At 37.5% G+C, this 122,024-nt stretch overlaps 4 protein-coding genes and 1 long non-coding RNA gene across 6 annotated transcripts; 2 read left to right on the top strand and 3 right to left on the bottom strand.

Moving 5' to 3' along the window:
* Positions 1-725: 725 nt before the first annotated feature.
* Positions 726-6,674, bottom strand: LOC141288264 (zinc-binding protein A33-like). Its single transcript, XM_073820380.1, has 6 exons — positions 6,085-6,674; positions 2,280-2,375; positions 1,943-2,173; positions 1,767-1,789; positions 1,565-1,683; positions 726-1,297 (listed from the first exon to the last, which is right to left on the bottom strand). Exons 1-6 carry the CDS (start codon positions 6,478-6,480, stop codon positions 753-755), a joined length of 1,410 nt encoding a protein of 469 aa, XP_073676481.1. The 5' UTR covers positions 6,481-6,674; the 3' UTR covers positions 726-752.
* Positions 6,675-7,251: 577 nt separating this feature from the next.
* Positions 7,252-22,576, top strand: nup62l (nucleoporin 62 like). The gene is made up of 13 exons (XM_073819997.1): positions 7,252-7,301; positions 8,535-8,834; positions 11,564-11,796; positions 13,819-13,893; positions 13,974-14,078; positions 16,131-16,235; positions 17,593-17,698; positions 17,787-17,931; positions 20,311-20,360; positions 20,707-20,841; positions 21,307-21,418; positions 21,515-21,581; positions 22,396-22,576. The coding sequence occupies exons 2-13, from the start codon at positions 8,551-8,553 to the stop codon at positions 22,485-22,487; spliced, it is 1,509 nt and encodes a 502-aa protein (XP_073676098.1). The 5' UTR covers positions 7,252-7,301; positions 8,535-8,550; the 3' UTR covers positions 22,488-22,576.
* Positions 20,361-22,851, bottom strand: LOC141287904 (uncharacterized). Its single transcript, XR_012339578.1, has 2 exons — positions 22,770-22,851; positions 20,361-20,780 (listed from the first exon to the last, which is right to left on the bottom strand). It is a non-coding gene; the product is annotated as an uncharacterized lncRNA (long non-coding RNA).
* atrx (ATRX chromatin remodeler) lies at positions 22,829-107,016 on the top strand. 2 transcript variants are annotated; one of them, XM_073819995.1, is made up of 35 exons: positions 22,829-22,952; positions 25,110-25,204; positions 25,371-25,420; positions 26,666-26,715; positions 31,384-31,508; positions 31,589-31,705; positions 34,048-34,157; positions 34,236-34,303; positions 39,615-41,506; positions 47,081-47,147; positions 47,305-47,441; positions 47,521-47,697; positions 47,784-47,913; positions 51,422-51,521; positions 51,607-51,792; positions 51,884-52,025; positions 54,616-54,725; positions 54,815-54,961; positions 58,150-58,327; positions 60,468-60,605; positions 62,058-62,233; positions 62,331-62,448; positions 67,311-67,441; positions 69,831-69,925; positions 70,014-70,153; positions 71,760-71,910; positions 72,020-72,120; positions 74,636-74,744; positions 74,837-75,014; positions 76,097-76,288; positions 96,360-96,509; positions 100,183-100,302; positions 100,473-100,568; positions 104,336-104,464; positions 105,708-107,016. In XM_073819995.1, the coding sequence occupies exons 1-35, from the start codon at positions 22,933-22,935 to the stop codon at positions 105,930-105,932; spliced, it is 6,150 nt and encodes a 2,049-aa protein (XP_073676096.1). In that variant the 5' UTR covers positions 22,829-22,932; the 3' UTR covers positions 105,933-107,016. The 2 variants fall into 2 exon arrangements, with proteins under 2 accessions (XP_073676096.1, XP_073676097.1); XM_073819996.1 differs by lacking the exon at positions 22,829-22,952 and adding an exon at positions 23,470-23,655.
* Positions 107,017-109,870: 2,854 nt separating this feature from the next.
* fgf16 (fibroblast growth factor 16) lies at positions 109,871-117,436 on the bottom strand. The gene is made up of 3 exons (XM_073820813.1): positions 116,859-117,436; positions 113,655-113,758; positions 109,871-111,404 (listed from the first exon to the last, which is right to left on the bottom strand). Exons 1-3 carry the CDS (start codon positions 117,118-117,120, stop codon positions 111,159-111,161), a joined length of 612 nt encoding a protein of 203 aa, XP_073676914.1. The 5' UTR covers positions 117,121-117,436; the 3' UTR covers positions 109,871-111,158.
* Between the last annotated feature and the right edge of the window lie 4,588 nt (positions 117,437-122,024).

The following is a 122,024-nucleotide window of genomic DNA, read 5'->3' as shown; positions in this document are numbered from 1 at the left end:
AAACATTCCTCTGCAAAGTTTCGTTTTGCTCTAGCGAACTCTACCAAGCATTTTCCTTGTTTTCCCAGTTCCTGTGTTTCCGTGTATCCTAGTTTCTTAGTTATTTTCTTGTTTTGTTTCTAGTCCTAGTCTAGTCTTAGTTTTCCCTTGTTTCTTTGTTTGTTTTCCCGTTGTTACTTTGGACTGCTCATTTGGATTTCGACCCTCGCCTGTTCTACTGGATTACGCTTTTGTCTTGTCCTGGATGTTCCTGTTTGCTGGTGTTTTTGACCCTGCCCGTCGACTATTATCTGTTTAATAAAGCTTGCATTTGGATCCTCATCTCTGTTGTCATTGTAACACACAGTGAGGATTTAATTCCCAAGAATTGCCAGCCTGATGAACTGAACTGAGTGTGTCAGATAAAGGAGACACACAAAATGTGCAGAGTCCCTATAGGACCAGGATTACTAAAAATGCCAAGAAGATTACTAAAAAGGCTAAAAAGATTAAGTTATTAAGTTTACTGTAAACACATTTTTTAATTACATATCATTACAAATGTTTATTTAAAAAGTGTCATTATTGTAAAGAATGTTAATGTTAATTATTGAATTTATAATAATGCTATTTTAAAAAATACTTTTTTTAGTTGGTTCTAATTTTATGTTGTGTTTAGAATGAATGCATTGTGATTGATTAATGAGACACTTTTTCCTTTTGATTACAGTGTTATTGAAGAATAAAAACTTTATCTGAAAGCAGAGTGAGATTTAACTGTAATTTTCTGCTGTTACAATCAGTTTAACTGGTAAGATCCTCAGAGGGGAAGTTGTGCAGTAATTATATAAGAATGGAAAGACAGTTTCAGTGAAGGTTGTTGTGAATGTACACAAACAGATGTTAGTTAAAGGATTAGAGAATGACACCTTTCCTCTGTCATAGTCCAGATGAACTCTCACACGCTGCAGCTTCTCTTTAACTGACAAGAGAGTCAAGGTTTGATCTGGAGATTTTGAGCTGTATTTGCTGTCTTTGTACCGCACAAACCAGACATTAGTCTCAAAGAAAACATCTCCCTTCCTTTGGTTTGATGCTGTGGTTATTCCAACAATCCAGTTTGTATTATCTTTAACCTCCACATCCCAGCAGTGTGTTCCTGAGTTAAAGCCCTCAAAACCCAGAACACATGGATACTCATCAAACCTCTCTGGATTATCAGGAACATTTTGACGTACATCACTGTTTGACACACTGGTCAGATCAGTAGAGAGTTTGAGGTAAGAATGTGCTGTGTTTAGATCTAGAGTCAATGGATCTGCAAAGAGAATAAAATCAGATTAGAGGATGAAATATGATGCTATTAGAACTTAATATATAAACACACCATGAGGAATAGTCTGTGTTTTGTAGTCATTATGAATGTGCTGTGATCTGATGATCTCATGAAATACAGATTAATTTAAACTTCATAGAACTTCAAGTGATTGTTAGATGTATTTCTTTCAAATGTTAATCTTTCTGTGTTTGTTTATATCTGAAGTATTTAATCTTTTGTTCTGATGTCAATCTGCTGGAGACTCACTGTGTTGGACAGTTTCCTGCATCTTCTTCCAGACTCTGAACGGCAGGTTACCCAAGTAATGTGGCACATGAATCAAAGCTCCAGAACTCATCTGTGGATCCGGCTGTGAGATCTGGACTCTGGAAGAACATTCAGGAGTCAGAACTGCAGTGGATTTGAGTTCAGATTCACTGAGAGAAGAAACATGAGCAGCTCAACTTACCTTTCCATCGTGACGTTAAAGTTCTGGAAAATATAGAGTTTGAAAGTCATTTTAATATCTCATTAAACACTCATAACTTATTAATTTCTCTCCATACAAATGAATAGTTTGATTATTGTTTGGGTAATTGTCAGGTTGTTTTGTTCACAAACAATGAAGCTAAATTCAGTTGTCACCTTTAGAAAGCAGACGTCATTGGCTTTCATCATCTCCTCTGTGTCTTTGATTGTGTGTGAAAGAGCTGAGATGTGTCTGTTCATCTCCTCCAGCTTCTCCTTCATCATCTGGTTCTTCTGCTCCTCTTCCTCTCTCAGTGCAGTGATTGTAGCTTCTTCTTCATCTCTGAGAAACTGATGAAGTTTCTCAAACTCCTCTTTAATCTGCCGCTCTGTGTGCTCAGCTTGAGACTGAAACCACATCACATTCACTTCAGTCAGCTATGCATTAACACTCACTCCACTAATGTCCATCAGAAACTCTGTGAATGTTTGACTCTTTACTCGATATCCTCACCTTGATGTGTTCAACTGTTTTATTCCACTTCGCTTTCATTTCTTCTGCATGTTTGAGCTTGTTTTGTAAGGATGTCAGTGCTGTATTCAGTTCCTCCTACAAGTTAAGATAAACATCTCTGGGTTACGTATGTAGCCATGGTTCCCTGAGAAGGGAACGAGACAACGCGTCCCCTAGGGTTCGCTATTGGGGAACGCCGCAGCGTGACTCGTGTCTGAAGAATGCATATAGAAAAACTACATGAAATGGCTGGCAGCAGCGTATGACATCACCGCGACGCGGGGAGTGCATGCCTCTAGCAGCGAGAACTTAGTGTCAATTCTGTTTGAAGAATTGTCAAATTTTAGACCAACCAAAAATGGGAACGAAGGACCACGTAACCCATACCGTATAGGATTTTAGAGAAGAACCCAGAAACTTGGTGGGGACTTACCACTTGTGTGGATTTTAGGAAGTGCACAGGGATTGTGTGCGCACTTACCACTATTGTGGATTTCAGAAAGTGCCCAGGGTACAGCGTGGGACACTTACTCTAGTAAAGTTTTAAAGGTTTTAGAGACAGTGTTTTTCCCTTTTGGGGGGTTACACCGCTAGAGCTCCAGGCTTGTCAGAGATGACAAGCATTTAGATAGGGGAAGAATAGACAGGACAGACAGTCCACAAACTGTTAGTCGACTTGATGAAATCATGGAGCTACTGACCATCATAATATTGTGCTTGCCGGAAGTATGGTACAGACGGGCTCCTAACCCTAATTAACAGAGAGGAAAACTCGCCTGCCAAGAGGCAGTGTTAGAATTCACCTCCCTCAGGAGGGGAGTCTACTTCTTCTGCCACAAGCAGTGGTCTTAAATGGGACCTTTCTCAAAGGGGAGCAATCGTTTTTCTCCTGATTAGTCATGAAGACAGAATCCTAACCCTTAAGGTCAGGGAGGAACGCCCGTCCTGACGAGGGGCGCTCATTAAGAGCCACCTCGTGCACAAGGCCTGAAGAATGAGAATCAACCTGAACAGGGAGGACAGGCTTCTAACCCAGATGACCGGGAGGAAAACCTGGCTTTGTCAGCGAAAGCAGCACTTTAAATAGATCCCTTTCCACAAAAAGGGGAGTACTACTTCGGTCGAACCGACCCTGCCCTCAGGTTAACAGAGGGATCGACAGAGACCAGCTGGTCTAGAAGAGGGATTCTCAAAGGAATGGCCTGTAAGGGTTTTAGCGTTAAACATGCCAAGGGCAATCCTAAGAAAAAGCTTAGGGAGCTTACCTTGAGGAGGAAAAAAGTCCTGAGTCTAACATAGCTGTAAGGGTGGTTTACCGCACGACCTGTGGCGTGGAGGGGACGAACACCGCCATGACCGTAATCCATAGGATCAGACGGGGAGCATCCGCTGTAGACTCATCATGCTTTCCCTGAAAGCAAAACACAACAGACAGGTCTGAGACAGTATGGAGTTTTCTAATTAAAGAAAAATTACTCACCCATAAGTGTCTAGGCACTTATTTAAATTTAAAACAGCACCCCTTGAGGACTGTTTTTAGTTCAGGACCATCAGTAATGGTGGTTCTGAAAACTCAGAAACCAACCGAAAACATCATAGGTCCAGACAGCTTCCCAGCTGATGGCAAATACACAGGGGAATTACCGAGTGAGGGTCAGAAAGATAGAGGAAAGGAGTAAAAAGATCTTATTTCTCACTCTGATTCATACGAGACCGTTGTCTCGTCTGAATCCCTGCTGAAAAAGGTATGTTTTGGTGCTGGGATGCTGGTTTTAGCTGGTTTATGCTGGTCCTTTGCTGGTTTATGCTGGTCCCTTGCTGGTTTATGCTGGTCCTTAGCTGGTTAATGCTGGTCCTTTGCTGGTTTATGCTGGTCATGTTGCTGGTCAAGGACCAGCATAAACCAGCAAAGGACCAGCATTAACCAGCAACATGACCAGCATAAACCAGCAAAAACCAGCAAGGGACCAGCATAAACCAGCAAAGGACCAGCATAAACCAGCTTAAACCAGTATTCCAGCACCAAAACATACCTAACCAGCATATGCTGTTTTTTTTCAGCAGGGATCACTTCCCTCAGATCCTGTCTGCCTCCCCTCGGTCCTGCAACACTAGCCTTCTGTGTCCGTCTGTGTTCCTCAGAACGAGACGGACCAGGATCCCTGGTCTGTTCAGGCTCGGACCTGGACCTTTGAGGAATGAAGGTTTTAAAAGCGGCTGAGCGCGTCCTTGCCTCTCTAAACTTCTCGACCACCATCTCGACGGAGGTACCGAAAAGCTCAAAGGGCGAACCCGGCACGTCTAGGAGAAAGCCCCTTTCTTTCTTCCCGACGTCGGCCAGGTTTATCCACAGATGTCTCTCCGTTGCCACCATACCTCCCATAGCCCTACCCATGTGGGTAGCGGCCTGCTTGGTGGCACAGAGAGTGAGATCTGTGGTACGACGCAACTCTGCCACTTCATCAGGAGAAAGTCCCTGACCTTTATCCAGCTTGGTAGGCTTGGAGCACTGCCATGGTGTGCAACGCACACAACGCCTGACCTGATGCTGTGTATGCTTTGCCATTTAAGCTAGATGTAACTTGATGGCAAAGAGGGGGCCTTGAGAGAGGATGTTTTACCTGTTGAGAGATAGTTAGCTAACGTCTCATCAACAGGGGCATCTTCTCATAGCCGTGTTCCCGCATTCCCTCAATGTTTGCATAATTAGCGAATTGAAATCTATGAATGCGGGAAGAAAACGGCCTTTTCCATACCTTCTCGATCTCTAAATGGAGGTCGGGAAGGAATGGAAGGCTCAGTGGAGCCTGGAGGCGATGATCGGACAGGTAGCGTTCATCAAGGCGGCCCCGCGGGACCTCCTTTCTGGCACGCTTCCAAGGCAAGTCGAGTCTTGCCGTGGCCCGATCCATAACCTCCAGGAGCTCCTCATACGCAGGGCAGGAAATTTGGGAAGACTCAGCCTCAGCTTCTTCGTCTTCAAAAAACATTTCCTGCTCATCATTGGTGGAACCCAGAAGAGTACTAGCTCCAGGATCTGACGACGTCAAGGAAATGGCATCATCAAGATCGAGGAGCTCATCCTCGTCTCTGGCAGATGAGCGTGAAAAAGAAAGCCCTTTTTGTAGCTCATCGGCCAGATCCAACTGAGATCCCCACGAGGTCAGCCTCCTCCGTACCTCAGCTGTTCCAGCTGTTCCCCAAACCGCGGGGAACAGCTGGACGCTCATCCTTCCTCGAAAGGAGAGACAGACGAGAACGGAGCTTTTTCATAGAAAAACACTCACAATGTACACACGATGCCCCCTCAAGGACATCGCGTGCGTGCTCTTCACCCAAACAGAAGACGCAAAGATCGTGTGTGTCGTCAGGCGTCAAATAACGCGGACAAGGATCAGCACACTCCTTAAACATCTTGCTAGTGCTCGCCATAGTAAGGAAAGAAAAATAGATCTTACTGGAATGCACGTTCAGACAAAGAGAAGCTGAAGATGGCGAAGAGGATGTGTGTTTACATCAGCGACTCTTTATACTGTGTCGCCCGGTAGTGACGCACCAGCAGAGACGCTCGCGTCGCAGTGATGTCATACGCTGCTGCCGGCCATTTCATGTAGTTTTTCTGTATGCATTCTTCAAACACGAGTCACACTGCGGCGTTCCCCAATAGCGACCTCTAGGGGACACGGTGAGAGTTCCCTCGGAAAGGAACCTATGTAGCTAAGAGGTTTAGTATGTTTGGATGTATTACAAATATTACTAGCAAAGCACTGTGCTTTGCATATGAAATCAAATAAATGTGTCTTACCTTATGAGATGAAAGCACTTCTCTGATGGGTCTGAATGTGTGATTGACGTGTTTCTCTGAGTCTCTGCACACTAAACACACAGGCTGTTTGTCCTCCAGACAGAAGAGTGTGAGTTTCTGTCTGTGTAAACTGCAGATCTCCTCAGATCCTGATGAATGCCTCTCGTTTTGCTCCTTTAAAAATAATTCACATAAGTTTTGTAATGCTAGATTACGTGGAGGATCATGTTTTGATGATCTTCTCCTGCAGACAGGACACTCCTGAGTTTTCTTGGTCTTCCAGAACTGTTGAAGACACTCTTTACAAAAACTGTGACTACAGGACAGAAGAACAGGATCCTTGAAGATTTCACAGCACACGGGACAAGAAAGATCTTCAGCAGATCTTGAATCCATTTCCTCTTCTTGTAAAAGCTGCAACGGTCTACAATTCACTTTTACTTCACTTTCTGAACCTTACTTTGAAAAGTAAATAGCCATTACAATTACAATCCAAATCTATTCTGTTCAATACACTTTTTTTTAAATCCTCATTTATAGTGTCCTCTCTGATCTCAACAACACCCTTTTTAGCTTTCAGTATATGTGAAGGAGAAATAATAAGACCAGTCACTTCCTGAATTTTTTTTTTTAAAAGGGTGGAGTTTCTGATGAGCTTTTGGACCTTCTAAACAGAGTGATTTTTTGTGTGTGCTTTATCTGTGCTTTCAAATCCTGGAAAAAAAAGAAAGAAACTAAAAAAAAAAAAAAAAAACTTTAAATCAGATTTAACAATTTTACAAAACAAAAAACAATAATTATATAACAACAAAAACACATTTTTTTTTGTTTCCTCTATTCTACTAGAAACGGTTTCAATAAGAGGCTATCAGACCACCAAGTACTTTTTTTTTTTATTAAAACAAGAACGTGGCATTCATCGATACCTAGCTATGATCTATCATGATATTATCATTGGACTTTTAGGCTCTTTTGTTAATCTAATCATAAATGAACTAAATATCCTAATAAATCAATATTATTAATAAAAAGTATGTATTTGTTTATATGACGAGGCAGTTTATTTTGATATACGAACTATAAAACAGTGGCTTGTCAGTGGCCTGTCGTAAGATCTGTAATTTAAATCAGGCAGTGTTTTAGACAGTTGACGCAGAGGTCCTCACAGGCTCAGCGCATGTGACGCATATTACGCGCGGGAGCTGCTGTGAAGTATTGTACGTAAGTTTCAATAGTGTTTTGTTTTCCCCTAGATATTAAATATCTTATTTCACATTGTTTACATTATTTAGTCTGCACGACTATGTTTTATAGTAGTAACATGAGCAATGTTAATTGTGCAGAGGAGTGCGTTCAGTGAACTTAATGTGAGCAGCTGTCAGCTAGCTGTATCATCAATGAAGTTAAACCAAACTATAAATATCTGTAAAGATCCGATTATACTAAATGTTCATTTCTAATCAAGCACAGTACCTGATCTTCAGTTTTAGTTCGTTATCAGTTGATTTGAATATCGTTTTATTACTGAACATGTAAAAGAGACTAGCTGAGCAGCAACACAGTAACGTTAGCTGTAACCAAATCTAGTGATTAGCCTACATAGTACGATTCATCATATTGTCAAAGTCTACAGAACTTACAAGACATTTTTGGATATTATGATAGCAAAACCAAGTAAATGCCTACTTCGACTACATTTTGGGACATTGTGTTCTCAAGACATAGAAGGCTAACGTTACCTAGATGGCATTTTTGGTGCATAGTATCAGTCTAATGAGCTTCTTACAGAGCTAACTTTTTCTACACATAGCCTACTAGTCTGAAATAAGGAGTTGAGGGTTGACTGCATACATCTACAGTAATGTTATGTGTTCTAGGGCTCTAGACACAACCACACTTTCTGTTAAACCAGGGTTATTGATTTGTCTCTTAATTATCAATTTATTTCACATTCATCTTTCTGTATAACATATAAATGTGTGTTTGTGCTACCTTAGTTGTTTAGAACCGTGTTAAAGGTACACCTGAACATTTACGTTTGTGTGACTTTTGTGATCTCCAGGTTGTGGAGGATGAATTTCATTTTATTTTTCATTGTCCTTTATACAGCAATCTAAGGAATTCCCTTTTTGAATTGATTCAGTTAAAAAAATCCTGATTTATTTAGGAAAAATTGAAGCTGAAATGTTGTGTTGGTTGTTTGAAAATAATGTTTTCGCTCTTGCAAAATTTGTGGAAAAGGCCTGGTGTCTGCGGCAAAGTATTTTGTATCCCACTAGACACATTTTCTCCTTTGTGTATGTGTCCATATGTTGTGCTTTGTATTCTGCCACGTGGCTATTGTATATAATCTGTCAAAGTGTCTAATAAGCCCATGAGGGCTGCGCACCAGTTAAGGTGTTTGACACTCAAATAATATCATCATCATCATATTTCTCTGATTTTCATAGTGTCATCTGCAGCACTATGGCGTTTAACTTCGGTCAGGCGGGAACTGGAGGCTTTTCCTTTGGAACTCCAAAAACTACAGCTGCAGCCACCACAGGCTTCGGGCTGCAGACCAGCACTCCTGCAGGAGGGGGCTTCTCTTTCGGCGCCAGCCAACCCCAGGCTCAAACCTTTGGAAACCAAACGTCTCAGATCGCGGGACTTCTCGCACAGCCAACACAGAATAATGGAAGCACGCAGGGTGGATTCAGCTTCGGAGCCCAGACTCAGAGCACCACCTCAAGTGGGGGCTTCTCGTTTGGGTGAGAATTTGTCTCGAGTGAATCTATGTTTTTTTTTTCCCCAATGTTTTTGGTCTTAATAAAGCAACAAGTAGGGCTGTGACGGTGGCAGATTTTTACCAATGCGGTGGTAATCAACCAACTACCGGTGCCGCTATGTTTTTATATATGTTATAAATGTATATATATATATACAGTGGGTACAGAAAGTATTCAGACCCCCTTAAATGTTTCACTCTGTTATATTGCAGCCATTTGCTAAAATCATTCAAGTTCATTTTTTTTCCCTCATTAATGTACACACAGCACCCCATATTGACAGAAAAACACAGAATTGTTGGCATTTTTGCAGATTTATTAAAAAAGAAAAACTGAAATATCACATGGTCCTAAGTATTCAGACCCTTTGCTCAGTATTTAGTAGAAGCACCCTTTTGATCGAATACAGCCATGAGTCTTTTTGGGAAAGCTGCAACAAGTTTTTCACACCTGGATTTGGGGATCCTCTGCCATTCCTCCTTGCAGATCCTCTCCAGTTCTGTCAGGTTGGATGGTAAACGTTGATGGACAGCCATTTTTAGGTCTCTCCAGAGATGCTCAATTGGGTTTAAGTCAGGGCTCTGGCTGGGCCATTCAAGAACAGTCACAGAGTTGTTGTGAAGCCACTCCTTCGTTTTTTTAGCTGTGTGCTTAGGGTCATTGTCTTGTTGGAAGGTAATCCTTCGGCCCAGTCTGAGGTCCTGAGCACTTTGGAGAAGGTTTTCGTCCAGGATATCCCTGTACTAGGCCGCATTCATCTTTCCCTCGATTGCAACCAGTCGTCCTGTCCCTGCAGCTGAAAACACCCCCACAGCATGATGCTGCCACCACCATGCTTCACTGTTGGGACTGTATTGGACAGGTGATGAGCAGTGCCTGCTTTAGAATTAAGGCCAAAAAGTTCTATCTTGGTCTCATCCGACCAGAGAATCTTGTTTCTCACCATCTTGGAGTCCTTCAGGTTTTTTTTTCATGTGTCTTGCTCTGAGGAGAGGCTTCCGTCGGGCCACTCTGCCATAAAGCCCGACTGCTGGAGGGCTGCAGTGATGGTTGACTTTCTACAACTTTCTCCCATCTCCCGACTGCATCTCTGGAGCTCAGCCACAGTGATCTTTGGGTTCTTCTTTACCTCTCTCACCAAGGCTCTTCTCCTCCGATAGCTCAGTTTGGCCAGATCTAGGAAGGGTTCTGGTCGTCCCAGACGTCTTCCATTTAAGGATTATGGAGGCCACTGTGCTCTTAGGAACCTTAAGTGCAGTAGAAAATTTTTTGTAACCTCGGCCAAGGCCTGTGCCTTGCCACAATTCTGTCTCTGAGCTCTTCAGGCAGTTCCTTTGACCTCATGATTCTCATTTGCTCTGACATGCACTGTGAGCTGTAAGGTCTTATATAGACAGGTGTGTGGCTTTCCTAATCAAGTCCAATCAGTATAATCAAACACAGCTGGACTCAAATGAAGGTGCAGAACCATCTCAAGGATGATCAGAAGAAATGGACAGCACCTGAGTTAAATATGAGTGTCACAGCAAAGGGTCTGAATACTTAGGACCATGTGATATTTCAGTTTTTCTTTTTTGATAAATCTGCAAAAATGTCAACAATTCTGTGTTTTTCTGTCAATAATGGGTGCTGTGTGTACATTAATGAGGAAAAAAATGAAATTAAATGATTTTAGCAAATGGCTGTGTAAATGTATATAACAAGCAGCCTACAAAACGCTAAAATAAATCAAAGAAATAATACATTTAAATAAGAAAGTAGCCTAAAAAAGAATGTTAAATAGGCTATTTAATGTCCTTGTCCGACATCTCATCAGAATTACTGGCCTGAGTCCGACTATTAGCAAAATGATTACATTTATTTTCATTTCTTTAATTAATAATGGCAATTTAGAAATATATTTGGAACACTTTTTTTTTTGTTAAATTCAACTTTTTGTTTTTCAAAGTAACACCCAAGCGGCCAGCGGCAGACAGATCAATTTAGCCCTCTCAAGTCGTCACGATTTAAATTAAAATATTTAAATTAAAATATTAGTTAAATCGTTTAACCTAGATAAATGTGTGCTATTAGGCGCATATCCAATCGTTTGTGCGGAAAGTGAAAGCTCACGGTATCAACAAAGCATGCTTTTAAAGAAAACAAACAGGATACGCTTTCTGATGTCTTAAAATTAACCGAAACCCAGCTAATTGGCTCACAGACACGATTACTATATAGAAAGCTTTAAATTATTACTTCACTACTATAAATGAAATAATTCAAATCAAAAACTCTTTCATTAGCTGTAGGCCTAATCCATAAAGATGCATTTAGGCATTAAAGGCGCGTCCAATGAGCAGATGATGAGTCAGGATCGCCAACTTCATCTTTTCGATGCTGACTCAGAAAATACTAGTTTATTAATAAAGAATTAATAATCATTGCGACAGTCACAGCCCTAGCAATAATAAACAGCTTTTGGACATTTGCTGTATTCCTGCCTGATTTCAAAGCGAGCCTAAAAATGATATGTCTTTCTACCTGTCCAACACTCTCTCAGAGCTCTCTCTAGTCTGTAAGTGCCTTTAATTGTAGAATTCAACAGGTGTGCAGTCAAAGATGACCTTAAAATTTAGACACATCTAAAGTTGGGAAAAAAATCCATTGCAGCAACAAGATTGGAAACAGTTTTTCATATTTAAAATGTCTGCTCATGTCTTTGCATCCAGTGCGTCTCTTCCTAAACTCAGCACACCTGCCGCGTCTCAACCTGCGACCACAAGTGTGACTCTAGGGGCTCCATCTGCTGGGACAGGCTTCAGTTTCGGAGGTCTCCCCACTCAGACAACTGCTCCCCAGCAGCCTTTGGGGGGATTCAGCTTTGGGACGCCCAAAGTTCAAGCATCCTCAGCTCCACCAGCGCAGCCCACCCCTGTGCTCTCACTAGGGGCTCAACCCACAGGTAATATACACTTGTGTTCACATAGAAATGAGAGTTTTGTGGATTTTAGTCTATATCTGTTAGCAGGGGTCTGTGATAATATCGTAATTGTTGTTTTAACAATGTGCAATTTGACATTATTGAGTATATACATACAGAATGGGTGTATATTACTTAAAGTCTAGTAATTTAGGATGCATGTGTGCGTTTAGAGTCCCTTCTTTCACTGCTTATTCAGTCTATTAAAATGTATTTAGAATGATCACATAATTTAAGATGTGGTGGTAGAAAATGTATATATTTACATTATTTAATTTCATTCAGTTAAGCAATATCACAAAAAGCGTGCCGTTTTTTTTCTCCAAAAGTCAGCATGATTACAAATGTGATATTGATTTTATACCAAGTTCACTTCCAGAACAACAAATCATAGATAATGTACTCCCCCTGTCATCCAAGATGTTCATGTCATTCTTTCTTCAGTCGTAAAGAGATTTTTTTTTTTTTTTTTTTTTTTTTTATAAAGGAAACATGTCAGGATGTTTCTCCATATAGTGGACTTCTATGGTGCCCCGAGTTTGAACTTTCAAAATGCAGTTTCAATGCAGCTTCAAAGGGCTCTAAACGATCCCAGCCGAGGAAGAAGGGTCTTATCTAGTGAAACTATGAGTTACTTTTTTAAAAAGGTTACAGTTTATATACTTTTTAACCTCAAATGCTTGTCTAGCTCTGTGTGTGCTCTGTATTCTGGTTCAAGACAGTTATGGAATGTCGAAAAACTCCCATCTCATTTTCTCCCTCAACTTCAAATTCGCCCTACATCGCTGTTTTACCTTTTTTATGTAAAAGCTGTTTGGTCTTTGGTACTTCTGCAGTGATGTAGGATGATTTTGAAATGATTTTTGAAGTTTAGGGAGAAAATGAGATGGGAGTTTTTCGACATTCCATAACTGTCTTGAACCGGGGAAAAAAACAGTTCAGGCAGAGCAAGAAAAGACGAGCATTTGAGGTTAAAAAGTATATAAATTGTAGTAAAAAGTAACAAAAAACGTTTTGCTAGGTAAGACCCTTCTTCCTCGGGTGGGATCGTTTACAACTGCATTTGAGATCATTTTAAGCTGCATTTAAATTGCATTTTGGTTTAAACTCGTTCAAACTCAGGGCACCATAGAAGTCCACTAAATAGAAAAAAAATCCTGAAATGTTTTCTCAAAAAACATAAAAAAACCTGAAAGACATGAACATCTTGGATGACAAGGGGATGAGTACATTATCTGTAAATTTTTGTTATGGAAGTGAGCTTCTCTTTTAAATGATTTAATTCAATTGCAATGGCTCACTTAACAGTGACTTTGCTGCCATCTGCTGGCGGTTTTAATGTCACATTTAAAGTATCTTTTCATTTTTTAAATTATTTAAAATATCAGAATTCGATGTTATCAATTGTAATTGCAGGTTAAAGCATTCCATGTCCCTCTGAGCTTCATTAAACAGTGTGTAAATACATCCAAATGCCACTTCAGATGCATCTTCTGGGTTTCATCTGCATTGCAAAGATTAATTTTGTTGATGCTGATTTCATTTGCTTGGTAACAGCCCAAATGTAAGAATTTGACTCAAAAGATGATGCACACTTTTAGAGAAAATGGCTTTATAAATGTAAAATTGCCCATAAAAGGTAAAAATCAGTTTAAACTTATTAGAAAATAAATATTTTTATCACTGCTGTGAACTGACCACACAGAATATGAATGAAAAACAAATTATAAATATAAATTTATCCCAGAAAATATTGAGATGGCATTTTTTTTGTCAGTATCGCACACCCCTATCTGTTAGCTTTAAAATCCCTTTTTTTCAATTCTGCTAAAAACTGAATGTCAGCACAGAGAATGAAAATTGTTTGTCATATCATTTCACAGGGTCTTGAAAATTGAAGTTTGTTATACACACTGTATCACTCCCTAATGATGGATTGGAAATACATAAATACGTTTTTTTTTTTTTGCCTGTTTATTGATTTGTTTTGCTGCTAATTAATAGGTCTGACTCTTGGAGCTTCTACTGCTGCCTCCACAGCCCCAACAACTGCAATTAACTTTGGAATCAAAACATCAGGTATGTAATAGGTAGTGTGGCTATTCTAATATGAGAAAAAATAGTTGTTTAATACATCTGTTGTTGTTGTTGTTGTTTAGCCACCCCAGCCCCCACCAGCTCTGCACTGAGTCAGTCCATGACAGCTCCAGTATCCTCTCTGTTTGCTACGCCTATAGCCTCAGCACCAGCCGCAGGATTCACATGTGAGTGTCTGTTCCATGCCAAAGTTTCCTTCATTATTACTGTGTAATAACAATAGCATTTATGAGTGTGTGTACACACACAGTGGTAAGAATAGTTCTAGATTTCTGCATTGATCACTAAAATGTGGTCTGATTTTCGTCTCTGGCATAATTATAGATATAACTGTTAAATCATGCCTCCACGCCAGAAATATCAGATCCAGTCCGGATGCCAGATCCTGTCAGAAAATATCAGTTTTGTCTGGTAACAGAACAATTAGTCAGCAAAGTTGTCTGGTACCCAAAACTGTATCAACAGTCTTCTATCAGCCAAGAAGTTGACTGAGCAAAGCCAGAGAAGAGCAGGAGCAGGAGATAAAGTGATAATTATATAACAAAAGAGCGTACTTGTGCACAAATCCAAAAAGTGTTATTATACCACAAGCCATAAATTACTGCACAACATTGTCTCGTGACAATAAAAACCTTGAAATGGAGACATTCTGTTATCTCTTACTCATGAACACAAATATCCCTTGAGACCACACTATCACAAGACTAAACACAATGATATAATGTTAAAGAAATAAAAAAACGAATCAATTAATAAACCAATGAAATTAGTATATTAATGGCTTAAATGATTATTGTAAATGATTCTTTGAGTAAGGCGAGACACTGCAATTGAGTAGGGTAAAAAAAACTAATAGTTATCACCGTACTTACTCAGTTAATTGGTTACATTGATAATTGCAAACATTTTTTTGTATTACAGGTTTTCTAAAATGTTAGGTCTAAATATGCAAATGAGGCATTATTTAATGAAATATGCACTAATTTGCATACATTTCTAGTACAATAATCTAAACACTGGATGAAGTCAGTTTCAAAATTCTTTTTTTTTTTTTTTTTACATATTAGTTAAATGTTTTCACAGAGCGATTTTGGTAACTCATTTTGTTACTCCATAATTTAGAAACAAAAGCAGAAAACAATGTGTTTTTACCTTTTTTGGGGGACTAAAATGTTGCACAAAATCAAGCAAATGATATATGAACAAATCTCTCTGTAAAAACCTTCAGAATATAGACAGGAATAAAAATGTAAAGTGTGGTGTGTGTAAGTGCTACTGAAGTGGAGATTTATGGCTCAGTGTAGGAGAAAAATCTCATTTTGAGAAAATGGCCTTTAAAAATATGGATTGCAATTGAAATGTATTGATACAAATAGATAAAGTGCTATAAAATAAACACTTAACTGTGTTTTGGGTGTTTTCTTTCCAGTAAAGAAAACATTTGGCTAAATGATGATTTACGAATGACAAAATTCAAGGGTTTACTTGCTGCACCTTGCACTGTTAAAACTACACAGTGTATGCAATAAAAATGTGAAGAGTATATATTTAGTTAGATTCTGTTTATAAATGTGAGTTAAGTAAAAATTAGACCGCATTTAGTGCATCTAGAAATTTAGATGTTTTCAATGGGTTCACAAACTTACTCTTGCCACTAGCTGTGTATGTTATTATGATTAAATAATTGCAATGCTGAGGCTCAAAACATACTATAATGAGACTTAACATTACAATGTTGTGAGTATTTGTAGTTCTTGTAATAAAGAAGTCACTTTGGATAAAAGCTTCTGCTAAAAGTTAACATAGTCTAACTTAGGCAAGCCTGATTTCCTAGTGCAGCATGTATCACATTTTCTACTTTGAATGTGAGCATTGTTCTAACAGTTGGCTCACATCAAGCAAAAAAAAAAAAAAAAAAAAAAAAAAAAAAATCAAAGGAGCAGCACACCTGGTCTTGCTACCTCTTTTTGGAGAGCCTTTTGTGAAACTTCCTGTCACACCATGTCTAATGCAACTAAACGCCACAATAATACAAAATATTCCTAATCAATTTTTGCACCAAAAAAAAACAAACAAAAAAAAGTCAATTTTATATCCACTGATTACAAAGAAAAGGAGGTTAATTGGACAAAAGTGTGGGAAATCTTATTTAAATAATCATTTAGGACCGTTCTTGAGAAATCTTCATGAATCATGTGGGCTTTTCTTTCCTCTGTCAGTGGGCTCCTCGATGGCCTCAGTGGCTCCTGTGGTGTCCTCAGCAGCCATCGCTCCCACAAGCCTGTCCCTGAAACCTCTAGGAGCCGTTCCTGCTATAAGCACAGGTGCTTACTTGTATTCTCACACACTTGCTTTGCTCATTAAAGGAGTAGTTCACTTCCAGAACAAAAATGTACAGATAATGTACTCATCCCCTTGTCATCCAAGATGTTCATGTCTTTCTTTCTTCAGTCGTAAAGAAATAGTTTTTTGAGGAAAACATTTCAGGATTTCTCTCCATATAATGGACTTTAATGGTGCACCGAGGTTGAACTTCCAAAATGCAGTTTAAATGCAGCTTGAAAGGGCTCCAAACGATCCCAGCCGAGGAAAAAAGGGTCTTATCTAGCGAAATGATCGGTTATTTATAAAAAAAAAAGACAATTTATATACGTTTTAACCTCAAATTCACGTCTTGACAGTTAGGGTATGTCAAAAAACTCCCATCTCATTTTCTCCTCCAACTTCAAAATCGCCCTACATCTGCTTTATCTTTTTTGTAAAGAGCATTTGATCTTTGCATGTTCACTTTGTAAACACTGGGTCAGTACTTCTGTGGCGATGTAGGGCGATTTTGAAGTTGGAGGAGAAAATAAGAGTTTGTCGACCTACCCTAACTGTCTTGAACTGGAATACACAGAGTACATGCAAAACTACACAAGACGAGCATTTGAGGTTAAAAAGTATTTAAATATATATATATTTTTTTTAATAAATGATCATTTCGCTAGATAAGACACTTCTTCCTCGGCTGGGATCATTTAGAGCAGTGGTTCTCAAAGTGTGGTACTAGAACCACTAGTGGTACACAGAGGAATCGCTAAATTAAATATAAATTAATGTTAAAACAATACATTTAATCTTTGAGTAAAATTTTTTTACTTGGGTACAACATATTTTAATTTAATCATTATTTAGGTTTTTATTTACCTGTTTGTAAGTCTGTGCAGTACAATGTTAAAGTGGCTGACAGCAATAAATATTCTTATTAGGAATAAGACTGCCTCGTTTTTGAACTGTGCAGAGCTGTAGCTGAATAGTTTGGCCTACTACACTACTGTATTTTAATGTTGGTCATTTTGGTGGTATTTGGAGAGCTAAATATTTATATACTGAGTTGGTACTTGGTATAAAAAGTTTGAGAACCACTGGTTTAGAGCCCTTTGAAGCTGCATTTTAGAAATTCAGACTCAAAGAAGTCCACCATATGGAGAGAAATGTTTTCCTCAACAAACATAATTTCTTTACGACCGAAGAAAGAAAGACGTGAACATCTTGGATGACTAGGGGACGAGTAAATCATTAAATTTTTGTTCTGTAAGTGAACTTCTCCTTTAATACATGCTGAACAAATAATTGAGGCCAATATATAATTTTCCTCTCAATTACTTTTGTTTGAGCATATGTTTGTGTCTTGTGTAGCTGCTGCTAGCACTGGAGTCACTGGTTTTTCTCTGGGGCTGAAGACTGCAGCATCTACTGCACCATCCACCATCACATCCACCTCAGCTGCCATCGTCACAACGAGGTATAAAGCATTTCCCATGTGAGATGTTTTGATGCTGTGTATGGTTTTTTCTAGTGTGCATAACCAAATTCTTCTTGTCTTCTGGCAGCACTGCTCCAGTGATGTCTTATGCTCAGCTGGAGGCTTTGATTAACAAGTGGAGCTCAGAACTGGAGGACCAAGAGCGACACTTTCTTCAGCAGGCCACACAAGTCAATGCCTGGGACCGTATGCTGGTGGAGAATGGAGAGAAGGTAGAGGAACGCACTCATCTTTTAGCACACTGTTTTCTCCCTGCTGCCACATACACCATCTTTTAATAAAAAAAAAGTTTACATACACTTTGCAGAATCTACAAAATGTTATTTTACCAAAATAAGAGGGATCATATGAATGTTTTTTTTTTTTTTTTGTTATTTTAGTTCTGACCTGAATAAGACTTTTGACATGAGATGTTTCCATATAGTCCACAAGAGAAGATAACAGTTGAATTTATAAAAATGACCCTGTTCAAAAGTTTACATACACTTGATTCTTAATACTGTGTTGTTACCTGAATGATCCACAGCTGTGTTTGTTTGTCCTGAACAGTTAAACTGTCTGCTGTTCTTCAGAAAAATCCTTCAGGTCCCACAAATTCTTTGGGTTTTCACAGGGTTTCCGCGGGTTCTTAAAAAGTCTTAAAAAGTCTAAAATTTAAAAATCAAAATTTTAGGCCTTAAAAAGTCTTAAATTCGCTGTTCTAGGTCTTAAATAATTTTACACAGGTCTTATTTTTCCGATGTCCATGTAACGCTACCTCTAATGCTCATCTAAATTCTCTTTCTGTTGTTTCCGTGGTGTTGTAGTTCTTTATTTCACTATTCCAAATATAATTTGCTGAATTTAAACTACAAATGAGACCAGCATGCAATAGCCAATCAGCTTTCTGTTATTGGCGCGAGTCTCTCTCGGATTGTACCGCAGAAGTCAAATGGATTTAACTTTTTAGCTATGAGGAAGTGCAAGTTTAGCGAAACTGGGCTTGGAAAAACTGAATATAGGGCTTGGCTAAGGCCAGTTGCTAACAACTGTAGATTTTTTTCTCCCTCTGTGGAAGTTTCTGCGTCTTCAGACAGAATCGCAGTATTTATATAACATTTATAATATATATATTTATAAATCAATAAATGTATTTAAAACATTAATCTCACTTTTAATTTTGCAGTGTAAATTATGTAATCTCACTGCTAACAGACATTTAGAATTTATTGATAAATTCATAAAATAAATTTCAAAGGTACGCATACATTTCAAAAGTAAAAAAAAAAAAATCGCTTCAGAATTTTATTTTTTTAAATCAGATATTTCTAGTGGTACTTTTATGGGGATATTTTGTGTGGAATAGTATCTGCTGATATGGAAAGTTCACTGTATATCGTAGTAATAAATTTAATTTATGACAGCCATGAAATTTTGTTTACTTTTTACATTAAACACATTAAATATCACATATGCATGTAATATAATATCTATTTCCATTACAGGTTTAGGTCTTAAATTTCATATAAGGTGGTATTAAAAAGGTCTTAAAAAGTCTTAAATTTCACTTGTTCATATCTGCAGAAACCCTGTTTTTCAGCATTTTAGTGTATTTGAACCCTTTCCAACAATGACTGTATGATTTTGAGATCCATCTTTTCACACTGAGGACAACTGAGAGACTCATATGCAACTATTACAGAAGGTTCAAACACTCACTGATGCTCCAGATGGAAACACAATGCATTAAGTTTTTAAATTTAAATTGAAGATTAGGGTTTTAATTTAAATTTAACTTATTTTGTGTTCTGGGAAAAATTTAAGTATCTTCTGAAGCTTCTGAAGGGCACTAGTAAATTAAAAAAAATATTTAGGCAAAATAAGAAAAATGTACACATCTCCATTCTGTTCAAAAGTTTTCACTCCCCAGCTCTTAATGGATCATTTTCCTTCTGGAGCATCAGTGAGTGTTTGAACCTTCTGTAATAGTTGCATATGAGTCCCTCAGTTGTCCTCAGTGTGAAAAGATGACAAAAACACAGCTGTGGATCATTGAGGTTACAACACAATATTAAGAATCAAGTGTATGTAAACTTTTGAACTAAGTCATTCTTATAAATTCATCTATTATTTTCTCTTGTGGACAATATGTAAATATCTTTAATGTGAAATATCTTATTTAGGTCAGTAGTAAATAAAAAATAACATGCGTTTTGTATGATCCCTCTTACTTTGGTAAAATAATTAACATTTTGTAGATTCTGCAAGGTCTATGGAAACTTTTGACCTCAACTCTACATATACTCCCATTATGAATTATGACAATTTTTCAAATGGAGCAGTAATCAAGGCTTTGTCATGACAATCTTCTTGCAATGCACCTGTTTCGGAAAAGAGCAAGTACACAGCTTTTTAAGATGAAGGAGTGCTTTTTGGATTTCAGATGTGATCCTAAAGTTTTCACCCACAGAATCAGACACTGTTGTTTTTATGTAACAAATTTCCCATTATGAATTTATAGTTATACAGCTTGGTTGGATTCATTGGGTTGGATTGTTTTCTCAACCACCTAAGAACACCCATAGTTAACTTACCCATCTTTTTTCTTTTAGATAACTGCTTTACACAAAGATATGGAAAAGGTGAAACTGGACCAAAGAAGGTAATCAATGTTTTATTTTATTTAAATACTCCAATCAGGGCTTTTTTCATAAATCAATACAATTTCTACCCAGTGGTTTACTAAATCTTCCCAACCTGGCAATCAAAGTTTAACAATCTGTTTTGAGATATTCTGCTTAAATGAAAGCATAATTCAGCCACTCTATTTTCATTCTTGGGCTGTTTGCACAGTTCACCATTCTCTTGGTTTATGCTTTTGCAGGCACAATCAAATAACTTCAACATGAACTGACCAATCTAAGATCTCAACAGGCCTGCTTGTATACAGTCTTTTGCTATGTTAGATTTAAACGTTGTGTTACTTTCTTTTGGTGCTTGTACCACAGGTTGGATCAAGAACTGGACTTCATCCTGTCCCAGCAGAAAGAGCTGGAGGATCTGCTTGGTCCATTAGAGGAGTCTGTGAAAGAGCAGAGCGGAACCATTTACATGCAAAACGCAGATGAAGAACGAGAAAGAACGTAAGAATCCAATCAGACATCTAAAAAGCTCATATTTGACCCTGGTCCACAAAACCAGTCATAAGAGTCAATTTTATGAAATTGGGACTTATACGTCACCTGAAAGCTGAATAAAAAAACTTTTAAATGATGTATGGTTTGTTAGGACATTATTTGGCTGAGACAACTATTTGAAAATCTGCAACCTGAGGGTGTAAAAAATCTAAATATTGAAACAATCGCCTTTTAAAGTTGTTCAAATGAAGTTCTTAGCAATGCATAGTACTAATCAAAAATTAAGTTTTGATATTTACTGTAGGACATTCACAAAATATCTTCATGGATGATCTTTACTTAATACCTAATGATGTTTAGCATAAAAGAAAAATTAATAATTTTGACCCATGCGATGTATTGTGGTCCAGGGTCACATATTTCTCATATACTGTGGCATCATCGAGTATTTGAACGATCTCTTTGATCCAGGTACAAGTTGGCAGAAAATGTGGATGCCCAACTCAAGAGAATGTCCCAAGATCTGAAAGAGATTATTGAACACCTCAACACATCCAGCGGTCCTGCTGACACCACTGACCCGGTATGCACAATATGGTCAATGCTCCAGATTTGAGACAGAAATGCTCTTTATGAATTGTTGTGTGATCTAGACTAAGATGATGTGGTGCTTTTTCAGCTTCAGCAGATCTGCAAAATCCTCAATGCACATATGGACTCTCTGCAGTGGGTGGAACAAAACTCTGGTTAGTATCTTTTTGGCTTTAAAGCCTTTTGACACACTAAGTAATAAACTTTCAGTCCATTTAAATGCTTTATGAAATGTTAGTCTGTACACTACCAGTCAAAGGTTTTTGAACAGTTATTAGTTGAAACAGTTGAAAGTCTCTTCTGCTCACCAAGCTTGCATTTATTTGATCCAAAGTACAGCAAAAACAGTAAAATTCTGTTTTCTATTTGAATATATTTTAAGATGTAATTTATTCCTGCGATTTCAAAGCTGAATTTTTAGCATCCTTACTCCAGTCACATGAATTGCTGCTCGAAAAAAACAAAAACATTTACTATGCTGAAAACAGCTGAGTAGAATTTATTTTAGGTTTCTTTGAGTGGAAAGTTCAGAAAAACAACATTATAAATGTCTTTATCATCACTTCTGATCAATTTAAAGCACCCTTGCTAAATAAAAGTATTAATTCATAAATAAATTGAAATAGCTTTTTATTTCAGATAAATTCTGATTTTTGGATCTCTCTGTTTATCAAAGATTCCAAATAATCTTTAAATGTTTCTTGAGCAGCAAATCAGCATATTATAATGATTTCTGAAGGATCATGTGAAACTGAAGACTGGAGTAAAATTGAGCTTTGATCACAGGAATAAATTACATTTTAAAATGTATTCTAATAGAAATCAGTTATTTTAAATAGTAAAAATATTTCACAATATTACTGCTTTTATTTCTGGATCAAACTAATTTAGGCTTGGTCAGCAGAAGAAAAAAATCCTACTGTTCAAATACTTGCTTATGCTTAGTGTCTACTTTTTTTTTCTGTGCAGTTTTACTCCAGAGGCGAGTGGAGGAGGTCTCAAAGTTGTGTGAAAACCGCAGCAAGGAACAAGAGAAGAGCTTTCGTTTAAACTTCCAGTGATCATGCTTAGTTTGTTTCTCATTGAGTTGTAAATGAATGTCATTGTTTTTCCTATTTGCTTCAAAATAAAATCATTTCTTTCTACCCAATTGCCTCTTGTTTAGTTGTGCTTTGTTCTCTTTCTTTATGCATATTGATTGCAATTTGCAAAATACTCACAGGTTTTTCCTCTCAGTTTAGTGATCAAGAAATTATAACAGAGAGCCAGTCTTATTTTAGATAAAGATTCAAAATGAAGAATACATCTGAAAAGAAGAGAATCTCTTCCTGGTTTACACTTACGGGATAAAACGAGCCAATCAGGTGCATGGAGCTCCACCATAGCAACATGGATCCTGGCATTGTTTAATATCGTGCAATCTTAGCCTGCGTCTAGAGAGAAAAAAAACATTCAAAAAAGAAAAAAAACATTTTAGAGGAGGCTGCAGATTTAAAAGCGGACGAAATGACCACCGACATTTGCAGGTATGTGCACTACTGAGGGAGTGGGCTGCATGCGCCGGAGAAACACAGCATCCTCCCCTCCACATGCATGTAGTCTGTATGTAGCATGAACCACGAGTGATCACTAAAGTGTTTGTGCATTTGTGATGCATGCCTAACAGAATGCAATGACGTGGATTCTCGGCATATAACATCATAACATTATAAGAAATAAAATGCATGGCGTGATTTTGCACATTAACTATCGCACACGCCGGTACAACAAGCATGGGTCTAAAATGCATCATAAAACTCATGCCCTAATTTCTCCTTCTATGCTGCACTCACTTTGCATCAAAAGCATGCATGCATGCTTTCTCCCATGCATTGTTTATGATTTTTCAGCGTGTTTAAAAATGCATTCACCGACCATGCAGAGAAGACGCGCACTGTGGTATTTAAATTGAATCGCGCCCTTCCATAAGTGCACGAGTGTATTCGCGTTGAGTGCATTCAGAGCGCGCGCGCAGATGAGTGGAGTCTCGCGTGCGCCATTTTAGCGCGTCTCCAGCCATCCGGCAAGATGGCGCTCTCGCTTTGTCTGTCCGGATCGGCATAAAACACAATTTACTTTTAGTACACACCTGAAAATTCACCGGATCGAATGAGAAAGAGCCTTTCCTCGCGGTGCCAAACCGGTGACCTCCTAAAGATCCGCGCGTCAGTTGAGCACAGAGATCTTAAGGTAGGTGTAGGGATGTAGCCGGGTAATTCGGGCATGCATTTATCACTTCGCATCTATGCTTAAGCATTGCAAATAGTTAGAGGGCGGCATGAAGATATTTTACGGGGATTGATATCCCAATGAAGTGCATTGCTTCTGTTTACGAGCATTTTCATCATTCAGCCTATTGTGCGAGTCTAAAGGTGCATTGGTCATATGCTAGAAACTAGGCCTTTCTCCACCAAATTTTTTAGTACTTCATTAAAATGGGTGACCGCTTAGAGCGGTTAGATTTAAAAGATCTGAGTGTTGTTTTTGTGTCTTTCTAGTGTTTCCCTCTAAAATCAGCTTTAGTATTGAAAGGAAATCAGTGGATAACAATCTGTGTCAAACAAGTCACGAGCAGCAGTCTGTAATGACATGTTTGGTTTTCCTCTCATCTTGTTTTATTGATATACTGCGTTTCGCGACATTTTCTTACTTTTAACGGCAGGCACGAGCTGATCGGTTTGTTTATGTTAGCTCTTATCAGTGCGTGTCTTCCGTCCTTTTACCGGCTGTTGTGTTACGCGCTAATAGGAGACGGGCTCAGTGATGACGCCACCTGTCAATCAACGCACACCGCGGCGCATGAAAGTACCTCAAACTCCTCTGCTTTCATTTATGCGACTGTTTATGTTGGATTGTCGTGTCGTGCATTTATGTGTATTTATACATAGCGTTAATTTTGTGGTAAACCTTACTGTATAATACTTTTGCTTGCCTAATTTGGAGCATGGCTTTGGAGATTAGACGTTTTTAAAATTCAGTTTGAGGTATTGTCGTTTTGTTATTGTCGTGTTACAACGTCTCTTTATACATTTTACCGCAGTAAACGGGGCAGTAGTTCTTGACACAATAACTTGTGGTATCTTGGTATTAGCCTTCACTTTTATATCTGACCCTGGACCACAAAACCAGTCATTTGTTTCTGAATAAATACGCTTTCCATTGAAGTATAGTTTGTTAGAATAGGACAGGGTTTGGCTGAGATACAACTATTTGAAAATCTGATAGTGCAAAAAATCTAATTACTGAGAAAATAGCTTTTAAAGTTGTCCAAATTAAGGTCTTGGCAATGCATATTACTAATTAAAAATTAAGTTTTGATATATTTATGATAGGAAATTTACAAAATATCTTCATGGAACATGATCTTTATTTAATACCCTTAAACATTTTTGGCGTAAAAGAAAAATCTGTAATTTTGACCCATGTAGTGTATTTTTGGCTATTGCTACAAATTTACCTGTTCTACTTAGGATTGGTTTTGTGTCCAGAGTCACAGATTTCTTTTGTGTATGTAATAAAAAATATTTTAAAAGCTTCCTACATTAAAATTCTATATTCAGATTGGGTTTGTAGTAACAATAACAGTGCTATCTGTGGTCAATGCAGTCTAAATCTTTATACATTCTTTGTTTTGTTTCTTTCAGGTCTAGTAAGTTGAATACATTGGTGACTAAACTTCATGAGTTCTTGGGTCATTCTCCGGACGACGAAAGCATTGATTCTCAAGACATTTCCAATGGTGAGGATCCCAATTAGTCAGCCCAACAGACAAGCTTTTCAAAGTCTAAATATAATAAATACGGCTCGATAATAATTAGTGTAGTTTTTCTTAGTTGCATTTTTAATTTGCAATACAGCTGAAAGTGATGCATCCTATACGTTTGTATGCTTTTCTCATATTACAGGTAAAATGGCTTCCAGTGACTCAAACAACCCTGATGAGAAAATGAATGAGGTATGTCTACAGAGTCTTGTTTTTGCTTTTTATCTCTACAGTTTACTATAACACTGTGTGCTATCTGACAAGTTTACAGGTCATTTTTTTGTCTTCAGTGCATTTACATACTTTTCGAAGGTCAGTTCGAAAATAAAGCAATAGATAGTCTTTTTGAAATGGCATGTAAACTAAAATATCATGCGTCACCTGAAAGCTGAATAAATAAGCTTTCCATTGATGCATGGTTCATTAGGATAGGACTTTTTGATACAACTATTTGAAAATCCACAATCTGAGGGTGCAGAAACATCAAAATATTAATCAATTTGCCTTTAAAGATGTCCAAATGAAATGCATATTACTAATCAAAAATTAAGTTTTGATATATTTACAGTCGGATATTTGCAAAATATGAACATGGAACATGATCTTTAGGTAATATGCTAATGATTTTTGGCATAAAAGAAAAAAAGTTGGACTGGTGCTTCAAAAGCTCTGTCATCTCCAGGAAGTTTATAAAGGACAAGAACTGTACTACACACATGTGAACCTGGATCACAACACCAGTGTTAACTAGCCAAGGGTCAAATCATTAGGATATTAAGTAAAGATCATGTTCCATGAAGAGATTTTTTAAATTTCCAACCCTAAGTATATCAAAACTTATTTTTTGATTAGTATTATGCATGGCTAAGAACTTTATTTGGACAACTTTAAAAGTGATTTTTTTTTTTTCAATATTTTGATTTTTTTGCACCCTCAGATTCTATTTTTTAAATAGTTGTATCTCAGACAAATATCCTATCCTAACAAACCATACATCAATGGAAAGCTTATTTATTCAGCATTATTTTGTCAAAAATAATCTGTTTTTGAAAAAAAAAAAAAAAAAGACCCTTATGACTTGTTTTGTGGTCCAGGGCCACATGTATATTGTGTTTCATAAATCTTTAATCCATAATTGCCTAAAGCTTATCACAGAAATAATTGCAATTTCTGGTTTGGACCCTAGTATGCAACACTTATATACAGTATAAAGACTAATGTTGCATGAGTAATTGCTCAGTAGATGCAGTGTATTCAGATAAATCGTCTGTGATCAGCAAACCTATAAAAACAATTAGGCCAAAATAAAGACTTTAGAGGGATTTACTGTGCTTTACCAGCTGGTTGTCAAACTGTTTGCATTTTGAGCTGCTAACATATGCATTTATTATCACTTGAAATTAAATGAAATAAAAGTTTTTTTTTTTTTTTCTTCAGCCTGGTTGCTCCTCAGAAATGACCAAACCCTCATCTTCACGCTCAAAGAGGTGAGTTTGTCCAGTAAATTAGCTGGACTAAATGGATTACCTTGTATTTTGTTTTATGCTGCATTATAATCAAAGTCAGATGTGGGCTATTTATAGTTATGCATAAAATTGGTTTATGAATGTTTCATAATTAGGGTTGTTACACCCTTATCTTGCAGCTTTTTTTATTTGCACACAAGTGTGAAATTAGGTGTTGCACTTTTACACATAGGAAGTTGGAAATTCTGACTTCTTGAATTTGAAAGGAACACAGCAAGAGTCACAGACTTCACTGCACTGATCTCTGAACTTGGCGTAATGTGGACAGTTTTAACAAAAATCCAAATGGGGGTGTGTTGAGAATGTGTTGTTTAAACAGGAACAATCCGAAACTAGATAAAAAAAACTTGTCAAGACAAACTTCAGATTGGCTTGAAAAAGCCTAGCTTGAAAGTTTAAAGCAGCTGTAAAAGTTTAAAGTTTTGAACTTTATTATAGACTGATGAGACGATTAGCATGTTGCTAGCATTAGAATGTAGTTAGCATGATTCTAACATTTTTCTAGCATGTTTAGTAAGTTTCTAGCACGATTAGCAAGTCGTTATCATGTTTTAAGCATAATTAGCATGTCACTTGCATTATTAGCATGTCATTAGCAAGTTGCTAGCATGTTTATAGCATTAGCAAGTTGCTAGCAGGTTTCTAGCATTATTAGCAAGCGTTATTCTAACATGTTTCTTTCATGATTAGCAAGTTGCTAGCATATTTTTAGCATTATTAGCAAGCGTTATTCTAACATGTTTCTAGCATGTCATTAGGAAGTTTCTAGCATGGTTAGCAAGTTGCTAGCATCTTTCTAGCATTAGCAAGTTGCATGTTTCTAGCTTTATTAGCAAGCGTTATTCTAACATGTTTCTAGAATGATTAGCAAGTTGCTAGCATATTTTTAGCATTATTAGTAAACGTTATTCTAACATGTTTCTTTCATGATTAGCAAGTTGCTAGCATATTTTTAGCATTATTAGCAAGCGTTATTCTAACATGTTTCTAGAATGATTAGCAAGCTACTAGCATGTTGCTAACATGATTAACATGTTACTAGCACAATTAGCAAGTTGTTAATGTTTCTAGCACAATTAGCAAGTTGCTAGCATGTTTCTAGCATTAGCAAGTTGCTAGCATGTTTCTAGCATTATAAGCAAGCGTTATTCTAACATGTTTCTTTCATGATTAGCAAGTTGCTAGCATATTTTTAGCATTATTAGCAAGCGTTATTCTAACATGTTTCTAGAATGATTAGCAAGCTACTAGCATGTTGCTAACGTGATTAACATGTTACTAGCACAATTAGCAAGTTGTTAATGTTTCTAGCACAATTAGCAAGTTGCTAGCATGTTTCTAGCATTAGCAAGTTGCTAGCATGTTTCTAGCATTATTAGCAAGCGTTATTCTAACATGTTTCTTTCATGATTAGCAAGTTGCTAGCATATTTTTAGCATTATTAGCAAGCGTTATTCTAACATGTTTCTAGAATGATTAGCAAGCTACTAGCATGTTGCTAACGTGATTAACATGTTACTAGCACAATTAGCAAGTTGTTAATATGTTTCTAGCACAATTAGCAAGTTGCTAGCATGTTTTTAGCATGATTAGCAAGTTTCTAACATGTGCTGCGTCCCAATTCGCATACTTATACTATGCACTAAAAGTATGTACTCTTTTTGTGAAGAAAAGGTACATACTTTTGAGTATGTAGCAGAATGGCAGGCAGATTTTGGGACATACTGCTTTGTCTTTAACGGACGCTCTGTTGCTTAGTTCCCTGAATCCTGTTACTGTTTAAACTGCCCTGTCAGTTAACATCATCTACATTTCGTTTAATTTGATTTCCTACCGTATTAGAGAGAAATGAAGAGGCACTTTCTTTCACAAGTCTTTCATGCCGAGAACTCTGCTCATGTTTGCATAATGATGCATTTAAACGTTAAAGACCAAACCTATCAGTATAAAAGTTCATAATGTTGCTGCACATGAAATATAATGCGGATAACATTAAATAAATATTTTTATTAGGTTACACGTTGATTATCACTTAAACCCCGTTTTCTTCCTGTCTGTTGGTCGCGCATATCCTCCATGTTTGTAGTTTAACACTTTTTATTTGTGTTTGTAGTTCTAATCGAATCCTTGTTCACCGCGCAATGTGTTGTGGGCAATATTAGCCGTTAGAGTGTGCACTGATCTGTATTTCGAATTCCGAAGTTAAGTAGTAGACCATCCGGGAATCTTTGGAGTACTTTTTTAAACATACTACGATTTGGGACATACTAATTCTATTTTCGAATACTACTTAGGACGGATAGTATGCGAATTGGGACGCAGCAATGGTTCCAGCATGATTAGCAAGTTGTTAGCATGATTAGCAAGTTGCTAAAATGTTTTTAGCATGCCATTAGCATGACTGACAAGTTATTAACATGTTTCTAACATGACCAGCAAGCTAATAGCATGATTGTAGTTGCTAGGCTTGGCTGGATAGTTTAATAGATTAGAAATATTAGATAGAATGGATTAGAAATAGTTTTAGAATAGTCTCGAGGGATTCTGGGAGTTTAAATTTGAATTTTGACAGTTGGAGTTTGAATAGTGTTGGTTTTTATGATTTTTAATCTTCAATTTTGTGAAAACTAAGTGAGATCAGTCTGAAGAGCTGGGCTGAGTTTGGTGGTTCTAGCTTGAAAGCTCTAGGAGTAGCAGAAGTCTAATGGGGCGTTCACACCGGACGCGACTTGTGCCAATAAATCGCGCTATTCACGCGTAGTTGGACGCTTGAACATTTGGAGTTTACTCGCTTCATTCGCGTGTGAAATTTACTTCACAACAGATGGGAATTCGCGTCATGGGAGGGGCGTCTGCCACTCGTCAGCGGGAAAGTAGTTGTAAAATAGGTGAATGAGCTCAAATTGCCAGCTTTAGCTTGCTTGTAGTCTCAATATGTATGTATATGTAGGTCAAATTGAGTAAAGAGCGTTTTTTAAAACTTACCAGATTGTCCGACCTCTTCACTCATTTTCTTCAAAGCAAGATCCTTTTTATTCCTGTTTCTATAAAAGTACAAAGATGTATGGTACAGCTCCGAGTATCCATAGACGGCAACGGTGATTTTGTCCTCCATTGTTGTTTCGGATTTCTGCCTCCATCACTACTAGAGCAAGCTCCTGATTGGTTAACGCGGCGCGAATTTTCGCCAAAGTTCAGATTTTTGAACTCGCACGAATCACGCATTTCGCGCGTCAAACGGGCGAAACGCTCAATTCACGCCGCGTAATTCGCACGAATCGCGTCATTCGCGCCGCCTCATTCCCGCGAATAGCGCCTCAAGAAGGTCTATCGCGTCTTTGCATTGACTTAACATTAGGGCTGGGTGTTGTGACCAATTCGGCGATTCGATTTGATTCTTATTTTTATGGTTTCGATTCGATTTCGATTCGATATCGATTAGCTATCAATATTTCATTTAAAATGTTAGTTTTGTAGACATGGGATCCATATTTTGATATAAAAGCTGGTAACTGAAACTCTCCTACTTAAGTTCATTACTGAAATACACATCTACATTAATAATAGGGTGCACACAGTTGTTTATTTTAAACAACTTTTATTTTAAATGAACACTGTAACAAGAAGTCATAAATATGTGCATCCATTGTACACCATCTAAACAAACTGCAAAATGCACATTACTGTAAAATAAAATTAAAAGACTAAATGTGCAACAGTGAAATCTATTAAGAACTTCAAACATGTTTAAGAAATAAAACATTTTTCTAAATTCAAAACGTCCAAAACAGGCCCATCATAAAGCCCTTGTCTGCGGATACAAAACATTCTAACTGTCCATAAAACTAACAGTTCGTAACTACAGCCGAATCATTTTTGATCACCAGATTTTTCTGCAAAAAAAGCAGCTGATGGTGACACCTTCAGGACGAGAGGTGAATATTCATATCCTCTTACGTGAAGCTGAAGTACGCGCATTAAGAATCGTTTCGGGGATTTCCAGAATCGATATCGTTGCGTTAAATTGAAGATCGATTAAAATCGGAGAATCTATATTTTTACCCAGCCCTACTTAACATGTAAATCACTCGCGCTTAACGCGCCATTCGCGTCTGGTGTGAACGCTCCATGAGAAGTTCAATTTAGTCTAAGAAGAAAAATGAAAAGCTTTCTTTCTTTCTTTCTTTCTTTCTTTCTTTCTTTCTTTCTTTCTTTCTTTCCTACTTTTTCTTTCTTTTTGTTTCTTTCTTTCTTTCTTGCTTAACTTTCTTTCTCTTTCTTTCTTTTTCTTTTTTTCCTACTTTTTCTTTCTTTCTTTCTTTCTTTCTGAAGCCAACCTAACAAATTGTGTTGGTGTTGTCTTTCTCTCTGTATTTCTGTCTATCAGCTGCTGTGCTTGTAGTCTTGTATGCATTACTCTTCAAAAGCGTGGAGATATTTCAGTGATACTGTAGTTTTAGGCTGTGCTCTTTGGGTTGTAGGTTGTTGTGGGAGTTGTTCCAGTGGGAATGGAATGTTGGAATCCTGAGTTTGAAAGTGTTTTGGTGGGAAGAGGATGTATTTTGATACTGTTTATTGGAACAACCTGTTAACCCCTTTTCCCCTCTATTTTTTTTTTTGTACTGAAAGAAAACCTTCATTTGTGACCAAGCACACTGCTGTGGATGAACCTGAATGTGCAAATGAGAGCGGAGGTGAACCCGGCACAGAGGACACCACGCAGAGCAGTCTGGATATGAGCAAGCTACCACAAGGTGAGTCCACTGTTAAGATGTTTTCTGAAGCGTGTCGTTTTTAAGAGGCGTACTGAATCTCCAGGCCTCACGTTTCTCAGGCACAGTGGTGGTGAAGCCAGAGCCGGTTGCTAATGAAGCTAAAGACGAGTTCCGCGGCCCGGAGTTCCGCAGCAGAGGAAGTAAAGTGAAAGAGGACGGTAGTCGGAAACGTCCCGGTGAGTGGGTTTGTGCTGTAAATGATCCTGTGTCCCATTAAGGGGTATTAAATTATCTAAAATCGATTTATTTGTTACATAACTGCAGCACTGGTTCTATTTAAAGTATCTTTTAGTGGTCAAATATTTTCTTCCTAGAAGAAACACTTGTGCTGAGATTCCACTGAATCTTATGTTTTCTTTTTGTAATTTTAAAAGCTAATATAAGTGTGATGTTTAGTCTCAAAAATCACCATTAGGTCAAATACTCTGGTTCACAATCCACCAGCCTAATGCTAAATAAACATTTTATCAAAAAATATAGGTTCTTTTCTTTTAGAGAAGACAAACACATTTTGGAGGCACTCCTAATTTAAGAAAAGTAGCTAAATCCAAAAGTACTTGTAATTCAATTATATTAGAATTGAAAAGGATTGTAATCGGACTACAGTTACTTTTTAATTGATTACATGAATACTTATTCACATGATCTCATGTGTTTTTCTTTTTTATAAATTTACCAGGGATCCTACACAGTTTGGAAAAGTATGGAATTTGATTTAAGTAATTTCTAGAAAAGTATGGAAACAGGAGAGCAGAGTATGGAAAAATATTCAAATTTCCAGACTAAATAACAGGTTTTATAATACAAAATCAAGAATTTAATGAACACTGCAAAAAGGCTTATTTCTTTCTTGCATTTTTCAAATATCTAGAATTCTTAAATCAAGAAGAATTTTCTAGATGAGTAAAAATTATTCTTGTTTTCAGAAAAAAAAAACAAGTCAACATTAAGTGTGATTTTGCTTGAAACCAGCAAAATAATCTGCCATCTGTTTGAAATTAAGATATTTTTGCTTACCCCTCTGGCAGATTATTTTGCTTGTTCTAAGCAAAAACACTTTTTTTTTTTCTGAAGACAAGAAAATAATTTTTATTCGTCTAGAAAATCCTTCTTAATTTAGAAATTGAGATATTTTGGCTGGAAAAAAAGACAAAAAACCCTGAGTAATAAAAGCATTTTTTGCAGTGACCATGCACGCAGCCGTATTGTGCCGTCAGCCTATTTTGTTTCGTGATTTCTGATTTGTTAAATTGGACATTAAGCTTTGGTTTTAGAGGTGCTACCATAAGGAAAGCCACATTTTGAGCCAAAATCGATCTGTATTAATTCATGTGCATCCATACTCATGTTTTATTTATTGTAAAATGGCAGGGAGGCACAAAGGAAATATAATATAAAACTAGAAATTGTAAGCATGCAAAAAATTTCCATGTGCATGTAAATAGTTTCTCAAGGTTCTCAAAAGTCTGTATTTATTATTATTTTTATATATTTTACTTTAGGGGCTCTGTATGTTTTTACTTTGAGAAAATCAATGAAAAAAAGCCCTTTAACAATAACAATATTTACAGATGACTGTGACATTTACGAAATATAAAGCTGAAAATAATTCTGTGTGAACCATTCATGTTAAATATCGTCTGAAAATCTACTGAGAGGTTTGGAAATTTAAGTCTGGAAAAGTATGGAGTTTTGAAAAGACATTAGTTTTTTTTTTTTTGAGCTCTATTAATTCATGTGCATCCATGCTCATGTTTTATTCATAGTAAAATGGCAGTGATGCACAAAGGAAATATAATATAAAACTAGAAATTGCAATGTGTAAGCATGCAAAAAATGTCCATGTGCATGTAAATAGTTTCTCAAGGGCACAAAAAAGTTTCTTGTGTGCATTTAAAAGTCTGTATTTATTATTATTATTATTATTATTACACGGCAAACTTTTTTTTCTTACTTAGTTTTTCTTGTTTCCAGCCAAAATATCTAAAAATTCTTAAAATAAGTATTTTCTAGACAAGTAAAAATGGTCTTGTTTTCAGAAAAATAAAGGTTAAAATTAAGTGAGTTTTTGCTTGAAACAAGAAAAATAATCTGCCAATGGGGTAAGAAAAAAATCTTATTTCAAACTGAAAACAAGGTTATTTTTCTTACCCCATTGGCAGATTATTTTACTTGTTTTAAGCAAAAACTCACTTAATTTTGACTTGTTTTTTCTGAAATTCTACATGTCTAGAAAATCCTTCTTCATATAAGAATTTTTGAATATTTTGGCTGAAAACAAGACAAAAAAAATCGGAGAAAGAAAACCATTTTTGCTGTGTATATTTTAGTGGCTCTGTATGTTACGTAGATAAAAAAATCAATGGGAAAAAAAGTGCTCATGACCTAAACCGGGTGTTTCGAGTGTTGAGGCTGCTCCCAGAGCACGATTGCGAGGAACTGCTCAAATATTAAAGAGTCTTAGCGCTGCAGTATGATTGTTTTATTATCTTCATTTATTTTTTAATCTCTCTTGCAGATGAGCAGCTCAAGGAGATTTTTAATTGCACAGCATGTGGACAGCAAGTCAACCACTTTCAAAGAGATTCTGTCTTTCAGCATCCCGCACTACATGTTCTTATCTGCAAGGTAGAAACCAGATTAACTTCTTACAGCCAATTATGTGCTTGTATCTCTGTCATTAACATGCATGCCTTTTTCTTACAGTCATGTTTCAAGTATTATATGAGTGACGATATTAGCAAGGATGAAGATGGAATGGATGAGCAGTGCAGGTTGGTGCAGAACATTTGTTTTTATTTATTCATAACAGTCTAGCTGTGATGATACCAACATATTGTAGGGTTCGTACAAGGTGCTTGATATACTTGAATTTGACTTTTTGAAATTCAAGGCCTGGAAAAACCTTTAAAATAGCAGTATTCCTGAAGAGATTTGCAATAAGCCAAGTTCCGATCTAAGTCAAATGATTTGCAATCCGTGTTCCGAGTCCTGATCTGAAATGATGGTTCACAAATCAGTAGAACTATTGCGTTGCAAAATTATTCACTGTTTTGAATTGCTCCAATTGGATTGCGTATCGGAAATAATTTGTAAATAAATCACATAACGCAAATCATTTGATTTAGATCAGGACTTTCGTAGTGGTGTGCATATCATTTGACTTGAATCGGGACTTAAAATCGGGTATCGCGAATCATCTAATTTAGATCAGAACTTTGCGTATCATGAATCATTTGATTCAGTTTGGGTATTTGGAGCACATATTGCAAATCTTTTTTTTTTTTTTTTTTTAGATTGGAACAGATTCATGAATCATTTCACAAATTGAATGATTCAAATCAAAGATTCGTGATAGGCAATGTTCTGATGTTCTGTTCAGTCAAATAATTAGCTTGATTTAATGAGTCCTGGTCTGAAATAATGGTTCGCAAATCATGATTCAGATCGGGACTTCGGTGTAGGATCATTTATCATTTGATTCAGATCGGGACTTCGGTGCGGGTTCGTGAATCTTTTGATTCAGATCGGGACTTCGGTGTGGGTTCGTGAATCATTTGATTCAGATCGGGACTTAGGTGCGGGTTCGGGAATCATTTGATTCAGATCGGGACTTGGGTGCGGGTTCGGGAATCATTTGATTCAGATCGGGACTTGGGTGCGGGTTCGGGAATCATTTGATTCCGATCGGGACTTCGGTGCTTGTTCGGGAATCATTTGATTCAGATCGGGACTTCGGTGCTTGTTCGTGAATCATTTGATTCAGATCGGGACTTAGGTGCGGGTTCGGGAATCATTTGATTCAGATCGGGACTTGGGTGCGGGTTCGGGAATCATTTGATTCCGATCGGGACTTCGGTGCTTGTTCGGGAATCATTTGATTCAGATCGGGACTTCGGTGCTTGTTCGTGAATCATTTGATTCAGATCGGGACTTAGGTGCGGGTTCGGGAATCATTTGATTCAGATCGAGACTTGGGTGCGGGTTCGGGAATCATTTGATTCAGATCGGGACTTTGTTGCGGGTGCTTGTTCGTGAACCATTTGATTCAGATCGGGACTTCGGTGCGGGTTCTTGAATCATTTGATTCAGATCTGGACTTAGGTGCGGGTTCGGGAATCATTTGATTCAGATCGGGACTTAGGTGCGGGTTCGGGAATCATTTGATTCAGATCGGGACTTCGGTCCAGTTCGGGAATCATTTGATTCAGATCGGGACTTCGGTCCAGTTCAGGAATCATTTGATTCAGATCGGGACTTAGGTGCGGGTTCTTGAATCATTTGATTCAGATTGGGACTTAGGTGCGGGTTCGTGAATCATTTGATTCAGATCGGGACTTCGGTGCGGGTTTGTGAATCATTTGATTCAGATCGGGACTTAGGTGCGGGTTCAGGAACCATTTGATTCAGATCTGGACTTAGGTGCGGGTTCGTGAATATTTTGATTCAGATCGGGACTTCGGTGCGGGGTCGTGAACCATTTTGATTCAGATTGGGACTTCGGTGTGGGTTCGTGAATCATTTGATTCAGATCGGGACTTAGGTGCGGGTTCGGGAATCATTTGATTCAGATCGGGACTTCGGTGCGGGTTCGGGAATCATTTGATTCAGATCGGGACTTCGGTGCGGGTTCGTGAATCATTTGATTCAGATCGGGACTTCGGTGCGGGTTCGGGAATCATTTGATTCAGATCGGGACTTCGGTGCGGGTTCTTGAATCATTTGATTCAGATCGGGACTTTGTTGCGGGTGCTTGTTCGTGAACCATTTGATTCAGATCGGGACTTAGGTGCGGGGTCGTGAACCATTTGATTCAGATCGGGACTTAGGTGCGGGTTCTTGAATCATTTGATTCAGATCGGGACTTAGGTGCGGGTTCGGGAATCATTTGATTCAGATCGGGACTTCGGTCCGGGTTCAGGAATCATTTGATTCAGATCGGGACTTAGGTGCGGGTTCTTGAATCATTTGATTCAGATCGGGACTTAGGTGCGGGTTCGGGAATCATTTGATTCAGATCGGGACTTCGGTCCGGGTTCAGGAATCATTTGATTCAGATCGGGACTTAGGTGCGGGTTCTTAAATCATTTGATTCAGATTGGGACTTCGGTGCGGGTTCTTGAATCATTTGATTCAGATTGGGACTTCAGTGCGGGTTTGTGAATCATTTGATTCAGATCGGGACTTAGGTGCGGGTTCAGGAACCATTTGATTCAGATCTGGACTTAGGTGCGGGTTCGTGAACCATTTGATTCAGATCGGGACTTTGGAGTGTGTATGGAGAATCATTTGATTCAGATCTGGACTTCGGTGCGGGTTCGTGAATCATTTGATTCAGGTCTGGACTTCGGTGCGGGTTCGTGAATCATTTGATTCAGATCGGGACTTCGGTGCGGGTGCTTGTTCGTGAACCATTTGATTCAGATCGGGACTTAGGTGCGGGTTCGGGAATCATTTGATTCAGATCGGGACTTAGGTGCGGGTTCGGGAATCATTTGATTCAGATCGGGACTTCGGTCCAGTTCGGGAATCATTTGATTCAGATCGGGACTTCGGTCCAGTTCAGGAATCATTTGATTCAGATCGGGACTTAGGTGCGGGTTCTTGAATCATTTGATTCAGATTGGGACTTCGGTGCGGGTTCTTGAATCATTTGATTCAGATCGGGACTTAGGTGCGGGTTCTTGAATCATTTGATTCAGATTGGGACTTCGGTGCGGGTTCTTGAATCATTTGATTCAGATCGGGACTTAGGTGCGGGTTCTTGAATCATTTGATTCAGATTGGGACTTCGGTGCGGGTTCTTGAATCATTTGATTCAGATCGGGACTTCGGTGCGGGTGCTTGTTCGTGAATCATTTGATTCAGATCGGGACTTCGGTGTGGGGTCGTGAACCATTTGATTCAGATCGGGACTTAGGTGCGGGTTCTTGAATCATTTGATTCAGATCGGGACTTAGGTGCGGGTTCGGGAATCATTTGATTCAGATCGGGACTTCGGTGCTTGTTCGTGAACCATTTGATTCAGATCGGGACTTCGGTGCTTGTTCGTGAACCATTTGATTCAGATCGGGACTTTGGAGTGTGTATGGAGAATCATTTGATTCAGATCTGGACTTCGGTGCGGGTTCGTGAATCATTTGATTCAGATCGGGACTTCGGTGCGGGTGCTTGTTCGTGAACCATTTGATTCAGATCGGGACTTAGGTGCGGGTTCGTGAATCATTTGATTCAGATCGGGACTTCGGTGCGGGTTCTTGAATCATTTGATTCAGATCGGGACTTCGGTGCGGGTGCTTGTTCGTGAATCATTTGATTCAGATCGGGACTTCGGTGTGGGGTCGTGAACCATTTGATTCAGATCGGGACTTAGGTGCGGGTTCTTGAATCATTTGATTCAGATCGGGACTTAGGTGCGGGTTCGGGAATCATTTGATTCAGATCGGGACTTCGGTGCTTGTTCGTGAACCATTTAATTCAGATCGGGACTTCGGTGCTTGTTCGTGAACCATTTGATTCAGATCGGGACTTTGGAGTGTGTATGGAGAATCATTTGATTCAGATCTGGACTTCGGTGCGGGTTCGTGAATCATTTGATTCAGATCGGGACTTCGGTGCGGGTGCTTGTTCGTGAACCATTTGATTCAGATCGGGACTTAGGTGCGGGTTCGTGAATCATTTGATTCAGATCGGGACTTAGGTGCGGGTTCGGGAATCATTTGATTCAGATCGGGACTTCGGTCCAGTTCAGCAATCATTTGATTCAGATCGGGACTTAGGTGCGGGTTCTTGAATCATTTGATTCAGATTGGGACTTCGGTGCGGGTTCTTGAATCATTTGATTCAGATTGGGACTTCGGTGCGGGTTTGTGAATCATTTGATTCAGATCGGGACTTCGGTGCGGGTTCAGGAACCATTTGATTCAGATCTGGACTTAGGTGCGGGTTCGTGAATATTTTGATTCAGATCGGGACTTCGGTGCGGGGTCGTGAACCATTTGATTCAGATTGGGACTTCGGTGCGGGGTCGTGAATCATTTGATTCAGATCGGGACTTCGGTGCGGGTGCTTGTTCGTGAATCATTTGATTCAGATCGGGACTTCGGTGCGGGGTCGTGAACCATTTGATTCAGATCGGGACTTAGGTGCGGCTTCGGGAATCATTTGATTCAGATCGGGACTTCGGTGCTTGTTCGTGAACCATTTGATTCAGGTCTGGACTTCGGTGCGGGTTCGTGAATCATTTGATTCAGGTCTGGACTTTGGAGTGTGTATGGAGAATCATTTGATTCAGATCTGGACTTCGGTGCGGGTTCGTGAATCATTTGATTCAGGTCTGGACTTCGGTGCGGGTTCGTGAATCATTTGATTCAGGTCTGGACTTCGGTGCGGGTTCGTGAATCATTTGATTCAGGTCGGGACTTTGGAGTGTGTATGGAGAATCATTTGTTTCAAGATCAGATTTAATTTTTTTTCTTAAACGGTAGAAAACATCAAACCATTAAGGCAGTATAGTTATAAAAAGCAAAGTACACACAAATGCAAATCCCTTAAGAAAATTAACCATGGTTTTACTCTAGTAAAAGTGTAGTATACTTAGGAGTGATACTTGTGCATGTGCCTTACTTTATTTTGCCATTTTTCATTAGTATATTTTTATTTATCTGTTTATGTTTTTCTAGAACTTGAAAGAGAAGACATTGTTTGATGAGTTAGATCTCTGAAGTCTTTGAAAATCAAAGAAGTAGTGCTTGAAAGTTCATTGAAAGTTGTGGAATTTCATTTTATAGTAAATGTACGAACCCTGATATTAGTTGTCAATACAAGTTTTAATGCCACAGCAAAGGCTATTATCCTGATTAATGCAATGCTATATAAAGTTCAATCAAATGAAAACAATGTTTTTTTATTTATTTAATCAATATATATATATTACCAAAATAGACTGTAGAAAAAGAGAAGTCTGTTCCATCATCAAAAAGTAACCTTGATTATTGAAGCCTTTTGCCAATGAATGGATAACAGAATTCCGTTTTTACCCAAATGAATGTAATGATTTAATGGATGTTGTATTATCTTTTTCAGGTGGTGTGCAGAGGGTGGTAACCTGATGTGCTGTGACTACTGCAGCAATGCCTTCTGCAAAAAGTGCATTTTGAGAAACCTTGGGCGAAAAGAGCTATCTGAAATCATGAGTGAAGAAAGCAAGTGGCACTGCTATGTGTGCCGCCCAGAGCCACTGCAGGACTTTGTTAAAACCTGTGAGAAAGTTTTGCTCAATCTGGAATCATCTTACAGAAAGCCCAGGGGAGAGGGTGACAAGACAAAGCGTGAAGATCGTAAACACAAGCATAAAAAGCGAGAAAAAACTGCTGTAAATGGACAGGATTGTGCCTCAGACGGAGCAGGAATGTTAAACTTTTCCTTTAAGACGTTGACGGTTCCAAAAGAGCTTGTCAAAAAGACCAAAAAACTCATCGAGACCACAAACGGTTTAAATCGTACTTTTGTACAATTTCTTCAGCAAACGTCAAAGGGCCGTGAAGTTAGCGCAGTAAGTTTTAGACACTTAAAGGCCTTCAAATCAGTTTTGTCTGATCTGAAAAAGGCCCATGCGGCTCTGGAGGAATCCCTCGAAAATGAATTTGAATCAAAAGGAATTAAGTTTCAAAATGGAGAGGAGCAAAGACCACCAAACAGTCAAAATGCGGATCATACAGTTGTTAACTCGCACCATGATGAGCCTGCTCCTGTTAAAGAAGATGGTTTGGAATCCACTACCAAGGATGAAAATCCTGTGGTAGAAGAGGATGAAAACCAACAGGACTGTAACTCAGCTGATGTTGAAATGGATGAGAGCCCTCCACCCTCTCCAGAAAAAGCTCAGGACCAGCCTGAAGAAAGTGGAGCTAAAGAGCAGGAAATGGCAGATAATCCTGACCTCGAGGAAAACTCTGTGCCACCTGGTGAAGGGTCTCTTGATAAAGACATTGTGTCTGTTCCTCCGTCTGTCCCAGAAGAACTCTTTGAGATGGTTGAGAGTCTTGCGGTGAAGAAAGAAGTTCATGATGAGAGCAACTCGAGCGATTCCAGTGATGGGAAATCAACCTCCAACACTGAGGTTGTAGAATCCAATAAGAGCCTTACAAAACTGGGGAAAAAACTCGTTGTCAAACTAACACCTGTTCCTCTTAAAATTACCATAAAACGAGATAAGAGCAAAGAAAAGTCGCCTTCAGAAGACATGGATGGTGACACGTTGCCAAAAGAGGGTCAAGATAGCAGACGCTCCCCCAGGATGAAGACCACACCGTTACGCAAGTCACCGGAGGCGAAGAGCAAACGCAAATCGAGGTCGTCAACGGCAAAAGAAGAGAAGAGCGACGTAGTCGAAGAGCAGGGTGATTCAGACTCAGATGAAGTCCCTGAGGTCCTCCAGACAGCTGCCTTGAAGGCCAGCTCTAATGAGAGTGAACCTGAAAGCGCTTCTGGCAAAGGAACCAAGAAGAAGAAGTTAGCTTCTCGCTCCACCGAGAAACCGAAGCCAAAGCGTAAACTCGATATGGGCACTTCAGATTCAGAACAGAGCGACAAGTCTTCAACGGCAAACAAAAGGAGGGCCAAAAAAAAGAAGGGCAGACAATCGGACTCCTCAAACCACAACTCCGACCTTGAGAAAGAGATGAAAAGCCTGTCCAAGATCAGTAGTGGTAAAAAAACATCCAAAGCTGTCAAAAAGGAAGAGAACGAATCCAAGAAAGAGGCTAAGAAAGGACCTAAAAGGTCATTCGAGAAAAAACGAAGGTCGCAGAGAGAAAAGCCTAAAATCAAGGAAGAAGAGCTGTCCTCCAGTGATGAAGAAGAGCAGCAGGAGGAGGAGCAGGCCGCTAACTCGGATGAAGACAGTGATCAGCAGAAGATTAAACCAATACTTGAGTCCGTGATTGCTAGTATTGATGGTTTCCATCAGTCATCAGGTCAGTTGACAAATTGCTTCAATTAAGCTACGTTGCATGGCGGGAAGTATTAGCTGCCTGTTGCTCATTGATTTCAAATTAGGGAAAAGAAAAAGGTGGAATAAATGTACTAAATAATCACAATACCCATAAAAAGCTGTTCCTGTGACACTTATTTACAGGCTGCCAAACTTTGCAACTGGTGGCCACAAGGTGGCACTAGGTGAACTACATAAAAGTTATGAAATGTATCAAAATACTACAAATTAATAAAAGGTGTCCAAAAACTACTATGGACTTGATCATTGGTATGTAACATATTTTCCAGAAAGTAAGTCCCACTTCATTTACACTGGTCAAAACTGGTTGTTTTGTTGTTAAAGAAAAGCAAAGTTACATCTTTGTTCGAGTTATTAACGTAATCCATTAGTTTACACATTTTAGGTAATCTAATCAAACAAGTTAGGTCAAAAGTAATCTAAAAGTAGTCTATCACATTGTTTTAAATAGGATAATCCTGTACCATATTGATATAAAGCTACAAACATTAAGAAAATATATTCCATTCATTGTTATTAACAACATGAAGTGCATTAAACACATTACTTCAAGGTTTCCCAAACTGGGGTTTGTGAAGGAACTGCAGTGGGTTTGTGAGTTTAATGAAAAGCTACTAATAAATTAAATCATAAACATGTTACATTAAAATAAGTCATTATAAAATCAAACAAAATAAAAACATTTGCTAAAAAAAAAAGAAGTATTTTGTTAACCCGCTTGTCATGTGACAATAGTCAACGTCAGAGAACTATGAACATGCAAATGTGCTAAAATATTTATTTTAAAATCTCAGGGGTGCCTCAAGTAAATATATTAGGGGAAAGCAGATCAGCTGAGAAAACTGGTTGGGAATTTGGGAATTCATGAATTTGTCCATTTTGATGTATCTGGAAGACAAAAGCATACCTACAGAGTGATAATACAAATAAAAAATGATTGTAGTGCTGAAACACTTCTTAAACCTGACATGATTTTTGTAAATCAAGTGGTTAAATGCTGTGTATTCACCTGACTAATTACTGATCTCTGTGTGAATGTCCACAAAACTGGAAGACGTTTCTGAGTGTATAGAAGCAGTAAGTTATTTTAGTTTAGTAACATTTAAAAGATGGGGAAAAAAAAGGAATTGGGGAGAATCAATAAATTATCAATAATTTATTGCTCTTATGTAAATAATGCAATAATACAATAAAAAAGTAACTAGTCTGATTACGAGTATTGTAAAATGTAATTTAATCTAATTACAAGTGCTTAATTTTTGGAATCTGATTACGTAATCCATATTACATGTAATCCGTTGCTACCCAGCCCTTGCATACAGGTAAATAAAAAAGGTTTACAAACTTTATAAAAATATAAATATTTATTTTAGTGTGAAGATAATGAAGTCACAATATTTACGAGGACAAAGTCGGAATATTACGAGTAAAAAGTCAGAATATTACAAGAACAAAGTCGGAATATAATATAAGAGTAAAAAGTCGGAAAATGAAGAGTAAAAAGTCTGAATATTATGAGAACAAAGACGTAATATAAAATTTAATCTAGATTAATCTCACTGTAATCTTGGAATTAATCTAGATTAGAATGGCTAATTTGAATTCTGCCGAAGGCATTCAGAATATGTGTGCTACCCAAATAATGACTAAAAGTAAGTCTTCGAGATCGGGTTTCTCAAGCCAGGTGGCGCATTAGACCAGGGGCTCATCTCCTGTTTCCAAAATGCATCACAAACTGCTTGACAATTGCATTTACAACACAATTAACTATACAAACTTGTGTAACCAACTATTCCTACACTGCATGTACTTCTGCAGTTAAATACACAGACGCGCACGGGCATGGATGTCTGCGTGCATAGTCTTCGGTTAAACTGCGTTGCTTTTTAGAAGCGTCAATTCAGTTGTTACATATAGTTTAATGTCTTTTTTTCGGGATTATCAAAGTAAATTATAACTCAAATTTGAGATTTTACTGGGGCACAGCAGATTTTCACTGGGGCACGTGCCCCAGTAAAAAGGGTCTATCAACGCCCCTGACCTGAAGCAAACCCGGCGGCTTCATAGCTGCATCCATGTTAGCACGTCTCGTTTGATGTGGTAATTTGACAGTAGGCATACACACAGGTTCGAAGACTCGTTCTCACTCCTACAGTGCAATTTGGCTAGGTATACATCCGCGCTAAAATATCAAGGTGAAAGTCATCATAGCTTGCGTAGTATAGACCCAGCTCCCAACCCAACTTTGAGAATAGATTAATGGCAATATTTTTTTTATCGCCCGATAAGAGTCTCACGTTAACGCAGCACGTTAACGCCGATAACGGCCCACCACTAGTAATACTACAAGTAAAAAGTCGGAATATTACAAAAAACAAAGTCAGAATAAAATATTACGAGTAACAAGCCGGAAAATGACGAGTAAAAAGTCGGAAAATGACGAGAACAAATTCGGAATATTACGAGAATAAAGTCGGAATATAATATTACGAGAGTAAAGTCAAAATGTTTTGAGAATGAAGTCGAAATATTTAGAGAGTCAAAATTATGAGAATTAATTGTAGCAATTACGAGAAAGTTATAATATTTTCAATATATTCTACCTGGATTGGGAGCACCGGGAGATAATCCAAAGTCTCAGCTTTCAAATTCTGTCAGTTTTATAGCAAAATATGTCAATTACAATAATGTGTTTTTCACACTCTTTAATGTGGCATGACAGTATTTGCCTCAGTTTAAGCAGCATGTGATTCAATCATCTTTCCAATTACAATAATGAGACATTCGTTTCATTAAATTAGGCTGTGATGTTTTTTCATGCCTTCTGATGTTCCTTGCACTTTCATCTTGCTGTAAACTTAAAATAAAGAGGAAAAACACATTTATAATTAGTATTTTGTGATAAAGCTGACAGAATCTGAAAGCTGAGCTGCGTTATATTAAAAGCAAGAAAGCACAAAATTATTGTGATTACTGGGTGTCTGGCGTGCTGCAAATAATAAAAGGAACTGAAATGAAAAATAAAGTATAAAACAAACATAAACAAAAACAAACAAAAAATGTTAGCTCTACAATAAGTAAATCCACTTTGGCAGATAATTTTCTTCAACAGTAGAGCTACTGCAAAAACTAAAAATTCAAAGGTTTTCCAAGGCCTTTCCAAGTCACAGCATGTTTCAGTTAATAAAGAAAAGACTTATGCATGAATGAATGACTTATATTCTGAAAGTATGGTAGCTTTGCATCACAATGGTAAATAATTTACACAGACCACCAAACTGCAGTGTGTTGCCTGCATCAGTAATCTGCATTCAGAGCTCAGATGTTTTTGATCTGCTTTCATGTTTTTCTAGTCTCCTGATGTTTATTCTCCAGCTGATTTCAGCGTGAGCCAAAAATAGGCTCCGAGTCAAAACTACGTACTCACTGCTGATTCTGGAGTGCGACACTTTGTGGCTCTCCTTTTAAAAAGGATGCCTGAATGAAAACTGCTCATGCCCTGTTCACACATTGTATGTAAAAACAGACCTCAAATGTCACCCTGGACCACAAAACCAGTCTTAAGTAGCATATTTGTAGCAATAGCCAACATTTCATTGTATGGGTCAAAATGATCAATTTTTCTTTTATGCCAGAAATCATTAGGATATTAAGTAAAGATCTTGTCCTACTGTAAATGTATCAAAACTTAATTTCTGATTGGTAGAACTTCATTTGCACAACTTTAAACATAATTTTCTCAATATTTAGATTTTTTTGCATTCTCAACTATTTCAAAATCTGAAATCTGTATCTCAGCCAAATATTGTCCTGTCCTAACAAACCATACATCAATGGAAAGCTTATTTATTCATGGCTCATAACTAGCAAAAAAAAAAAAAAAGAATTAACAGGTGGAATATAATGCTGTTATATAATACACTGAAGGGCTGTCTACGACCAAAGATTGTCCTAGTTGACGATTAGATTAGATTAATCGCAGATTTATGATATCAATTTAATGTGGCTTCACATGCAAGAAATTAAAGTTATATTTGGTATCGATATTACACTAAAATAGAAAGCAAATAAAATTACCGGGCAAGTGTGAATTTTGCAAAATATGGCATGTTTTACCAAAGTCTAACAAGCGTTAAATAGAATTCGATGTGCAAATAAAAGGGTTTCTATCCTACAGCATTTTCCGGCTTTACCACTGTTAAGGACGCAAATATAGTAGGGATGCACCAAATGTTCGGCAACCAAAATTAACCGAAAAGCCAGAATAAATTAGACCGAACAATGGCCCGCACTAATGCAGCAAACATGTCGGCAATGTGGAAGCATTTAAAACTGTCAGAGAAAGATGCAAAAAAAAGCATGAGCTCCTTACCCAGGGTTCAAAGGCCAAAGCATAAGAAACATCTGCATGATGAGAATCATTCATAAATCTGCTGCAGCAAAAAGTAGTACTACTTGTGGGTTTCTGCCAAAATAAAAGTCAACTTAAAAAGACAAAAATAATAATAACAATCATTAAAACAGCTCTATGAATACATTTATTATAACATTTTCCTTTGCTCAGCAAGGCTGCATTTATTTGTTAATTTTAAAAACACATGCCTGATTCAAGAAGGGGGTCTTAAAAATGGCCAAGGAATATTATTTTACTAATTAATTTTAAATTATATTGTGCTTTGTTAATAGGCTATGATGTCTACTAGAACGTTGAAAATGTTCAGTGTTAAATAAATATTGAATGTTTTTAATGTTTTGTAATTGATTTTTTTTTTTTCTTTGAAAAGCAAGACAAAACTGTAAAAAAAATAAATAAAATATTGGATATTTAATGTATGCAGTGGTGAAAAAAATACATCGGGGAAAAACACGAAACACCGTGTTCGGCTTCGGCCAAGAATTTTTATTCCGGTGCATCTCTAAAATATAGTAACTAAAAGTTAATGACATGGAGAAATGTTTATAATCCTGTGTGCCAATGAGTGATGCGAGTAAAGATTTGGGACAAGAAAAAAAAAGATTCCATATCCAGGGGAATAGATCATGGAATAAATTTGTGGAAAGTAGGGTTGCCAGACCACAAAACGCAATGCAATGCCCACATATGGCTTACATTTATGGGCTCATGTTCTACTCTCATTCAACACGAATCCAGATGTTTCCATGGTTGTGATGTAACATTAAATCAAATTTGATCAAATGTTAGCCCAATCAAAATCAAGTGGTTTTGCTTCAACCCATGGACTAAAAATATAACCCGCGGCAGTAGTATGAAAGTAGCCCAGTTCCACAGGAAAACCACAGACTTGGCAACACTGGTCATAGACTGCATGATTTTTCTAAATCCTGTTGAGCTTTTTATTTTGCAACAAATTGGAAAACTAAAATTTGTTCATCTAAGACTCTTCTCATCAACTGACATTTAGGCAACTGTTAAGGGAAGCTCTGCTTAACACTAAGTGGGTTCTATAAAGTAGCATTTTGCATAACATTTATTAAATTTATTTTTTGGTTTATGCTTTTTTTCTTGTTTATGAAGGTGATGAAATTGATTTGAAGGCTGAATCCTCCCAGGTGGTGGATGATGACGACGATCCAGAAAATAGGTATGACTTTACAAGCCACATGCTGTGAATTGTTTTTATGTCCGTTTAATCGTAAAATTTCACTCGGCTGTGGGTTTTAAACATATTTAACCAATGAATTAACCAATGCATTATTCTGGACTTTTGTCCTAATCTTGTTTCTGTCTCTTTTTAAAAGAATTGCCAAGAGGATGCTTCTGGCGCAGATCAAGGCCAATTATTCGTCTGGAGCGGACAGTTCATCTGATGATGAAAACGCAGATGGGGATTCAACAAAGAAAGGGAAAAATGGCACTAAGAAGCGAGACGAAAGCGGTGAGTTAAGAGTTCAGATTTAATTCAGTTTTAATCAGGTGTGTTTCCGTCATGTGTAATGCATTAATGTTTCCTGCAGAAAATGAGGACGAGGATGAGGACGAAACGTCAGACTCTGGCTCAGATGTTGAAGTGAAGAAAGGTGGACGCAGGCACCGTTTGTTGAGTAAGAAGTTGACTCTAAGCGAGGCAGACTCTGATGACGAGACCACAGTCAAAAACAAGAAAGAATCCAAAAAGAGAAGCAGACGGAAAGGTCAGTGTCAAGTCTAAACAAAAAACGCACATGTGACTCCGTTGAAGTATTTACTGGGTTTATTGATGTGCGTTTGGTTTGTGTAGTGGGCAGCGACGATTCGGCAGATTCAGACTTTGAGCAGTCGCGCTCCGGCTCCAGTGATGCATCAGCGCTCAGTGAGGCCGTGAGTGAAGAAGACGACGATGACGAAAAGAGCAATAAACGCAAAACACGGTAAGGGTAGCAGCAGTTTTTATATTATTTCTAAACTTATAGGATGTGTTTAAACCACATTTGTACTACATTTGCCTTCATACAGAGTTGGAACAGGGTGCTTTAAAGGAACACTCCACTTTTTTTGGAAATAGGCTCTTTCTCCAACTCCTCCCGAGTTCATAAGTTGATTTTTACCGTTTTGAAATCCATTCAGCCGTTCTCTGGTGATATCACTTTTAGCATAGCTTAGCATAGATCATTGAATCCTATTAGACCAATAGCATCACGTTCAAAAATGACCAACACGTTTCGGTATTTGTCCTATTTAAAACTTGACTCTTCTGCAGTTATATCGTGTACTAAGACCAGCGGAAAATGTAAAGCTCTTCACACAAAATTCACGTAATTAAATTTTTTTTTTTGCTTATTTCAGTTAATGTCAGAAACAATCGAGCTAAGCAAGTAGTAGTACTGACAGTGTCGTAAACATAGCTGAAGATGCAAAAAGAGCAACAGATGAACCAGATCAATTGAGTCATTTACACTGGAACCGCTCCGATTATTCATTTCAAGTGATTCACTAGCGAAAACTAATTTATTTTCAACAAATTTTAATATCACTTCTAATGATTTTAAAAAGCACGTAGTGATGAGTGAAATTAAGTTTTTCGAATGTCCAAATCAGTAAAACCATTGCGTCGCAAAATGATTCACTGTTTTGAAGCGGTCAAATGATTCAAATCAACTGATTCTCGATACATGATTTAATGAAATATTAATACCCGTACTTATCGACACTGTTATCGATACTATTTGGTGCATAAAGATGTACAAATTTTGTAATTTTTTTTTTTTAATTTTTTTAAGCAACTATTTTATTAACATTAAAGGAATAGTTCGCCCAAAAATCAAAACTGTCATCATTTACTCACTCTCAAGTTGTTTTAAAACTTGAATGAATTTCTTTCTTCACTTGAATATAAAAGTTATTAGAAAAATTTGGATAACTAAACAGTTGCTGGTACCCAGTGACTTTTTTTTTTTTTTTCTATCAAAGTATTACTCCGCCTGCTTCAGCCATGTTACGGCAGCAAACTTCCTTGAATAATACGCTTGAATTGAAGTGTAGTTCCTAATCTTATCGGCCTAGAACATTTCATCTTTACATTTTCCGCCAATCTTAGAACACAATATAAGTCAAGTCAAGTCACCTTTATTTATATAGCGCTTTTAACAATACAGATTGTGTCAAGCAACTGCACAGTATTTAAACAGAACAATAGTGTGTAAGTAACGCATTATTGTAAATAATCAATTTTCAGTTAAAGGCAGTTCATCAATGAATTCAGTGATATCATCCAGTTCAGTTCAAATAGTATACGATATCGCTGGAAAGTGGCCGAGATAGAGTCAAGTTTTAAATAGGACAAATATGGAAACTTGTTGGTCATTTTTGAATGTGATGCTATTGGTCTAGTAGGATTCAATGATCTATGCTAAGCTATGCTAAAAGTGAAATCGCCAGAACAGGAGAACGGCTGAATGGACTTCAAAACTCTAAAACTCAACTTATTACCTCGGGGGGAGTTGAGAATGAGCCTAAAAAAAGTGGAGTGTTCCTTTAACTGTTTACTTTCACTTTAGACATAACTAGTTGTGTTTATATGTAAACCTGGTGAGTTTTTGACAGTATTAGCGCAATCAAATGATAACTAAGTAATCGGAGGCTGTTTGACTGGCCTTTTAGTGTATGCTCGCTTCAGGTGTACGCACTCTGAAAAACTTATTGTGTGTAAATAATTGTTGTAATTATTTTGTATTTTCATTGTATGCGATTGATATGGAGTGGCAATTTGACGATTTCATGTAAATTAGTAAATAGGCTAAAAGATTGCTCTGATCTGTCATATAGTCTGTTAGGGCTTAAACAGATCGTGAGGCATACAGACCTGGGGGGTGTTCCATAAAACAAGTTTACCAAATAAGTCAGGCTTATTTCAGTTAGTCTGACTTATTTTAAGACAAATCAAGTGACAATAAGTCAGACTAACTAAAGTAAGCCTGGCTTATTTGGTAAATTTGTTTTATGGAATACCCCCAAGGTCCCCCCCCATCGTTCAAGCTATTTAAAACCATGAGAAGAAGAAATGAAACTGAAATCAATTCGTTACTTACACACCGTTCTTCGCCGAAGCACACACAAGCGCGGCACACCAAGTTGATTCCTCTTTTATGTCTCCCTGCATTTTAGATGCATACGCATGGGGGTTTGTGATTACGTTGCAATATTAGAAATAGTTCTGTTTTAGACCATGAAGGTGAGCCAATGGATATCACACAAGCATAGTGCAAACTTTGCGCAGTAGTTATGCCGGTGAACGTCTTAAGTCAATTTACTACAAATAAAGTGAAAGTAAAAAACAAAAAACTGAGTTTTCAGTTGATGCTGCAGCGCATATTCTCTCAGAGATGACAAGAGACGAATAAACTTCAACATGTGCTGTTGAAAACCCATTAAGTTTGTAATACCGGTACCGGTATAGAAATTGCGTCATTGTTTGTTTTTTTTTGGAAAATATTACATGTATTGAAGCGCAAATATAGACGTGTAGTATTTTTTTGAAAGCTTACAATCTAAAGTTTCTAGGGATGTCCCGATACAACCTTTTAACTTCCGATACGATACCGATATTGCAGCCTTCAGTACTAACCGATACCGATTCACATTCGATACAATAATCAGCACCAATCATGAATACTTTTACCCATTTCGTGTGCTGATAACGGTATATAACTGTCTAAAATTATTCCCTTTAAGAATATTTTAAGAATAAATTTTATTTTTAATTTTTAATTTTTAATTTTTATTTTAAATTATATTTTTAAGAATTATTTCTCATAAGAATAAGTGCAGTGTCTTGTGAGTGTAACTCTATCACTGAATTAAAGGAACACTCCACTTTTTTTGGAAATAGGCTCATTCTCCAACTCCCCCCGAGTTAATAAGTTGAGTTTTACCGTTTTGAAATCCAATCAGCCGTTTTCCTGTTCTGCCGATATCACTTTTAGCATAGCTTAGCATAGATCATTGAATCCTATTAGACCAATAGCATCGCGTTCAAAAATGACCAACACGTTTCGGTATTTGTCTTATTTAAAACTTGACTCTTCTGCAGTTATATCATGTACTAATACCGGCGGAAAATGTAAAGCTGCGATTTTCTAGGCCGATAAGATTAGGAACTACACTCCCATTCCGGCGTAATAGTCAAGGAAGTTTGCTGCCGTAATATGGCCGAAGCAGGCGGAGTAATATCACGCAGCACATGTGCAAATACTAACCTAGCTGGAAACTCATTTCAGGTGCTGCATGATATTACTAATTGTGTAATATTTCACACTATTACTGTTTATCTGTATTTTTGAACAAATAAGTGCAGCCATGTAAAGCAGAAGAAACTTCTTAATGAATTACTCCTTGATTGACAAACAAACCTTATGGATCATGTTCTGGTAACATTTGCAGGTCGTCCAATAAAGCTGGCAAGGACGGTGAGAGAAGTTACCAGAAAGAAAAGAAGAAACGACGGCGCATTAAGGTTCAAGACTCCTCATCCAGTGGCAAGGTACGGCACTGATTTATTTCAGCACAATGAATTCAATAACCGTTGATGCTTCTTGTGAGATGTGTTTGGTTTTTCTGTTGTACAGAGCGGAGGGGAAGAGGATGGAGAAGATGAAGACGACGATAAAGGAACACCCAAAGGTCGCAAGAAGATTCGCAAGATCATTAAAGATGACAAACTGCGGACAGAGACGCGGGATGCTCTGAAGGAGGAAGAGGAGAGGAGGAAACGCATTGCTGAGAGAGAGCGGTTGAGGGAAAAACTACGAGAGGTACGAAAGATTTAGGCCTCAGTGTAGCGGAACTATTTTGCCGTCTCATAGTTGTTTAAGAAAACTCAAAGCTGGTCCTCTTTGTCTTTAGACTATTGTGGTGGAGGAGTCATCGCAGGTCACGTGTCCCATCACCACAAAGCTGGTGCTTGACGAGGACGAGGAGACCAAGGAACCATTAGTGCAGGTTCACAGAAACCTGGTGACCAAACTCAAACCCCATCAGGTGGATGGTGAGTCTGCAGTCGCCACTCTTTATAAGGCTTGCTGTTTTTCCCCAGTACCAGAAAAAAAACGTGATGCATCGCATTTGTGACCCTTGACCACAAAACCAGTCAAAAATTTGTGTATGTGTCAAAATTATCAGTTTTTCTTTTATGCCAAAAATCATTATGATATTAAGTAAAGGTCATGTTCCATGAAGATATTTTGCAAATTCCCTGCCATAAATATCAAAACTTAGTTTTTGATTAGTAATATGCATTACTAAGAACTTCATTTGGACAGCTTTAAAGGCGATTTTCTCGATTTTTTTTGCACCCTCAAGATTCTAGATTTTCAACTAATTGTATGTCAGCCAAATATTGTCCTAACAAACCATACATTAAAGGTGCCATAGAATGCATTGATACAATATTTTAAATTGTTCTCTGATATCTACATAGAAGCTATATGGCATAGGAAAGGGCAAAACTTCTCCAGAAACGGTTTTACAAGTCCATTTACACCCCTAGGATTTGTCCCTAGAATGAAATGCTCTGTTATTACCTTATTTGGAAGGTTCATGAATAATAATGAGGAGCTCTGCTCTGATTGGCTGTTTCACAGAGCGGCTCATTACAATAGCTCGCACATGGAGAAAAATATATATGTAATCATGGAGCTCGAGCCGCTGTTAATATGCGGGGCAGTGAAACTGCTGTTTTGAATGCACGATCCTTTTACTTTCACTTTTGTGATCGCACATGCTCTGTGTAACGTTATACTACAGCAGTAGTACTTACCACATATTTTACAAGTTTAGATGCTTGTTAGTGAGGCTCAGGATCTGTAAATCATTCGCCATCGTCCGCGCAGTCATCTCTCCTTACTCGGTTCATGTGGTAAGTAAAATCTTACGAACTGCAATGTAACAGGCTACCGCTAGCAAGAAGCTAACCGTGTCCCTTCAGTGGCTCGCCTTATTTGTTTGCCTGGTCTTTCTGAGTACAGACACCAACCCATCTCTGCATTTAACATCCCCTGCACAACCAGGAACATAACATGTATTACTATGGTCTGCCATTTTTGCTATTGTCCTTGCTTTGTTTTTTTTTTTCACAATAGCCTACCTGCAGAACTTCTGATGATTGGGCGATGGAAATGTTGGGGGCGTGACTATTAATGATCGCGACTGTAACATAATAGTCTGTGTTATGTTAGGTTAGTCTATTTTTCAGTGGTCCTATGCAAACCCCAGATTTACATAAGAGGGAGAAAACGATGGTGTTTGAGACTGACGGTATGTCATGTCCATGTACAGAACTGTTATTCAATTATTCCAAGGTAAATACAGTTTTCCATTCTATGGCACCTTTAATGAAAACATAGCTTTTTAGATGATGTGTAAATCTCAGTTTCAAAAAATTTACACCTTTGACTGGTTTTGTGGTCCAGGTTCATGTATTTTTTTAAAGCTTTAGGTAGAGGAACAGTTTAGTATTTCTGGCTGAGAGCATGTAAATGAAAAGAGCAACCTAAATTAAAAAATTGGCCCCATTTCTTTTTTTTATTAAAGGTTTATGGTCTTATTCTATGGTCTTCTCTCTCTCTCTCTCTCTCTCTCTCTCTCTCTCTCTCTATATATCTATCTATCTATCTATCTATCTATCTATCTATCTATCTATCTATCTATCTATCTATCTATATATATATATATATATATATATATATATATACACACTGCCAATAAATGTTTAGGATCAAAAAGATCATCTTGGGATTCCTCAGAAATCATTCTGATATGCTGATTTATTACTAGAATTTTCAAACAGTTATGCTGCCAAATGTTTTTTTGGAAGTTTTTTTTTTTTTTTTTTTTTTTTTTTTTTAGCTTTTATTCTAAATATAAATATTTTCTTACAGTAAATCAGTCTTTTCAGTCACTTTCCATCAATTGAACAGATCCTTGCTGAATAAAAGTATTAATTTCTTTAAAAAAAAAGAAAGAATTAAAATTTACTGACCCCAAACTTTTGAACAGTAGTGCATATATTGTTAGAAAAATTGCTATTTTAAATAAATGCTGTTCTGCTTAACGTTTTGGTCATCAAATAATCCTGAAAAAAGTATCACAGTTTCCAAAAATATTAAGCAGGACAATTGTTTCCAACATTGATAATAAAAGTAATAAATCAGCATATTAGAATTATTTCTGTAGGATCATGTGACACTTAAGACTGGAGTAATGATGGTGGAAATTAACCTCAATAAATAAATCACAGGAATAAATTATCTTGATTAAAATAGCCACTTTGTAAAATTGCAATAATATTTCACAGTATTACTGTTTCTCCCCTTTATTTTTAATTTAGCCTTGATGAACAGAAAATACTTCTTTAAAAAACAAAAGAAATCGACTTTTGAAAATATTTACACACACCAAAATGATAAATGAATGTAAACAAATATTTAGAATGAATGACTCATGTTTACGACGTTGTTTGTTATTAATTTATTTATTTATTCATGCATTTAATTTTCCATGCTTTTTTTAGGTCTTCATGTCCTTTTCTAAAGGGAGGATAAACATAAGTGGTGGTGTTGTGTTTCTTCTGTTTGCAGGTGTGCAGTTCATGTGGGACTGCTGCTGTGAGTCGGTGAAGAAGGTGGAGAAGTCTAGTGGCTCCGGCTGTATTCTGGCCCACTGCATGGGGCTGGGGAAAACTCTCCAGGTAACTGAAATAAATGCTGATAACAATATATAAAGATGGCATTACAGACGGATAGTGTTCGAGTCTGCTGTTCTCTTGCCGTCCTGCAGGTGGTGACGTTTCTCCACACTGTGCTGCTCTGTGAGAAGCTGAACTTCACTACAGCTCTGGTGGTGTGTCCTCTCAACACTGTGCTCAACTGGCTCAATGAGTTTGAGAAGTGGCAAGAAGGCCTGACGGACGAGGAGAGTTTAGAGGTAGAGATTTGGTATTGTATCACGTAGATCTTCACATTACTCGTTACCTTTATTTATCATTCACAAGGGTCCATTGAAACTGTTGAAGTATTGCATTGTGAATATTGCAGATGAATACAAAGTTATTTTGACGTGGCCATATTGATTTAAAATGGAGAAAATGTCAATTAAATCTGGCGTTTTAGCTGCAACAACTTTTATATAATGATATGTTAATAAGCTGTTGCATTATCATTTCTCAGTTTCATTTAACCCAATAAGTTTGTAATACCGGTACCGGTATAGAAATTGCGTCATTGTTTTTTTTTTTTTTAATATTAGATGTGTTGAAGCACAAATATAGACGTGTATAGTATCTTTTGAAAGCTTACAATCTAAAGTTTCAGAAAACATGCATGGTTTTAGCATTTATGTTACATAATGTAAGATAGTAAGGTCAGAATTCACACCCTGCAAACAAGCCACCTGCTGAAGATCGATGTAATAATATTCAAATTCATATCGCTCGAACTTACTGAACACAAGTGAGTCATATATCAAATGAAAGCTTTCTGAAATGTGATTATGTAGTTTATTTAATCAGTCTAATCCATTACAGAGAATTATGATCAAAAGCATTGCAATGATGGAAATAACTTGTTCACAAATGAACACTTATGTCAGATTCCTGCTCCGATTACTCCTTCGGTGTGCTAAAGTGACCACAAACTTTATATCAGCACTTAGATTAGGTTATTATCTTTAAAATGAGACTATGCTACAGATGGAGCCATCAATGCATGCGATGGTGTTGAATGGTGCGGTTTCTACTAATTTTGCCTCAACACGTTTGTATTAAGGGTGATTACGTCATCACGTAATGTCATATGTCTGAAAAGCTCCTAATTAGATCTGTCTAAAGAGACATCGATCAAAGTCCTAAACCAATCCGTTTTTGATTTGTGTCTTTCCAAACACGTGGAAGAAGCGCACTGCCCCCTAGAGCGCTAGCGGCCAGATCAATGCAGAAACTATGCATTGTGAACAAATACAATAATAATTAAGAATTATTCTACCCTTGTGTTAAAATTTAAGGTGTTTTGTGTAAAATGAGACCATTTTTTTCCATTTAGCCCAATGTATGTGGGAACGGGACACTTTTGAATTGAGGTATACCTTATCTTGCCAAATGGAGACAAATATTGCCTCTATTCAAATAAATCTCTAACTTAAAAAAACTAAATGTTACAAAGAAAGTAATTGACCTAGTGAAATCAAAAGAAACTTTCTGCATGACGATAGGCCAACGGATCTTAAAAAAATAGACTTTCAAATAAAAACTTAGTAGTATTTTTTTGTGTGTGTTTATCATAAAATTATGAAACAATACAATAAAATATGTGACCCTGGACCACAAAACCAGTCTTAAGTCGCTGGGGTATATTTGTAGCAATAGCCAAAAATACATTGCATGGGTCAAAATTATTGATTTTTCTTTAATGCCAAAAATCATTAGGACATTAAGTAAAGATCATGTTCCATAAAGATTTTTTGTAAAATTCCTACTGTAAATATATCTAAATGTAATTTTTGATTTGTAAAATGCATTAAGAACTTAATTTGGACAACTTTAAAGGTGATTTTTCTCAGTATTTAGATTTTTTTGCACCCTCAGATTCCTGATTTTGAAATAGATGTATCTCAGTCAAATATTGTCCTATCCTAACAAACCACACATCAATAGAAGTTTTGTAAAATTTAACCTTATGACTGGTTTTGTGGTCCAGGGTCACAAATATGATTTATTCCACCCATGTGTTACAATTTAGGGCATTTTCTGTGAAATTAGACCATTTTCATCAATTTACTCCAATGTATGTGAGTAGGGCACTGTTTTGAATTCAGGTATGCCAAAATCAGTAACAAATATACCAAAGAGTTTAATTCTAGATTAATCCTAGGGATGTAACGGCTTTATCAATATTGCAATAACAAAAGTCGATATTGTGGTCAAATGACGATATGGAATGACGGGTCTTCCGGGCAAAAAGTGTTGCTTTTAAAATATAATATTTAAATAACTTATTCTAACATAAAAGGTCTTTAAAGTTGTGTTTTGGGCCAATATGCTTCGGCACAGTGTCTGTCAAACCAACTAAAACAGAAAGCACAATATGGCTTAATCCCTTCATCAAGCCTGTTTTCGTTGCACATTTCAAAGCGAAGAACGCTCTTCGTTCAGGTGATCAGCTCATGATCCAGTGTTTTCCGGACCTCAGAACGGCTCAGTTCACATTGAACGCAGTGAATTAGTTTATGGCATGTGCTGTGAGTTTAAAATGTGTTTGGGATGCAACAGCCACCAGTTATGCTTTATTTTCACAGCAGATGATTACAGCGAGACTCGTTTTTTAAGCCTGTTTTCACTGAAGCTAGAGTTTCTGTCAAAAAAGCTTAAAAGTGGAGTATGATTTGCTGACAGGCGGTTTAAATAGGAACATTACTGCAGTCCAAATTCAAAATATCTCTTTTAAGTGTAGACATTGGGAAAGAATTAATTTAATTTCCCTACTTTAGTGTAAAGCAGAAATAATATACCTATGCTATATTAATTTTCATGTTTTTTGCAGTGCGATTGTTTTACAATATATGGCTATTACTGTTGTTGTTGTTGTTGTTGTTGTTGTTATTATATTTTAATTTATTCGTTTTTTTTTAAACACCAGTGTGAATGTAATTTAAACAGAGACAGTATATCACAAATAAAAAGAGGGTTGAGTCCCCTTTAAAGTTTAGGTACAAGTCAATTCACTGACTTTTTTCTGACTTAAGTTTTCTAGGTGAAGAACATGGGTTGGAGCTTTTATTTTGAACTATCAAAGTGTGTCAGTCAGAATAATTTAACTTTAAAATGTACTTTTTTTTTTTTCTAATTCTTCATTTGTCTTTTTTTAAATCACAATAAATATTGTATGGTGGACTTCCTATTGTGATATCGTATCGTAAGATTTTGATATTGCTACATCCATATTTAAACCTGTTTAACAAATGCAAGTGTTGGTACTTTCCTCTTAATACATATTTCAACACTTTAAAAAAAAAAACAGCTGAGAGCCACTGTTTCAGTGGTCAGTTACAACAGCACCTTCCTTTTCAGTTGTTGCCAGTTAATCTCACTGTACGTCGGTGTCTTTTCCTTTGTGTTTCAGGTGACAGAGCTGGCCACAGTCAAGAGACCTCAGGAGAGAGCGTACGCTTTACAGCGCTGGCAGGAGGATGGTGGCGTCATGATCATAGGCTATGAGATGTACCGCAACCTCACGCAAGGACGAAACATCAAGAGCAAGAAGCTGAAAGAAGTCTTTCAGAAAACACTAGTTGATCCAGGTGAAGTTTACATTTACATTCATTCATTTAGCAGACACTTTTATCCAAAGCGACTTACAAATTGGGAATACAAGTGATTGATCCTAAGGGGGAAGATCAACATAGGAAGTGCTCAAAAATACCATATATTAGGCGTTGTTAGAAGAGTGCAGGCTAGAAAGGGAAGATCAAGAAAGAGAGGAGAACAAAGGTTTTTTTTTTTTTTTTATATATATTATTGAGTCAAATAGTGTCGAAAAAGATGGGTTTTCAGCAGTCGCTTGAAAGCTGTCAAGGAGTCTGCGTTCCGGAGAGGGGTGGGAAGATCATTCCACCAGACAGGACCGTTGAACGAGAATGTTCTGGAAAGTGATTTCATGCCTCTCTGTGGTGGTACAATGAGGCGTCTTTCACTAGAGGATCTCAGACTTCTGGAGGGAGTGTAGATACGAAGTAGTGAATGGAGGTAGGCAGGTGATGAGCCGGTGGCTGTCCTATAGGGCTGGGTGTTGTGACCAATTCGGCGATTCGATTCTTATTTTTATGGTTTCGATTCGATTCGATTTCGATTCGATATCGATTAGCTATCAATATTTCATTTAAAATGTTAGTTTTGCAGACATGGGATCCATATTTTGATATAAAAGCTGGTAACTGAAACTCTCCTACTTAAGTTCATTACTGAAATACACATCTACATTAATAATAGGGTGCACACAGTTGTTTATTTTAAACAACTTTTATTTTAAATGAACACTGTAACAAGAAGTCATAAATATGTGCATCCATTGTACACCATGTAAACAAACTGCAAAATGCACATTACTGTAAAAAATAAAAATAAAGACTAAATGTGCAACAGTGAAATCTATTAAGAACTTCAAACATGTTTAAGAAATAAAACATTTTTCTAAATTCAAAACATTCAAAACAGGCCCATCATAAAGCCCTTGTCTGCGGATACAAAACATTCTAACTGTCCATAAAACAGTTCTTAATTACAGCCGAATCATTTTTGATCACCAGATTTTCTGCAAAAAAAGCAGCTGATGGTGACACCTTCAGGACGAGAGGTGAATATTCATATCCTCTTACGTGAGGCACGTGCATTAAGAATCGATTAAGGGATTTCCCGAATCAATATCGTTGCGTTAAACTGAAGATTGATTAAAATTGGAGAATCAATATTTTTTACCCAGCCCTGCTGTCCTATAGGCCAGCATCAGTGTCTTGAATTTGATGCGTGCTGTAACCGGTAGCCAGTGCAGAGATATAAAGAGAGGTGTGACATGGGCCTTCTTGGGCTCATTGAAGACCAGTCGAGCTGCTGCATTCTGAATCATTTGTAGAGGCCTGATTGTACATGCTGGAAGACCGGCAAAAGAGCATTGCAGTAGTCCAGCCTGGAAATGACCAGGGCCTGGACGAGGAGTTGTGCAGCATGCTCTGTTAGGAAGGGCCTGATCTTTCTGATGTTGTACAATGCAAACCTGCAGGATCGAGCAGTTTTAGCTATGTGGTCTTTAAAAGTCAATTGGTCGTCAAAGATCAAGTCGATGGGGTAATTGTTGATGAACCTAACTGGATGGAGAAGTCATGCTGTAGAGATGGAGTGGCAGGAAAGACAAGGAGCTCAGTCTTTGCCAGATTGAGCTGTAGATGTGCTTCATCCACGCAGAGATATCTGCCAGGCAGCCTGAGATCCGAACATTCATCTGGTTTTAATGAAAGATAGAGCTGTGTGTCATCAGCATAGCAATGGTAGGAGAAGCCATGTGCCTGTATGATGGGGCCCAGAGATGTAGTGTATATGGAGAAGAGGAGGGGTCCAAGAACTGAACCCTGAGGAACCCCAGTGACCAGTTGAAGAGTTTTAGATACCTCCCCTCCCCAGGCCACTCTGAAAGTTACTGCATTAGCAATGCACTTTTCAGTCTTGTGATTATGAAAAACCTGGTATTATTGGCTGTTGAGAATGTTTAGATAGATTATTAGTCTGCTGAAATCAGTAAAAAATGTCATGGAATATTTTCATCATAAAGAAATACTAAAAATCTGAAAAGTATTGTATGTGTTGGTCAGAATCTGTGGGAGCACTGCATATCAGCAAATTCAGATAATGGATAAAAATGAACTGAATAGTTGATGTTTTGCTGTACAGGTCCGGATTTTGTCATCTGTGATGAAGGTCACATTCTGAAGAATGAAGCATCTGCTGTCTCCAAAGCCATGAACTCCATCAGGACTCGTCGGCGAGTGGTGCTGACAGGAACTCCTCTGCAGAACAACCTGATAGAGTGTGAGTCACATTATTAGTAGTGGTTAACTAAAAATGTTTTTTCATTTATTTATTTTAAGGTGCCCGGTAGGGGTGTGCGATATGATGGTTTTTGATCGTAGACTATTACAATGTCTGCACGATCTGCTTTTGAATAAATATGGTAGTGTGGTGCTACAGCATGCCTCCGTCTCAGTATACTGTACAACACAGCATACATTCACTCACGGGACACTGAACTTATTCACAATCACAATAGTACATTATTTGCATGTGCTTCAAAGCCTTGCCAGTTAAATGTTATTTTGTTTGCACGCTGTTCTGGCACGCACTAAAAACCTGTCAAACAGCGCCTGATTACTCGACTAGACTCTGATTGGCTAATACTGTCAAAAACACACAATGATTACATATAAACATAGTTGGTTATGTCTAAAGTGAAAGCAAACAGTTGAGAGAAAAATGGATGCGATGCGTGCAGCTCTTAAAGCGACAGAACTAAACATGCTGACGATTGTCATTAAAGGGACAGTTCACCCAAAAAAAATAGTCACTTACATGTTGTCCCAAATCTGTACTCATTTTTTTCTTGTGCTGAACACAAAAAAGATATTTTGAAGAATTTAGATAACAGTAGCACTGATAGTTCAAAATAAGTTTTATGTTCAACATGTTTTATGCTTAAAAAAAAAAAAAAAACTTGAGTGAGTAAATGACAGAATTGTCATTTTTGGGTCATTTTTGGGTTATTTTAGGCTAATAAAACAAAACACAAAGAAAAATCACTCACTGCTCTTGACTGAAGAACTTTAATACAGCTGCTGTAATAAGAGTCAATGTATAATTTATAAATATAGTGTATATAGTGTTTAATTTCTTGAATGCTACTGATAAATACATCTACTTTACCTGAAATTTAAAGCATCTGTATATTATGTGTATTTGTAACATGTAGCCTATCTTTTTCTTAATTTTTAATTACAAAGATTAAATAATGACAACAATTTTTATGTTTGTCCAGGTTGGCCCACATTTTGTTAACTTGGGGTTTTGGTTTTAAAATAGGGAAATTAGTTTGGCCGTACTGCTTAGACAACTTGTAAAATAGTAAAACCAACATGACAAAGAATCCTAATAAAATCGTGAATCCTGATATTTCTGAAAAAAGAAAAAAAAAATAGTATGATATAATTTGATGCCCAGCAACTTGAAAGCAGAGTTGCCAATAAAACAATATAATATTTTTGTACATTGCTAGTCCTTAAATATTAAATTATTGCTTCAGGAAAAAAAAAAATCAGATTTCAATCTACAGTATTGTGTGTATTATGCGTCGGGAAGTCTATGGACAGTTCATGGTTGTGCTGTTGAGGTGAAAAGTACGTCATTCTGAATGTGGAAAGACATCTTCAAACACTTGAATTATGACAGAAATCATTTCTGTGAGTGAAAGTGTCATTTTTCTCCCGTCAGATCACTGTATGGTGACCTTCATCAAGGAGAACCTGCTGGGATCAGTGAAGGAGTTCAGAAACCGCTTCATCAACCCCATCCAGAACGGCCAGTGCGCTGACTCCACGCTCATTGATGTCCGTGTCATGAAGAAACGCGCACACATCCTCTACGAGATGCTAGCAGGATGTGTCCAAGTAAGCACATAGCCAATGAAAGCTTTATATTTTAAATTAGTGAAATATTCAGTGCTTCTTTCTGATTAAGACTTGTAAAAATGGTTGTTTTCCACAGAGAAGAGACTACACTGCCCTTACCAAATTCTTGCCGCCAAAACACGAGTATGTGTTAGCGATACGGTTAACACCCATTCAGTGCAAGCTTTACCGATACTATCTGGATCACTTCACAGGTATGTGTACATCACACTACACCCATTTCTGATTATTTAACATTTGCTTTATTTCGTAAGATAGCTTGAAATCTAAGGCCATGTCCACACTAATACGTTTTTGTTTGAAAACGCATCTTTTTCTCTCCGTTTTGGCCTTCCGTCCACACTGAGACGGCGTTTTTGTCAAGGAAAACGGAGCGTTTTGAAAATGCTCTCCAAAGTGGATAAATTTGAAAATGCCGTTTTCGCGTTGTACTGGGGACTGTGAAAACGGAGGCTTTTGAAAACGATTACGCATATTTAGTCATGTGACGCATGTTGTATGGCAAGCCATTTTGACTTTTATTCCATCTCAGGATATGAGTTCTTGATATCAACAATTCAGTTTTCACTAGTAAAAATGTTCATTCTTGATATCAACAATTATATTTTCACTAGTTAAAATGGCAATTGTTGATATCAAGAATCTAATTGTTGATATATCAAAAATGTTGATATCTGTAATTGTATTTTCACTAGTGAAATGTCTCCATAGACTGCCATTCATAATCAATTGTTGATATCAAAAATTAAATTCTTACTAGTAAAAACCTTTATTTTTGATATCAGCAACCATGTGGTTACTAGTAAAAATATATATTGTTGATATCAAGAATGTAATTGTTGATATCAATAATTGTAGTTCTTGATATCAAAAATGTAATTGCTGATATCAAGAATTAAATTGTTGATATCAAGAATGAACTTTTAATAAAGTTGCCAAAAATGCCACAGTGGGGTAAAAACAAAATTCCACTGTAAATCACTTTAAGGGGTCAAATATGACCTCGTAATGGGGAAGGCACATTTTTTTTATCAGATGTTTTGATTATTGATTAGAAGGTACTCCTGAAATTTGGACTGTGCTCCTACATTTTTTTATGTAAAGAAAATTAAGCATAGAGCCCTGTATATTTTCATAATAATATCTCTAGGTTTTTAAATGGTCGCAACAGAGACCATGTGAAGTTTTGATGAATAAAATCCGTTTCATCTTACATCTATTTTCTGCCTAATATTCAGTTGTGCTCAGGAATATGTTACATTAAGACAAACGCTTTGTCATGTTGAGTTTTAATTGTCAAATATGCGAAACGCGTCATACAGCCAGTCAGCTTAAACCCTGAAATAGGAGTTTGGAGATTTGAGTCTCCTGAGGTGAAAGCAGCCACAGCTCTCATTTTTTCAATTAAGTGGTTTAGCGGTGTTATAGCTCAGGCCACAATTGTTCTGAAGCGCCTCCGCAGCTGGGAGAGGAAGAATGGCAGCTGGCACCAGGCCGCGGGGCGATCTGAACCAATTCCCACGTCCTTATCTAATGAAGAGCTTTGGGAGAATTTTCCAGCCAGAGGCTCATTAGGCCGGCTTTCCTCTGAGCCCGCTGCTATGCTACTTGCGCTGCTGTTGTGACTGTGGGTGCAGACCCCCAGAGACCACCAACCAGACACTGTCTTTGCCTTAATGCTTGTGCTTTTGTCCTGGTGGCCTGCTTTACCCAAACCCTGATCCAATTTCATGCTGCATTTAGGTGAACTCACATTCAGCGTTTTGGACAGTGTTAAAGCTGCTGGGACATTTTTACTATCCCAGCTAGGCCACTATCCTATACTAATTCTATCCCGGCTTTATATGCAGCGATGACTGTACTCTGGCCCTGTGTCTACATTAGGGTTGGGTATCGTTTGAATTTTATCGATTCCAATTCCACTTATAGATTCCGATTCTTTTCGATTCCTAGTTTCGATTCCAATTTAGTAAAAAAAAAAAAACAACAAACACAAAAGTCAAACATTAATATATCACACATGTTTATTTTCAGTGCTAGCCTGCAACATATGTGACCCTGGACCACAAAACCAGTCATAAGGTTAAATTTTACAAAACTGAGATATATACATCATATGAAAGCTCAATAAATAAGCTTTCTATTGATATATGGTTTGTTAGGATAGGACAATATTTGGCCGAGATACATCTATTTGAAAATCTGAAATCTAAGGGTGCAAAAAATCAAAATACTGAGAAAATCACCTTTAAAGTTGTCCAAATTAAGTTCTTGGCAATGCATATTACTAATCAAAAATTACATTTTGATAGGTTTACAGTAGGAATTTTACAAAAAATCTTCATGGAACATGATCTTTACTTAATTTCCTAATGATTTTTGGCATAAAAGAAAAATCAATAATTTTGACCCATACAATGTATTTTTGGCTATTGCTACAAATATACCCCAGCGACTTAAGACTGGTTTTGTGGTCCAGGGTCACATATTATTTTATTACAGGGGTTCTCAACCTTTTTTATATCAGGGCCCCCTTCTTCTCGGGTCAATTTTGCAAGGCCCCCCTATGCCTGACATTTCCTCTAAAGGTGTTTGTTTTTGAACCTTTTTGATTAACCTAAACATTTGTTTTGTCTTTTTATTTTTCTCCTGCATGTTATAAAAAATTCAAACAAGCTTTAAATTAAAGCTATACTTTTGAATAAGAAAACCCTCTGCTCTAACTTTTTAACATGAATATACATATACAGATTTAAAGCACCTAAATTATTTAATTCAGACATTCTTCACAACTTCAGAGTACTCTTTCTTAAGTGACTGAATATCTACTGTTTGTATTTATTATAAAATAAACATATAAATGAAAAATACAGTAAATACATTGGAAATCTGTTTATGCTGGTGCTCATATGTGCATAAACACCACTGACCCTTACAAGATCCACCTCTATGGGTAAGCATTCATTATAAAACACTCAAAGGACATTCATTTTGAAAACTATGCAAATATTTTGAAATTTCACGCAGGACTAAAATCCTTCCCTTCAGATGAAGTTTGCGTGCAGCAGTAGATTTGTCTTCGGTTTTTACAAAGCGTAGCCACACTTTTAAACGCTTACCGCGATCCATCTTTTCGACTGATGTTTACATTACCACGTAAGGTCCTGGCAGATCACTAGATGAAAAAATGCACCCAGGAATCGAAACGAGGAATCGAAATTTTAATTTTATAACAATTATCCGATTCTTTATCTTAAGTATCCGATTCCAGAATCAGAATCGATTTTCGATTCCCAACGCTAGTCTACATTAGTGTTGCACGATATACCAGTACTAAAAAGGTATCGCAATACCCTGCTTTTAAAAGGGTTTTAATATGATTACGCATTTTACTAGTACTAGTACTTTAAGACTGCATTTTAATAAGAGTAAAACACTGCTATTTTTAGGTCCCTATGATTACCGCGGATGGAATTTCGTGATCCAGTCATAAAAATGGAATTTACTGTATAATGCTGATTTTAAATATGAATTCTGCATGTTCTGCGCATCTCTGTGTGAAACTGTCAAACAGACCTCAAAATTAGGGATGCAAGACATTTAAATTATTGGCCGAAGCAGAACAAAATTAAACACTGGGCCAAAAGCCGATTACCGAACTTGGTTTTTCCCCCATGTATTTTGCCAAAATTTTCTCACCATTGCATGAATTAAATAGCCAATATTTGCTTTTTACAGTTTTGTCTTGCTTTTCAAAGAAAAAAATTCAATTACAAATAAAAATATTTACTTAACACTGAACTTTTTTAACATTCTAGTAGACATTAAAGCCTACCAACAAAGCACAATTTAACTTCAAATGAATACGTTAGTAAAATAATATTATTTGGCCATTTTTAAGACCCCCTTCTTAAATCAGGCATGTGTTTTTAATGTACAAATAAATGCAGCCTTGCTGAGCAAAGGAGAATGTTACAATAAATGTATTAATAGAGCTGTTGGAATGATTGTTAGCATTATTTTTGTTCCTTTTTTATTTTATTTTACAGAACAACAGTAAAATTACAATACTAACATTAATGAATGTTGACTTTTATTTTGGCGGAAACTCGCAAAAAGACTAGCTTTTGCTGACAGCAGCAGATTTATGAATGATTCTCATCACGATTTTCCTCGCGATTTTGACTTTGAACCCTGGCTAAGGAGCTTGTGCAGCGCTTTCAGAATAAATACAGTTGGTGCGTGTATTAGACAACATTACGTTCTGTAGTTTATTTACTAATGGATGATTTCAGTCTTCATACAGTATCCAGCAACAACCAGCCCTTTTTTTTCTTAAGGAAGACATGCGATGCGACACTAAACAGTCTCTTGCTGTCGGTGCTTGTAATGATTTTTGCGTCTTTCTCGGACAGTTTTAAAAGCTTTCACACTGTCCACATGTTTGCTGCATTAGTGCACACCTCTATTTGATCGTGTCACGTCATTGTTCGGTATAATTTATTCAGCCTTTTCGCTTATTTTCGGCCGAATAATTCCGGTTGCTGAACATTCAGTGCATCCCTACTCAAAATGAATGGCACCATAATTGACCAGAAAAAGTTTTTAGATTTAGTTTAAAGACATGCAATCATCGCTCTTATGATGGATTATCACTGTCGCTCAGGTACTCTAGTGGACAGGGTTCAGGCCCTGTGCTATGTTTAGTATGCTAGTGTTTTGTTTTTTTAATATAGCCAGTCATTTGTTTGGCAAATCCGCTTGGTGAACTGCAGAAATGACACACAGCAGTTTTAAGATTTAAGCTTTTCTTGCAAAGGCATGTTTTTTTTCTTGTGGTTTTTAAGTAGAGGATTTTGTTGCTTTGCTTTTCTAAGTATCAGTGTGAAAACAGTCAACGTGAGCCTCTCACAGTCCTAAGAGCTTGTTTACCTGCTCAGTTAATCCTCTGGGCTAATCTGAATTCAGGATTTAGGGCGCTGCGGTGCGCCGTGCTCTGGCACGCTGGGCTAGAAACCGTGCCAGCGGCGGGCGCTAAACGTCTCCCTCTGAACAGGTGTCGGTTCTGCCTTGGAGAGCGGAAGAGGCCGTGCGGGGACCAAACTCTTCCAGGATTTCCAGATGCTCAGCAGAATCTGGACCCATCCGTGGTGCCTCCAGCTGGACTATATCAGTAAAGAAAACAAGGTGAGCGAATAAAGACGGCAGACTGCAGACTTCTCTCAAAACACAGCCCCGGGGGAGTTTACTTGAGGGGGAACTTTCCCTGAAGTCATCGCTTTCTGTGCACACGCAGTACGCCAGACCCAAAAAAACCACCAGGGTGCCAAATGATGTTCTTGACCTGCCAAAGGAGCACTTTTGTACATGCTCAGGTTCACATTATCTATTTCAGGTTTATTATGTTAAGCCCTAGAAAGCTAGACAATCCATTAGATGTACAACATTTAAAGGGATTGTTCACCCAAACATGAAAATTCTGTCATCTACTCGCCATCCAAAGATAGTCTATAAAACTGCGGTTAATCTTTGAAATAAAAAATAAGGAAGCCTAGAAGGTTTCTGTCCCTCCATTTCAAATACCAGGAAAAAAAGATCTAAAATGGCAGTAAATCTGCTTTATATGATGTAAATAGTGATTGATAAACATGCACAGTTTGCATGTTTTTTTCATGCATCTGTCAAGTTTGAGATTTTGACTTTTTTGGTTATTCCTAGTGGAAAGAAAACACCCAAAAGACACCATTAAGTGTTTCTTTTATAGCACTTTATCTATTTGCGTCAATAGATTTCAATTACAATACATATTTTTAAAGGCCATTTTCTCAAAATGAGTTTTTTCTCCTACACTGAGCCATAAATCTCCACTTCAGTAACACTTACACACCAAATTTTCTATATCCTGAAGGTTTTACAGAGGGACTTGTTCATATATAATTTGCTTGATTTTATACATTTTATTCCCCCCAAAATGCATTGTTTTCTGTCTGTTCTAAGTATTTTCTAAATTATAGAGTGACAAAATGAGATACCCAAAATTCCCTCCGTAAAAACATTTGACTCTAATATGTCAAAAAAAATAATAAGAAGAATTTCATAGTGTTTTATCAGACTAGTGGAAAGAAAACATCCAAAAGACACTGTTAAGTGTTTGTTTCATAGCACTTTATCTATTTGTGTCAATAGATTTTCATTACAATGCATATTTTTAAAAAAATGAGTTTTTCTAGGACTGGGAATCGATTCCAAAAAAAAAAACACGATTCCGAGGCATTGGGAATCGATCCCATCAATGGGTATCAACTCCACATTTAGAGCTGTTTTTAGTTCAACAAGACTATATGGAGGGCTGTATCAAAAGTCATCAAACGTCGCTAAATGTCGATTCATGAAAACGAGTCATTACTGAGCTCATCTGAGTTTAGGGATTCCTTCCGTTTGAGAAGGATCCATTAATTTGCCTCTTGCTCGCTAATAATTATTAGAATACTAATTCGTTTACACAAAAAGGTTCGTTCGAATCAGATAGCTTTGATGAATGCTAATTTTGTGCAAAGCATACTGTTAAAGTAAACATTATTTAGCTGAACTGTGAACATGTATTTTAGACACTTCATGTCTTGCTTTATTAATGCAATGAATGCATGTCCTGTGCTGAGCTGTGGGTTGTGACTAATTTCATGGGCAAAGCAGACAAAATTACAATTTAAAATCAGTCAGAGCTACGGAAAAATCATAATTTTTACAAATAAAGCTTCATATTATGAGAAGGCTACTTTCTACGACCTTTGTCTTGCAGTCATTGCAAATTAGCTTAATCCAATCTAAAAAAACAAAAATCGAAAACAACAGTGGGGAATCGCTTCTTGGAATTGAATCAAATCGATTCCAGAACCAGGAATCGGAATAGATTCCAAAAATTTCGGAATGGAACAGCCCTAGTTTTTTCTCCTACATTGAGCCATAAATCTCCACTTCAGTAGCACTTACACACACCAAACTTTACATTTTTATTCCTGTCTTTATCCTAAAGGTTTTTACTGAGGGATTTGTTCATTAATGACTCACTTGATTTTATACAACATTTTATTCCCACAAAAATGGTAAAAAAAAATACATTGTTTTTTTTATCTGTTCTAAGTTTTTATTTATTTATTTATTTTTATTTTTATTATGGAGTGACAAAATGAGATACCCAAAATCCCCTCTGTAAACACATTTGACTCTAATATGTCAAAAACATTAAACAACAATTTTGAAACTGCATCCAGTGTTTAGATTTTTGTACTAGAAATGTATGCAAATTAGTGCATGTTTTCATTAAATAATGCCTCATTTGCATATGTAAACCTAACATTTTAGAAAACTTGTAATACAAAAAATGTTTGCTGTTAACCGAGTAAGTAAGGCGATAACTATTAGTTTTTTTCTTGTTGTTTTTTTAACCCTATTCACCTGCATTTGTCTCACCTGAAGCTCAAACATGTGTGATGCATGAGAAGAATTGAGGTTTCTTCTAGCAAATGTGATGTGCGAAGCTAAAACTAAATCTTTTTTTCCCCCTCCAAACTAACAGGGATACTTCGACGAGGACAGTATGGAGGAGTTCATAGCCTCAGAGACTGAGGAGTCGTCCATGAGTTTGACCTCTGAAGATGAGAAGCCCAAAAGGTTTGAGATGAGTCCTTACTCTTCCTTGGTAACCTCCCTGTATGCTGCCAGTATTAGGACTGATCTGGTTCTCTAAACTCCTGTGCAGAAAGAAGAAACGAGGCAAAGGTAAAGAGCAGAGCTCAGACAAGTCCGACAGCGATGACCTGGAAGTGATTAAGGAGTGGAACACCAGCTCTCGTGGAGGAAACCCCGAGGGGCGGAACAGAGCAGAACCTGTGGAAGAGGGTATGTCTGAGCTTACTGACAAAATCAACTCTTCAGATAGGAGTTAAGCAGTGCTGTTATTACTAATAGTGGTTACAGGGATGGTCCACCTAAAAATGAAAATTGTCACCATTTACTCACCCTCAAGTTTCTTTGTTCTGCTGAACACAAAAGAATGCTGGAAACTAAACATTTTATGGTAGCAATTGACCCTTGCAAAAACTAATTGAAGTTGCAATGTCTGACGAACAATGCCGCTCTGATACTACACATCATGTTCTCACAAAGTGAAAGATACATTGCGGAGCAAAGAGGAAACAGAGCAGGTTAATTCTGGTGTGAAACAAGGTCTCAGCTTTGAAATGTCTTCTTTTATTTTTTAAGAAATATAAACGATAAATACCATATTATGGCTCTTTAATTTGTTGTGACAGATCGCTGTTTTGCCTTACCTGATCAATCGACACGTGAACCGATCGCCTTTTCTTCTTTACTTAAGGCGAGACACTGCAGGTGAATAGGGTAAAAAAAATAACTAATAGTTATCACCTTACCCAGTTGATTGATTACATTTGAAAATGGCAAACATTTTTTGTATTACAAGTTTTGTAAAATGTTAGGTTTAAATATGCAAATGAGCCACTATTTATTAAAATGTGCTAATTTGCATACATTTCAGTTTTAAATTTCTTTGTTTAATTTTTTTTTTTTTTGACATAATAGAGTCAAATGTTTTCACAGAGGGGATTTTGGTTATCTCATTTTGTTGCACCATAATTCAGGGAAAAAAACTTGGAACAGACAGAAAATATATTTTTTTACCATTTTTGGAGGAATAAAATGTATAAAATCAAGCAAATTATATATGAACAAATCCCTCTGAAAACCTTCAGAATATAGCCAAGAATACAAATGTAAAGTTTGTAGTGTCTAAGTGCTACTGTAGTGGAGATTTATGGCTCAGTGTAGGAGAAAAAACTCATTTTGAGTAAACGGCCATTAAAAATAGGTATTGGAATTTTTTAAATAATTTGTTTGTCGGACAAAGTGGCAGATTTGGCATTATGATTGGTCAGATCATCTGTCAATCAAGCTGTTTGCGAAGGGTCAATTGACTTCTGTGTTTTTTATTTTTTTTGTTTTGTTTTCCCCATATACGTCAATGGAAACCAACTGTATGGTTACCAACGTTCATTAAAAAAATGGTTCCACACAAGAAAGAATCTAATATAGGTTTGGAACAACACTTAAACGCTATTTGAAATGCACATTTTATAAATAAAGGAGTTATTTATTAAAATGATGTTTGAAGATTTTGGACCCGACATTAGATGCGCTGAAACATTGGTAACACTATGGATTGGGGAACACATATTCACTATTAACTAAGGGTTTTCCCTCAGTAAACTCCTAATGTGCTAATTATTAGTTAGTAAGGTAGTTGTTAATTTTAGGTATTGGGTAGGACCAGAGGATCTAGAGTATGGTCTTAGAAGAAGAATAAGGCATCAATATGTGGTTTATAAGTACTAATAAAGTAATATGCATGCAAATAGGCAGTTAGTGAGAATTGGTCTTTCTGAGATCCCTACAGTTCAACAGTGTCTATCTGTGATGTTTTCCTCAGTTCGGCCGTCAAATTCAGGTCCTGGCAGCCCATCGCCGGACTGGTACAAAGAGTTTGTGACCGAGCCGGATTCTGAGGTGCTGGAGCATTCTGGGAAAATGGTGCTGCTTTTTGAGATCCTCCGCATGGCTGAAGAAGTGGAAGAGAAAGTGTGAGTTAATTTTTGCCAGAGTAGCAAACAGTTCTCTCTCGTCTTAGAAATCATCGTCTTCCATGTCATCCGCTCATATATGAAGATCACATGTCCTGTGTGTCCTCAGGTTGGTGTTCAGCCAGTCTCTCATTTCCCTGGACCTCATTGAAGATTTCCTGGAGTTGGCAGGCAGAGCCAAAGAGGAAGGAAAGCTTTCGCCGTATAAAGGTGAGGCACTTTTTGGATGTTTCCCCCCCCCTCAGCCTTAAAGGAGAAATTAACTTCCAGAACAAACATTTACAGACAATGTACTCACTCCCACTCACTTCAGTCCTCAATGAATTGACGAGTATTAATGTAAACACACTCGGTTATGTCTTATGTGAACGTAAACAGTTGGGAGAATATCGGACGTGTATCAGTGCATTGCATTTGTGTGTTTGGTTTTAAAGGGACAGCAGCCTAATTTAGTTGCTGTCGTCTTTTGCAGTGATGTTAATCAAGCAACAAAAGAAAAGTTAGTAGTGTTAACTTCCAAGTCAGTCATTTTCTACAAAAAATGCTAATTTATATACTTTTTAACCTCAAATGGTCATTTTGTCTAGCCCTGTCTACGCCCATCTCATTTTCTCCTCCAACTTCAAAATCGTTCTACAACGCTGCAGAAGTAACGACCAAGTGTTTACCAAGTGAACATGCAAAGATCAAACGCCCTTCACAAAAAATGGTAAAACAGCGATGTAGGCCGTTTTTTGAAGTTGGAGGAGAAAATGAGATGGGAGTTGTTCAACATAGCCTAACTGTCTTGACCCGGAATACACAGAGTTCAGACAGAGCTAGACAAGATGACCATTTGAGGATAAAAAGTAAATAAATTGAATTTTTTTTTTTTTTTTTTTTTTTTTTTTTTAGAAAACAACTGATCATAGGCCTGTGCAATTAATCGAAACTCAGTTTCGATTTCGGCTTCAAACGATTATGAAAATGCAATAATCAGCATAAAATGATTATTGCTCCCGAGTCCGCCCCCTTTGTCCACTTTCGCTTCTCTATAAAAGGCGAATTTCACATGCAAATCAGTAAAATCATGTAACATGACTTGCATAAAATGAGACGTGCTTGATTTATTAATGTTTATTTGATGAGGTGTTTTTAAAAGCACGAAAGAGAACTTGCGCTGTTCTGTGTATGCGCTCAGAGACGGAGCAGAACACAAACAAGTAAAGTGAACGTTTAGCTTAAGATGCGTACCTAAATGGTCAAATATATGCAAATGTGTGTGAAAATGCGGCGTTTGGTGATTATTCGGATAAACTGTCAGTTATGTCTCAAGTTAAAATAAACAGTTGAGAATGAAAATACGTGTGCAACAGTATATTGGATCTGTGCAGCTCTTAAAGCGGCCACAAGTAATATTCCTTCTGCTGTCTTTGTGTTTAATGTTAATCAAACAACAAAAGACAGAATCACTCACTGCTCTTGACATTTGGGACTTTTGTAGTTTTTATAAGAAACAAAGCATGTTTAATTCAGTCAGTAATGACTATGCTGTTTTATCTTACATTCAATTAAATAAATTAAAATTCCAGAAATTTTTTTTTTTTTCATTTGTATCTTTTTTTTTTTTTCTATTGTATTGCCATCTTTAAATTATTCAATCATATAAAGTTCCGGACCCACTCATAATCATGTTAAAAAATCGTGATTATAATATTGACCAAAATAATTGTGATTATGATTATTGCTATAATCGAGCAGCCCTAACCGATCGTTTCGCTAGATTAGATCCTCCTTCCTCGGCTGGGATCATTTAGAGCCCTAAGAAGCAGCATTTAAACTGCATTTTGGAAGTTCAAACTCAGATAGTCCATTATATGGAGAGAAATCCTCAAAAAACAATTTCTTTGTGACTGAAGAAAGAAAGACATGAACATCTTGGATGACAAGGGGGTAAGTTCATTATCTGCGAATTTTGGTTCTGGAAGTGAACTTCTCCTTTAATATTCTCTTTCAAACAATAAGAGTAAATTCTAGTCATATTTTAGTGCAGTGCCTCATTTTAAATTCTTACTACATCAGCATGAAATCACACTAGTTAGTTACTTCTAAAGAGAAAAAAAAATGTAATGACTTGCTCCTCCTTATACACAGTTTATACATCTTTCCTATTCGTCTGTCTTGACTTCATATGGTCTGTGCGGTGGCCCATGTTTATATTATGAGTGTTTTGTTGTATGTTTATGGCCAGAACTGCCGTTTTCACTTAAACTATATTTGCTGTCAATTTAACATTGATCTCAGTAAATAAGTGCGGTTACATGCGGAAACTCGTCTTGTGTTTGCACAGACATCTGACACAGATCTGGGTTAAGTGCCCACAGAAACGCACAAATATGCGCATGTAAACATAAAGCCTCTGGAATAAGGTCACGGTCCTAATTAAACCCTCGCAGCTGTTTTTACTTTCATTTTAAAAATGATTAGGCCTTTTTTATTTAGCAAAAAAATGTTTGCTTAGGGCTTAGCAATTTGTAATGAAAAGATCACAGAGGAATAATTGGAAACATGTTGAAATGTTAGTTATGAACAGGAGTGTGGGAGGCCACAATATTAATTGCTGAACACGAGTTCTTTGGGCTTTGCCACCTATGTCGGGTACATGCTTTCCCCCTGGTATGTAGCAGGACTGACAGCTGCGTTAAATGTTTGACAGAAACTGATTGTTAACTGTTTTATCCTCAAGGTGAGGGCAAGTGGTTCAGAAACATTGACTACTATCGTCTAGATGGTTCAACGAACGCCACGACCAGGAAGAAATGGGCAGAGGAGTTCAATGACACCACTAATGTTCGGTAAAGACACTTTTCCCTTTGGAGCAGCAAATAGAGGAACCGTTTCAAACTTTTCCAGGATTGTCAAGCACTTGTATTCTTGTTCTCCACAGGGGTCGATTGTTCCTCATTTCAACCAGAGCTGGTTCTCTTGGGATCAACTTGGTAGCTGCAAACAGGGTCATAATTTTCGATGCCTCATGGAACCCATCCTACGACATTCAGAGTATTTTCAGAGTCTATCGCTTCGGCCAAGTCAAGACAGTGTTTGTCTACAGGTTTTTGGCTCAGGTGAGAAACTCTTGATTTTTTGTAACAAAATGTAAAATTGCTCTTTGCTTTTTGTTTATAGTTTGAAGTACTGACATACAAACATACATGAGATTCAAAGTAAGGTGGTGTGAATCTTCACAATCTTCTTAATTACGCTTTTCATTATCCACTAAATATCACGATTTGTTACATTCTCAGTTTTCAATATTACTTCACACGGCTAATTTTATATAAAATTTATTTTGCGCAAAATTAACTTTATTTTTTATTAAATGAGCAAGCAACTTTTTAAAACAATTACTCATTTAAAGTGTTCCTTAAGTATCTGAATGTTTAGACAATAGTTATTAGTTTTTCTTTTCTCCTCAGCATTATTGCTGTTTGATTATTACTGATGAGATCACAAACAGCGGCAGCTTTAACAGGCTGCATTCAAACTAATGCACAGATCTATTTCAATGCATCGAATGTTTTGTCCTGCTCTGAAAACATAACTGACTGTGTGTACATCAGTTTCTTATAAAAGTATTTGAAAATGCAAGTGCATTTAACCGCAGCCACAATTGAGCTTTAGGACAAACAAACACAAAACACACGTGGAAGTCTGCCAGTGTGTGAGTTTCATGCATCTAATAGTACTGCATTTGGCATAAATGAAAGCATATCTAAAGTAAAACACAGCGGGTGGAAGCACACACTATCAAGCAATGTGCACGTGTCTCACAGTGCAAATTCTGTGCAATGAAGTGCCATATGCGGGGGAAAAAAACAAGCACAGAATTGATTCTGAAATCATCAGAATCGTTGAAGAGAGAATTGCGATGCATCAGAGAATAGATCCCCCCCCCCCCCACCCCTAAACATTTACAGATTTGGATAATAGCACATGTTTCCAAACGAATATTTGCTCATTTTATTCTGATCGTTAAGCAAATTAAATAAACACTTCTTCAGCTAATATTTTTAACCAAGAGAGTGCACTGCGCAGAGCATATGCTTCACAAGCTGCATCTGTAATGGCTAAAAATGTTTCTCAGTTGGGCTGCTTACTAGGGTGAGGATCAGATTTGTAACGTTTTTGATGCGTTTCTTTTCTAAAGGGAACCATGGAGGACAAAATCTATGACCGGCAGATCGCCAAACAGTCGCTGTCCTTCAGAGTTGTAGACCAACAGCAGATTGAACGCCACTTTACCATGAACGAACTGACGGAGCTCTACACGTTCGAGCCTGACCAGCTGGACGATCCTTCTGAGAAGAAGAGCAAGCGGGCCACACCCATGCTGCCAAAGGTAAAAAACACTTGTTTTTGTCTCTCTTGTTTGTCAGCAAAAAACACACTGGTGCTTTTGTCTCAATTCGTCAAACAAAATCAAATGCATTTGTTTAGCACCGTTCACAATACACATTGTTTCACAGCATCTTTACAGAAAATCATGTTGTTGATATACACTGGTGTTCGTGCTGTGCATGTTTTATAAAGGAGTTTCCTATGCTTAACAAGGCAGCATTTATTTGATCAAAATACAGAAACAAACAGTAATATTGTGAAATATTGTTGCAATTTGAAATTGTTTTTCTGTTTTAATATATTTTAAAATATAATTTATTTCATCATTACTCCAGTCTTCAGTGTCACATGATCCTTCAGAAATCATTCTGATATACTGATTTATTATCAGTGTTAAAAACAGTTGTGCTGCTTACTATTTTTTTTTGGAACCTGTAATACTTTTTCAGGATTCTTTTTTGAATAAATTGTTAAAAAGAACAGCTTTTATTTATAAATCTTTTCTAACAATATACACTGCTGTTCAAAAGTTCAGGGTGTCCTTAAAATGTCTTAGATAACGTTTTCCCAACAAAAGGCCTTAAAGTCTTAAAATGTCTTAAATTTAGATTCGATGGGTCTGAAATATTTTTGGTCACATTACCGCTAAAATATCTTAAGTCTGACGGACCTAATGAATGTTTACAGTCATTAAACAGAACGAAGATTCCCCCCAAAATTTCTTGATTGTAAATTCATAAATGTATTTAAAATGTATTTAAAATTTATATGTATTTAAAATGTATTTAATCTGCCTGGTAACAGCCCTATAGAATTTGTCGAATTGTAATAATTTAAAAATGAAAGGTGATGCATACATTTAAGAAGTAAAAAAAAAAAAACAGGCCTTTATAAAGGTAAATTAAAAATATGCTGATTTAAGTATGTAAAAGTTGAACACTGATGAAAGTGTTGCTTATAAAAATCTTTTTGTGTGGAATAGTGTCTGCTGATATGAAAAGAAACATCATTAATGATGTTTTTGTTTCGAAATTTAAGTTTTCTTTTTACATTAAACACATTAAATATTACATATACTGTATTTATGTAAAATGTCTATTTGCATTACAGGTTTAGGTCTTAAATTTCATTTCAAGGTTTTTTATAATGAATACTTTTATCCAGCAAGAATGTGTTAAATTGATCAAAAGTGATCAAAGTAAAGTCTTCGAAAACATTTCCATTTTGAATAAATGCTGTTCTTTTTAACTTTTTATATATCAAAGTATTACAGGTTCCAAACAAATATTAATCAGCACAACTGTTTTTATCATAGAAAATAAATCTGCATATTAGGATGATTTCTGAAGGATCATGTGACACTGAAGACTGGAGTAATGATGCTGAAAATTCAGCGTTGAACACAGAAATAAATTACATTTCAAAATATATTAAAATAGAAGAACGTTAATTTAAATTGGAATAATATTTCACAATATTACAGTTTACAGAAAGTAACACTTTCTATGAAGCCCATAGTACACTATAAGCCTTATAATACATTATAATGGTATTTCTAAGGCATTATAATGAATGCATTATAAAAAACCTTATAATATGTTATATCATCTCATGAATGATCATAAAAACAACTATAATACTTACATATTTGAGGTTACAACTTTTAAGATTATGATGATTTATAACACAATGAACACCATATTAAATCTACTTCATTTATAATGGACTATATCATATTGCATTTATTTTTTACATTATATTACATCTTTTTTTTATTGGTACTCTTAAAAGCTATGACACATGAGATGCAACATATTATAAGTTTTTTTTTATAATGTGTTGCATTCATTATAATACCTTAAGAATGCGCTTATAACAGGGTTCCCGCGGGTCCTTAAGTCTTAAAATGTCTTAAATTCAGATTTGATGAGTCTTAAATATTTTTGGTCACATTATCGCTAAAATATCTGAAGTCTGACGGACCTAATGACTGTTTACAATCATTGAAAAGATCAAAGATTTTTTTTCTCCCCTCGCGGTAGTTACTGCGTCATCAAATAGAATTTATTGATAAATTGTAATAATTTGACATGAAAGGTGAAGCATATATTTAAAAAGTAAAAAAAAATAGGTCTTTATAAATGTAAAAAAAATTCAGATAGATTTATGTAAAAGCTGATCGAACACTGGTGAAAATATTGCTTCAGAATAAATTGTTTACACCGCTAAAATCTCCGTGATGTGGTACTTTTGTGGGGATATTTTGTGTGGAATATTGCCTCCTGATATGAAAAGTTCACTGTATGTATATTGAAATAATAAATATGTGACCCTGGACCACAAAACCAGTCATAAGGTTAAATTTTACAAAACTGAGATGTATACATCATATTAAATAATTAAGCTTTCTATTGATGTATGGTTTGTTAGGATAGGACAATATTTGGTCGAGATACATCTATTTGAAAATCTGGAATCTGAGGGTGCAAAAATATCAAAATACTGAGAAAATCACCTTTAAAGTTGTCCAAATTAGGTTCTTAACAATGCATATAACTAATCAAAAATTACATTTTGATATATTTACAGTAGGAATTTTACAAAAAATCTTCATGGAACATTATTTTTACATAATTTCCTAATGATTTTTGGCATAAAAGAAAAATCAATAATTTTGACCCATGCAATGTATTTTTGGCTATTGCTACAAATATACCCCAGCGACTTAAGACTGGTTTTGTGCTCCAGGGTCACATATCATTAATGACAGCGATGAAATGTAGTTTTCTTTTTAGATTAAACACATTAAATATTACATATGTATGTAATATAATGTGTATTTACATTACAGGTTTAGGTCTTAAATTTCATATAAGGTGGTATTAAAAAGTCTTGAATTACACTTCTTCAAATCTGCAGGAACCCTGTATAATGTATTATAAATACGGGCTTCATAGAAAGTGTTACCTTTTTTTTCTGTATTTTGGTTCAAATAAATGCAGAAACTTGTCTTCCTAATCGCAAATTTTTGAACGGCAGTGTAAACAAAGTTGTTATATCCTCATGGCTTAGTCAATTTAAACAGATTAGATTTTGTGGCGATACAGATGTGGTTTTGCTGTATAGTATCAGCCTACACAAGTATACTTATATCTGTACCAGTATATTGAAAGCATATATCTAGGCTGTTTCACAGCAAAATGCAAAACTGATATTTCATTCACTGATGCACTTTACATGGCAGTGTTTGTTTACAAATGACTTGGAAGGTGATTGATCATAAACTAAGTGATCCAAGACTGCCTGTAATGAAGGAAATCTCTTTACGATCCCCAAAATCGGCCTCAGACTGCAGAATCGTGTGCACTGTTGAAGTTGAACGCCCCTGGCCTGTTCTCTGTGCATGTTACCTTTTGATGTTCACAAGGATTGAGAAGCTGTTATTTACTCATGCGCCTGGTTTCCAAAGCATTCAGTCCTAGAGGGATGAGAAATTGGGGAAACAGTGCTCAGCTCTCATCTTAATAGTTCTGTCCGCTTCATCTCTGAGCCTATCTAAGCACAGGTGTGCAGTCACAGGAGAGAGAACCCCTGAAGATTTTACAAGACCACATTGGCCTTCGATTGTGCATCCAGTCTTTCACAACAGCACACAGCTGCACGCCGCTACCTCCGTGACCCTTGTTTACTGAAGAGCTTTATTCTCCAGAACCGATGATGCTGGGATCCTCTAATTGGAGGCTAAGGCATCCAGTGCACATGTGTCCAAATCACACAGCTGTGCAGATATTTGTCTTGTGTACCACAGACGGTTTATATTGGGGAAGATAGAGCCCCCCACATCTCTCTGCCGAAGTCCTCAATGTTTTATCACGAGCTGCTCGCTTTCGAGCTGATGTTTGAGAAGGTTGTTGTTCTTTATCAAGCTTTTAATCTGAGATGGAGGCCAACCTTTGCACGCGGCAGATGACCACATTTGGCCATATGTGCGCCAGAATGCCGCAAGTCAGCTGTTACGGATGGAATCTGCTGCCTGTAATCGTCTGAAGATGAGTCAGTCATCCCTCAAAGCCTGTAGTCATATCTCTATTTCTCACAATACCCTCGCCAAGTTTATGGAACACAGGAAATATTTCTAAACCTGGCAGACCTCGGCCCATCGCTCTTTTCCTTACCTTGTGTAATGTGTCTGCATCTTGCTCTTTTTCTTAATAAGCCAGAAGAATGACACTTGCATAGTGATTGACCGATATTGTTTTTAATTACCGATACCGATACCAATATTGCATGTTTATGTGCCCGATAACCGATATTCATAACCAATATTTATTTACTGTTATACTTCTGTTTTTGACACAATGATTCCATACTTCACTTTGCTGTCTATTTTTTATTTTGGTTATTTAAAAAAAAAAAGTGTTGAATGTTAGCAGTCTTTCATGTTAAATTTAATATTCATATTACAACAATAAAAATATTTTATGAAAAGCATGAGCAGCAACACTAACATTACCAATAAGCAAAATAAATATGGAATGTCTGTCTTCAAGCACAGGAGTCATATCAACTTTGCAGAAATGTAACTTCATTTTAAACTGCAGTTTTATTAGGCTGTTTTATTGCAGTTTTATTATAAAGCTGTTTATAGGCTATAGAGTGAATAATAATTTGCTGGATAATGTTAATTTACTGAGTAATATTCTGAAATATTGAAATATAACAAACAAAACATCGTTTTTATTGCATTTCTGATATGTTATATCACAATTACGTTTTTGAAAAAAGATAATGATTAGATTACGAAATGCGTGCTGACAAAGCGCATTCAATTTCTTAGTTATATTTATTTAGAAGATGTTTATTAGCGGGATGATGGTTATATAGTAAATGTTAATATAATTCGGGGTGTTTTAGTGAATCTTGTTAAAAGTTATATGGGGTGGCTGTGCTGGAGCATTTCGTGAGCATCAACCCGGTGAGTGAACATCAAAATGGAAGCGACTTCACGAGACGAATGATGAGCATATAGACGATCAATAGTGGCTGTATTTAATTCAGGCAAGTTACGTCTTTATTGTGACAGGATATGACGGTTTATCTTAGCATTCGTGACTCCGACTTCATGAGACTAATAATGAGCATGTAGACAACAGAGAGAGGATTGAATTCAGGGCTTTAATTTACAACATGTGCTTATTCATGGCTGTATATTATTTAATTCAGGCAAAGTTACGTCTTTATTGTGACAGGATTTGACGGATTATCTTGCGTGACTCTGTGAGTTCGTCTTTATTTCTTAGAGCCAAGCTGCATAAACTACATATCAGTCATTTATGTAACACATCTAATTTGTGCATTAATATCTGTTATGTTAAATAAAGTTTACTAAATATAGCAAAGCAAGTAAATATACTTTACCTGTGCACGCAGCTGTTGTTTCTCCTCAGACGCCGTTCTGCAATGGCGATCATGCGCGTAATTCTCAAAACACCCACAAGATGGCGGCGTTTATCGGTGAACCCTATATTACAAAACCGATAACCGATTATGGAAAAATGCTTAAATATCGGGAAAATATCGGTAAATCGATATATCGGTCGATCTCTACACTTGCACTTGTCTTTTTATTTTTATAAGCACAAATCTCATGTTCTTTGGAGAAAGAACTTACATGTGCTGAACTGTTAGCTAACATAATTTAAAAAAAATTGTTTACAGTATCTTAAATGTACGCCCTCCCCTTTCTTCAGTTGCAAAGAAGTTAAGTTTTTTGAGGAAAACTTTTCAGGATCTTTCTGTGTTGATGAGTTTTCACGTAAACCCAATCGGTTGCATCTTTAGGTAAACACAAACAATTGGGAGACTATCAGTACATTGCATTTGTGCGTTTGGTTTTAAAGGGACAGCAGCCTAATTTAGTTGCTATTGTCTGTGGCATTGATGTTAATCAAGCAACAAAAGAAAGACAGAAAATCACTCACTGCTCTAGACTGAGTCACTTTAGTAGCCATAATAAAGATTTAACCTAAATGTATGTATATAAATAAATGTATGCTTTGAAAGAATGAAGAATGTTGTAAACAAGTTGTTATAAAGAATGCATAATTAGCCTTTATAACCATTGGTATTTCATTGAAAAGCAGACCATGTTCTTCTTTCTTTATGAGAAGTGGTTTCACTTAATTTTAATATAAAAGCATGTTGCATATCACAGCAGTTAAATCTGCCTATCATGATAAAACCTTAATATGAAACCTACATAATGAGTTTGGTGATTTTAGAGAAATGTTTAATATGCATTACACTGTAACTAAACCCATTAGATTTTAGTCAATCTACTGTAGATTTAGTCGTCTAAAATCTTATGATATTTATTTAGACTAAAACTGAAAACAATTCAGATGACTAAAATGACTAAAACTCAATCAAAATTTCCTTTCAAAATTAACACTGGTATGCATCGCAGAGCTGGCCAAGACCAGCCTTTGCGGTTAAAAAGTGTGTAAATCTAATTTATTTATTTATGTATTTTATTTTTTTTAAGAAAATGACTGATTGTTTCACTAAACAAGACCCTTACTCCTCAGCTGAAATCATTTAGAGCCCCTTGAAGCTGCATTGAAACTGCATTTTAACCTTCAGTTCGTTGAGCACCATTGAAGTTCACTATGTGGAGAAAAATCTTGTGATGTTTTCCTCAAAAAAAAAAAAAAATCTTTGCGACTGAAGAAAGAAAGACATGAATATCTTGGATGACATGGGGTGAGTAAATTATCAGGAAATTTTTATTCTGGAAGTTGAGTAATTCTTTAAATTAGTAATTCATCGTGAGATTGTGAAACCTAGGAAAAGACATATTTTCGCAATAATGTTAACGCATTTGTAAACTCAATTATTTAACCTTATTACCAAGGTTTTTGAACAGGGTTTCCGCGGGGTCTTAAAAAGTCTTAAAAAGTCTAAAATTTAAAAATCTAAATTTTAGGCCTTAAAAAGTCTTAAATTCGCTGTTCTAGGTCTTAAATAATTTTACACAGGTCTTATTTTTCCGATGTCCATGTAACGCTAACTCTAAAGCTCATTTAAATTCTCTTTTTGTTGTTTCCGTGGTGTTGTAGTTCTTTATTTCACTATTCCAAATATAATTTGCTGTTTTTAAACTACAAATGAGACCAACATGCAATAGCCAATCAGCTTTCTGTTATTGGCGCGAGTCTCTCTCGGATTGTACCGCAGCAGAAGTAAAATGGATTTAACTAAGTGCAAGTTTAGCGATACTTAGCTTGAAAAAACTGAATATAGGGCTTGGCTAAGGCCAGTTGCTAACAACTGTAGATTTTTCCTCTCCCTCTGTGGAAGTTACTGCGTCTTCAGACAGAATCACAGTAGCAGAATACAGGTCAAACTACCCTTTTCTGTATATAATGTTCTCAATAATAATAATTAATATAGGTCGAGCTAGCTGACCGCCAGCCTTCGAGATACTTTTAAAATGTTTTTTTTTACTTGCCCGACCGAACAAACCGCCTGATTAAAACTGAAGTGACAAAAACAACGAGCGAAGCATCGAAAGGCAAGAAAGATTCATATTTTAATACATTCAACGTAAACAGAAATTGATAATGGATATGTGTGTATTTCTGGTCTAATTGTGACATACTTTAAAACAAATGAATGTAACAGCACTCTAAAGAAACACACTGAGGTAAAAATTTAAAATGTATAGTTTATTTATAACATGATATTGTTCAGTAATATACCAAGTGAGCTTTTTGCTGAAAATTCTCACAATTACAAATGTTACATTAATTTTAGCTCAATAAAAAAGTAGTTAGTCAAGTAGTTACTTACATATTAGACAATATGCTACATTAGCAGAAGCATTCTCCTAGCAACATTTTGCTATGATTCAGCGTTTTGCTCAATCAGTCAAGTAGGGCTCCAATCAGTTGAAATAACTCGCTCATGAAGTGACTTACCGCCACCTGCTGGTAGTTTAGTGTATAAAAGTATGCCACCACACCCAACATTTCTAATGTATATATTTATAAATCAATAAATGTATTTAAAACATTAATCTCACTTTTAATTTTGCAGTGTAAATTATGTAATCTCACTGCTAACAGCCTTTTAGAATTTATTGATAAATTCATAAAATAATTTTCAAAGGTAATGCATACATTTCAAAAGTAAAAAAAAGGGCCTTTATAAAGGTAAATCAAATATGCAGATTTAAGATGTAAAAGCTAATAGAGCACTGATGAAAATATTGCTTCAGAATTTTCAGATATTTCTAGTGGTACTTTTATGAGGATATTTTGTGTGGAATAGTGTCTGCTGATATGAAAAGTTCACTGTATATCGTAGTAATAAATTTAATTTATGACAGCCATGAAATTGTGTTTACTTTTTACATTAAACATATTAAATATTACATGTATGCATGTAATATAATATCTATTTCCATTACAGGTTTCGGTCTTAAATTTCATATAAGGTGGTATTAAAAAGGTCTTAAAAAGTCTTAAATTTCACTTGTTCATATCTGCAGAAACCCTGTTTGAAAGAGAAATTGTCCTTTATTCTGTCTTTAGAAAATGGAAATTAAAGTTGTCCAAATTAAGTTTTTGACAATGCATATTACTAATTAAAAATTAAGTTTTGATATATTTATGGTAGGAAATTTACAAAAGATCTTCATGGAGCATGATCTACTTAATATCCAAGTGATTTTTGGCATAAAAGAAAAATCTATTATTTTAACCCATACAATGTATTTTTGGCTATTGCTACAAATATACCCCAGCGACTTAAGACTGGTTTTGTGATCCAGGGTCACATATAATGTTTATTTGCCTTGGGTGGACAAGACGTTTACTGGATGTTAAGTCCTATTTTGTACCCCGTTTGTGTGTGTATAAATATAATGTATATTAAAATTCAAATGAAACCTGATAGTTAAGTTAACATCTCCTTAAAAGCCTCTGAGATATAGTGTATAAGCGATTCCCTTTGTAATAGTACACTATAAACTTACTCTGATCTGGCGATAGCAGCCGTTCCCACCAGTCCCTCCTTTCGCCCCGTTACTTTCTCTAGTGTTTCTGGGAAGGCTCCCCCACCCCCCTCTCAGTCTAAAGCACACATCCTGCTTCTGAACCTGTGTGCCGCTGCAGCTCACCCAAACATCATGCCATCATGAAGGCCATCTGTTAGGCTGATTCACTACTTGGTCTCTGAAGTTTTCAAAGGAACACCGTAAACCTCCCCCAACCTGATGAACAGTCATTATTCCAAAACCCTTTTAGGATGTTCTTGTGCTTTTCAGAGAAACTAATTGGAGACAAAGGAAGCTAGCGGACTTCCACTCTAATGACAAAGAAGAGTGCTGCGGCCCAGACACGAGAGCCACCCAGCTTGGGGTCTGGCCCTGCCTCGGGCTCTTCGGAGGCCCATTACAGAGCTGAGACCCATGGGCAGGCTTGAGTGACACGGTCGGGCCGGTGTGTACGCTTCCTGACAGTGGTCCGTCGGTGGGAAAGTGGTAATTTGCTTTCGCTCAGGCTCCCCCGCCGACTGGGTCTCGTCGAGCAAAGGAGCAGACTTTAGTTGGCGTAATTAGGTGCAGGAACTGCTCTTAATAAGTCCCCCAGATGTTCCTTAAATGAGTGGTTGCCTTCAACCCTCCATTTTTAGATATTTGCCCCAACTTAGATGAAAGAGCTAAAGGTGTGAACTGAAATGCGTCTTACAAGTTCTCGCCTAACGTCCTCCATTTATTTTATTTGGAGTTGTAATTGATGATCAGCTGACTTTCTCAGACCACGTTTCTGAAACTGCCCGGTCCTGCAGATTTGCTTTTTTCAACATCAGGAAGATCAGGCCCTTTCTTTCAGAACATGCTTCACAACTCATTGTTCAAGCTCTTGTTCTGTCCAGGCTGGACTATTGCAATGCTCTTTTGGCAGGTCTTCCAGTCAGTTCTATCAAACCTTTACAATTAATCCCGAATGTGGCTGCAAGATTAATTTTTAACCGGGCGAAAGGGATGCATGTCATGCCTCTATTCATTAATTTGCACCTGCTACCAATAGCTGTTCATGTAAAATTCAAGGCATTAATGTTTGCCTACAAAACCACCACTGGCTCTGCGCCACTTTACCTAAATTCATTACTTCAGACTTATGTGCCCTCTAGAAACTTGCATTCTGCAGTTGATTGGTGCATTATTGTGCCATCCCAAAGAGACACAAACTCACTTTCATGGACTTTCGCATTAAATGTACCCTTCTGGTTGAATAACCTGCTCAACTCAATCCGAACAGCTGAGTCCATAGCCATCTTCAAGAATCGGCTAAAAACACATCTCTTCTGTCTTTATTTGACCCTCTAACTCTAGCACCTTATATTCTAATTATTTTATTTAAAAAAAATTCTCTATTAATTTACTTACTGCTTGTTTTCTTAAAAAAAAAAAAAAAAACTAACACTAGCTTCTCTGTTCTTGTTGTATTCTATTTATCTATTTTTAGGCCTCTAACACTAGCTTGCTTTTTCTTTTTTTATTCTATTTTCTTTTTATTTATTATATAATAATAAAAAAAAACTTGATACGTGTACTGCGTTAGGCTAAATGAGATATGTCATAGCACTTGCATGTTTTTGCTCTTTTGTTTTTGATTGCTTCCATTGTCGTTTTTGCTAAATTTCTAAATGTAAATGAAATGTAAGTGCTAGAAAGGATTGAATGATAGTTGAGGCAGGCCTGATGGACACCTGACATCCGGCCCTGTGCCAAACATCAAGAGCTCTGCAGACGCAGACTGTTTATATCAGGGCACTGAGGTTATGCGTATAATTTGCGTGCAGCTGTAGAGTACGTTTTGCCTGGCTAAGGTTAGGTATTACAAATATCTCAATCCTTCACATTCCTCCAGTCTCTTGCCCCGGACCCCTTGGTTTCTTTGGTTTGTGCACCTGCATGTCAAACGCAGTGTCTTGTGAAATCTCTTCTTTTTGAAGCAGAGGATAAGAGTTTTGTTTATAGGGATGCCCCTTTTTAGGTCATGAATGCCAAGTTGCAAGATCTCTAAAGTTTGTCTTTTGAAAAACACAAATTCTTCCACACTTTTCTGAAGCTCCTGTATCTTTAGCTTCTTTTTATGGTTGTAGTCACGCTTCCATTCTCCCACTCTTCGCTTCTAAAGAGCATGCGGCAGATGTTTATGGCCGTGGTAATGAGTGAAATAAAATGGAGTTTGTGAACATGGATCGCATTTAATATGAGGTGGCATGATCAAAAACCTTAGGAGGCAGCTGGGCTGAAGTAGCTGTAAATGTGCTGAAAATGATTCAGTAGGAAGCCAAATGGCAAGAAAAAAGTCCTTGTACCGTTGAACCTGATTGCGTTTTTCACACCACCAGAGTTCATCTGGGAGTGTGTCTTAAGTAAATTGGCTTTGTTTGCCAAGTCGTAAATGTATGTCGTTGAGCAGAGCTCTTAAAGTTTATTTGAATGTTCTGTTTCACCAGCAATGGTGTGTGTCGCTGTTTGCAAGAACTTGCGAGAAGAATTCTTGTTGCTGTCAGCTTTTAATTGATAGCTATTCAAGGCAATTAAAAAAAATATCTTGCAGAAAGAGATTAAGCAGTAAATGTTAAAAGTACTACTGTTCAGGGGAAACTTGAAGGGGGAAAAATTACTTTGTCAGAAAAGTCTTAGCATAACAGATTACAAGAGTAGTTGGCCAACATATGCCTAAATGTGCACCATTTCAATGGTACATGTTGCATTCTCAGCATTGCTGTGCGTGGCACAACAAAAGATACATTTTCTATAACAATTACTTGTGGGGGTGGGAGTGTCTCTGTACCTCACGATTCAATTCACATTGATTCTTTGGGTCGCAATTCGTTTCAAAATCGATTCACAATTTTAATCACGGTTTATCATTTTTTTTTTTTATATATATATAATTCTTTTTGTGCGCACTAGACATCAACGCACCAGTATTTTAATACAAAAACACACCAGTCTATAGTATGGGTAGTCCTGACTCAAGAAATCAGTGTTTCCTATAAACTATTACCTTCATAATAAATCAAAAAATGTATACACTTTCCCTTATGGATGTGTCCGAATCCAAATACCGTGTTCGGAAAGGAACTGATGTGTACTACTACTACCCCTAAAGAGAATAAACATGAGATGGAAGGAAAAAAATATATTTCAATGCTTTCTCTTGCAATTATATCATTGGGTAATTTGTACTCTATGGCATCAGGTAGCCGTTGTTAATATGTGGGGCATTGAAATCGTGTTTTGCTTTCATTTTCGAGATTTGCGATCACCATCGTCCTATCAGTCATCTCTCCTTAATCTGTTTGTGTGGTAAGTGAAATATTATGTACTTTAATGTAATAGGCATCTGCTAGCAAGCGGCTAACCATGTCCCTTTAGCAGCTCCGTAGAATGCGTTGTTCATTTTTCATGCCTTTCCAAATAAGGATTCACTACTTGGACACATCCTTACTTCCCATAATAACAAAAGATCAATAACTAATATATTTTTCCAAACACTTGTATTATTATTATTAGGGTTGCATCGATCCGATACTCTGGATCGGTATCGACGCCGATCCAAGCTTTTTGAATGGATCGGATATCGGTGATGCGTGACCGATCCAAATTCGATACCGTTACCAGAGTTTGATTGAATAAATAGCAAGAAATAATAGTCTACTGTAAAAACTATAATAGTTCATACAAGAACACAATTATTTTAAAACATTGCCTTAAAAATAAAATACATTTAGAATACGTTGCGCTGCTTACAAAACCACATGACGTGAGTGTGAGGCGAGTTCAGAGGAACTTTCACATGCAAAGTCTACCTCAGCGCGGTAAACATGTCCCTGATTTGGAAATATTTTACTCTTGATACAGCAGCTAGTAGCACTGCAAATTGTAATATTTGCAAAGCCAAAGTTTCAAGAGGTGGAAGTGGTGTTTCGAATTACAACACCACAAATTTAATCAAGCGTCTTCAGAAGCGTCACGCAAAAGAACACAAGGACTTCGCGATTGTTTAATACAGCAGTTAAATAAATAAGAAGTTATTATTAAATGACTTGCATTGTCTGACTATAACAATATTGCCTGATTTTGCTTTATTTCATCGTCAAAAGTAATCTGAAACAAGTCACAACTGAGCCGCTGTGTATCTCCATTCAAACACAGCGGTGTTTCGTTTATGAATGAACGTGCGTTTTTAAACGAATCTAGTGAAATGATTCAATTTCCCATTCAAACAGACAGTCACTTGCTTTATTCCTGAATGAACCATACATTTGAATGAATCAAATCAATGAAAAGATTCAGTAATTAAATCAGATCTGCTGGCAGATCTGTTCAGTTATTTATATCTGTAATATTTCTGTTGTCAAAATGTTATTTTTAAAACATTAATTATATGAATTTGATTGCACTCATGCATGTATCTCTTTTTTTCACCCTTTTTTATCCAACAATGTGCAAGCAGGTTTGGTATTTCTTTCTTTACCTAAAACAAATAAATCTTAATGACAAAGTGAATTGTATACATTCTTTAGTTTTGAAGGTAAAATACCCCCACTGATATCGGCCTGGTATCGGTATCGGTATCGGTATCGGCCGATACTCAGAATTTTTGGTATCGGATCGGTTTTGAAAAAATGGTATCGTTGCATCCCTAATTATTATTACTATTGTTATTGTTGTTATTATAATATTAAAGACACAATATGTAAGTTTTCACTGCTAGAGGGGGCATATTCAAAACAAACAAAGAAACAAAGGCTTAGTTTGTTGAACCCGTGATTAGGGATGTCCCGATCCGATATTGATATCGGAAATAGGTCCGATATCAGCCCAAAAAAACTCTATCGGATTATATCGGACTGCGTTAAAAATCTCCGATATAAGATGTCAGTTCCGCTCTAAACTCCGTTACAGCTATTCTATCCAGCAGCGTCCAGAGCCAGCGTGCAAAGCCCACGTGATCACAACACTGCTTGCTAGCGAAGTAGCAAAGAAAAAGAGCGATGTCGGCCGTGTGGCAGTATTTTTCATTAAAGTGGCTCAGTGCAACACTTGTCATGCACAAGTTTCCCGTGGTGGAACAGAACCAGGAAAGTTTAATAAGTCCAACCTCATTGCGCATTTGAAGCAGCATCACAAAACTCTGCACTGAGTCTCCGCGCGCAGCCGTCTTGCCAGTCAAGAGGTGTCGCTCTCCGAATGCGAGATTCTTATATATTAATGTTTCTTATATGAGGCTCTTTTTACAACTAGAAGGTTAATATTGTTTTTAACTTGCGACAAAACAACGAATTAGCCGTGCATTTATATGGAAATATGCTTTAGGAGCTATCCATCTTCACTCCCCTCAGTATTACGTCGCATTCGGAGATCGATACCTCTTGACTGGAGAGACGGCCGCGCGCGGAGACTCAAACAGTGAAAGTGAGTTGTTCAAAAACGTTCTTTTTAGTAAACTCTGTGAACACAAACAATGTTCTCAATGCTGGAGTTCATGTGTAGAGACCCAGACAATACTTCGAGCAAAGTTTCATGGTGTGTCGAGTCTTCTCAGTGTTGTAAAAATATGGATTTTGATGCGCTCAAAAACTTGCCCCTAGTTCTCCCATTCACCGGCCACTGACCACAAAAAGAAATCACTGTCAATCTCAAAAACGGCTTGTTTGTCGTAAGTATGCTTTTAGATATAAGTTTGTCTCGTTTACAGTAAAAACAAAAACAGCCCAGGTTGCATTTTGACAATAGTTATCCTTTAAAGAAACAATCCTCTGGCAACTTCAAGCAACCAACGCTGCCTGAAACCCTCGCAAAGCGTGACAATAATAACAATAATGATCAATTATTTTTGAGGAGCATAGGAGCAGACTCACTGCTCAGCATGCAGAAATGCTTATCTTCTTAAAAATAAAATCTCCACATCATGCTCGGACTGCAGAAAGTTGAGTTGGAGGAGTAGGAAGTGTAGTCATCCTTTTAGTTAAACATTTGTTTTCTGCCCTGTATTAGAGTTATATTTATTTTGTTTTCACTATTTTTTGTGGATAGCAAATGCAACGATCTCATTCTTTCAGGCAGTGTGTGTAAAATTGAAACTTTGGACACTCAACCTTTAGCAGTTGGTCAATTAACAATTTTTTTTTTTCTTATGTTCCTGCTCTCAGCTGTTCTTACCATTTGCTGACGGTAAAAAATAAATAACTGAAGTGACCTTTAATTAGTATTTTGCACTTTAAAAAATATATTTTTGTTTATTCAATTAAGATATTTTTCAGGGTCTTAATATTTATTCTTTAATTCTTTTTTTATATATTCTTATGTAAAAGGTTCACATTTGTGCAACCAATAGTTAATAAATTGGTCGTTTTTTTCCATACTTACTGTTGCTGACTTTTGTTCTCAGTTTGATCTAGCCGTTCATACATTCCACACAAAAAAATAGGTAAAAGTATTCATGATTTGTGCTGATTACTGTATCGGATTTGTATCGGTATCGGTTAGTACTGAAGGCTGCAATATCGGTATCGTATCGGAAGTTAAAAAGTTGTATCGGGACATCCCTACCCGTGATTAAATGTGGAATCATAGGAGTTGTTGTCTTCATACCCACTGCCAATGCAATCTGTCGGGACTCGGCAGAAATCATGTTCATGGATGAGCTAATATATTAAAGTTTTACTAACGTCACTGTAGTATAAAGCAGGGTGGGACAGAAAGCCATGGAAGCGAAACGTGGCCCTGGAGCGATTTGCTAATGAGATGATCACACACAGCTTTTATTATGCCACAGTCGACCGCTTCCGCTTCTGGTCATGCATATGTAGGAAAAAGCAGTGCTGTTTAATCATACTAGATGCATTTAAGTGTGTTGAAAGTTCCGTTATAATGCTACTCTGTGTGTTCATCACCTGCCAAATAAAATGCAAAACATATTAAAGTGTCGTCGGGATTTCCACGTTTTCTACAAAATAAAACTGGAAAGTAAAGGATGTATGACGTACTTGGCAGGTAATGCAATGACACGGCCCATTACACTAGTCAAAATTGCTTATTTCTCTGGGTTTAAACATTCTTCGAAACGTTTGGGATAATGTAAGTAAGTGCTTTTAACTAGAAAATCTATTTTTGAAGGTTGTGAATCGATGCGAATTGCTAGAATTAATATTCATCAATTACTTGCTAATGAACAATTCTGTATACTGCCAAGAGTTCATGTGCACTTCTTGGTAGGGATGCACCGAATGTTCGGCAACTGAAAATATTTTGTGAATAATTGAAAAGGCTGAATGAATTATACCAAAAAATAACGTGACACGATCAAATAGAGGCGTGCACTAATGCAGCAAACATGCCTGCAGTGTGGAAGCATTTAAAGGAACACTCCACTTTTTTTGGAAATAGGCTCATTCTCCATCTCCCCCGAGTTAATAAGTTGAGTTTTACCGTTTTGAAATCCATTCAGCCGTTCTCCTGTTCTGGTGATATCACTTTTAGCTTAGCTTAGCATAGATCATTGAATCCTATTAGACCAGTAGCATCACGTTCAAAAATGACCAACGAGTTTCCATATTTGTCCTATTTAAAACTTGACTCTTCTGTAGTTATATCGTGTACTAAGACCAGTCGAAATGCAAAGCTGCAAGTTTCTAGGCTGATAAGATTAGGAACTACACTTCCATTCCGGCGTAATAGTCAAGGAAGTTTGCTGCCGTAATATGGCTGAAGCAGGAGCAGTAATACCACGCAGCACATGTGCAAATGCTAAACTAGCTGGGAACTCATTTCTGATAATACTCTGCCTGCTTCGGCCATATTACGGCAGCAAACTTCCTTGACTATTACGCCGGAATGGAAGTGTAGTTCCTAATCTTATCAGCCTAGAAACTTGCAGCTTTGCATTTCGACTGGTCTTAGTACACGATATAACTACAGAAGAGTCAAGTTTTAAATACAACAAATATGGAAACTCGTTGGACATTTTTGAACGCGATGCTACTGGTCTAATAGGATTCAATGATCTATGCTAAGCTATGCTAAAACTGATATCGCCAGAACAGGAGAACGGCTGAATGGATTTCAAAACGGTAAAGATCAACTTATTAACTCAGGGGGAGTTGGAGAATGAGCCTATTTCCAAAAAAAGTGGAGTGTTCCTTTAAAACTGTCCGAGAAAGACGCCTAAATCATTACAAGCACCGACAGCACGAGACTGCATGTTGTTGCTGGTTACTGTATTATGACTGAAATCACCAAATGGCCTGAAACCATTAGTAAATAAACCTACAGAACGTTTTGTTGTCTAATACATGCACAAATTATGTGTATTCTGACAGCGCTGCACAAGCTCCTTAACCAGGGTTTAAAGTCCAAAGCGCAAGGAAAACCAGTGTTAATCAGTGGTAAATAAATAGTTTTTAAATTGTTGTTTTGTAATTTAATTAATTTTCTTTGAAAAGCAAAACAAAACTGTTAAAAGCAAATCTTGGCTATTTAATTTATGCAATGGTGACTGAATTTGCCAACATTGTCCAGTGTAAATACTAAAATTAAAAATAAAAGTATTTTTTGTCTGTGGAAACTTCTCACATTTTACCTGGAATAGGGCACAGTGCATCATTCACACCCTAGACACATTTTCCAGCTAGTGGTTGAATGCACAATAAAAGTTCAAAACCGAAGGAAAATAGATGTAGTTTTACTCAAGCTTAACAAAGATGTTTATGAAGGTCTAGTCTGTTTACATGGGAGAACAGCAAAAACCGCGAAGGCTCACAAGGAAATGATTTCTGTGGTCGTGATATTTGCGAAAGAGTGTGGTGTTCAGACACGGGCAGATAGACTGTTCCTCACCTGGGGCAGTATTTATCCTTGCAGCAGTCTGGCTCATGCACCTCCACGCTTTGATCAAAAGCAAAATGCTTCCTCCCCCGTTTGACTTCCTGTGGGATCCCCACTCCCCATTTCCCTGGGAAAAGAAAGAAAAAAAATCTGCAGTCTGCTGATTCCCCCATTCCCCCACCCAGCCTATTCCACATCCATGCATGAAGTAAAACGATATCCTTTTCCTAAGCCGTCATTATGCGTGGGGTTAGCTCACAGTATGACAATGCAGGAGTTCTTGTTACCGTCATTAGTGCCTTCGGTCGAGATGCACATGTAGGGCAGGTTACGGAGACGGACGAGACCACCCAGCCTGGAGATTAATCAGGAATCCCGGCATTCCCTGCTCCCCTGGACGGCTTCGCTGTCATTTGACCCAGCGGCTCTGTGACCCGTTTACCCGGCTCTAAATTGGACAATGTTCAGATAAGCTCAGGTCGGCCCTCTCGTGATGGCGAGTGTTTGAAATGCGCTCAAACAACAGCTTCATCACCGAATTGTCTCGCTCCAGAGACGAGGCTCTGCTCACTTTGGACGAGAGATCATCTTTTTCCATTACGATTGTGATGTAGAAGGGGTTCCTCACATGGCAGCATCCAGCCATGTTTTAATTTAGCCACTTAGCCAGAAATTACCATCACTCATCCAGCCGGGTTTGTGGAGGGTATAGGCCAGGCCTGGCGTGATTGTGCTTGCTTTCGCCACATGTTTTTATTTTCCAGCTATCGAAGGCACTTACTCAAAAGCCTTGATGTGGACGGATCTGTAGCTGCGCTCTCCATTACGCTCTGCTGTAATGCAGAAGGCATGGCTCTGTTTTTGGTACCTGTCTTGCTGCTGTTATCTTTATTTCTTGAAATAAACCTTGATCTGGTTAATCAGGATAGGCTCTTTGGAGGGCGATTGAGTTTTGCTCCTTTTGTTCCAAAACTTTTCTGTAGCAATTTAGTAACCAGTCCTAAATTTAGTAAAGTGAGGCTTTTCGTTGACATGATTAATTGTGTTTTTGTTCTATTTTGTTTGTTGTCGCTTCTCAATTTGGCCGATGGCGTAACTATCGCGCGTTTATGCTCATGTGCTTGGGATCCAGCAGATGTTTCTAGATCTTGAAGGCATTTTAATGTAAAGTGCAGGCAAGACAAAGAAAAGCAAACAATAGCTGTGGAGTAATTTTAAACCGTGTTTGCACGAGGCCTGGATGTGAATTGCGCACCGCTCAGGTGTTGTTTTCAATAACAGTGTAGTCATGGATACCAGAGTTGCATGAAAGCCTCTGAAGTTATTTTAAATATGTCCTCTTATGAACACTTGGTTGGAGGCTGTTTCTTTTATTTTTAGCTTGACGCACAAACTAACTCTTAATTGGCTATTTCATTTATTTATTCATTATGGGATAAAAGAGCTTGTATTATGAAAACATACTACAACAACTCCAAAACTAGACCCTAGGCCAAAAACACCATTTCTTGGAACTAAACTGCTAAAGGCCGAACCTGTATAACTCTTTGACATCAAGTGTATGAATACATCCACATGTGACTGTCCATGTGTTCAAGTCAATGATCAGATTCCTAGGCCATGTATTCACTAGTGAGCAAGTGAAGATGAAAAAATAAATTGTTTTAAAGTCATAATGTGCATAATGAGATGTTTCGCAACCTCTTTTTTCTCTATTTTGACCTACATCAGAATGTAACGGATTATATAAAAAAATGTGTCTGCATGATTGCATGATCATATTTTATATCCCTTAATCCAACCCCATACCTAAACTTAACAACTACCTTACTAACTATTAATAAGCAGTAAATAAGGAGTTAATTGAGGTAAAAGTCATAGTTAATAGTTAAGTAGTAGTGAGGATTGGTCTCCAAACTAAAGTGTGACCGAACAAAAAATTAAATTGGAGAATGTATGATATGACTCGATTGTAATCAACATTTTTGAATAGTTTAACTAAGCCAGAGCACCATTTTCTCTGCTTGATAAGCCACAAAAATGTTTAATTGTTGCATTTTGCTCAATAATCATGTTGGTAATGGTGATTATTAGAGGACTGCATGTGTTTATGCAACAATGCTGACCCATCTTTCTTTGACCCTTTCTCCTGTCCCAGGATCCTTTCCTGGCAGAACTCCTTCACAGTTACAAAGATCATATCGTTGGCTACCACGAGCATGACTCTTTGCTGGACCACAAGGAGGAAGAGGCACTGAGTGAGGAAGATCGCAAGGCAGCCTGGGCCGAATACGAGGCAGAAAAGAAGGTGTGTAGCCACACAAGTCCTTTACTATTATATGCAAGTAGTGATAAAAAATATTATCTAATACCTGCATATCATTCAAGTGTTTTAGTCTTACTTTTGTTGTAGTCTTATCTTTTACTGATAGCTGTTTAAGAATCTGTGAGGTTGATGATTATTTCTTTAGTGATGGACTGACAAATGTGACCCTGGACTACAAAACCAGTCATTAAGGTTCAATTTGAAATTGAGATTTATACATCATCTGAAAGCTGAATAAATAAGCTTTCCATTGATGGTTTTCATTGAGAATCCGAGGGTGCAAAAAATCTGAATACTGAGAAAATTGCCTTTTAAAGTTGTCCAAATGAAGTTCTTAGCCATGCATATTACTAATCAAAACGTTTTGATATATTTATGGTAGGAAATTTACAAAATATCTTCATGGAACATGATCTTTACTCAATATCCTGATGATTTTTGCCGTAAAAGAAAAATTGACAATTTTGACCCATATGTATTTCTTGATATTTCTAATATACCTATGCTACTTAAGTCTGGTTTTGTGGTCCAGGGTCACAAATAATCTTGTGTAGTGATGTTATCGTAAGAAATTAACCCACACACTTTAAGAAACTCCATGAGAGAGGTCTAACTGTATGCATATGTGCTTACATAAAATTCCTTGAAAGCTTCAAAGAATGGCTCCTTGTAAAACATAAAGCTGTATTTAGACCTACATAAAACCAGTGGGAGCTTTGTTGCTTGAAAAGGGTTCTTTAGGTGGTAATGGACCCACTGAAGCACACCTCTTCTGAAGTGTCTAGTTGTTCACAGGGTCCAATCATCCCGTTACATAAACGCAGTGAAACCTCCATGTCTGTGGGTGCAGATGATGGCAGAGGACTGTGTCCTTTTATATTCAATCCTGGAATCCTTTGTAGTCCTCAAACAATCTGAGTCATTGTCTTCAGATTAAAGACTCTTCAACCTCAGGTCAGCAGCTCATTAGTGGAGTATTTTTGGGAGAGAAGTGACTTGTTGTCATGTGGGACTCTGACTCTGTAGTTGAATTATATTAGAAGTACTTTCTCATTATTCGGATTCACTAAATATTCCTTATTTCATAACAATGTCTACGGTTCTGCTTTCAGACCAGTTAACTTCTTTCAGTCAACTTTTGCTGAAAAAAGTGAGGAGCGGTGTAATCAAAAACAATCTGACGTACAGTCAAACCAAAAATTATTCGGACGCCAGATATCATTTTTGATATATATATATTTTTTAAGAGTGGGTGCAGGACACTAGTTCATTTATGTAAGTGAGGATGGCAAAATAAAGTAAACTGTGACGCATTATACCCAAAAATTGGTCATGCAGTGGACTACCAGTAAAATGTATAAAAATTTGCAACCAAAAAATTTTTCAGACTGTGTTTTGCTGAAGTGTTTTTCTCACCACAGACTGAACAAAATTAAGCATTGCTTGGTAATTGGTCAACAAAGTATTGATATTTGTGACCCTGGACCACAAAACCAGTCATAAGGTTAAATTTTACAAAACTGAGATGCATACACCATACGAAAGCTCAATAAATAAGCTTTCTGTTGATATGTGGTTTGTTAGGATAGGACAATATTTGGCCGAGATACATCTATTTGAAAATCTGGAATCTGAGGATGCAAAAAAATCTAAATACTGAGAAAATCACCTTTAAAGTTGTCCAAATTAAGTTCTTAACAATGCATATTACTAATTAAAAATTACATTTTGATATATTTATAGTAGGAATTTTACATAAAATCTTCATGAAACATGATCTTTACTGAATATCCTGATGATTTATGGCATAAAAGAAAAATCTATAATTTTGACCCATACAATGTATTTTTGGCTATTGCTACAAATATACCCCAGCGACTTAAGGCTGGTTTTGTGGTCCAGGGTCACATTTAGACATTGTAAATATGTGACCCTGGACCACAAAACCAGTCATAAGGGTCAACTTTTGGAAATTTAGATTCAGAAATCCACCTGAAAGCTGAATAAATAAGCTTTCCATTGATGTATGGTTTGTTAGGATAGGACAATACTTTGCCCACTATTTGAAAATCTGCAATCTAAAATCTGAAAATCTAAATATTGAAAAAAATCACCTTTAAAGTTGTCCAAATGAAGAACAATGCATATTACAAATCAAAAAATAAGTTTTGATAAATTTACAGGAGATGTACAAAATATCTTGATGGAACATGATCTTTACTTAATATCCTAATGATTTTTGGCGTAAAAGAAAATTTGATCATTTCGACCCCTGCAATATGTATTGTTGGCTATTGCTACAAATATACCCGTGCTACTAAGGTTTTGTGGTCCAGAATCACATGTTGTCATACTTACAGTTGTCTGAATTTTTGAAATCCATTACATACCTTTATATCAAAGTTATCTGACATTATCAAGATGAATTTGTTCTGACAGTTTAACTCTGATTTTCTAAACTATAGTGAATAAACTGATAATGTGAGAAATGTTGAATAAATTTTGATTTGACTGTAGCCCTTTCCTTGAGTACTTCATCAGTAAAATTGACCAAAGTTACAAGTGTTTGCAAAGTATTGCAAGTATTACACCACATGAAACATGGAAAATATCACAGTAACTTTAGTTCCCAATACAGGAGCTGTATTTGTAGGCAGGAGTTCTACCTGCTGTTATACTGAGCATGGAGACATGCGTTTTGATTTGTGTGCGTATGCGTAATTCATACCATATTGACACGGTTTCTGCACTACATGTAATCCGTCTCCTAAATTTCATGTTATTTTTTGGCAAGATGTTTTAAATATTATGCTTAAATCAAAGTAATTTCATCAGGCCGTAGCTATTCTATGCAACGAAAAGAACTCATCTGCTTTTGATCATCTGGCTACAGTCATTTGTGTACGTTAAGACTGAAGAGCTTTGTCTAATTTGGTTGCTTAAAATCATTACCTATGTCAAAGCCATTAAAGTGGATTTTAAGCAGTGACTTGCAGTGATTAGAGAGTCCTATCGAGTTCTTCTCAAAGCAGCAGCCATACGGCGAGCGTCACATTTTGAAGCCAGAGTCCGTTTAGATCGTCCCACGGCTGCGGTCTGCGGCGCAGCTGTGATCCACGCCGGCGTCTCTGCCGCACACCTGCTCGTGCCAGGTCTGAACACCGGACACTCAGCTGTGGAGTGTGTTTACGAGCTGCGTGCACCAAAGACCCAATTAGAGGGTGGGATTGGCCGCATCTGCCTCGGTAGCTCATTTACACACAAACACAGCCATCCTGCTGACCTTCAGCGGGGGAACGTTCTGTTTAGAGCCGTAAGACAAACACAGCTTGGGCAGGACCCTAACAGAGGTTCACATGGGTGCACGTCAGGATTTTTTGGATCCTCCAGCGATCTGTTGGCTGGGAATCATCGCTCGCCGCGCGCCTTTGCCAGATCGCAGACGAATCACGTCAAAGTCGCAAATCGAGTGGAAAATGAAGTCCGAGAAGCAATGCTTTGATTAGCCCGCAGCGAGTGCTAGTGCGATGGAAGGCTGACTCATCTGTCAGGCCCAACCTGATTTGAAGATTATTTATAATTGGGATCTTTCTGCGTGACCTCATCTCATAAAATGACGTTTCTCCGTTTCTTTTCGACTCTTCTGTTGTGTCAGGGTCTGTCCATGCGTTTCAACCAGCCGTCCTATTCTCAGATGGGCGTGGGAGCGGGACCAAACTCCTACTTCCCCTTCAACGTGGCTGCTTTGGCCTCCATGAGCAACCAGCAGTTGGAGGTAGGTAATGAGCTCCACATGCTCTTTTCACATTCCTTCGGCCGGCAGCTAATTGTGACATGCGTTCTCGGGCAGCTGCTATTTACGAATGCTAGCTATCTCAAATTCAGAGGTTTGTTTCATCTTTCTGTGTTTACTCTCACACTTCATTCTCTCCCTCCGTCTTCAAGGAGTTGATTAACCAGGGCCGGCAGAAAGTGATGGAAGCCACTAATGCTCTGAAGTCAGTGCCCAGGGAACCACTGGAGGACATCATCGCGCAAGTGGTGAGTGACAGGAGAAAGGGCGGTTTCCTACATCGGAAGGCCCTGATGTGCTCATGGCACACTTCTTTTTGTTCTACGCTTGGGGATAAAAAGGCGTTTGAAACGCCTGATTAGCAGTTTAATGTTACTGAACACCCTGACGCCACCTACATTTAGAATTAATATATATAATAGGGGTGGGAGTAAAAATACATTCACTAGGGATGCACCGAAATGAAAATTCTTGGCCGAAACCGAAAACCGAAAAAATGGAATCCAAGGCCGAAAACCGAAACACCGAAAGAATTATGCCAATTATTAGTACCATTGCATTTATGGCTATGACTGTGTACTAATTTTACTAAAATCAAGGCATTGCAATTGCATAAATTTAATATTAAAGTTTCAAAGAATAAATCAGTTATATTAATTTAAACGATTATTATCAATCAAGTATTATATTACTTAAATAACATACATATATTTTACTGCCTTTGTTGAAATTGTTTAAATTTTTATAACACATTATCTTGTGGATCCATCAGTTCACATTTACAACTCTACGTGTTTCTCTTCCAGCAGGAGGCGCTGTCAGAATGGTAAACAAAGCAGCGCAGCAAATGACTTTGAAACCTGCAGCGCTCATATTTATTCAATGGATAGCCTTTGGAAGTTTCATCAAATTAAGAGCTTTAAGTCTTTTTCAAAAAACAACACTTACACAATAGTAGGGGACTAAATTAATATCAGCATATGAAGTATAATCGTCTCTCATTGTCTCTGAGAGAATGCATGTCAGATGCTGAAAGCACTGTCAGTTTTTACTTTCACTTTCACATATTGCGCAGTTTTCACGTTGCTTGTGTGATATCCATTGGCTCACCTCCACGGTTTAAAACATATACAATATTTATAAAAAAACAGTATATAGAAAAGACATCTTTAAAATATTGTGTTGTAACACCAACCTAAAGCCATTGTTTTTCACTCACTGAAGGCCACATCTGTCTGCACAATGCGCCGATCTCTGCTCTCATCACTGGCTGCACGCACGACTGCAGACACACCCCCTCTTGAAATTTCAGCATTACAAGTTTTGCAAATCGCTATCCGTGGGTCTTTCTCAGATATACTGAAATACGTCCTCACCGCAGAAGTTTTGCTTCAGACAAGCACGTGCAGGCTGCGGTTTCTGTTTGCGTCAACATACTGTTTCGGCCGTGTTGTTTCGGTGATAAAAGTCTTTCGACCGAAAACCGAAAATGTACTTTTGGGCTATTTTCGGCCGAAAATTTCCGGTGGCCGAATATTCGGTGCATCCCTAACATTCACCTATCGCAATTCCTTTTTGAAACGATTTAAAAATCAACTGGTTTGCCTCAGAATTGATTTATATTTAATGAATTTACTTTTCATAAGAGGTGGTGGGAAGAAGTTACTTTTATTCCAACAGAGGGTGAAATGTATAAATGTGTTGCGCTTTAAGCAGCACCGTGCAGACGATCGGCGAATTTCATCAAAGTACTGCCAGAGCAATTTGAAAGCATGCAGAGCCATCTGCTCTCTCAGGGCTCCAGACGTTTTGCGACCATTTTTTTTCTGCCTGTGGGACTAATTTTTGTGAACTCATAAGTGCTGCCATTTCTGTTGCATATAAGAAACATCTAACGAAAGCGAAACTAAACCACACTATGTTTTAGATCACATCGCAGAACGTTTATCAGCCCGGACGGCAAAGCACACAAACTTGTCCGAGATCAAAACTGCTTTACTCAGGAGCCAAGTTGATTTTGTGACACTGTTACTACACAGTGCTGCGAGATCCAGGAAGAAGTGTTTGAATTCTGCTCAGAAGTCTCTGTTATAGACAGTGCTGACTTGCGTCAGAAAACCAGAAGTATTAATGCTAACTATAACCATGGTGCTAGAAATAATACATTATTCATTTCAGGGTTTGTACAACCTTTGAGAGAGAAATTCAAGCACCTTTTTAATGACTTTCCAGCATTTAACATAACTATTTCCAGCACTTTAAAGCTCTAAAATGACCAAATTTGAATGTTATTTTTAATAGGATGACCAAAATATACTTTGCGGTAAACAAAGTCAAATTAGTTTTGCTGGGAAAACATGACTAAACATGACTTCAAATGGTTTGCAAAGTAACATGGCATTTTTATTTCAGAAAGTATTTTTTCTACTCATTTTGTTGAACATTTGAATCGGCAGACTAGCGTATCGTCCCAGCCATAATAGCAATATCGAATCACAATACTTGTAGAATCGAAATTGTTCGATCAAAAAAATTGCAATAAATACCGTATCGGCACCCAAGTATCGTGATAGTATTGAATCGGGATGTAGGGGTATCGTCCCATCCCTAATATATAAATAACATAAATATAAATAACAAATTAAACACAAGAAATTGACAGCGGTGAGAAAACAGCAGTTAAGAAAGCATCTGATGATAGCAATTTGGATATGTTTACTCCAGCTTTGCAGTTTGCCACTTCAGGCATGTCATGTAATGTTTATTTGCAAGGGCTATTCTACAGAATCGGTCCAAAGTCAGAGTTGGAAACGTCTTGGGGAAAAAAAATTCCAAAAAACCTGTATGCATGCAAATTGTACATTATCCTAGGTACACATTTCTAGTAATCGCACAGTTAATTCTCATATTTTATTTTCAGAAAGTTTTGGAATATGTGTCCTCTCCCCAAATTTGTCACTACTGAAACACATTAATAATAGTTTAATTAGAAGGGTTATATTGAATTAATCTTGATTGCATCTAGATTGTAAATATATTTAGCTTTTTTATTTTAAAAAAATGAGTGATAAATCAATAACAATTAACAATATTTCAAGTGTAATTTATGAGATTTTGTTCTATTTTGAATCCAGTTTTTCTTTGTAAAAGGCAAAAAGTTGATCATACTGATTTCAAAGTTAAGGATTCATGAACCAAAAATCATAATCTTAGTTGATAATTCAGTATACTTTATTTTTGGCAAAACATTGTATGTTTGCAAATTGTATAACATCCTAGGTACACATTTCTAGCAACTGTGCAGGTAATACTCGTATTGTAATAATCATATTGTATGTTTTTCTTTTTTTCTTTTTTACATAAAGTTTCATAATCTTCAAAGAAAAACTTTTTAACTTCACTTTTTTTTAAAGAAACAAAAATATACTCCTAAAAGCAACAGTGGAATAAAATACAAAAATTATTTCAATATCATTTTCATAAGTTGAAATTTAGGGGTTATGGTTCTGGACAATTGAAAGATCCCAATAAATGATGATTTAAAATATATTAAGCTTACTAATATTGTAAATATTGTTGTGGGTTTCAATAGATAATAGAAGGACCTTATTAAACATCTAAGATTTGAATACTTAAATGATTTTTAAATGTTTTTTGTTTGTGAAACAGCAGTTGCACCGATTCTGTAGAATGCTCCATATAGAACTTTATAGCATAGATTGCTTCAAATCTTTCAAATTCAGATTGTCATGTATTTGCAATGTACCAAAGTGAGAAGGCGTTTATCACCTGGGCTATATAGACTTGACAACCACTTACAGTACCCTGGTGTCATGGAGCAAGCTTTTAGGGGCAAAGCCTATGCTTACGGGGCTGTCATTTTTTTGCTGTGTCATTATTGAGCTTGAGACTACGCTCTGAACAACTGCTGGATGTGTTTGCATGTGTGTGATGAGTGTGTAAGTGTTTGTTTGTTGAGGTCTACAGGATGTAACAGGTGTGTTGTTTTTGGCAGTGGAAGGAGAATCCCAGTTTACCCGAGAACCAGGTTCAGTCCATGGCTCTTGGGAGGCAGGCCGGCTACGAACTGGAGATCAAACACAGGGAGGCTGTTTACCGTGATGTCCTCGGCAAGCAACAAACGGTATGTTTGCTCATCTCTCACTGTTTCTCTAACATCTTATTTTTCACATGCGTTTAAGTGACTTTAACATTTTAAACTAAATAGAATGAAAGGGATTTTACATTTGGGACCCTGTTGCACCTCTTATCCAGCATATTTTACATTGTACAGTGGCAACATATTTTCTCCATTTGTCAAAAAGAGACAACCCTGGAACCCTGGACCACAAAACCAGTCGTAAGTAGCACAGGTATATGTAGCAATAGCCAAACATTGACATAGATCAAAATTATAGATTTTTCTTTTATGCCAAAAATCATTAAGATATTAAGTAAAAATCATGGTCCATGAAGATATTTTGTGAATTTCCTACTGTAAATGTGTCAATGCTTATTTTGTCATAGTAATCTGCATTTATAAGATTTTTATTTGGACGACTTTAAAGGCAATTTTCTCAATATTTAGAGTGTATTATTTTTTTAAGAAATAGTTGTATCTCTGACAAATGTCATATCAATGAAAAGCTTATTTATTCAGCTTTCAGTATAAATTTTAATAAAAAAAAAAAAAAAACCTTATAACTGGTTTTGTGGTCCATTGTCACATATGATGTGTGAATTAATTTAGGGTCCTTGAAAAGTCCTGAAATTCAGTTTGATCCAATTTTAGGCCATAAGAAGTTAAATATATTACATTGAATAAACGTCTCAATCATCATTTGAAGATTTCTTCAATTTAGGAATGAAAAAATAGGAATTGTAAATAAGGTCTAATGTGATAAACTTGAAAAAGCTATGCTAATTAAATAAATGTGAAGGTTGCATGTTTCAATGTAAAAATGCAGAACTGTTTCTCGCTCGACACTGCTGTAGAGCAGTCTGCTATCAGTAAAAACCATGCATTATTGCCAAACCATGGCTTATGATGTACTGCTGATGAATTATGGCATGTTTGCTTCATGGTGATTTCATTGAAACGTGTTGTAACACTGTGCATAAAAAAGTGCATATTTTAAAAATAATACAATAAGCTGCATCTGGCATTTAAAAATAGCACATTGAAAATCCCCAGCAAAATCCTTTAATCTGTGATGGCTATAATTTTTTTTGTTACGGTTATTATTTCATTAACTTGTGACTTCATCCAAATATGATTTTTAGGCTTGTGATTTCATAAAGTAGTCATGTGAATAGTCACAACTCTGTTGGAGAGGGGTAGCATCCCATAACGGAAAATTAACATCCAGTTTGGGTCTGTTCTCCAGCTGATGATGTACGTGCAGAAGGTGATCGCCAACCGTAAGGTGCAGGAGCAGCAGATGGCCATGGCGAGACAGGGAATGCTGCTCAACCAGCTGGCCATGCAGAACGGTCTTACAGGCCCCATGAATCAGATGGATCTGCTGGGGTTGTACCAGCAGCTCGGGGCTCTCCAGGGCCTCCCCTCCTCACAGCTGGGCAAGAACCCGGGTCCGTCTAAGGGCCTGTAGAGGCCTCCGCCCAGCCTACGGCCCCTCGGTGTACACGCAGCTGGACTGATACAGCCAGGACACCTACTGAAGCTCCCCGGTAACGAGAGGGGGTCCCGGGACTTTGTTCAAGGGGTTTTTTGGCAGTGCAGTTTGTCATTTTGTGTATATAGCCTTAATGTTATTCAAGTTCTTTTTTTTCTCTTTCACGTATTTAAGATTGAAGAAGATATTCTCCCCAAATGCTTTTAGGCATTGCAGGTTTGTTTCCCCTTAAATAAGGGCTGTGCATATATAAATAATTATATTGCAAGGAAAACAGCGTGACTGAGGAGGGACCATAGCGTTTCTGTTTTAGAGCCCCCCGTAAACACTATCTGCGCTAATATCTTCCTAGTAGTGGATTGTCATCGGTACTGTGCTAGCCAGTGCTCCAGAGACACTGCAGCGGACACCTTAAACGTAACGTCAAGTCAAATGGCCTTATATCAAGCAGCTAGATCTCTTCTAATGTTTTAAAACCCCTTTTTCTAATCTGCTTTTAGGTATTTAAACTTGTTGTTGCTAAACATGCTATGGAATGTCTGTGTTGTTAAAACTGCTTGCTGAATTCCTCCGGACTTTTGTAACATCAGATTCTCGTTGTAGTGTTGCCTAGCATATTGTTGTGAGTACTGTTCATAATTTCTATTTCTGTTGTTAATTTTTTGTTTTGTTTCTCCGTTTCTTTTCCCCACTTGAGTTGGGATCGCGCCTGTGTCGGCGCGTGGCGGGAGCTAGATACATGTTTGTGTGGTTTAAATGAACTTCAAACCTGTTCTGATGATATAATAATGCTAACACTTTCCTGATCAGGTTAGTGCTCAGGCTGTATTGTTCTCTTCTTGGGCACATCTCCACTTCGGATGCTAAACTAGATGTTTTTCATTGGCGACCATAAGCCCTTTGATATCCACAGGGTGTCATTCAGAAATGTAGAGGAACTTTTTCCCCTCCTGAAAATGTTCTGATGTTAGCATATACACCAACAACTTCTGCCATTAATATGATCTGCTACTTAGTATTTAATATCACATTTAAATAAAGTGACCAAAAGGATGCGTTACATGCAGGTCTTGCTTGTTTTGTTTTATTTTTTGCAAGTTCAGTTGGGCAATTTCTGCACAGCTACTGGCAAATGTTATGACATGTGCGAAGCCATTTTCTAAAAGCTTAGAAACAACAGGGGAAATTAAAGGAGTAGTTTACTTCCAGAACAAAATATTACAGATAATGTACTCGGCCCCTTGTCATCCAAGATGTTCATGTCTTTCTTCAGTCATAGAGAAATTGTTTTTTGAGGAAACCATTTCAGGATTTCTCTCCATATTACTATGGTGCTCCCGAGTTTGAACTTCCAAAATGCAGTTTAAATGCAGCTTCTAAGGGCTCTAAACAATCCCACCTGAGGAAGAAGGGTCTCATCTAGCGAGACATTGACAATTTATATACTTTTTAACTGCAAATGCTCATGTTGGTCTAGCTCTGCATGAACTCTGTGTGTTCGGTTCAAACTCCTATCTAATTTTCTTCGTTTGACATTCTTGGCATGTTTACTAGGTCGGTACTTCTGCAGCGATATTGGGTGATTTTGAAGTTAGATTTTGAAGGGCTAGACCTAGATGAGCGTTTGAGGTTAAACTGTATACAAATTGTCAATTGTTTTAGAATATAACCAATTGTTTTGCTAGATAAGACCCTTCTTACTTGGCTGGGATCGTTTAGAGCCCTTTGAAGCTGCATTTAAACTGCATTTTTGAAGTTCAAACTCGGGGCACCATAGAAGTCCACTATATGGAGAGAAATCCTGAAATGTTTTCCTCAAAAAGCATAATTTCTTTACGACTAAAGAAAGACATGAACATCGTGAACATTATCTGTAAATTTTTGTTCTGGAAGTAGCATACTCCTTTAACTAATTCTTTGAAATTTCCAATAATATTTTTTTAAGGTTGAATAAAAATTATTCTATTTGTGCTTGGTTTTCAGATATTTTGTCAAGAAGAAATTGCTCTTTGCAATTGCAAATGTATCCAGTGAACAAAAGCTAAATGTTTAAAACTTTAGGATTCTGAATTATTAGTTTTGAGAATTGTCTAGAATTCCATTTTGTTCCATTTGCTCTCCGATGGTTCTAAGTAACTCAATGCTTATAGCAGCAACTGTCACAGGTTCTTAAATAAATCGGGTTCTTCAAGTTTGAATGCTATATGGGAACTCGTATGAAATTCACTTACAGGTCAGAAGGCCTACATTTGTTTATTTGAGTAATTCCCCCAACTTACAAAGTTGAACTTTGGCAACCTTCAACTCTAGGTTTTACTTACTCATTTTTTGGGACAGATACATCCAATAGTTGTTTCTTATGCATGTTAAAATTGCCACTCCCTTCCCATGATGCAGCAGTGCAGTAGACAGTCAGATGAGGTCAGCAGAAGACAAGAGAAACTTGTGCCCCTGATTTAAGCCTAGAAAGTTCTGGTTCTGGAGTACTCAAACACTCTCTAATAATTTTCAGTAAATGTAAATGAATAAACGAATGAGACCGTATTTGAGATACCAAATTTCAGATCCGTTTTCTCAAGACAGATCTTAGCTTTTACACCCTGTGACTCTCTCTCCTCCCATACACCCCATTCTTCCCCCTTCGGTCTTTCATCTGCTGTGTCTTTTCTACTGCTTGCTATTATTTTCATTTCTTTAGCTGCCAGGGTTTTTCTCCCCCTCTTTTCCATTCGCCCCCTCAAGCCCACGTCTCCCTCCCGAGGGGAGCTTGCATTCACAGCTTGCAGAAAGCTGCCAAAAGAGAAACATTACAACTATTGCAGATGTTGAAATGTTGATCCCATCCTTGGTATGCCCAGATTACCACTCAGCTAGCTTTGCAGCACCGGGCAGCTGTTGCCCCATCTATCCTCCGATGTTAAAACCTGCTTCCGTTCACATGAACATGCACTATACACTTCTTATCTGAAAGCATTCGAGCGTGCTGGCTGCAGTGCTAACTATTGATCATCCGAGTGTGAACGAGCCAAGCATGTTGTCAGGCATCGTGGTGGGTGGGGTTGCGAATGTTTGTAAATCTGGATTGTTCTGTTCGTTTCTGATGATGTAAGTTGACTGAAACCCTATAGAGTCCATTCAGGGCAACATCAGTACTCATCCAAATCTTCATTCGATCACCAAGGGAGTTTTGCGTTGCTGTGATTTACAATGCATCGGATTCACAAAAAACTCATTACTAACAGTTCTACGTATGTTATCGCTGTTATATAGGTAATTAATGTTGCTGCGCTGCAGACTTTTCAACAGGTTTGACGCCCACCAGTGCAACGCATTCTCTGGTATTGTTTCGCTTTCTGTGGGGCGTTGATTTATGGCTTTACTGGCTGCTTAGGGAGAACTTTCCCACAGGTTCCCCGAGCCAAGAGCTGTCTTTTTACATCATCAGCTAACATCCACATCTCTGGAGAGCTGGATTATTCTGTGAATGCTGCTGTGATGTTCTGGAATTTACGCTGTACTAGATAAACAACATTTCATAGATTGATTGACCCCTTACTTGAAGATTTTCTGAAAGAGGGTGTCAGTGCTCTACTTTGAAGAAAACACAAAGTTAGAATTCATTCTTTGACCTGACTATTCCAAAGACACAAAATATTTGTTTTTATAATCAGTCAGTAAACCGTAATAACTTTGCTCTCCCTCTAAACAAGTCCCACACTAGATTTTCCTTGAATACCCTGTTTTGCTTACAAATCCAGTAGCTTATAGATAGAAGTACAGTTGTTTGTACAATATAGTAGTTCTGTGTTTGGCAAAGACAACCATTCAACCCATGACAACAGTACCTTATCATTTGTGTGTGCAGTCAAACTCAATCAGCTCAGTGTTTCTCAGATTTTAATTGGTACAGAGAATCCTTGCAAATATGGTCACCAACAATAAACAATAGCAGGACAATTTTATTGTCAGTCATTCAGGTCAAATGGTTTAGCCCTTCTGTATAATTTCAGTAGAATCTACAGTTCCAATAACTTCAAGTTCATTACAAAATAGAGCCTTTGAAATAAATAAATATATTTATATATAGATTTATAATTATTCTTTATATGTAGAAAATAAATATATTGTACATCTTATAAATAGGTTTGTCCATATTTACACGTCTTTCACTTGCATTTTAATAATGTTCCTGACAACCTGAACATTATAAGTCACTCCTAGTCAAATGACCAAAGCCTCTACCGAACACTTTAGCAAGCACCATACGTTTCCCCTGCTTGCATTAAACGTGATTTGTTTTCTACTAATCACTTGCTACTGCTGATTTGCCTTTTCTGCTGATTTTGTATGGTTTGAACTCTCCTGAACCTAAAAGAAGCAGACAGAAGACATCAGAAGATCATCTATGTAAGCCCCTCTAGGAAAAGGTTTTTGTTTCCATTATTATTATTATTATTATAAAGCCTTGTTACTTGTTCACCAACTCACAATTGGTACTTTTCCGTTCAAAATTGGTATTCAGTAGAAGCTGGTCATTGTTCTTCAAAGCATCTTTCTCCTTTTAAGTGCCCTTAAAGGTATATTTAATTTGAAAAGCTCTTGCTTTGCATTTGTCCTACAGGAAGGTCAGGGAATACCCCCCATGTCCATCTTCTTGGTAAGTGCTGCATCATGACCTTTCAACATGAATTTGGCCCCAGGGTCACCAGACTGGGTATGTTGAGTTCAAAGGCAATGGTCAAAGGCAGTTTTACTTCCTATGCTCAGGTGACAAGTTACTCAATAAATTTAGGTTTAGACCCCATTTTTTTTCCAGTGAGAACATGCCCAAAATGTGGTCCACTTTACAAAACGTGTCTGCAGAAAGGCGGATTGCATGACACACGTCATGAGGCCCTGAAGTCAACACCTCTTCCTCGAGACATCTTTTGGCACCAGCTTTGGATGCAGGAATGTTCCCTCTTCTCTGTGGTTTAAAACCCATTAAGGAGAGGAAACGGAGCCATCCAGGACACACACGTACTGTTTATCTCAATCACCATTGGAGAGGGCCTCCTCATTTTGGACCAGAACCCAAATATAAACAGCTGTGAGGCGAGAGAAGTAGGGTCTTGTGTTTCTTAATGTTCTTCGGTGTCCGTCTTTCCCATCCAGCACCTCTACTGCGCCTCTCCAACACAGCAACTCTGACGGATGCTTTGGTCACCTATGTTGGAACAAGTCTCTGTAAGCTTGGGGTATCTTCTCGATCTCGACAGGTCTGGGCAGGAAGTGAGTCAACTTCTGATGCTTTTTAGTCCTGCCGCCTTCTCGAGGCGAGCCGTCCTTGTTTAGAGCCACATAATAGTATCTTCCGGTGTCCGTGTGCTTGTAGAGCGTGGATGCATATGTGTTATACCAGTTCTCCTCAAATTGCTCACGGAAAACGCACTCTGCTGTCAGCTTCTTCTGCAAGACATCAAGAAAGAGAAAAAACATTGTTTTGATTATCTGGAAATGTTATGTGCACTATATTATAATGGTCAGTTATGGTAGAATTATTGGAAAGATTTTGTGTCCTAGCATGATAAATAAGCTTTGCCTACAACAGGGGTGTCTAGTCCTGCTCCTACAGAGGTTAGGTTCAACTCCGATTAAACACACCTGAACCAACTAATCAAGCTCTTTTAGGACTACTAGAAAGTTCGAGACAGGTGTGTTGGAGCAAGTTTAAGCTAAACTCTGCAAGAAGGTGGCCCTCCAGGAGCAGAATTTGGCACTCCTGATCTACACAAACTGTTAAAAGATGTAAGACAGGGGTTTCCAAACTCGCTCCTGGAGGGCTGGTATCCTGCAGAGTTTAGCTCCAACTTGCCTCAACACACCTGCCTGGAAGTTTCTAGTATGCCTAGCTGGACCTTGATTTGCTGGTTCAGGTGTGTTTAACTGGGAATTTTGCAGGGGAGTAGCCTTCCAGGAGCAGGATTGGACACCCAAAAATGTGAAACTGCTTTCCCACCATGACCCAGAAATGACCCATCCAAAAAATCTTGCTAGTAACCTATGCTCTGTCCATCAGGAGTACAGTTTAAGTGCATTTGACCACATGTTTAAGAACTAACATACACCTCCCATTTCCAGACCTCCAGATGCACTGGAAAGCATGAGGGTGTGAAGACGTGGTACTGTTTCTTTCTCACAGTGCACAGTTTACCCTCGTCACCATCGCAAAATGTGTGGAGTGGAAACTATCTTGAGGCCAGACAGCAGGTGCTCGCTGCACCAGAGAAGGGAAAGTCATTACGGGCAAGCTTTGCAGTTTACACCCAAAATCATTCTTCAAATCTGTTAACCTTTTTGTCTGCTTCCCCCATGATGCAACATGCTCTCTCACACAAACACGGCAGCTTGAGAGAGTCTGTGTGGGCTGCTACTACTACACCACTGACAGAGCTTCATGAGCGATGACTTCGGGTTACGCAGGTGAACATTCGCTGGCTGACTACACTGCTGAGAACAATAGAAGACACTGGGGCTACATCATGTTTCCTGCCAAAGAACAGTCATGCAGTGGGCCAGGTTCAAGACTTGGTGTCAAGATGATACATTTAAAATTAGTGTTTAAGATAAAGTCAACTTTAAAAGTTCTGTTAAATCGCTTAAACAGTTGGGCGAGCACACAGAATAAGATAGAAAAAGCTATCAGCTAAACATTTCAGAAAACGGATTCACTTAAAACAACTGGAATGCCTTTCGAACAGCTGTAAAAAATTCTATGCTCTTTCAGTTAGGTAGTGTGCTGTTTGGACTAAATACTGCTCCATGCACCGAATTTACATAACATATTAATGTTCTCCATCAGTGATTGTAACCTTGATCTTTATGCAACAGAAATAGACCCAAGCCTGAGTCTTCAGATCATTCACAGGGCTGACCTGCATTTACAGTCTGATTTAATGGGATGTTATCGCATTGCATGTGAAGTCATCTCTTCTTGCTTTAAATAGGTTTGTTTTAACTCAGGATCCACAGAAACGTACTGGGGCCCCCGCTTATTGTCTGTGGAAATCTGATAGCTTGTTTCTCCTGCAAGCATGGCAAAGTCTGCAGAGGGGGAGGCCAGGCGCATTTTCCTATATATGGTTCTGTGCTAGCATGCAAAAAGTCAAATCCCGCTACATGCTTTTATCTCCTGGTCTGCGTTACAATTAGCACTCCGACGGAGAAAAGCGTGATCCTCACGAAGCATGCAGATATGGGGAAACCGAGAGCACTCGGCTCGTATATCCACGATATGTGGGTGTGTATACGTTACACGCTTCATGTGTCCCTGGAAAATATGTAAATATTTTAAGTATGGACCGAAATGAGGAGGCAGTTTTTCTTCTCTGAGATCGAACGCTCCGTCTCAGAGGTTGTTCTCGTGTGGAAAGTTACAAAGACAAAAACAAGGTGAGCCACAAGGGCTACGCGCAGACCTCGCTGATCAGAGGTCAGGGCTTGCAGCAGTGGAAACACTGCTTGTTTTGTCTGGTTAAGTGTTTTTTTGAACATCTACATCATATGGGGAACAGACTATGAGCTGGTGGGTGGGTTGGTTGTCGTTTGCTCCTCATTCCAGCTCTGACTGCATTCCTATTGGAACACTTCATAGAGCAGAACCTTCTGTTGGTGGATGTTGTTTGGAGTGTGTGTGAGCACTACAGGGGTTTGACTTACCGACCCATAGAGTTCACCTTTCTCATTCATCCCCAGATAAAGACCAGCATCCACGCCTCGTATGCTCACCAGCCCGACGGCCAGACTGATAAACTCCAGAATACCTGCCACACAACAGCACTCGTCAGACAATGACCAGACACCTTTACAACTGCAGCGCAGCTGTACATCAACAATGCCATATAGTCAAGTGAGATGTTTTATCTTAGCCCCTTCCCAGCTGAAAGAAACAACTAAAACCAGCCTAAGGTGGTTCACTCTTTAAAATAAAGGTTCTTTATTGGCATTGACGGTTCCATGAAGAACCTTGAACATCCATGGAACCTTTCAAATGCAGAAAAGGTTCTTTAGATTTTTTTTTAAATGTTCTTCAAAATGGTTCTTTTAAAAACTGTTCACTGAAAACCAAAAATGGTTCTTCTATGGCATCTCTGTAAAAACACTCCTTTGGAGCCATTATTTTTAAGAGTCTTTTAGCGACGTTTAAGCGGATCGAGCTGGTATTCCAAGCTGGTGTTTAGCAGGTTGGCCAATTTCTTTCAGTCTGACAAGGTGACAAACCCCATCAAATCACACCAGGCTACCAACTACTCTTCCACTTTTGGCTGGTTTGTGTTTCTGTTGTTTTCCGCTAGGAATGACTGTTATTGCAACAATTTCTTAACATGAAAATCTTTGGCAGTGGCCATCGTACCTTTGTTCTGTACTTGGATCATTTAACATTTGAAAGAATTTGCTCACCTGTGCCCTTACAAGTAAGCTTTCAAAAGACTATCATTTAAAAATGTGCCACAATAACCTAAAAGGACATAAAGTCTTGTTGCTAACACTTATAAGAGCGTGTATGCAATTCAAAAGTCAAAAATCTGAAATGTTTGGTTAAGCCTTGCTTGTACTTTTTTGAAATACTTTTTGATATATATACAGATCGATATTGCGTTAAGGTATCCGCATGGCGGAGCATCCGTGTCAGTTTTTTAGGATACGAGCCCAATCTTGGCCGAAACCAGCTGTTCACACGCTCTTGATTAAAGACTAAAGCAAAACTACACCTTTGTGGCCTTTTACCACCACCTGGACTGAGTATGTTGTGATTTGGATGCCAAACGACGACACAGAAAACTCTCTGAAGCTGGGTTAAGCAGAAGCACATTTCATATGCGTTCAATCAAAGACACTGCCAGCTTGCAACATTACCGACAAACGGCTCGCATTTGCCAGAAGGATGCCAGAAACATGACCGCGGACCACCCAATCCAGTAAAGCTGCTTGTCTCGGCCTAAAAACAAGCATTACCACTGGATTCCACAGTGGTCATGCTTTAATTTAGAGCTATTCCTGTTTTCTGAGCGAGGGCTGCACCTGCACAATGATTACGGATCAGAGCGATGCAAAAAATTCTCATGTCTGGGCTCTGCTATCATTTGTTTATCATTGTAATACCAAGCACTCCTTGACTGATTTATTAGTGCTGTAATTAGTAGTGTCTGTGCCTGTGTCGGCTGGGGTCCTTTGAACATGTTTTCAGAGAAAAACAGCCTCATGCTGTGAGCTTGTTTTCCACTGCAGAGAAGCACCTGCGTCCCTTGACCCTGCGCTGGAGTTCGCCGAGGGCAATTCCAGTGTAAGACTGAGAAATATGCTGCTCTTGCCTAATGGGGGGGATTGATGATATACAGTGGTACCAAAAAGTACCTGGATGCCTAAATCACTCTTAAAAATGTCATCTCACTCAAATGCAACTCAAGCTCTTCTTCGAACAAACTAACAGTCATTTTGTTGTGATTTTTAGAGTTTCAGAACTAGAATTTTTGTACTACATTTTAACACTCTATTGTTTTGTAAATCTAACAGACCCTATACATCTTTTAATGATTTGTGCTAAAAGAATTATGTTATATTTCTTTTGTGTAAATGCATATTTTGTTATTAAATGCAATAAGTGTGCTGTCCAAATACTTGGGACTCCTGTATATGGAGTGTAGATTCCACAAGACACAGGAGGCACGACCCCCAAAACATAATCATTTTTGAAGGAAGGATTCAGCTTCTTGTACCCCCTAAATGCAGATCTGCTTCACTTGAAATCTAAGCTGAGATCTACACCCCTAAAACTGCCCAAGTTATGCATACAAGTTATGTCTTGTGCATGCAATTGCAAAACGAAAGCGAAATCATGACAACTTGATCTGGCAATTTGAACGTTTTTAAATGTTTATTTTTTTAACTTTATAGTGAAGAAGCAGTTATTTCCATATTACAGATTTCTCTAGAGTTTTCGAAGTGAATAGATTGACTAAGAGAGTGCACTTATTCAGTCTGGATTTTGAACACCATAAACAGGTGAATTTTACATCTTTGTGACCCTGGACCACAAAACCAGTCATAAGTAGCATGGGTATATTATAGCAATAGTCAACAATACATTGTATGGGTCAGAATGATCGATTTTTCTTTTATGCCAAAAATCATTAGGTAACTTTCCTATCATAAATTCAAAACTTATTTTTTGATTAGTAATATGCATTGGTAACAATTTCATTTGGACATCTTTAAAGGCAATTTTCTCAATATTTTGACTTTTTTGCACCCTCAGGTTCCAAATCTTCAAATAGTTGCATCTCAACCATAAAAAGTTGTCCTATCCTAACAGATCATACATCAATGGAAAGCTATTTATTCAGCTTTAAAATTATATATAAATCTCAATCTCAAAAAAAGACCCTTATAACTGGTTTTGTGGTCCAGGGTCACATTTGGAGTGAGCTAAACCTGACAAAACGACCCCAAACCTCCTCTAGAGAGGTTTTTGTAAAACTGTAAAAGGTTTTAGGTAGGTTAGTATTTATTACTATTTGTAGGCTATACAATAGCAATTCACGTAAACCTGTGTGCAAATATCAGCATTAGTTTTAATGCAGTAAATCCCTTGAAGTGTCCTGACCTTGAGTTCTTAGTGTAAAATTTAAACTTTTCCCATCTTTGAAACTTTCATGCAAGACGTTAATACACCCAGTTGTATATTAATATAGCTTGAGATGAGACAACGCAGTACATAAATATCCCAGAACAGTTCGTCTGACATAACGCTTAAAGGGCTTTCCCTAAAAATCACCTTTGCGAAATGGTCAGGTGCGCTAGCGCGCCTATGATGCCCAAAAGCGCTGATTGACGAATGAATGAAAGGGTGGATAAAGCTCTCACCGAATCTGCTGTGGTCCTGTCTGGTTCCGTGCACCGTCCCGTTGGGAAATATCTCCAGCTGGAAGCCGGTGCGGCAGTAGAGCTGTCTCCTGCGCAGGATGCCCTTCAGGTGGCCAAAATCCGTGAGCGACCCGCGCTGCAGTCTGCCCTCAATCAGACCCAATCTCTCATTCAAACCATCCGTCAGAGGCACATTCCCTAATGCTGGAAAAGCCTGCAAATCCAGATCGATGCTCCCGAGAAATCCAGCCACCTCTGCCATGACGAGCAAACTTTGGGTGTTTAGAGAGCGGAGAGGAGAGAGACGCTCTTTTCATCCGTGATCAGACTGAACGAGTCATTTATATAGACATCCATATCCTCCCCGAGCCACGCCTGGATGACATCCCTGCTGCTTCACCTTCAGCATGTCAACGGAGAGCTTCTGCTCCGACTTTCACAGCTGATGCTGCTGTCTGTGGCGGATCGTTCTGTCTGTCGCTCGGAGCACAAGTGAGTCTGAAGTCTGCGTGGTGTGCGTAAAGCAGCACTCGAGCGGCAATCGCTGACAAAATACCAAAGCCACGCAGTGCGTAAACTTCTCCTGACTGTGTCTGGGTTTTATTGCTGTAATCGCAAGGATCGGTCTCTCTCTCCGCACACCGCTGCGAGTCACTAGAGGAGTTTCAGGCTGCGTTTCAAACTCTAATGAGCTGCCTGCCTCCCTAGACTGCATTTCTTTTGGGTATCACAGGCACTTGCAGCAACTTGTAACGTAGTTAACGGCGCACCTAGCCATCATTTTGCGTATCACAAGTGCGTGCAGTAACCTGTAACAGTCGGATGCCTACATTGGTTTGTGCAACATTTTGGGGGATGGCAGGTGCCATGGATGTACAACTTTTGGCAACATTTTGTCCAAAAATAACACTGTCAAGACTGGCATATGAAACAATACGTTTTTTAATGGAACGTGTTATTAAACCTTTAGACAAAATAGAAAAAAAATAATCATATTTTGTACATTTATGGCTTATATATGTGACCCTGGACCAAAAAAAACTTTTTTTTTTTCTGGATCTGGAATCTGAGGATGCAAAAAAAATCTAAATACTGAGAAAATTGCCTTTAAAATTGTCCAAGTGAAGTTCTTAGCAATGCAATTAGGTTTTAATATATTTGTGGTAGTAAATTTACAAAATATCTTCATGGAACTTGATCTTTACTTAATATCCTAATGATTTTTGCCATAAAAGAAAAATAGTTCCATTTTGACCCATACAATGTATTGTTGGCTATTGCTACAAATATACCCGTGCTACTTAAAGGAGTAGTTCACTTTCAAAACAAAAATTTACAGACAATGTCCTCAACCCCTTGTCATCCAAGATGTTCATGTCTTTCTTTCTTCAGTCGTAAAGAAATGGTGTTGTTTGAGGAAAACATTTCAGGATTTCTCTCCATATAATGGAATTCTATGGTGCATGCGAGTTTTAACTTCCAAAATGCAGTTTAAATGCAGCTTTAAGGGGCTCTAAACGATCCCAGCCGAGAAAGAAGGGACATATCTAGTGAAACGATCGGTTATTTTCTAAAAACATTTACAGTTTATATACTTTTTAATCTCAAACGCTCGTCTTGCTGAGCTTGTCTTGCCGAGCTAGACCAGACGAGCATTTGAGGTTAAAAAGTATATACCTTTTTTTTTTTTTTTTTTTTTTTAGAAAATAACCCATCGTTTTGCTAGATAAGACCCTTCTTTCCTCAACTGTGATCGTTTAGAGCCCTTTGAAGCTGCATTTTGGAAGTTCGAACTCGGAGGCACCATAGAAGTCCATTATATGGAGAGAAATCCTGAAATGTTTTACTCAAAAAACAAAATTTCCTTACGACTGAAGAAAGACAGACATAAACATCTTGGATGACAAGACATTATCTGTAAATTTTTGTTCTGAAAGTGAACTACTCCTTTAAGACTGGTTTTGTGGTCCAGGGTCGTGTATAGGAAAGTTTTATTAGTTTTTTATTCGGAGGCCCAAAATGAGTTGCTAATATTTATATGGCCAAAAAGTCAGATGGAATTCTGATCATTTGTAATGTAAATAATAAGATCTTTATAACAGTATAGCAGACTACATACATAAAACAATATAAACATCAGTTATCCCTTTATATCTCCCTATAATGTCTGAGTAAGATATTTAAATGCTTAGTTTTATGATATATCTTACATGTAATGCAGTGAAATACAACGATGATTGAGATGAACAAATAAATGTTCCTCAAAAGCTTGATCATATTCGAACTAAAAGGCTTTTTACTTGTTAAAAAGTCGAAAACTATCAATCAGACGACAGAAGGCATGTATTAGATTGTGTGCAACAAGTTTTGCGGCAAAGTTTTGATCATCTTGATCATTTAGAGACCTTAGAAATTTGCGGATCAAATATAGTATGGCATCAGAGGCATTTACAGCATTTTTGGGTATATCATAGATTTGTGCTTACCAATATTTGGAAATGAAAGGCTGTTCTGCACAGTGTGAAGGATGCATGAACACCTATAGAGAGCTGCCTACGTAAATCTCATTTTAAGGCATCACATTTGTGTGCTTTAGAAGGATATTCTGAGTCTCCAGAATCGCTGTCACTGGATCTTGAAGTTGCTTCATGCAAGTGATGCCCAATGATGCTGTCTAGGTAGGCAGCTCTGTAGGCATTGAGACACAGCCTCGGTCTGAGGTTTTCATAGATTTCCTTTCTCCACCTCCCCTGTGTAAGCAGGTGTTTCCTCCTCCTCTCCAGACCAGCTGTTGGATATCTACTGCAGAAATTAAAGGAGCAAAGAAATACAAAAGGTTGATGATGTATTTTATTAAAGCTGAGCGGTGCAGGGAATGCATGGCAGACGGAATTTCATAAAATGTGAAATGTATGCGTCACGTGAAATAGGAATGAGAAATACACCAGATGACCACAAACTTCATATGGGTTCCTCTGTAGGAAATGATGCATGCTGAGTGCTGCCAGAGGCGACCAGCAAACCATGTGCACCTCAAATCAAGGGCTGCGTTGCATCTATAAAACACATCTCTGAAGTGGCCAACACACTCATAAAGATATGTGCTTTGTCTTTAATGTCTGAATAGTTTAAGATCAGCGTTGTTCTTGTATGTAGCTCAGTTTTTCCTTCACAATAGGTAAACATTTTCTTCTGAAAAATAATTGCTGTAGAATGTTCATCAACCAAACAGAATCATTTGATGCATGTGCATTCCTTATAGATTTCTCACTAATTTACACTCAATTCCCATCTGAATCACAACATTCTTTTCCCTCAGGTTTCCTGACTGAAAGTGTAATAGAGAATGCCTTATAAAGTTCAAGTATTAGCTAGGTTCTCAGAAGTGGTGCCAGTCTCACACACTGTAAAAAGCCCCATCGCTATAGTAGTGAGTGAACCCCGTGAGAGAGAGCCCACTCCAGAGGGAGTGATAACTGAAGGTGGTCTATGGTGTGAGCGCAGTGCCGTCTCATGCTTTGAGCATTTGCATGCACACCTATTCCAGTCATTTGCACATGAACCGCTTGCGAGAACTCAGCAGGTTGCATTCTCAGTGTTAGCTGTAAAATTTAGAACTAGTGAAAATTGGATGAGTTTTTTCTTTTCTTTTTTTTTTTTTAAATCTATAAGGACATCTGTTGCTGGTCAGCGATATTTTATAGTTGACATGGTTGATTTATGAGTGAGTGTAGAAAATGTTCCCATATGCTCTGGGGACATATAGTGAAGATAACGACCTCAAGATCATGCCTCATGCTCCAGCGCCTCTCTCGCTCTTCACGGAGAATAACATCTCACAAGTTAATCAAATTTGGCCCATGGATTGGGGTCTTAGCTGTTTATTTGGGATTTCAGATATTTTCAATTCAACAGACGCTTGCTATCGCGATGCTCTTGTTTAAAAATCACCAACTTGTCTTAAAGGAGAAGTTCACTTCCAGAACAAAAATTTACAGATAATTTACTCACCCCCTTGTCAAGATGTTCATGTCTTTCTTTCTTTAGTTGTAAAGAAATAGTTTTTTTTTTTTTTTTTTTTTTTTAGAAAAACATTTCAGGATTTCTCTCCATATAGTGGACTTCTATGTGCATGCGAGTTTGAACTTCCAAAATGCAGTTTAAATGTAGCTTCAAATAGCTCTAAACGATCCCAGCCAAGGAAGAAGGGTCTTATCTAGCTAAATGATTGGTCATTTTCTAAAAAAAAATTGACAATTTATATAGTTCTTAACCTCAAATGCTCATCTTGTCTAGCTCTGTGTGAACTGTGTATTCCCGTTCATGACAGTTAGGGTATGTTGAAAAACGCCCGTCTCATTTTCTCCTCTAACTTCAAAATTGTCCTACATCGCTGTTTAACCTTTTTTTTTGTAAAGGGCATTTGATCTTCTTTGCATGTTCAGTTTGTAAACACTGGGTCAGTACTTCTGCAGCGATGTAGGATGATTTTGAAGTTGGAGGAGAAAATGAGATGGAATTTTTTTTTTTTTTTTTTGAGGTTTAAAAGTATATAAATTGTAATTTTCTTTAGAAAACAACTGATCGTTTCGCTAGATTTCGCTAGATTTCCCTTCTTCCTCGGCTGGGATCATTTAGAGCCCTTTGAAGCTGCATTGAAACTACATTTTGGAAGTTTAAACTTGTGGGCCCCATAGAAGTCCACTATAGAGAAATTCTAATATGTTTTCCTCAAAAAACTATTTCTTAACGACTGAAGAAAGAAAGACATGAACATCTTGGATGACACGGGGGTGAGTAAATTATCTGTACATTTTTGTTCTAAAAGTGAACTCCTTTAAGCTTTTAGATATGAATCATTAGCGTGTTATTTCAGGTATGTGAGAACACCTTTTAGAAGTGTCCAAGACTGTACCTGTCAGGAATGATCCAGAACAGGTTTAATTAAAAGTAAGTACGGGGTTTGGTCTGAGAGTCTGGGTCTGGTCTGGAGTTTGGGTTCTAGTGGGTTCTAGTGTTGGCTTGATTATTTAGAGGGTTCTTGACTCCAACTCTGGGCTGGTGACGCCACATCGGGCTCTTCGTATAACGCTTAAATCAGACAAAGCGAGAGCACCTCTGTTCCCGCGTATGATATCATCTGTTCTTATTTTACTCTCGTGTCCA

Source organism: Garra rufa, chromosome 16 (genome assembly GCF_049309525.1).
Source record: "Garra rufa chromosome 16, GarRuf1.0, whole genome shotgun sequence".
Taxonomy (NCBI): Eukaryota; Metazoa; Chordata; class Actinopteri; order Cypriniformes; family Cyprinidae; genus Garra; species Garra rufa.
This window is presented reverse-complemented; position numbering and strand designations above follow the sequence as displayed.

Excerpts from the sequence above, each read along its gene's own strand:
- LOC141288264 (XM_073820380.1), bottom strand. The coding sequence starts at position 6,480 with ATGGATTCAAGATCTGCTGAAGATCTTTCTTGTCCCGTGTGCTGTGAA. Across the intron at positions 1,684-1,766 it reads TTTAACGTCACGATGGAAAG|AGTCCAGATCTCACAGCCGG; the intron begins GTAAGTTGAGCT and ends ATGTTCTTCCAG. Across the intron at positions 1,298-1,564 it reads GCAGGAAACTGTCCAACACA|ATCCATTGACTCTAGATCTA; the intron begins GTGAGTCTCCAG and ends TTCTCTTTGCAG.
- nup62l (XM_073819997.1), top strand. The coding sequence starts at position 8,551 with ATGGCGTTTAACTTCGGTCAGGCGGGAACTGGAGGCTTTTCCTTTGGA. Across the intron at positions 11,797-13,818 it reads ACTAGGGGCTCAACCCACAG|GTCTGACTCTTGGAGCTTCT; the intron begins GTAATATACACT and ends GCTAATTAATAG. Across the intron at positions 16,236-17,592 it reads CGTTCCTGCTATAAGCACAG|CTGCTGCTAGCACTGGAGTC; the intron begins GTGCTTACTTGT and ends TGTCTTGTGTAG.
- atrx (XM_073819995.1), top strand. The coding sequence starts at position 22,933 with ATGACCACCGACATTTGCAG. Across the intron at positions 31,706-34,047 it reads CGGTAGTCGGAAACGTCCCG|ATGAGCAGCTCAAGGAGATT; the intron begins GTGAGTGGGTTT and ends TCTCTCTTGCAG. Across the intron at positions 67,442-69,830 it reads ATATCAGTAAAGAAAACAAG|GGATACTTCGACGAGGACAG; the intron begins GTGAGCGAATAA and ends CCAAACTAACAG.
- fgf16 (XM_073820813.1), bottom strand. The coding sequence starts at position 117,120 with ATGGCAGAGGTGGCTGGATTTCTCGGGAGCATCGATCTGGATTTGCAG. Across the intron at positions 113,759-116,858 it reads ACAGGACCACAGCAGATTCG|GTATTCTGGAGTTTATCAGT; the intron begins GTGAGAGCTTTA and ends GTTGTGTGGCAG. Across the intron at positions 111,405-113,654 it reads AAGGTGAACTCTATGGGTCG|AAGAAGCTGACAGCAGAGTG; the intron begins GTAAGTCAAACC and ends GATGTCTTGCAG.